The sequence below is a fragment of the Artemia franciscana genome, chromosome 7 (assembly GCF_032884065.1).
Source record: "Artemia franciscana chromosome 7, ASM3288406v1, whole genome shotgun sequence".
NCBI lineage: Eukaryota > Metazoa > Arthropoda > Branchiopoda > Anostraca > Artemiidae > Artemia > Artemia franciscana.
The window spans coordinates 7,464,086-7,586,494 of NC_088869.1; the positions used below are offsets into that span (position 1 = coordinate 7,464,086).

A 122,409-nucleotide genomic window follows, 5' to 3' on the forward strand; every position below is an offset into this window, starting at 1 on the left:
TTTTGTAATTTGGTAAATGTCTTTGTATTGCATATGCGGATGATATACTTCTAGATCTAGCCGTTCTAGATCTAGCCTCTCGAATTCCGTATCATCTATTTCAAAACATTTCAAAACTGTTGGTCTGTCATTGAATATTGATAAGTGTGAGTGACTAGTCTTTAATGCCAAGTCTATGCCCATTTGAAATCCGCGTTCTAACTTCTCCATCCATTGTGTCTCTGCGGTGGTCAAGCATTCATATTTATTGGAATCTACTAGCTTTTAGGATCAATATTGTACGGCATATTAAAGAAAACTAAAAGCGGGTTATGGTAAAATAGTAGCTAATCGTGGTTATTATTATCGAAAAGCGCTTGCATTGCTATACACTAGTTTTTGCGACCATTCAATACTTTTCCTATCTGGTATTTCACCTATCCTGAAAAAAAGACAAGATCTGGCTGAATTGTGTATATTATATTTCCGCTATTGCAAGTTTCTGTTTCATCTACCCAGGTCTTATAGGAAAAAGAAAATAATTCGGTATTTCGGGGCTTCTGACATTATTACTCCTTTGCGGAAGTTAGGCTCAAAACTGGAAAAGGATTATATATTTTCTCTGGGCCCCTTCCACCTCTTAGTTCGTTTATTTTCCCATTAGTTTTCACCTGTTTTCGCTTTATAGTTGTGTTATCTCTTAGCAATTCTTTCGTTAGTTGAGTTATGGTTGTGGTATATATATTTTATCGCTCGTATAGTTGCGTTATTTTCAAATTATACTCCATAATAGAGAGGCTCCGAACACCCAGCATTGTATATTAAGCTCTGAATTTGACGTTTTTTTCTAACGTGACCAGAATCGTCCTGCGCCCTGCGCCCTTTTCATTGAATTTTTCTTCCTCCATGACATATTTCTCCAAGGAAAGATCCTCCCACATAGCCCCCTCCCCTCAACCCTACCCCCAAAACCAAAAAAATCCCCCTGAAAACGTCTGTACACTTCCCAATAACCATTATTATATGTAAACACTGGTCGAAGTTTGTAACTTGCAGCCCCTCCCCCAGGGACTGTGGGGGAGTAAGTCATCCCCAAAGACATAGTTATTATTGTTTTCGCCTATGCTGAACAAAATGGCAATCTCAAAATTTTGCTTTGTTGACTTTGGGGAAAAAATGAGCGTGGGAGGGGGCCTAGATGCCCTCCAATTTTTTTGGTCACTTAAAAAGGGCACTAGAACTTTTCATTTCCGTTAGAATGAGCCCTCTTGCAACATTCTAGGACCACTTGGTCGATACGATGACCCCTGGGGAAAAGAAAAAAAAAAAAAACAAAAAAAAAAACAAACAAATAAACACGCACCCGTGATTTGTCTTCTGGCAAAAAATGCAAAATTCCACATTTTTGTAGATAGGAGCTTGAAACTTCTACAGTAGGGTTCTCTGATACGCTGAATCTGATGGTGTCATTTTCGTTAAGATCCTACGACTTTTAGGGGGTGTTTCCCCCTATTTTCCTAAATAAGGCAAATTTTCGCAGGCTCGTAACTTTTGATGGGTAAGACTAAATTTGATGAAACTTATATATTTAAAATCAGCATTAAATTGCGATTCTTTTGATGTAGCTATTGATATCAAAATTCATTTTTTTAGAGTTTTGGTTACTATTGAGCCGGATCGCTCCTTACTACAGTTCGTTACCACGAACTGTTTGATAATGCGGAAATGTTGAGAAACATTTCTTTTAAGGTTGACAATTTCTATTAGTCACGAATAAAAGTATAACTGCAATGCTATACCTTTGAAAAATTGCCGACAGTACAAAACATCAAACGTTTGGAATAGGAATTACTATACAGTAAAAAAAAGGTTTAATGATTTTTTTTTTCTCAGGTATACACTACTTTAGTATTTAGGCTAAACAGAATATACATTTGTGTTTCAAGATTTATAGCTCAAGCCTGTTAAAATGCACATCATACTAGATCACTTTGTTGCTCAGGGTTGCCCCCCCCCCTAGAATTTACACACTTGTCGTCCTGTAAGGGATGGGTGAGGATAAGATAATTCTTCTGGAACGGGGATGATTTAACATTGAGAAACTGCAGTTTTTAGTAATTATTTTTCATTTTGACATCACCTCTATAAAACAAAAAAAAAGACAAAAAATTACACACTAATGTGATTGTAGACATATTAAGATTTTATTTCTATTGATTTATTTTTATTACTGGGGAGTGGAAATATAGTTTGGAGAAAATGTTGCTTAGAGCAATGAAGTGATTTTAGGAAAAGTATCCTTTAGGTTTTGGTAAAAGCATAGAGTTGTCAAACCTTCCCTCTTGTTCTACAGTATTCTCATGTGACAATTAGTGTCCTAAATTCTACAAAAGAACCTCGATATCACTCATTGTAATAATGTATTTTGATTTTTGGCTGCCAGAAAAAAAGGAGCTAGACGTGTTTTCCTTGTGACTGAATAATTTTAGAAACAAGTTTTTTTTTATATACATAATTGAACTGATTGTTTTTCGTAGTGGAAAAAAAAACTAAATCCAGAGGGGTAAGGATTCCGTATATTCTTCTCTATTGACTTATTTGTTTCTACTTGAAACCCAATCGATTTAACTATTGAAAGTCTCCAATGTGGAATGGAATCGGAGGAGGAGACCGCTTTTGTATAGTTTCTGTCTGGATTTGGTAATTATGTCGTTGAATTTTATTTTTTAGGTCAAAACCCATCTTCAATGCTGTGTACAAAAACAAAAGTCAATAGAAGGCAAGAACTGGTTAAAATAGTTCAGGGCGCAGGTTTTGAATAGAGTTATGAGTATTACTGTAATAAATGTATACAAGGTAAAAGCCCGTAAAAACCATTTCAGTAAGCAGTGAGGTCACAAAGCTATTTGAATGTACTGTCAGAAAATATTCTTCTTTCTTTTACACTTTTGATTATCGTGGGGTTGAAGGCGGGGGAGGGGGGTCAGAAGCTCCACCAGATGGTGATAAACTGATTGTCCTATCATTTTCTAATCATACGATTTTGAAATTTCTATTAATGCTGAGGAGATTGTATTTTAACGCTTCTATTTTCCTTTTAGAGAGGAAAGATTCGGGAAGTGAAGCAGAGGAGGACGAAGGAGATGGTGATAATGAGGGAGCAGAAGTAGATTATATGTCGTCTTCAGACCAAGAAAGGTAAGAATAAACTGTTGAATAATTATATTTTATAATAATTAGATAGTTTTTTCTTAATTTTAGCCGGACGTCAAGTCTGTATTTTAAAAGTATATTTAAATTATGTTTTAAATTTACTACAAATTTTGGGTTGCTCTTGAAAAACTAATTAGGTCTCTCTTATTGATGAAATATCGTAATTTTTTTATATTATGTATTTATATTTCTAATAATATATACGTAATATTACAATAATAATATTTCTTTTATTTGAAATTTATAAAATTAAAAACAGAGAAATTGAATACGGATTGTTTTGGGTACCCGACTGACTGACCGTATTTCAAACAGTAAGTTGTACGAAAAAGGTATTTCAATCCCTGTTTCTAGAATTATAATGAAAGAAATGTTGAAATGCTTAGGACACATTCTGTGGAGGAAGGATGACAAATTGCCAAAGATTGTCCTTGTCGGCCTACCATCTAGGGCCAAACGAAAAGTAGGCCATCCCCCAATGGGGGGGGGGAACGTCGTAAGGAAAGGTTTAAGGGAAATGGGTACTTCCTGGGAGGGTGTAAGGAGGAAGTCTTTGAATGGATTGGGATGGAGGGGGAGCGTCCATAGCTCTATTGGCCTCAGGCGGCTCGGTGCTGCAGAGAATTTTTAGTAGTATTATTATTAGTCATGAGTTTTCTTGCCATAGGCTGTTCGGTGGAAAACATTGGCTGGTCCCGATCCATTAGCTCATCTGGCTCGCTATTGGCTGGTCTTGAGTCTGGTTTGGGTCTTGAAAGTGCCTTACAATCAACCCCCTCTTTCGAATTCATCTCTTTTGTTGGGTGGATAAATACTTTGCAGTTGTACAAGTTCCTTGTAGAATACTTTCCACGTTATAAAGTGGATTGAATAGTCCTTATATATCACCAGATAAGCAGATAAGATAGAAGATTTGCTGAAAGTGGGGTTCAGTCTTGTAGTCTCAGAGACAATATAGTCAATACTCTGCGTAAGTACTGTGTCGATCCAGCTGTAAATGTGTACCTTGAGAAATCTGGGGAAGGTGAACAGGAAGGGTGTGCGAAAGTACAGAATGGCTGGTTCCCAACCCCAATAGCACGCGCTGGCCGATGGGCCATGAAAAGGAGATCAGCACCGCTGGTAGGCACTGTAAAGTCCAATGCCGTATTATTTAACTTATTTTTTTACCTTTTCTTGCACTATGAAAACGTAACTCACATCCTACAGTTTTTAAACGTGCAAGGTCCACGTTGATGTTGTGCCATCTTGTAAAATCAGTACTCAGAAAAGGCCGTGGCCCACCCCAATTTTGTGCCACTGCACCTGATGCACCTGCTCTAATGATGAAGTTTCTGTTTTGTTAGAAGTTTAGTGTTACCCATCAGAAGTTACTAGCCTGAAAAAATTTGTCTGATTTTCGGAAAGAGGTGGAAATACCCCATAAAAGTCAAGAAATCTTAATGAAAATCCCATCATAATATTCGGTATATCAGAGAACCCCTTTTGTGGAAGTTTCAAACTTCCATATTCAAAAATGTGGAATTTTGCATATTTTCCATGAAGAGAGATCATGGATTTTTTTTTTTTTTTTTTTTTTTTTTTTTTTTTTTTTCCAAGGGTGATCGTATCAAAATAATGGTCCTAAAAAATCCGAAGAGGGTGCACCCGAACGGAAATTAAAAGTTCTAGTGTTCTTTTTAAGTGATACCAGGTAGCCGGGTGGATCGATGCTCTGCTTGGCAATATGGGAGGGGACAAGGGATCGATCCTTGCTACGGGTAGGTTGGGTGACGTGCTTGCTACCTGTTCCTGTAAAAAGAAGGCCTTCCAACTGAAACGTTAATTCGACTCACTTTGTGCCAGCAATGGCTCTGGAGGATCCTTTTCCCTTTTCTGTCTTCTTGTAGAAGGGTTTGATTTTTTTTTTTTTTATACTCCCCTTTCTTTTTCTTTTTGTAAGTGCGCGAAGAAATAAATTATTATTCATATCATTATTTCTTAGATTTTATCATATTTATCATGTTTATTAGATTTTAATTTATAGAAAATTCCTTATGATTTTTTTTTCTGTTTTTAGTGAGTCAGAAACAGAGGAGTTGGAGCTCAAAGGAGTTAGCGATGAAGCTGGCTTAAGGGGGATGCTGACCTCTGAAGAGGATTCTGACGAAGAAAAGAAAAGTAACGAAGATGAAAGTGAAGAAGAGGAAGAAGATTCCAGAGAAAAAATAAAAAAGAAAAAGGAAAAGAGGAAGAAACTTAAGGAAGGTATTGTATAATCTGCATATTAGAATGTTTTAAGGCTATTTCCTGTTAATCCTATGTCTACCGTCCCCGCCTCCCTGCCAACTTTGCATATGAAGTATGTTCTAACACTTGATTGGCTTAATCAGGGATTATTTAGGGAATGGTCCAAAATGAAAAGTAGTAACGATTCTGAGCTTTGAACTTGAAGGAATTTGTGCTTTGAAGTTGAAGAAATTTCTGAGGCCAATATAGCAGTGCAAAACACAAAATTCAAAGGAAATTGAGTACGTTCTTCACAAGTGATGGAAGTGTCCCATTTTTTTGAAAATTAAAGTCATACATTTCGAAAGGAGGTTTGAGAGTGGAACCCGGGGCTCCGTTCCCCCTTCAGACAACACTTAACTTCGTTTATATAGACATGAAACAACTCTCTCAACTCAAGATTATTCTGGGATAATTCTGGTGTCAGTATTGATGGGGAAGAGTTCCATTTTTCTGACGTTCTCGAAATTCTTATATACCAGTTTAACTGAAATTATCTGTCAGTTCATGCACGAGCTGAATTCAAATTTCTGTACTAGTAGGGAATATATCAGAAGTTACTTTCATTACTACAATGAACAAAATCTGCTTGAGTCTGTCTGTTTTTATTGGTCCCAGCCTTTAACAAAAAGCTATCATACTTCTCATTGCAAGTTGACCTTTTAAATGTTTACGTGTCTTGGTAAATGTAACCAATAGCAAGGAGTTCAACCAATTGGCTTTTAGAGGCTAAGTTTTAAAGTTAATATATTTCGTAACACCGCCACATCTTACTACTGAACCCATCAGACATTGGTGGACTTAAAATAAATTCTCTATTCAGGAATAAATAAATAATAATAAATCAATAAATAAGTTCTCTATTCAGGAATCGAGTCAGTTTACTCCGGGCAAATGCCAATGGACATCCTTAGAAGAAAAAAAAAGAAATTCCTAGATATTTTTTCCTGTGGTATCTAAGGTGTAGGTCTTGGATCTAGATATAAAAAAAAAACACTTTTTCGCATGCTGACCATTGGTCTGCATTGTGCAGGTACCATTCTCAAAGCATTTTTTAAAATATTTGTCTTCTAAAAAAATCTAAAGAACATGAGAGAATACTATGGATTCTTGTAAAACTGATTTTGGGAATAATGTATCGCTAATGAGAGCTGATAAGGCAGAACTGAAGAAAAAATTCTCCCTTATAGTTTGAAATAAAAAATTAAAATCCTCAGCAGAAAAACATTGGAAGTTACAACATTGGCAAACGTTAAATGGAAACTGAAGAACAAAACACTGTTAAAATGAAAAAACGAAAAAATTCACACGAACGGCTTAGCGAACTTTAGACTTATTTTCACTGTCCTAACAAAAACAGTAATTTTTTAGTAATAGTAATCAGCCTTAAATATTTTTCATAATTTATAAAAAAAAAAATTGTCGAATTAATATATATACTCTTTAACTGAGACCTAATTTTTGCATTGATGGAGGCCTTTCGAGCAATAATATGTCACAGCATGTCATTTACATATTCAAGGTTTGAGTAAGTAGCCCCAAGTTGCACGAGCTAATGTACATTAGCTAATTATACAATATATTTGTATATTGCTTAATAATGGTGCATTGCTAATGTACATTAGCACAATCTAATGTCCATATGGTATTTGATGCTTAAGAATCCACTAAATGTTGCCCTTTAGGACCAACCTTAAACCAAACCAACCTTATTACTTGTAATTATTAAACAACATAGATTTGATCAACACCTCAATTAATTAGTTATTAATTTAGTTATTTAATTAATAATCAAATTAATTTAATTTAAAATAATTATTTAAATAGTTAAAAATAACTAAATATAATTAGATATAAAAAAATTAAACTGTTTTCAAAATTAAAATTGTTAAAATTAAAACTGTTCAAAAAATTAAAATTGTTTTCAGTATTTCAAAATATTTTTTTTTTCGTTGTTTTATCTTTTCCAACTAACATGCACATCAAGTACCATCATCATTGGTAGTTCTATCATGTTCCATATAATCAATTAAATTAAGTTTGTAGTTTCTCTGTACCTAAAATGTACTAAATGTAACTAGAATGTACTAATCTTTACTAAAAACGTCAGCAAACATTAAACTGTTTGTTATTATGACAATATTGTTATATTATCATGATTGTTAAGTAATCTTGTCGCACATTTTTTTCTTCTTACATGATCGAAAGGTAGTGTATTTTTCTCGTTACAAATATACTTATTATAACCGTTTAGCAAAGGTGTTTTCCCTTAATCTTTAACCAAGTGTAAAGCAACAGTAAACAAAAAGCGGAAAAATACAGCTAAGCTCTTGTTTTTATGGCACTTGGTATTAACTAAGTGACATATAGGGATCGCAAATTCTGTCGGTCTGTCTGTCCCGGTTTTGCTAGTTTAGGCACTTCCAGATAGGCTAGGACGATGAAGTTTGGCAGGCATATCAGGAACCAGACCAGATTAAATTATAAATAGTCGTATCCCCGATTCAACCATCTGGGGGGGGGGGGGAATGGGGGACGGTTAATTCGGAAAAATTAGAAAAATGAGGTATTTTTAACTTACGAATGGGTGATCGGATCTTAATGAAATTTGATATTTAGAAGGATATCGTGTCTCAGAGCTGCTATTTTAAATCCTGACCGGATCCGGTAACATTGGGGGAGTTGGAGGGGGAAACCTAAAATCTTGGAAACGCTTAGAGTGGAGGGATCGGGATGAAACTACGTGGGGAAAATAAGCACAAGTACTAGATACGTGATTGACATAACCGGGATGGATCTGCTCTCTTTGGGGGAGTTAGGGGGGAGGTAATTCTGAAAAATTAGAAAAAATGAGGTATTTTTTTACTTACGAAGGAGTTATTGGATCCTAATGAAATTTCATTTTTAGAAGGACCTCGTAACTCAGATCTCTTATTTGAAATCCCGACCGGATCCAGTGTCATTGGGGGGAGTTGGGGCGGGGGGAACCGGAAATCTTGGAAAAGCCTTAGAGTGGAGAGATCAGGACAAAGCTTGGTGGAAAGAATAAGCACAAGCCCAAGATACGTGGCTGGCAGAACTGGACCGAATCCGCTCTCTTTGGGGGAGCTGGGGGGGGGGGGTTAATTCGGAAAAATTAGAAGAAATGAGGTTTTATAACTTACGAACGGGTGATCAAATCTTAATGACATTTGATATTTAGAAGGATCTTGTGCTTCAGAGCTCTTATTATAAATCCCAACCAGATCCGATGACATTGTGGGAGTTCGAGGGAGAAACCGGAAATCTTGGAAAACGTGAAAATTGAGGCATCTTTATTTTACGAATGGGTGATCAGATCTTAATGAAACTTGATATATAGAAATATCTTAGGTCTCGAATGGACATAGGGGGTTGGAGGGGGGGAAACAGAAATCTTGGAAAACGCTTAGAGTGGAGAGACCGGTATGAAACTTGATGGTAAGAATAATCACAAGTTTTAAATACGTGATTATCATAATTGGAACGGATCTGCTCTCTTTAGGGGAGTTGGGGGGGGGGGGGGCTTTAACTCAGAAAAATAAGAGAAATTGAGGTATTTTTAACTTAAGAACGGGTGACCGGGCCTTAATGAAATTTGGTATATAGAAAAAGCTCATGTCTCAGAGCTCTTATTTTAAATCCCGACTGGATCTGGTGACATTGGGGGGAGTTGGAGGGGGAAAACCGGAAATCTTGGAAAACGCTTAGAGTGGAGAGATCGGAATGAAACTTGGTGGGTAGAATAAGCAAATGTCATAGATACGCGATTGACGTAACCGCTCTGGATCTCTTTGGGGGAGTTAGGGGGGCCCAGTGCTTTGACGAGTTTGGTGCTTGTGGACGTGCTAGGACGATGAAAATTGGTAGGCGTGTCAGGGATCTGTACAAATTGACTTGATAAAGTCGTTTTCCCCGATTCGACCATCTGGGGGCTGAAGGGAGAGGAAAAATCAGAAAAAATGAGGTATTTTTAACTTACGAGCGGGTGATCAGATTTTAATGAATCTTGATGTTTAGAAGGACCTCGTGTCTCAGAGCTCTTATTTTAAATCCCGACTGGCATTAAGCCTCTGGTTTTCCTTTTGAATCAATGTATTGATTCATAGAATTTTGCTTGAGCTCATGCCATATGAGCTCTTGGCTCTTGGCTCTTCCGGCCTTGTCACAAGTGCCTTATGAGCTCTTAGCTCTTGTTATTATGATTAATTAGTGTTATAATACTATCTACGAAAAATTAAGCAAAGGGAAAACGGGCTTAAATTAGTTCTTATTATTATTATTATTACTAATCTTATATCGTAGAGCTAGATGGCATTGATTATTTTGTCTAAAGATGAACTTTTTTTCTCTCAACAATTCCTTGATAATAATTGATGCTGTTAAATAGCATTAGTTAATGAGCATTAGATGGCGTTAATTAATTTTTGTCGACATGAACTTGTTTCCTCTCATTAGCTTCCTGATTACTTTCTGACAAAGTGTTTTGATTGTTTAAGTGAGCCCTATGTATGTCTAGTTTTCAGGATAGATTTCCATTCCTGAATTTTTTTTATTATGTTATATAATAAATTCCCTTATATTGTTTTCGCTTCTATTTCCCTTATTTTATTATATTATTTTACTTATTGTTTATTTAGAGTTTCCTTTACACTATTTTCTAGAAGCAACTGATTCATCAACAACAGATAGTGAAGATGAAGAGCAACAAAAAAGAAAAGCAGAGAAGAAAGCAGCCAAAGCAGATGCAGCGCTAAAAGTGAAAGAAGAATTAAAGGCAGAGTTAGCATTCTTTAGTCTTTCTTTTTTGTTTATTTTATTACTCAGTTGGTGAATTTTTAGGGTACTACTTCTCGGACCCATAACATTTAGCTCCTTAAATCAACTAAATATGTACCTCAACGTCCTTTGCTCAGTAATTCTGAAAAGCACATGCAATGAGTACTATGTCTCCTAGCTACCCTAGTTCACTGATGAAATAGGTCTCGTTAGAAAATAGTACATATTCATTATAAAGTTAAAAGGTAAAGAATAAGGCATTGGACTTTACATTCCCTGCTGGCGGTGCTGATCCCCGTTTCATGACCCTTCAGCCAGGAAGTGCAACGAGGAGCTGGGGGAAAGCCATCATGCACTTTCGCACACTCGTCCAGTTTACCTCCCCCAGATTTCTCCAGGTACCCATTAAGAGCTGGAGTGACATTGCCTGGTCTTACAAAGTCACGCCACTGACCTTTGCTCCAAACCAAATAACCAGTGACACCAGACCCCTGTCTTCATTTACAAAGGATTTTAGGTCTAGTGTGCTGACCAGTTAGTATAACTGATATAGAATAATGTGGCTGATTGGGAAAATATTTCTATGAGCCTTTTTCGGGCCCTTTTTCTTTGGGGAGGGGGATTTGTTTGTGCATTATTTTCCTCTTGGCTCAAGTATTTACGACTATAAGTTTCAAACTGATCAGAAACAAAAAGTTTTTTGGCCCATTTTGGCCTATTATCGACCTATGGAAAAGTGGAAGTAATTTAAGTCTTTAAAATCGCTTGAGCGAAATCACCCAACGAAATAACATATTTTTTAATTCATCCCGGAAATGTGTTCAATTGACTTCTCGCCTCATCTATACACGAACGTTATCAAACTGTTTTTTAACTGAGATTTGGTTGGAACTTGTATGTATGACAAACACGTATGTACCTGACCACTGGAAGGAGTTCTGCCCATAATTAAAAAGGCCATGGTATTTTTACACTGCGCATGAACAAAACAATTGCAATCAATGCAGACTTCTGCACATGACAAGTAAACGAATGTATTGAGTTAAGAACGTAGTAAAGAATGAACCCTAGCCCATAGTAAGCGAAAATTCAAAAATTTGACCTATAGATGATCTCAGCGTAGTGGAAAAAGTAAATAAAGCAATAAAAAGAACTTAATATTGTTGAAACTAAAACAACATTAAAAGGGTGTTGACGTCATTACTTTACAAAAGTTGGTCGGAACTCCCTCTTCGCCCTGTTCACTTGGTGATTCTATTTATCTATGTTTATGTAAAGATAGAAACCTTTACGATATTTGGTAAATTTAGGCCAAAAATATAAACTTCATGTATGACTAAACTAGTCAAGGAAAAGAAAGAAGAAAAAACCACTGAATGCTTTATTTAGGCTTTGATTTTTAAATATAGGCATGTTTTTCTTGGAATTTGATGATTCAGTTTTCAGAGCTAGCTTACTATGCAGAATAAGGCTATTATATCTTTGCCCAGCCCTTTTTTGTTATTCTAGTGAATGCTATAGTTTTGCTTAAATTTTAGGCCAGAACCGCAACCTTCTGAGGTGGCTAAACCAGAATCAAGAAAAAGGCCACATGAAGGCTATCAGCCACCACCAAAACATATTAAAACTGAAGCTGGCACACCAGGTCCATCATCTAGTGGACAGTTGTAAGTGATTTTTTTTTTCTCTAGTAAACTCAGATGATTTCCTTTGTTTTAAACTTTGAGTTTTTCTGAAAAGTTTGAAGAAATAATTTAAAGAATAGAAATTAAATCATTAAGAAATACTACTAACAACTTGCTGCAGCATCAAGTTGCCTGAATTTACCACGCTCTTCCCCCATTCCAATCTATCCATAGCTTCCCTCTTCGATCTCGCAGTAGAAATAAACTGTATTTTAATTATTAAGTAAAATTTATTAAAAAGCGAAACTGATAATTAAATGAAAAATAGTCATTGACAAACAATTTTACTGAATGAAATTTAAGTTGAAATTTTTTTTTGTCAACTTCAAATAAGTGCTACAGAGTGATAGACTCTCTTAGAATATAGAAGCTTTAATTTCAAAACCCCGTACTTTATTTTATATTGAGGATGATAAGAAGTACCAAAAAATACCATGAGTCATACCATGATTCACTACCTTCTTCAGTACGGAGATGCCACTCGTTTGGGACTTTTGAAAGGATTCTTAAGCATCATTTAGTTAAGAATCAAACAGAATAGCATTTTGTTTTATTTTCCTTCTCCTCTGAGGAGTTGATATCTAAATGAAATGAAACTTTATTTTACTAAATGAAATTCAATATGACAAATTTTTTATTTATTTATATTCAGGATGATAAGAAGTACCTAAAAATACCGTGAGTCATTATTTTATATTGAGTATGATAAGAAGTACCAAAAATACCATAAGTAATTTTATTTATATTGAGGATGATAAGAAGTTTCCAGGTGATTACATTTGACAGACCAAAAATCCATGAGTCTGGTTCCATAACTTTAAAGATGCCACTTTAAGTTACACTTCTGCCATAAAGAAATCGTAATGTTGTAAACATTAGACTAAAAAAATGGTGGTGTTCATTCATGCATGGTAGCGTGGTGATGAGTTGGCACGCATAAAAGTTATGTAACTTTTGCCTCCTACAAATCTGTGGGCATAGAAAATTTAATATCATTTATTGATCGATTGATAAACAGTCTAATAGTAGAACGATATTGTTAAAAGTACATGCCCTTTTCTGGGTTATCACGTCGTTGATCAACAATTGCGAGAATAGATTTCCCCGAACCTTTTTTTTTCCTTTTTTTTGTAAATGAATAGCAATACTTACATGCAATACTTACAAACTACAAAACAAGCAATGCTTACAAACTCAGTTGAACATCGTCTTAGTATTTTTTTATTGATTACTCTGGAAATTAATCCGATAATTTAATTTATTCTGATAATTACATTGTTGTAAATTGCATTGTCTCAGTATTTATTATTAGTACACTCTAGTAATATAAATAAAAACGAACAGCAATAGTTTCAAACTTAACTGAAAATTGTCTTAGCATTTTCTATTAGTTTACTCTGGTAATTACTCCGATAATCTAATTTATTCTGGTAATTACATTTTTGAAATTGCATTGTGTCCGTGTTTATTATTAGTATACTCTGATAATATATATATATATATATATATATATATATATATATATATATATATATATATATATATATATATATAAATGAACAGCAGTACTTACAAACTCGGTTGAACATCGTCTTAGTTTTTTTTTTTTTTTTTTTTTTTTTTTTTTTTTTTTTTTTTTTTTTTTTTTTTTTTTTTTTTTTTTTTTTACTCTGGAAATTTCTCCCATAACTTAATTTATTCTGATAATTACATTGTTTTAAATTGCATTGTCTCAGTATTTATTATTAGTATACTCTGGTATATATATATATATATATATATATATATATATATATATATATATATATATATATATATATATATATATATATATATATATATATATATATATATATATATAAATAAATAAATAAACAGCATTGCTTTCAAACTCTACTGAAATGTTCTTAGTATTTTCTATTAGTTTACTCTTGTAACTACTCCGATAATTTAATTTAGTCTGGTAAAATTGCAGTGTCTCAGTATTTATTATTAGTATGCTCTGGTAATATGTATAAAAATGAACAGCAATACTTTCAAACTCTACTGAAATTTTCTTAGTATTTTCTATTAGTTTACTCTGGTAACTACTCCGAAAATTTAATTAGTCTGGTAAAATTGCAGTGTCTCAGTATTTATTATTAGTATGCTCTGGCAATATGTATCAAAATGAACAGCAATCCTTTCAAACTCTACTGAAATGTTTTTAGTATTTTCTATTAGTTTACTCTGGTAACTACTCCGATAATTTAATTTAGTCTGGTAAAATTGCAGTGTCTCAGTATTTATTATTAGTATGCTCTGGTAATATGTATAAAAATGAACAGCAATACTTTCAAACTCTACTGAAATTTTCTTAGTATTTTCTATTAGTTTACTCTGGTAACTACTCCGATAATTTAATTTAGTCTGGTAAAATTGCAGTGTCTCAGTATTTATTATTAGTATGCTCTGGTAATATGTATAAAAATGAACAGCAATACTTTCAAACTCTACTGAAATGTTCTTAGTATTTTCTATTAGTTTACTCTGGTAACTACTCCGATAATTTAATTTAGTCTGGTAAAATTGCAGTGTCTCAGTATTTATTATTAGTATGCTCTGGTAATATGTATATAAATGAACAAAAGTACTTTCAAACTCAGTTGAACATTATCTTAGTATTTCCTAATAGACTCTTCTTTACTGTGGTTATTTTCAGTTATTTGTTATTGTTATTTTCATTTATTTCAGTTATTTGTGGTATTTTCACTGAAAGATCAAATCGTCAAGGTTGAAGTTTTATACAAAAAAAAATCTTAAAGTTACCCGGACTCATAAAAACGTAATAACAATGTTGTAAAAGTTGTTAATGCAGCATTACTTTCTCAACAACTGGGAAGCTCAGTATATCTTTTTTTATACTTATGAATCCATTGGCAGTCTCATAATTTTCGTAACTCCAGCGTCTAAATCGGAGTTTTCCCGGTCAATCCTTGCTCAAACTGGGTAGGGCTACTATCATTACGGAAATTAGAAAGTGTACTGGGTGTTAAGTCTACGGCTTCCAAACAAAGTATATCGGTCATTTGTAATGTCCGCTTTTTTATCCACTAAAATCCACTTTGTGCCATTTTTCCAACTGACTCCCCAAAATTAGTGAACTGGTTATGTAATTAACTCGATTGTATAAAGGCCCAGTCACACTGAGATTTTACCAGGTTCGTATCCAGGATTGTTTTCTGAGCGGGGGGGGGGGTACAAAAAAACACAAAAAATTGTTTGTATTCATTTTTGTTACGTTTTTACGAGACGGAAAAAAGATTTTGGGTGTGAGGGGGGGGGCAAGAACCTAATCCCCCTGGACATGGGCTTGGATTTTACTAATACCGAGGTTATTTAAGATAATTTGAACCTATCAGAATTTTCCCCGGATTCTCTCAGCCAGGACATATTCATATGTTCGTGGGACATATCTGTATAACATCCCCATCTGTATAATTTTGGCAGTCATTATTGGCTCAATGATCATTAACCGGACAGTACGATCAGTGGCTGGATTGTGACTGAAGTTAGCGGTAGTAGATTCCTACTTGTGCCCACTGCTCCTAGGGATGCCATGAGAAGTCCCCCCCCCTCAGTTTCTGTATGAACAGCAAGGTCATCGAATCTATAAATACCCTAAAGTAGATATTATCAATGAACCACCTAGTCGCAACCCATAAAAAAAATGTATAAACTATGGAGATTTGTAAGGAAACGTCTCTAAGCTTAGTATTCTGATGATGGCTAACACGTCAGTTAAAAGGATGGTGGAAAAGTACCACCGCAGTAACAGTTACTTTGCCTAACCTCTAGAGTTAAGTTTTGAATGCTTGTGACTTGATTCAAAGAGTACCGGTAACTTATAGAAGTGGGAACCTGCGCTAGCGTCGACAAAATAAAACCCATTGTCATCTGAAAAATGTGGTTCAATCCCACTTTCTAGGGCTATAATGAAAGAAAGGTTGAGATGGCTAGGCCACGTTCTGTAGATGAAGAATGACAGATTGCCGAAGATTGTCCTTTTTGGCCAACCGTCTGGGGCTACACGGAAAGCAGGTTGTCCTCGTCTGGGTTGGGAGGATGTCATAAATAAAGGTTTAAAGGAAATGGGAACTTCCTGGGAGGGTGTAAAGAGGGAGGCCTTGAATAGATTAGGTTGGAGTAGGAGCGTGCGTAGCTGTGTTGGCCTGAGGTGGCTTGGTGCAGTGAGCTATTAGTAGTAGTAGTAGTATTTTTTCGTGTAATAGTCAGAATAATTTATTTAATTTGTTTAGCTGATAAAACTAATGTAGTAATAAGATTTTGATCTGAGTTCCTGACAGAAAATTGATTACAAAGCTTGAAAATATGCTAAGTGTCGTCCAACACTAGATGTTGTTGATGTTTTCTTTCCCTATATTAGCGCCAGTTTTCACCCTCAAGCTACCGATACTCTTTGACTTGAGTCACAACTAAAGTCCTGAATTGGGTATTTATGTGATAGTTTTTTTTTTTTAATTAAGAGCTTAAATTATGTTGCTCAAATTTTCTCCTTTTTTTTAGTACTGAAGGTTTGAACGAAGAGACTTTAAGAAGGTACCTTTCTCGAAAGCCTATGACTGCAGTAGATTTGCTTTCGGTATTTCGAAGGAAGGCTCAAGGGAAAAGTAAGGAGGATCTAGCCGCTGCTATTACAGAGCTCCTGAAGAAAGTTGATCCCAAGAAGACGAAACATCAAGGGAAAACCTATTTTGCTTTAAAGTAACTGTGATGACCTTGGACTAAGAAAAATTCATTTGGCTGATTCGTTGTAAAGTCGTAACAAATTCTTGTTGCTGCGTCACTTTAATAATAACCAAAAAGTTTGTGGTTTTTATATTTATATTTGAAATTAAATAAATTATCATTAATTTTCATCAGATCTTATTTTGCATGTTGAAAAGATAATTAACAGGTGTAATATTGACTTAAATTTGATTTCCATTTCACTGGCCGTGAGCTTTGTAGCCGTTAACAGGGTGATTTATGGCCGACGTCAAGGAAACAAAACAATACATTAAAACATTGAACATTTTACATTAAACATTAACCAAAACTATTATTAGAATTTAACTTTGGTAACCAAGTGCACCAAAAAACTTTTAAAAGCGCATAAAAGAACATCTCCTGAGCGTTTTTATGAGTCAGACAAAAAATTTCACGGGGTGGGGCTCAAAACCAGTAACCCCCCTTGGCATGGGTACGGCCTTGCTGGTAACCATAGATTAAAAAAAAATCTGCTCGTTGATTCATAAGGAGGATGTAACAGATAGTTTTATTGCGTCATTTTTATAATAACAAAAAGTTCGTCGGTTTATACTTATGTTTCGAATTTAAATAAACTAAAGTTCCAGTTTCGTCAAATCTGGCTTCTGTATAAGAAAGATAATGAAAGAGTAATTAACTGTTGTGATGGGGACTTAAATAATTAATAGATTTTTTTTATTAGTTTTATTGGTTGTAAGCTTTGTAGTCGTTAACGGGTTGGTTTATTGCTGAGGCAAAGATATAGAACATTAAAACAGCATTCTATTTTGTTTCAACTCTGGTAACCTTAAATAAAAAAAAAAATAATAACAATATGCTTGTTGATTCATTAGGAGGCTGAAACAAACGTTTTTATCGTGTCATTTTTACAATAATAAAAATTGTGAATATTATCTTTAGATTTGGGCTTTAAATAAATTTTCATTTCAGTAGTTAATACTTGAATTCGCCTGTCCCGTCTGGGGCCGGTCAGTATTAAGAATCGCCTATTTAATGCAGGAATCGAAGTCAGTCCAAAAACGGGCAACCAGGATCTTCCTGAGTAATAGAGACATTTCCTACCACGATGCCCTAGCAACCCTTGAACTTCAATGTTTGGAACTCCGTTTGGGTGACCTTATCCTGACGTTTGGCAGAATGCGGCTGTCTAACCCTGCTCACCGTGACATTTTACCCCCAGAAGCCTTGACAGTCAGCCGTACGAGACAGAAGCTAAAACTTGTGCCTGTGCGTGCTCGGATAAATCGCTACCAGAACTCTTTCGACCCCTTTTTTACGTCAATATATAATAGAGCATGTATTTATTTCAACATCATATTAGCCATTCGAGCTACGATTGTTGTTTAAATAAACCTTTCTCTCTCTCTCAATTTCATCAAATAGGGTTTTTGTATATGAAAAATATTGAAAAAAATTAATTAATAATTGTGATGATAACTTAAATAGTTTATGGACGAATTTTTGGTGTATGTTTCATTGGTTGTAAGCTTTTTAGCCGTTAACATTTTGGTTTATGACAGACGCCAAGGTAATAAGACATCAAGCGACACTATTTCACTTGAAAGTAACTCTAATAGACTTAAATTAAAGAATAACATTCTTATTGACTCATATGGAGAATGCAACAAATAGTTTTGTTGCCTCATTTTCTGATAATTAGGAATTTGTGGTTATTATAACCATATTTCGAAATTAAATAAATTGTCATTTTGTTTTTATCAAATCTTCCTTTTGTTTTAAAAAAAATATTCTAAAGACAGTAATTGTTGTGTTGATGCCTTGAATAATTTATGAATAAAATTTTACGTCAACTCTATCTGTTATGAGCTTTTTAGGTTATTGACAGGGCGTCAATAAAGGTAGTAAAGTATCTCACCTAGCTTTGATAAAGGGCTTTTATGACCATCAGAAAACTTTTAATTGCGCTCTCCCTAAAGTCAACTGAGATGTATAATAACAGAAAAACTGAGGCAAGATTTTTGAACGGGAAAAGCGTGCCATTTTGGTACATATGGTCTCTTTGACAATTCAGATAATTTAACTGGATGCCCTGAATTAAAATAGAGAAACTCAATGAAGGTCATGTCTGTTTCTTTTAGGCAAAGTTTCATAAATGCAAGTGAATTATGTAATGTGTAGCTTATAGTATGAAAACTTAGTAAAAATGAAGCTCAATTCGTCCCAGAGAAAATCAAACTAACGATATCTAATGTAAGCTTACAAAATCATTTAGTCAATCAAATTCTAAAATCCTAATTAAATATCATATTTGTATTTCTCTTAATTACGTCTTATTGTTTCCTCTTACGTTGCATTGAAGCGATGGTAAAATAGCTACTGTTGCTGCCAAAGGTGTGCAAAGCCTGTACATATTCTTGACCAAAATTACTTAAATTTAATCCAAAACTAATTCAAATTAAAATTAATCCAAAATTACAGCCCGATTTCCCCCGTAATATTCTTTCCCCCTGCCAAGACAGCTTATATACTAAATGTCATACTACACTAACTAGAAAGAACATCAGTGAACTTTAAATTCAAGAAAATTTTGATCCGGCAACAGGAAGCTATGCTAATTGCTTTGTTTTATCTTCATTTTAACTATTGACTTTATTGTTTGATGTTTTATTTTATCTTATTCTACTAGCCTTGAAATAGCACTGGGTTTTAGGCTGCAATCCCCTTTTTAGCGTACTAGAGTGCACTTAAACAGTTGGTAAGTAATGGCAAATAAAACCTGTCTGCTGGCATAATAAACTATGTTTATATTTTATTTTTGCTAATTCTTTATTATTAGTAGAGAAGCTTTATTCCTTTTGTTATGAAATGAGTAGTTTTTTTTCCGATTCCTCTCTTAGCCTTGTTCCCTTTCGCTCATCTGTGTATCCTTTGCTTCTATGTATCTCTCTTCTTTCAAAAGTATCCTTGCTCATTAATTTGAACGATTTTTATTCTTTGCGTTATTTTGACTAGGAATATGAACTTGGGTCATTGCAGCTTTGCTATAGCTACAAACTGTGGAGCCAGTTTGGGAGAGGGGTATTTTCCCGCCCCTAGATTTCTAAAAACGCTTTTTTTTGTATTGACATTAGAAAATGCCATTTTTTGTTACTTTCAATGGAAGACATCTGTAGAATACTCACCTTGCTTTGCTTGCATTAGTGTCTTATTTATAGTGTTTTATTTATTCTTCCTTGTATGAGTGATTGCTTGCTTGCTTGTACATATCGCTTTTTCTTTTTATAGGTGCTTGGGTTATAATAAACAATTAAACTTCTACATGGTGTCAGAAGTAACCAAGTAAAGATGGATTCAGTTCATTGCTCAACACCAACGATCGACTGGAATTCACAAAACTTGAAACATTCATGGAATAGATTTAAGCAGCATGCAAAATTAATGTTCAGTGGCCCCCTTAGTGGTAAAGCAGAAACTGTGAAATGCTCATACTTGCTCATATGGGTTGGTGAAAAAGGCAGGGATATATTTAACACCTTCACTATTGCTGACTCAGAACAGAATGTATCTGCATACCTGGCAAAGTTTGACACTTATGTGGAACCAATGGCAAACCCCATTTTTGCCAGATACAAATTTCACAAAAGGAACCAGGATGCTATAGAGACAGTTGAACAATATGTAACAAGTCTCAAGATCTTAGCAAAAGACTGCTCATTTGGGAATTCAGAAGATGAAATGGTCAGGGACAGGCTATTTTTGGTATAAAAAATGACAGAATCAGAGAAAAGTAGCTTACACAGGGATCAACACTCACTCTAACTACTGCCATTAACACAAGCCGAGCAATGGAAGAAACCCAAGCACAACTACTAACTATGAATGAGGCTGAGCACAAGACAGCTATCAACAAGAAGTCGATGTTGTGAGCAAATATCCTGAATGTTATATGTGTGGTGGACAATATTCCCGTGGACACAAGTGCCCCGCAAAAGGAAAAACATGCTCGAAGTGTGGTAAGATCAACCATTATGCTAGAGTTTGCAAGAGTAAAACAGTTCACCAGCTAGGAATTGCAGGAACAAGCTCTGGTTCTCAGGATATACATGCATTAGACTTCTCCCCTTGCTCGGGAAGCGAGTTGTATATTGATTCAATTCATTCAATGAATCAAACCAAGGACCATCACATTGATCTGTACTTCAGTACACAAAAGAAGTACATCAGCTTCAAGCTTGATACAGGAGCAGATGCCAACATACTTCCATTTAAGGAATATGAGAGATGTTGTCCCCGTCCCACCCTAAACAAAACCAACAGTATCCTGACAAGCTATACCAACGGGAAGTTGAACGTATATGGAGCGTATGAAGCTGAAATACAATACAAAGATAGGCCTGGACAGAAGCACAAATTCTTCGTGGTTGACACTCAGAAAGTGCCAATAATTAGTAGGCAAACCAGTGTTGATCTTGGTCTTGTCAAATTCATATTTGATGTGCAAACAATGCAACCTTGCCCTGAATGAATCAAGATCATGATAGACCAATACGCTGATGTCTTTGAGGGTATTGGCCAACTTCCTGGCGTGTGTAAGCTGACGCTGAAGGAAGGAGCAGTTCCTACAGTTCAACCCCCAAAACGTGTACCATTTGCATTAGAGAAAAGATTAAAGGCTGAACTCGATCGCCTGGAACAGATGAAAATCATTGAGAAAGTTACAAAGCCTACTGACTGGGTTAATTCTGTTGTAATAGTGGAGAAAGCAAATGGGAACTTAAGGATATGTCTGGACCCCGTGGACCTGAACAAGAACCTAAAAAGACCACATTATCCAATCCCAACATTCGAGAGCATCACCCAGAGGTGTGCTGGAGCTAAGATTTTCTCCAAACTCGATGCCACTAGTGGATTCTGGTCAATGATGCTTGATGATGAATCATCCGACTTGACAACTTTTAACACCATCTATGGTCGTTACAAATTCAAAAGGTACCCCTTTGGCCTAAACTCAGCACAAGACGATTTCCAGAGAAAAATGGAAGAGGCCTTTGAAAACCTCAATCTAGGCCTAATAGTCGATGACATAGTCATTTGTGGTGCTGATGATAGTGAACACGATGAAAGACTGAAGGCAGCACTAGAACGTGCGCGTGAGAAAAATGTGAAGTTTAACCAAGAGAAATGTGTGTTTGGTGCAGAGAGCATCCCATACTTTGGGCATCTTCTGACCTCGGAAGGAATAAAGCCCGACCCCGAAAAAACTCGGGCTATTACGGAAATGCCGCCGCCAGAAAACAGCGAGCAGCTTCAAAAACTTCTAGGCATGCTTAACTACTTGTCGAGGTACATACCAAACTTGTCCTCATTAAACAAAAGCCTAAGAGAGCTAGCACGGGCTGATGAGTACAAATGGAAACCAGCTCATGAAAAGGCATTTTCAAAGATAAAGTCAGCCCTTTGCAGCAACTTAGCATACTTTGACCCAAAGTGCGAAAACATAGAGGTAAAAGTAGATGCATCAAAGCATGGTCTAGGCGCAGTACTAGCAGTTGACGATAATGTTGTCGCCTTTGGCTCACGTTCAATGAGTGAAACCGAGCAGCAGTATTCACAAATAGAGAAGGATTGCTGGCAGTTGTATTTGGATGCAAGCATTTCCACCAGTATATATATGGCAGAACCGTAACAATAACAATAACAGCAGAAAGCATCCTTGTAAAACCGATATCCAAAGCACCGCCACGGCTACAACGCATGATGCTGTCAATACAGCCATATACTTTGAAATTTGTATACAGACCAGGTTCTGAAATACCTGTGGCTGACACCCTGTCAAGGTTGCACACACCTGACCTCGACAATGAAAACGAGAAACAAGTAGAAGTCTTTGTCCATACACTCTTCAAAAACTTACCTATAGCTAATGGGAAAATGGAAAAAATCAGGAATGCAACCTGTACTGAATTACGAAAATTAAGCCAGACTATACTTTATGGATGGCCCCTATCTTGACGACAGTGTGATTCCAGCTGTTTGGCTTTCTGGAACTACAGAGACGAACTTGTAGTCAACCAAGGCATAATCTTGAAGGGGACAAGAGTTGTAGTGCCCCCATCCATGCAGCATGAGATCCTACAACAATTGCATGTATCACATCTTGGCATCGCCAAAACCAAGCAGCGCGCTAGGACTGTCGTATTCTGGCCTGGTATCACAAAAGATATCACTTCATATATATCCCAGTGTGTTGCATGCAATGCCTTTCATGACAAGCAGCAGCAAGAGCCGCTTATATGCTCAGAGATCCCAAAGCTACCCTGGGAACACATTGCCATTGACATCTTCAACTGGCAAAATCGCCAGTATCTTATCACTGTCGACTACTATAGTCGATTCTTTGAGCTTGATAAGCTCGACTCATTGACATCATCAGCTATCATTGTTAAATTAAAGAGCCAATTTAGTCGGCATGGAATACCAAAATTACTTACATCTGATAACGCTCCAAATTTTCTGTCATCAGAATTCGAGCAATTTGCCAAATTATGGGACTTTAGCCACGAAACGAGCAGTCCGAAATATCCACAAGCTAATGGACTTGTTGAAAAGACAGTCCAAACTGCCAAAAAACTCATGTCAAAGGCACTAGAGGACAAATCGGATCCATACTTAGCAATCCTTGAATATCGAAACACACCAATTGATGATAGTCACCACTCACCTGCAGAATTGCTGATGAGTCGCCAGCTTCGTTCCGTACTACCGGTGATTTCATCACAACTCGAACCAAAAATAGTGCCTTACTCGTCGTTTGAATTCAACAAATAAAAGAAACAAGGAATTCAGAAATCTTACCATGACCGAACAGCAAAATCACTGACTGCATTGAAGGAAGGGCAACCAGTTTGGGTCAAACTTAGTGACACAAAGAGGTGGGAAAGAGCATTTTTAATCAAAGTTTTTGAAGATGCTCCCCGCTCATATCTGGTGAAGACTCAAAATGGCTTAACTTATCAGAGGAACCGACGACACATCAGGCCCCGAATGAGTCCAAATGATGATCCTCTAGGGACCGAAATAGATAATACTCTTCATCCCTCACCAAGACCCATCTTCGATGGCCCATCATTTGGAGCTGGAAACGTCTCGCCATTTGGAACCACACCGTTGCCACAAGTACTCTCGGATCCGTCATCTCTAGAGCAAGCATTAACGTCTCCTCTTGCCCTTAGAACTCCAGGGCCTATAGCTGTACCTCCTCAGAGCAATGAGGATGTCTCTACCCAGATGCCGAGAGATACCAAATATACCGCTCGTTCTGGTCGGTTAGTCAAACCTGTCATTCCCTTGGATCTTTGAAGTAGTAGCTTATAAAGAAGAGGAGATGTAGAATACTCACCTTGCTTTGCTTGCATTAGTGTCTTATTTATAGTGTTTTATTTATTCTTCCTTGTATGAGTGATTGCTTGCTTGCTTGTACATATCGCTTTTTCTTTTTATAGGTGCTTGGGTTATAATAAACAATTAAACTTCTACAACATCTCACTTGAAAAACAAGAAGGATCTTTTGCCGTTGCTAAGTACTATGGCTTTTTATAATAAAAAGCTATAAGGCTTAAATATTTCATTATTATTACGTTTTTACAGAGGCACTTCAAATAGAAGGAATGGCTGTTAGATATTTGGAGGGTGCTCATTCGATTGGAGATTTGAAGTCAAATGCATCCGATCAAAATTTTGAGATAGCAATTTTGTTCAAAATAGTCCAAAAGGTAAACTTTGGAGGAAGCTCATTTGATTGGTAATCCGAAGCTATAGTTCCTTTTTGAGAATCAAAAGTGATTGCTCCCGAGTTTGAAGACCCCCGCCCCCAGACATGTGGGAAAAGGCTGTATGTTAAGCAAGTTGCTTGTAGTTAATAAGTAAGGTTCTTATGAAAGGGTTGTTCATATAAACTTTGTAGTAGGCTCATTCGATTGAACGTTTTAGTGCCATTTTTAAGAATAAAAAATGACCAGACGGTAACCAGCCCTTCCCCGCCATTCCCTTTTTCTCCTAATGCGTTATATCAAAATTTTGAAATTGCCATTTTGCTCAAGATAGTTCAAAGGTCAAATAACTATGCCTTCGGAATCAAATCCTCTTCCATCAGGCTCAGGGGCAAGGGTTATAAGTTGTGCAAGTTGCCCATTGCTAGCATGTATGGACTTTTATTAGAAAAGAGAGCATGTTTGATCCTGGGTCTCCTGGAAGGTTTAGGTTAATAAAGTAAAATTAAGGAAATCTTGAGAAAGGTGTCAAACATAATTAAAACAATATGTGCTTGCTGGTTCCAGGAAGAACTTATTATCAATATGTAAAGAAAGATTAAGAGTATTAAGTTAAAAATTATATGTTACGTTGAAGAGCTATCGGAGGGCAACCTGTCACTAAGCTCTTTTTAGATGCTTCTTTCCATCGTCACCGATCCAAATTTTGAAAAAGCGATTTTGCTCAAAACAGCGAAGTTCTAGTAAATCTGCCTCCTGTGATGCAATCCTCCTCGCAGCTCCTAGGTCAAGATTATAAATTATGTGATCTGCTCTTTTTCACATGCAGGATTTATCATTAGGAAAAGGGAGGATCTGCGTTCTAGGTTTGTTTAAAAAGACTAAAGGCATTAAGGTGAAACTTCATGGAAAGTTGAGGGATATGATAAACTAATTCTAAAGATACGATGTGCATCCTTTTTATCAAAAAGATGCGTCTGCAATGTCATAAGAACAGCTGAGAGTATTACATATAAAATTTCAGGACATGTTAAATGTTAAACAGGATACCAAAAAGTAGTCGAGGAAAATCAGCCCTCTTCCCATTTCGTTTTTAACTTTACTCTTTCTAAAGATATATGATCAAAATTTGATCGAAGTGAAGGAGGAAGGAGCGTAAGACCCCTCAAAATTTTGGCATAAACTTTGCACATTGGCATACATTTTGTATAATTCTCAATTTCTTCAGAAAATTCGACAAAACCGGGAAGGAATTTGATAAAATTTACTAAGTTTGCCCCCCCCCCACGAGAAAAAGCTTGGGGATCCCTGCTCAGAGGCACTTTATATGGAAAGGGTCGTCTTATGAACAATAGAAGTAATTCAAAAGTGACGGGAGGATAACTAGCCTTACCTTCCAAACACCCTCATTTACCAAAATTGATCCCATAAAAATTTTGAAAAGCCACTTTGTTCAAAATCTGTAAGTTATGCAAGGAATCACATAGGTGTCATGTATCATATATTGCATGTCATATGAAGCATTATATACCTTAGTCTGAGAGGACAGTCTTTTCGGTGGCAAAGAGCATTTTCGGGTCTCATTTTTACATCTCACTTTGGCAACGAAAATTTAGCAATGGAATACGAATTTTGAAAACATGAAATCAAATGGAATCCTTGTCAGTCAATTAGTTGGGTCGCTAATTGCCTTTGTTCTCTCCTTTTGTATTATAGTTCCTATTTCTTTACACAAAGAAGATTTTGCGTAAGTTTGTAGCTTTGAATGTGATGCTTGAACCCTTAGCTGCTTAAGCCCAGATTATCTGAGGCTTAGTCCTACTTTACCATTACACCTTTTTTTAGATGTACCCCTTTGGCATTTAAAAGGGGTAAAATTTTAGTTTAGTGACTTCTTGCTATCTTGGAACTTTGCAAGGTTTAAGAAATGACATGGAAAATAGATAACTTTTTGTAAAATTTCTTAATTAAAAAAGCATGTAGATGTAGCAATTTCCTTTAAAACAAGCTCTTAAAAGCTCACTCTGATGATCCAAGGCTTTGCTAGCTACAGAGAAGGAGAGAACAGAAAAAAAGATGCTTCATTGCAAAGAAGTGATTTTCCTTATTATTCTAGACAAGGGACTATAAGTTTCCTGGATAAGGTTTTTAACTAATATGATTTCAATAGAGTGTTTTTTAATCCAACACCATTTTAGTATCCATTTTTTAATCCAACACCAGCTCAGACTTATTTTGGTTGCTATTGGCTATGTTTTTGCCTTTACAAGGATGCAACTACCTCATCACTGATTGTTATTACTGAATAAATATTTCAGCCTCTATGCATAAGCCTGGTACACAGATTACCTTTACCTTTAGCAAACATCTTCAAGAAATCACTAAAGGAAAAAGCTGTCCCCTCTGACTAGAAAAAAAGCTACTGTTACACAAGAAAGGCTCCAAAGACAAAGCTAAAAACTATAGGCCAATAAGACTAACATCAATAACTTCAAAGATTCCCAAGGGAATCATAAATGATGCTGTCACTGAGCACTTGACATACAACAACATCATGTCTCCAAATCAGCATGGCTTCTGAAATGGCCATTCCACAGACACAAACATAATACAGTCATACAATGAAGTCACCAAACTACTGGAAAAATGGACACCTGTGGACATGATTTTGTTGGATCAAGCAAAAGCATTTGACAAAGTCGCATACCTAAGGCTGAAAAGAAAGCTTCAAGCTTGTCACATCCACTTGGACATTATTGAATGGATTGTAGACTTCCTGGGAGAACAAACCCAAAGAGTTGCTGTTACTAATGGTAAAGGAGTATTTGTGGTATCATCACCTATACCTGTTCTTAGCAGAGGCCATCACTTTTTGGCATATATATCAATGATGCTCCTGAAATAATCCAAAACCTTCTCACACTCTATGCAGATGATTCTAAGCTCATCAGGGCAGCATCATCTTGGGTGGAGGCTGCCTCAACCCAAGCCAATCTCAACAAGCTGGATGACTGGGCTAGACAATGGCTACTTGAATTTAATTCAAGTAAATGTAAAGTTTTACATTTTGGCAATAAAAATCAAAAACATATTTACACCATGCAAAAACAAATAACTGGTCAAAGAGAACCCCTAGTTGCTGTTACAGAGGAAATAGACTTGGGTGTCATAGTTGACTGCCAGTCAACTATGACTGCCACACCTATTTGACAGAAAAAAGAAACAAAAACAAATGCATAAAATAAATATAAATAAATCCACGACTTGCCAGTAGACGGGAACCCACCCACAAAACAGCTGACACTCTGCAAATATCAATCCGAAAAACAAAACAAAAACAGTGTGCAAGCGAGGGTGACTGATGACTGGCAACTTATTTGAAAAAAAAATAATAATAAAAAAAAAAAAAAATGAGCCCACCTTATCAATATCAAACAAACAACTATTCACTTTAAGATTTTTTTTTATTACTGATTCTTGAATTTATTTATAAGGATAGAATGAAGTTTCTTTTTAATATGTGGGAGAGATTTACTGTAGTCAATATATGGTAGATAAAAATGCCATGAACCCATGATTGAAAAATATGGCAAGAACCATGATCTCTCAGTGGTTAATTTCAGGTGCTGCATTCTCCATTTATTACAGGTTTCATAAAAATGGTCAGGTTGCTCAGGGAAAAAATTTCTTGTACAAAAGTACAAAGGCAGTTCTGAGCGGTTATATTTTACCTTGAATATAAAAGAATGAAGAGTGAATAGTTCTGAAACAGGCAAAATATTAGTTAATAAATATATAGTTTCAGTTTTAGATTTATTTGGATAGGAAGAAGGTGATGGTAAATATCTTTGCAAAATTTGAAGAGCCCGGTTTTGAAGAGTCTGTATTGGTTTTATATGATATTTGAAAGTTGCTAAATAAATTAGGGGACAATACGTTAGATGGGAATGCACCAAGGCAAAATAAATGAGTTGTAGAACTTCATAGGGGAAAAAATGCTGAAGCCTCCTCATTACACCAACTCCTTGGGCGATTTTAACGCATGATCTATTACAATGTTCTTTATAAGATAGATTTTCATCAATAGTTATACCAAGATACTGGAGTGAAGTTACCCTTTGAATTCGAATATCTGTAGCCTGATCAATTATAGTTGAAATTCCTTTTGCTTTGTGTCCAAGTCTACTATAAATGATGAATTTCGTTTTGGCGGCATTCAATGACAAAAGATTAGCTTTTAGCCATACAATCAGCTGGGAAAACACGATTTGCAGCTTCTCTTTGACATCATCTTCCGACTTCCCTGCAAGTGTTGATCCAGTATCATCGGCGAAAAGGACATTCAGGCTGTTGGTTTCTGTTGCTGATAGAAAGTCATTTATGTATATTAGGAAGAGCAGTGGTCCCAGAAATTGGGCAATAAGCATGGATCCAAAACTGTTTTATTGATAGTTGTTACTTGGGATCGACCTGTTAGGTAAGATTTGATAAAATCGTGTGCTGGTCCTTGTATCCCGCCATGGCTTAATTTAAACAACAATATTTCATGACAAATTGTGTCAAATGCCTTCTCAAGATCCAAAAAAATACTTGCCAGAATCATTTTTTTATCAAGACATTCATGAATAAATTGGACCATTGTCAGGATAGCGTCCTGCGTACTATGTCCCTTTCTAAACCCATACTGATTTTTTGAAAAATAATCATTTGAAGTAAGGAAATTATGCACTCGATTATAAAAACATCACTCCATTAATTTAGAAAAGCCTGAAAGAATAGATATCGGTCTGTAATTCGTGCAATTGCTCCAGTCAGAGCTTTTATACAGTGGTATCACCTTTTCTTTCTTAAATGAATCCGGAAAAGTTCCCGATCTAAATGACAGATTTATCAAATGACACATTACTTTATTAATACTCAGTAAAACAACTTTCACAATGTTCATAGACGATTCATCAATCCCCAGGGAATTCCCATTTTTCAAAAGCTTACCAATATTGGCAAGCTCTTTCTCTGTTACCGGTGTTAAAAACATAGATTTTACAGAAGGCTTTACAAGGTATGTACGATAATCACATTGACCATAGGGCAGGTTATGTTGGAGCTTGTTGGCTACCGATTGTCCAATTGACGCGAAATGCAAATTCATGTAATTAGCTATTTCTAGCTCCCTTTCAATTATATGACCATGAGCGTCCTTTATTTCTGATGGTGCAGAAGTTTTTGGTGATCGATTTAAGCATGAATTGATTAGCTCCCAAGTTTTCTTTGGTGACTTACTTACTTCTCTAAAAGAATCAAAATAAAATTTTGTTTTAGCATTACATATTATTTTTGAAAGTAGATTTTTGTATTTTTTGAAAGTTGTTTTATTTTCTTTGCTTGGGAATGATAACAATTTTTTATAAAGACAGTTTTTTTGTTTTATTGAGGTCAAAAGGGAGGGTGATATCCACGGTTGAATGGGTTGATTATATTTTCCTTTTTGTGTTTTTACTCTGGGGCATGACTCGTCAAAAGCAGCGTTAAATTTTTTGAAGAAATGAGCCATTGCAGAGTTTACGTCTTCAGCATCAAATGCACGAGACCAATCGATAATATTCAATTTATCCTTTAAACAGTCCATATTTTTGTTGTTGATAATCCGGTGTGATATTTCTGGTGCTTTTTTTGTTTGAAGCTGATATTTCACATCGGAAATTAACAAAAAAAGATCAGAAAAATCCGTTAAAACAACTTGTGAAGACGTGGCTGGTGTTGTTAAAAATATGTTGTCGATGAGAGTTGCACTAGTGAGTGAAACCCGCGTTGGTATTGTACATGAGGAAATCAGTGATTTTGATGTCATTGGAGAAATAAATTTGGTTGTTTGAGTATTTTCATCATAATTCAGTAAATTTATATTAAAATCCCCCATGACCACAACATCTTTATCGTCTAAAGATGCTAATAAGGGTTCCAAAGATTGCATAAAAAGCGGGATTGGTGCCAACGGAGGCTTATAAACGACAAAAATTTGTAATTTCTTGGTTCTGGCCTGACATTCAACAACCAAAATTTCACACAATTTTTCAACGTCATATTTTTCGAGCTCTGGCAGACGTTTAAAATGCACTCCTTCTTTCAAAAATAACCCGAGGCCACCTTTTCCATGGTTTTGTCTACTTTTTTCAATGAAATTATATCCCGGAATTTTAACATTATGTTTTGTCGCATCACTGATGAATGTTTCACAAACTCCCAAAATATCAATTTGATTTCTTGGCAATAATCTGGTTAGTTCATCAATAGAACTTTTAGTCCCTGTGTGTTTATAAATCCAATTCTCTTCGAATTATCTTCAAGTCTATTTATTTCATCAGGAGAAACATACGATGACGGTTTTATTTCTGAAAAAGTGTTATTTTCCCTTTGGCCAAAAACATTAAAAGTTTCAGAAAGAAACAAAAGGTTTAGAGGTTTCCCCTTCAAAGCTGCCAGCCTATCGCGTCCCCCCACAACCGCAAACTTAGAATTCATTTAAAAAGAGTCGGAAAGATCCTACCTCGTGCCAGCAAGTCCGCGCGACAAGGACCCCGTGCCATTGATGAATCATGAAAAACCTGCCATCCTTCGAGCAAACTTATATTGAGTAGGTATAAGTGAACAGAAATAACTGGGGCAAAACTAATGAAGAGAATCTTGAACCAAGCTAGCCTAAGTAACACACGAAAGTAAATAATCAACATCACACAAACACAAAAATGCAAAATATATCAATCAAGAGCGGAGTAGACCTTATTTTCTCACACTAGTCGCCTTTAGTGATCTTACGCTTTTTCCCACTGCGACTCTGAATCCGATTTGTATTCAAGCCACAATTTGGCACCTTTTTGCTTCAAGCGTGTAAATTGTACGGATCCATTATCTCGTAATTCCTTACCCTTAGCCAGTAATTCATTTCTCACAGTATTTAATTTGGTCGGCAAGTCCGTGCAGATCCGGACCCCTGTTCCTTTCAATTTCGATATTGATCTGAAAATACATTGAATATCTTTTTCTGAGGATACTGAGAGGAAAACTGGAGGGGCGGTCGGCTTACGGGTAGACACGTTCGACTTCTGAGACATTCGGTAGCACTGTAATATTTGAACGTTATCCGTGATTTCCATTGTTGATGAGAATAATGTTGACACATTCGCGAAAACTGTCTGTTGCTGTTTTTCTTTTGATAATCCGTGGATGATTAAGTTGAGTTTACGGTCTTTAACTTCCATTTCGAGTAGTTTCGCTTCGATTGTATCACATCTCGACTTTTGCTCTTTAAGCTGGTTTTCTAGGATGACAATCTTCGAATCACGAGACTTCGATTCATTTTTCAAAATTTGAACCTCGTCCGAAATCGACGACAGTGTAATAGCAAACTCACTTTGTTTGCTAATTATGAAATCTAGCTTCTTTTCCAGAGCCTTCATTCTATCATCAAACATTTTTTGGCTGATTGACGACATATTTGTTTAGCTTTAAAGTCCGCTCTCAAGTGAAATTTAAACTTTAATTAAAAACATTAGCTCAGTTGCTAGCCGTATCCAAATAACAGAGACTGGGCTCCGTCAGTAATACTAGTCAAACAAGTTCTCTAGTTCACACGCTATATTGTTATACCGGGTCTTTGTCAATCGACCTTGTGTCTCCGGCTTGACCCTTTTTTTTATATATTGTGTGTGTTGTACAGAAGTTTAAATAAAATCTTGAATCTTGAAAGTCATAATGAAAAGATTGTAGTTAGCCCAAACTGTGCTTTAGGGACAATTAAACAAACATTCACAACTAAATCTCCACAAACAATCACCAAGCTTTACAAGAGTCTTGTCAGACTAAGGCTAGAAACTGGCATGTCAATTGCATCTCCCTTTTACAAAGTGGACAAGGATATGATAGAAGGTACAGAGGAGAGCAACATAGATATTAGATGGGTGCCAATATCTTCCTTACTCAATGAGACTGCAAACTCTGAACTTATGCTGCATGACTTACCAAAGAAAAAGGGGAGACATGATTAACACTTAAAAATTGATTCACACAAATCCAATTCATGGTCTCTTCTTTATCTATTCATCAAAGTGAACAAGGGGTCATTCTAAGGAGCTCACAAAGTTCAATGCTCAGAGGTGGGAACACCATCACTTCCTAACCAACTGGGTTGTAGACATGTAGAATGCTTTGAGCAATCATGCTGTATCATGTAAGACCATCAAAGAATTCAAAGTCTTACTTGACAAGGAGTAGAGCAATAAAGAATGGAGGCTGGAATGGGACACCTTGGAGTCCCAGACCAGAGCATAAACCCTAGTAAATCAAACCAACTTAATATTCAAGACAATTCTGAATCAATCCACATGACAATTTTTGAAGAAATGCTACTGGGTAGAAAATCATTCAATTGCTCCAAGTTACAGTTTAAGGTAAGTTTTTGGTTTTTTCTTGTAAACACTTCAAAACACTTTCTTTGAGCCTCATTGGTGTGGTAGTCCTGAAGACCAAAATATTAAGTTTCTCCAAGTTTGTCAAAGGTTAGTACTATTTAGAGGGGAAGGGGTAGATGCAGATACTTCAGATATTTCTAAAGATCTCCCCAAGGCATAGTTTAAGGTTTAGATCCATTCCTGAAAGTTTCATCACCTAAATCAATTACTTTCTAAGATAGTGAAAAACCTCTCATCAGAATTTTACCAAGTATATTAATCATTCCTATTTCAAAAAAAGGAAGACAAAACATTATAGAGGCAGAATTATTCTTTTCTAAGTGTCCCCTAATGGTTTATTTTTTTTACAAAGCTACAAAATATTTTTAAACTTATTTTTTCCCATTTTGATGTTGCTATGAAATCAAGAGTGCTAAAGCCCCAAAATCAACTGCTTTCTTATGTTTGTTGAGAATTTATGCATTAAACCAAACTAGGCTGTCAACTTTAGATTGCAGCTACTGCTGCAATTGTCCTACCCTCTCCTATTTCTCAGCATTGTCCAGGTATGCCAATTAAATTCTTAAAAAATAATTTGTTGGTGTATTTTCATAGAAAATTACCTGTTTTTGGCATTTTCATTAAGAAAAAGTGAAAAACAGCAAAATTACCTGCCTAGATTTTAAAATTAAATTCCCCCACCCCTTTGATACATCCCAAGACTCTAAAGATTTTTCTGATTTTCTTTGTTTGTATGTTTTTTTTTACTTATATCTTGTCACCAGTTGCTTCAAGATGCCAATTTGCAACAGAAAAAAAAAAAAAACAACGACAGAAAAACATGAAGATGAGCAATTTTGTATATAATCTAAGCCCATATACAGGCATTAGAGGTCAAGCAGCAACATGGTGGTAGCTGTGCATGGATTAATTATGGTAGAAATAGCCATGGAGAAAGTAGTTTTGGTTGGAGCAGTAGTCAAGGTGGCTGCAATGTGATAAGTTTGTAGTGGTCGTGGCATTATTGTGGCTTGATGCCTTCACTGTGCCACATCATGCCCACAAACCACTAGGGCTTGATGCCTCCTGTGAAGTGAAGTTTTCTCAAATTTTGAATTTTAACTTATGCACTATGTAGTTAATTTGAAATGATTAGTCGTTAATAACATCTCCAATTAACTGGTAAGAGTAGTTACAGGGAAAGTAGTCATTTTATATGATAAGTTCATTAATTGATAAGAATTGATTCTAATGATTGACGTTTAATTGTTCAGGACCTTTCTCTGAATGATCATCAGTCAAAAAAGTAGTAGCAATCAGGGGTATTGTGAGAATGTTTTTTAGAAGGGTGACAAAACTTTTGGCTTTCGCCAAATTGATTCTTATTTAATCTCCTCCCCTCCAAAGCGAAAAGCATTTTAATATGCTGTACTGTTTAAAGATATCAAAATATACAAAATCAAAATCAAGCAAAAGTTGTCATGTTTTATATCCTTCTACTTCTGGACTATTGGATAAAAGTTACAATCATAAAAAATTTGCTTTAAAGATCAATAGTAGTTGAACTAGTAATTTTTCCAAGCCAACTGCTCAAACATTTATAAAACTTGATCTTACTCAATAACAATTTTAAAAGCGTTTTCAAAAAAAGAAATTTTCCAAAGAAAAGTAAACAGTAATACTTGAAACCTAAAATATGCTTAAACAAACTAATATAATAGGTCAAACTTAAAACAAACAAAACTTACTTGAATAAATTTAAGAAATAATACACAACCATGAATTATAATGAAGAACATGCCAAACATGAAACCTAAGGGAATTACTACAAATTAGAGTAGAACTATTGCACCTTCAAAACCACTAAGGGCTACAGCCCAGTATCATTGGGATAGGGTCTGTAATTTCCTAATTTTTGTACTAAATCAGGACTTGGCTGGTTTTTGCTTCAAGTTAGAATTTAGTTTGTTTTTGACCTGGATTCTTCCAGTTTGAACTTGGCTTGTGTTTATATTGCATCAGAACCAAGTTTGCTTCCTACACCAAGTCAGGACTTAGCTCATTTTGGCACTAATAAATTTCTAGCTTGGACTTTCGTTTTTGCACTGAAAATGAAGAATTCTTCCATTATTTAATTTTAAACAAAGTGAAACATCCTTACTTTTTGCTAAAAAGATTGTGGCGGAGGGAGGGAATTTAGAGCGATCAGAGGCCAATCCAATTTTACAAGTGAAAAAAAAAATATTTCAAGATTTTACTGATGTTATACTGACACTCATATTAAGGTCTAGAATCGTTATACAGTTGATGCTCAAGATCAAACAAACTAAAAAGAAAATATAAAAAAATATATTAAATGCTGATAAGAACTATTGGAACTTTTCCCTTTTAACTTATTTGATTGATGGTTACGTGGATAGATGGATCTCACCAATTGATTTAGGATCAACATTTAACCCACAAAATGTAATTACTCTAATTGAATCGCCTTTTCGGTTATTCGTGTTGATATCACATAAATGAGGTAACATACTGTTTAAGCTGAAATATTGGTTTTTGTTGATATGTAGCAAGAAGTATACATCGAATTTTGAATCAACTTGATGAGCTATAGTATGTATTTTTCTTGTTCTGCTGCTTTTTGAAAAGATTGTTTTGACACCAATTTGAAACATTGCATGTTAAACATTCTTTTGAGAAGTTAGACATTCAAAAGGGGTTAAATAAATTTCACCAATCATTATACATTTGATACTCAAGATCAAACAAACTAAAAAGAAAATAAAAAAAATATATTAAATGCTGAGAAATGGATAAGAGTTATTGCAATTTATCCCTTTCAACTTATTTAATTGATGGCACATGGATAGATGGATCTCACCAATTCATTCAGGATCAAAATTTTACCCAGAAAATGTAATTACTTTAATTGAATTGCCTTTTTTGGTTATTTGTTTTGATATCACATAAATGAGGCAATATATTGTTTAAGCTGAAATATTGGTCTTTTTTGATATGTAGCAAGAAGTATATATCAAATCTTGAATCGACTTGATGAGTATAGTATGTATTTTTCTTGTTCTACTGCCTGTTGAAAATATTGTTTTGACACCATTTTGAAGCATTGCATGTTTAGTATTCTTTTGAGAAGTCAGACATTCAAATTAATATAAATTTTGTAAAGAAATATAGACTAAATTTTGATTATTCCATAAATTAGATAATATTGGAGGAATGGGAAGGATGAACAGTTTAAAAGGCTTAAAACCAGTTTAATTCTAAATCCTTATAAAAGATGAGACCAAATTTTGGCAACATAACAGGGTTTTTGCTAGAAACACTAAATAAGGAGTGTTCTCCACCAAAGAATTGTTTTTTTGTTTTTTTTTAATTCAATCAAGAAATCTTATCATTGCTCCAAGCTAAGATCAAGGCTTTACCAGAATCTCATAATTTTGACTGGGAAACTGAGTTCAGCAAATGATTGCTCTTGCTAAGTAATTCTTTTGTGGATTTTGATAAAGTCTCCTAGCTCTATAATAAAGAAAGAAATAATAGATAATTGATAAGAGTGAAAGCTGGTGCTGGTGCTGCACCAAATATGAAATCACTGCTTTCATCTGGTGTCTGAGGATTTTTGTGAGAATTGCAACATTTTTTAGCTTGAAAATGCCCTCCATGGGTATAATTTTGGCTTTAGATCCATCCCCGCAAGTTTCATTTTTTAACTCAACGACTTTCCAAGTCAATGAAATCTCTGATCTGTGATTTTACTCTGAAATGACTCATGTCTTTTAAATGCTGTAATTACCTGAAATGATGCGGAATTGTCTTTTTAGGCATTTTAAAATTTAGGGGAGGGTAAAGAACCTCAAATTATATAACAACACCAGCCTAAAGTCAGTTAGTCTTCTTAACTTGTCAAGATTCTCACAAGCTTAGCTAGGCCTACTTTTTGCAAACTGTATTTTGTGTTCAGTAATTTATGAAACAAATTAAATCAACTATTACTTATTGAGAAATATTAACTTTAACCCTACAAAAAAGTGATTAGTAATCTTAGCTATCGAATTTTCTTTGAAATCTTCTACTTTTTTATAATATAGTTGCCAGACAACAAAGTAAAAGTGGTGCCGCCTTTTTCCCCTATCTTCCTATGATAAATCTCTTGGTATTTTCTTATACTCAGTGGCATTGATTCAGAAAAATTAGAGAAGAGGGTGTGTTTATCTTTTCTAAATTTAGAAGCGAGGGTAATTTAATTTTTTTAAAGATTTTCTTCAATGGAAATACCTAGAAAAAGGACTGTTCAATGAGAATGCAAAACAGCTATCTTCCAAAATCTAGAAGGCATGTCCCCCTCTTTCCAGTTAACGCCACTGCCTGTACTCTTTATGCTAACTTATAATTTTAATTTTCCAGGGGTCATTGTCTTCTTTTTTCAAGTGGAGTTTGGAGAGAAAGTGATGGACAATTTGTTGTACAGTGGGCTTCACGTTTTTATTGCAATTTTGCCATAGTCATTAGTCTTTTCCTTGGATTGACATCTCTTATTCAGGCATATAAAATTGGAAAACATTTATATAAAGGCACAGAAAGGTATTTTTATTTATTCCTTGCTCTACAGGAGGGATACCAACAAACTTCTGCACATGGAATTAGTTGTCCTTTCATTACCTAATCCTCTCCCCTGACAGTCATCCTCTGAAAAATTGGAAAACAAATTTATATAAAGGAACAATAAGGTATTTTCATTTATTCCTTGCTGTACAGGAGGGATACCAACATACTGTTGCACAGGGAATTACTTGACTTGTCATTACCTAACCTCCTCCCCTGACAGTCATCCTCTGAAAAATTATAAAAAATTTATATAATGGAACAGAAAGGTATTTTTATCGATTCCTTGCTCTACAGGAGGGATTTCAAACTTACTGTTGCACAGGGAATTTCTTGTCCTGTCATTACCTAATCCTCTCCCCTGACAGTCATCCTCCGAAAAATTGGAAAACAAATTTATATAAAGGAACAGAAAGGTATTTTTATCGATTCCTTGCTCTACAGGAGGGATTTCAAACTTACTGTTGCACAGGGAATTTCTTGTCCTGTCATTACCTAATCCTCTCCCCTGACAGTCATCCTCTGAAAAATTGGAAAACAAATTTATATAAAGGAACAGAAAGGTATTTTTATCGATTCCTTGCTCTACAGGAGGGATTTCAAACTTACTGTTGCACAGGGAATTTCTTGTCCTGTCATTACCTAATCCTCTCCCCTGACAGTCATCCTCTGAAAAATTGGAAAATAAATTTATATAAAGGAACAGAAAGGTATTTTTATTTATTCCTTGCTGTACAGGAGGGATACCAACATACTGTTGCACAGGGAATTACTTGACGTGTCATTACCTAACCTCCTCCCCTGACAGTCATCCTCTGAAAAATTATAAAAAATTTATATAATGGAACAGAAAGGTATTTTTATCGATTCCTTGCTCTACAGGAGGGATTTCAAACTTACTGTTGCACAGGGAATTTCTTGTCCTGTCATTACCTAATCCCCTCCCCTGACAGTCATTCTCTGAAAAATTAAAAAACATTTATATAAAGGAACAGAAATGTATTTTTATTTATTCCTTGTTGTATAGGAGGGATACCAAGATACTGTTGCACAGGGAATTACTTGACTGGTTATTACCTAACCCTGGCACGTACGCTGGAGGGGGGGGCTTCGGGCCCGCCCCTCTCCCCGAAATTTTGTGAAATGTTTAATTTCCCCATGGTTTCTTGGGATTTCTGGCAAAGGTAGGACATTTATTAAGAATCTAGATACATGTGTGAAGCCTTTTTTTTTTAGATTTTACAGCATACAACTATCCGGTCAAATCGCTACCCAATTATCAACCCATTTTCTGTCTAAATTTTTACCCTCTTTAAAGTAATTAGCGATTGTACTGTTTTTTTTTTGTAAAGAGAGTTTGCTTTTCACAGCAAAATAGAATTATCCTTGATATTAGGGCATTTATCCCCCCCTTTTCAGGATAAAGTACATCTTTTAATGGATCAATTTTCGAAACCGTCATTTTTCATTAAAATCGACGTTTTCGCAATAGAAGAACTACCCCCACAGCACCCATATTGCACTGTTAACCCTAAAATATCCCTTTCAGTGGGATATAAAAGATTAATCACTAGTTCTAAATCGCTGTGAACATAACCTGAGCCTAAAACGCACTTTTGTGGCTTCAGTCTTCTTCCCCCCATCCGCTACAATACTACAGATTAAAGTTAATCTGTATTTTCGATATACCTGCTTTTTGCATTTATTTAGTTACTAAATAAAAAAGTGCTATTTATTTCTGCTGTTTCGAAGGTTTTGGCCCCCCGAAAAAATTCCTGCGTACGTGCCTGACCTAACCCCCTCTCCTGACAGCCATCCTCTGAAAAAATGGAAAACATTTATATAAAGGAACAGAAAGGTATTTTTATTTATTCCTTGCTCTATAGGAGAGATACACGCATACTCTTACACAGGGAATTACTTGACCTTTTATTACATAATCCTCTCCCCTCACGGTGGTCCTCTGAAAAATTAGAAAACATTTATTTAAAGGGACAGAACCGTATTTTTATTTATTCCTTGTTGTATAGGAGGGATACCAAGATACTGTTGCACAGGAAATTACTTGTTCTGTTATTACCTAACCCCCTCCCCTGACCGTCATCCTCTGAAAAAAGGAAAACATTTATATAAAGGAACAGAAAGGTATTTTGTTTATTGCCTGCTTTACAGGAGGTATACCAGCATACTGTTACACAGGGAATACTTGACCTGTCATTACCAAATCCCATGCTCATAACACTTTTGTTATAGCCAAAACACGTATTTAGTCATAACAGAGTCAAAACAATTTTGTACTTTCAGCCCCTCCTCCACCCAGGAGAATTACTATTATGCTCCTAGAAGTTAAAATATTTTGGAAATACAATTTTCCTCACAAGTGCGTCTTATAGATATTTTCTTATACACCCAACAAGATTTGAACTCACATGCACACCTTTGACAAGACAGCTTGTGGAGTCTGTTTCAGTCTCCTTTTGGCGTCATTGTCATTTTCCTATTTAACACTTAAAAATAACATTGAGACCAGTACTTACAATTTTGTAAGAGTCAGTGGAATTTTGTAAGACTACAATGACAACTTTTTTGGTAAAAGCTAAGAACAGTAAACACAGTTAAATAAACCAAAATTGAAGGCAAGTTGATTTGGTTCAATATTTCAGAGCACTTCAAGAACTGATAAAATATTTCAGGATAGCTATCCCAGTTTTAGGAATTCTGGTATTGAAAATGTAAGAACATGGACTGTTTAATACGCGACTCTTAGAATACATCAAAATATATTAATGGGGCCAGTGGCTATGTATCACATCTATTATCTTGCTATGACTTAGCATCTTAATATCCTCAAATTGTTTCAACATAATATTATTTAATGTTTAAAGCAGTTATAAATGTATGTAAGTAACATTTCTTTTACATTTTTTTAGTCATTTCATCTTTTATTCTTTTTTTTTATAGGGGACAACCTTTTTTTTCTAAAGAGCAATTCAATAGTTAAAAAAAGATGGAGATGAATTTCTAATAATTTCTTTATTTGGTCCAATATACTTTTATTTTATTCTGCCTATTGTTCTTTTTATTTTATTTTAATATTTTTTAATATTGAATCGTTTTAAGATCCTTAAAGTGCAAAGGTCCCAAATCCTTTGATGTAAGTAAAGATAGGTTAAAAAGATAGACTCAATCGATCAGACAATACTTTGCTTGTGTTAAGTGATTAGATTGGATAAGCTACTGAATTTGTGTATTATAGGATTCTAGGGCAAAAACATAAGTTTTTCAATGGCGATAACTGTTTGCTTTACATATATAATTTTTAGTGTTTAACCTTTAAATTAAAGTAGCTATTTCAAAATAATCCCTCTGTAGTGCCTGAGTGGTTGGCATGCTAGATTTGAAATCATTTGTGACTGAGGACACTGGTTCAAGTCCTGATGCTGCTAATTATTTGGTTTTGAATAAGGATCGGTGGCATGACTCTGTAAGCTTAGCCAAAGTTGACCCAGCTCTAAATGGGTAACTGGAGAAACATAGGGAAGGTATACAGGAAAGGTGTTGGAAAACACGTGATGGATTGCCTGCAACCCTCCGATGCATTTCTTAGTTGAAGGGCCTTGTAACAGAGATCATCACCTCCGGTAGGGACTGTAAAGTCCAGTGCCATATTCTTTACCTTCTCCTTATAAGTGTTATAACACACTGTTATAACACTTGTTTTTAAATCGTAGTAAATTTTTGCCATAAATATGTAACTGTTATTGTCTAAGTGTTCGCGGGTGTTGCTGGGAATTTTCAAGTTGGCTAGAAATGGGTTCTAAAAGTGAATTGTTTTCTTTTTTATTTGAAAGTTGGATCTTCGCAACTAACAATCATATACGCGCCCTCATTAAAAATAACATTCAGATTTAGTTGTAGTTATATTAGTAATAAAGATACCTGTCCATAACAGAACAGTAATTCTAGTAGAATAAATAAATGTTGTTTCTTAAATATTTACCTTTAAGGGTATTAGACCTCTAACAACAAATTGTTGCTGAAGGGGCATGGGCTGCCTGCCGTCCTCAAGCTTACAAAGTGAAACTTTTTGCATGATAGGGATTATTGATATGGATCCTTGTTCTCAAATGATCACAAATATCCATGTAGAAGATGGAAGATGTGTGTTTTGACAGTGTCTTGAAGTTTGTATTGATTTTGGATTTTTATGTCGGCATATTAACAAGTTTGCTAAGAAACGATCATTTCAATTCATTTCTCATTATTTAACTACCTTTCTCTCAAGTTTATGCTCCCTGGGAAACACATGTTTCCCGACAAGCCTACAAGTATACAAGCCTACAAGTATAACTACTACCAAAGGATATGATACCAATACTATTGTATTCACTAGTTTTTTATCTTTCCATTCAACAAGCCATATCTTTTTACTAGATAACTATCTAAACTTGCTTAAATAATATAAAATTATTGTGTTTTTTTTTACGTATTTTCAGTACAAATCTACAAAAAATGGAAAGCAAATTTTAAAAGTATAATGTGGTGGATAAAGTTGAACTTTAGCTGTTGAATGACAACAGAATTGCTGCCTAACGTTGAAGTATTAGAATCTTAGGAATGCAGAACAATAATATACCAAAAATTTTCACAGCTATGATAAAGCTTCAGGAATGAATTAAAATTAACAAGGAATTCAGGTTCAGGAATGAACTAAAATTAACAAGAAAGGTAGATGCAACAGTAGCAAGTTCTGATCGTTCCAAATAAACGTCAAATAGATCAGAGAGGTCAGCAATGATTTCTTGATCTAACAGCCAAAGTTAAAAATGAAATGCGCAATATTAGAACTTGATTAAGTTACACTAGAGTGCAATGTTGTGTCCAGGGGGAGGGGAGAGTTTAAGGGATTTGACACCCCTTGAAATGTCTGCCCGTCCCGTAAAAGCGTAACAAAACTGCGTATAAACAATTTTTTGTGCCTTTTAAAAGGTTATTCCCACCTCCCCCGACTTCGGCACTTTTTGTGTCGAAGTCAGGGACATTCAGTTTTAATGGAACTTGCGTCACTAGAAAGCATGAATTTTGTTTTTTTGACTATATGGAGTAGAATTACCTTATAAAGTGCAGGAAAGGCCAGCCCCTAAAAACGTTCTAGTATACCTGCTAGGAAAAGGCTAAAAATAGGCTCAAAGAAATTACTATTTTAGCAATTTGGTCACTTTCAGAGTTCCCTGTCGTGCCAGTCGCTTTGATTGACAAGCTCGCTGACAACAGGGATGTAAAATTTCACTAGTCAAACCGCAAATTCTCGACAGCTTTCGGTAACGGCTAATCTCCTGGGACAATTTGTTAATGGGCCCTTCTTCTTTGTGATGGTCAGCCAACTCTGAGGCTTGCAATATGATTATAATCTTCTGTGCCGCCTTAATGTGTTGTAATTTTGGACTTCTATATTGCAATATTAGCCCAAATTTGTAATCTAAAACTTCACAGGCCCTGAAATACCAAATATGGTGTAAATCCAATCCAATTGTAACATTTATTGGCTAATTTATTGTGTTTTAATTTAAGATATTCATACTGCTGTTTTAATGATTAATATTCAATTATTTAGGACAACACTTTAAAAAATCTCTAATTGATTGTAAATCAAAAGTAGTACAGCATGTCTACATGTGCGAAGTTGGAAGGGACAGGATAAGTGGGTCAAGGAAATTTACAGGCCCAGTGGCCTGATTTTGGACTCTTTAATCTCACAGATTTAAACTCTTGTGTGACTTCGATTCCAGTTGGGGTAGCATGCACAACCTTTTCCTATTAAAATATATTATAAAGCCTCTGTTTTTTATGTACTACTTGGAAAATTTGGAACCCTTACTTGTGTTACTTGTGCTATTTGTGCTCACGTGGTGCTAGTTACAAAAATTTGGGGCCCTTCCTCCTGGTGCTGGGTATATCATGTGGTTCTTAGAGGTACATTGTTTGAACCAATCGCTGTGATCAATTTTGAGATTTTGATCCAGCGCTATTTGAATCACAGGGCATCTAGGGAGCAGATTTAGTGTTGACGGGAAAGGGCAGGTTGCTCTTTGATCTGTTTGGTCCTTGTAAAGGGTACTAAAGTTTTTATTTTGTCATCAAATATCCCTTTCACTAAGTCTCCATGATATTTACTGCGACCATTGCTAGACACATCGTTCTTCACAAATTCTATGCTAAAGTAAAGACTATGATGCAATCGAACTTTTTCCTGCAGGGATTCAGAGTAAGACCTGAAAATTTTAAAGCCTTTTTTTAAAAGAAATTTTTGATTTCCTGCAACTGAAACGTCGATTTGATGTCCCATGCGCCAGTAATGGCTCTGGAGGTTCTTTATTCTTTTATCATGATATTTAAGATGATTTTCTTTTTTTCTCAAAATACACCTTGTCCTTCTGCATATGGGTAAAAGTCTTGAAATTTATGTACAATTCTCTTATTATTTTCAGCACATTCTTAGCATCCTTTTTTGATACAGTAATCAGCCTGTTATTAGCAGTGATTACCCTCACTGGAGCTTTGATTATCACACTGGGATTTTTCTACTGGTGTAATGATATCACACAACGATTTGAAGCGTAAGTATGCAACTGTTTTTTTTTTTCCAGCTGAAATTTAGTTTCTGAAAAAAATTGTGACAGAACTAAGATTAGTGTGCATAATTTAAGCATCCAGAGGAATATGTCAATTTTCTTTAGTATATATTTGCCTTTATGATGCTATATGGCTAATTTTCCACTGCCATTTTCATTTGATTTGAAAAATTTTGCTCCAAATTTTGACCCCCTCCCCAGGATTTTTCCTCAAGCCGGATATGAGTAACGTTGAATGTAAATCACTATTTTTTTCTTTTTTTTGAATACATGCTTTCTTTTTTATTTTTTTAATCCATAGATACAATTTACCTTAGTAGAAGAAATCTAGTAGTGTCCTCTCTTCGGCAAGCCTGGAAATTATTGTTTATAGATCCAGGGTTGTATCTTTAATCTTTTTTGTTATTTCTTTTTGCTCTGGTTTTGGATACATGTTTTCTTTTCCCTCTGGATATTGGGATTTAGAACAAAACTAAGTACTATTTTCTCCTTTGTTTAGTGAAGGTTTGGTTACAAGATACATAGTTAATCGTCTTTAACTTACGTGTAATATTGCTTTTATATTTAGCAGCAAAGTTAGAACCCGTTTAGGAAATATCAGAGCAATGATATGACCCAAAGAACTTGCATTATTTAATGCCCAATACGAGCACTGTAAGTTTCCCAAGTTTCATACAAATAAAAATATCGGATCAAATATCGCAACCCAATGTTTTTGCTATTTTCAAATCCAAAGAAACCGGGTATATCTGGTATTTTTCCTCGCATCTGAGAAGGTCCTGCCCCTATGATGTTCCAAACGGAACTAATATGAGAACTTTGAAGGGACTTAATGGGATTTCTGGGTAAAGGGTCAAAGCAATAGCTTTAAATAGCATTGTACAAGGGAATTTTTTACCACTGAATTTGCCTCAGGTGGTTTAGCCGTGCAATGTGAAAAATGTACTAAAATGTATCTATGAAGACTGAATATCTCATAAACAAAAGGACAGAATAGAAATACAACAAAAGATAAAAACTTTTAATGAGAACATCCAAAAACCTCTGAAGAAGCATAATCTTATTCTTTTTAACGAAAATGCCAAAAAAGGTATGTTTCTAAATCCGTACTCAAATTTGAGTTTGTAATGTACTGAAGTGATGAGTTTGTGAGCTGTTCAATGAACAAAATTCATGATGTTACTTGACGTGTAGCTATGTGTATGAAGTATGTACGTATCTTTGTACTTATCTACGAATATGAACGTTTTTACTATACGTTTATGTTTGTACGTATTATTTAATATATATGCATATAACCACGTAATTTGTATACGTACATATTATATTATAATATAATACGTTTATATTATGTATACATACATAAACATATATGTTACGTATGACGTGTAGAAAGTATATACGTTTTGTCGTTCTTTTAGTTGTGAAGACGCCGAACAGAACAATATTGACAAAGCTGATGGCATCGATACATCAAACTTCTTCACTCATTTAACGATTGCACAGGTATGTTTGAATTTTTTTTTTCATTGGACGACATAAAATTACTTTTTTTGCTTTTAAATTTTTTCCTCCCTTTTTAAAAAAATATGATTATAAAATTCGGTTTACAACCTCTCATTAAAAAAAGGTTGCGCTAAGTGTTGATTCAGAGTTCATAGTATGAGGACTTTTTTTTTATTTAACCTATTGCTAATGATTGGTAAAGGATTATAGTCTCTACCTGACCTACAGCCAATATTTTGATTCAGTGACCAAAGGATTATAATTTGAATAGGCGGATTATTTCGCTACTTAAGTGAAAATTCTCTTGGGAAAGGTGGACTTTCTTAAAGGTATTTTCATGATCAGTGACCTATATAATACAGGTCAGGATCAGACAGTGCGAATATAGTTAGGACTATCCGATATTTATAGGCAATTACGCTACCATAAAGGTGGAAGGAGGAAAGTAAGCAGAAGAGGGTTACTGAGGGACAGTCTAAGCTTGAAACTCCTACTCCAAATATGAAAAAAACCGTCCTATGCTGTCGTTGTAAGGAACCCACCCCGGAGCTCAGTGACCCTATCCTTCGCATGAAGAAGCTCGAAACGCTGGATGGTCACGACGGGATCGTGACTCTGAAATCCAAGCAACAGAGCTGGAGCTGGGTTGTGATGGTACACAACCCAGCTGGGTGCTCAGCCAACATGCTGGCTGCAGCTGTTACTAGCTCCATTCTAAACGTTAAAACCAAAGTAATTAATAAAAAGCCTCTAGCAGTTGTCCGTGAAATACCCGATAACTATTCAGGGGCTGATTTAGAGGCCTCAGTGGAGTGACTTGTTAATGCTAATCAAATCGGTAATTCTCGCACTTTTCGCCTCGAGTTTATCGACAAAGCCGCTCTGAACGCGGTCCTGGGGTCGGAAATCCGCATTGGATATGAAATTTTTCGCGCTAAGCCCTTTCAATGGATTCCGCGTTGGTGCTTTCGCTGTCAAAATACTGATCACCTATAGGAGCTTGTCCCTGCTCACCAGCACACCCTACGTGTTCCAGATGTTCTGGCCCTCATATGAATTCAAAGGAAAACCCTTGCCAAACCTCGCCAAACTGTGCAAATTGTACTATGGAACACGTGAGTTTGTCTGAAATGCAAAATTCTCCGATTTGGTTCTCAACAGCGCTAATAAATGAATGCTCGAACTCAGTTTAGCTTTGTGTCCCTTAATATTAGTCGTACAAAAGACAAGGTTCTACTGATTAATGAGCTGCTTGAAAATGATATGGTGTTTTTACACCATAAGAACACTACATAGCGACCTTTCAAAACAAAATACCAAATGGGTTCTTGCCGGCGACATGAATGCTGACTTATTATCTAATTCCGACCGATCTGAAATTTTTCTCGATTCACTACCCGGGGGATTCCCTCTTGCTGATAAAGATCTTCTATTTACTTATATTCACAACCGTGGTGGTCTTACTTCCAACCTTGATCATGTAATTGTGTCAGATTCAACTCTACTTTCACCAATGGTTCATATGGACGACTCTAAAATCAACGACGATCATTTACCAGTCACATGCCAACTACCTTGCTTCATGGCGAAATCTGTGCGACATAACTCTCCCAAGTGGTTCTCAAAGTCAAAGAAAAATCGGGAAAACGCCAATGTTCTACTTTATGTATTGGTCCTAGTTATTTTCATCTGTTAAAGTACCATTCTACTTATTGTAAACATCTGTATACAAAATTTCAATTCGGATAGATATCAACTCTTATTATCAGCAGATTGTGTTCTGTCTCAAGTTCTCTAAAAAAGCTGTCGCCTCTGAGCGCGTGCGAACGGGTTCTCGCAACCCCTTGTGGAAAGTTGATCCCAAAGTGAAGATGGCTAAGAAAAAAGCTTAGTTCTAGCTCTGCATGTGGATAGCCTGTGATCGTCCTCCTTATGGTTCAGTCCATCAAATAAAATAGATAACCAAACGAGAGTACGAAAGTATTCCCTGCGTAGAGCGAGACTAAATGCCTGGGATAGTCCTTGGGTCGTGGGATCGTGTTGTAACAGTGTAAAGTGTTCACCTCCAATTAATTCCTCTCTTCGGCTATGTGACTTTGTTTCTCATTATAAAAATATTTCGCTTTCATTTAATGTTAAACTCCAAAATCAACTCAATCCTCCCAGTTCGTATTAACCCATCTCAAGTGTTATCGTTGGAATCTGGTGTTATACTCTGAGCTTTTAAGCAAGTGAATAAGTCTGAGTCTCTTGATAGTGATAGTGTTTGCTTCAAGTTTTTTGTTTATGCTTGTCCTGAATTACTGAAGCATTTGCAGTTATTATTTCAGATGTGCTTGGCTCAATCCATTGTGCCAGATAGTTTTTTGTCTGGTTGCATATCTCCCATTGTTAAGAGGGGTAAGGACCCCAGTGCTTGCTCTAATTACCGTCCTATCACTGTGTCTTGTTTTGTTAGTAAGTTGTTTGAATATGTAATGCTACCGGCCATTAACTCCAAGTGCAATTCTACGCCCTTCCAGCTTGGTTTTAGAAAAGGTATGGACTGCGTTCAAGCTCACCATATAGTGGGTCGGCTAATGAAACAAGCTGTTGGTCAAAAAAGTCCCCTGTATTGTTTGACTGTTGACATATCTAGTGCTTTTGACAATGTAATTTATTCAAATGCTTTGTTTTCTCTAACAGCCTCAGGTGTCAACCTTTCTATTGTTTCCGTGCTTAAGTATTGGTATGCTAATTCTTCAGTTAGGGTGAAGTGGAATGGTACTGTAGGGGAGTATGTTCCTGTTAAAATGGCGATAGGCAAGGTGTCGTGTTATATCCGAGCATATTTAAGTGTGTTTTAGCTTCGTGTCTCCGACATCTTCAACCGTCAGTTTTTTACAATGATAATTTAGGCATTAGTCACGTTGCTTATGCTGATGATGTTCTGCTTCTTAGCCGGACAAAACATAGTCTAATTACCCTAATCGCACTATCCACAGCAGGCCTTTCAGTTAATGCCGCCAAATGTGAGTTTTGTATTTTGGGAGTCCTCCACCAGCATCACGTCTTTGCTTGGGTTCTTCAACTAAACCATGTTCAACAAGTATTAAATGGTTGGGTCTATCTTCTTCCACGTCACTTTCGTCTACTTGCTCCGCTATTACGTCCAGCGTATAGCCTATAAAGCGTATAAAGTATGTGGATTGGTTACGGAAAAATTTCACCCAATCGTGGTCGGTATAACCGAAAAGGACTCTGCCGTATTTATTCTAGTTTTTGTGGCCCTGCTGTTTTTTATCTTTCTGGTTTTGCTTTCCTCCTTCGCAAGAAGGATTCAAAGAAAATACGCTCAGGATATTTTGAGTATTGTAAATATTTGCTGCGTATGTCTCGGTTGTATCGGAACCATATAGTTGTTTCTTAATTTAATAATTAAGATAATTTAATAATTAATAATGTTTCATAATTTGACGTCGTTGATGCGCCCTCGCGACTGAAACAATTATCTGCAGATGTATGTCTTAAAACTCAGCAAATGATTCGTGTTTTTGATCCTCTTTGGCCATTTTTTTAATTGTGTCAATTTATTTATGTTGTAGAATCGTATGTTTAAATTTTTTTCTTTTTTTTTGTGTTTATTCCAGAGTTTTATGTATTTTGTGGGTTATAAATAAATCATTATTATTATTATTATTATTATTAAAGGTGAAGTGAAAAACTATCACTCTTTTTCAGACAAAAATAGGAGAAATTTCCAAGCTCTCCCACATAGACGTTAATCAATTTTTCAAAATTGATTAACGTTTAAAGAAACTACTGTTTATACCAATTTATCATCAATTCTTCAGGGGACGGACCCTTTGGATCAGAAATCTGAAGCAATTTAACTTCCCAAAGTTCTCCCATCTTACACTAATTTTGCAAAATTGGTTAACGTCTAAAGAAACTACTGTTTAGACCAATTTATCATCAATTTCTTACGGGAGGGACCCTTTGAATCAGGAATCTGAAGGCAATTTAACTTCCCACAGCTCTCCCACATTACACTAATTTTGCAAAATTGATTAAAATCTGAAACTACTGTTTAGACCAATTTATCATCAGTTTTTCAGGGGAGGGACCCTTTGGATAAGGAATCTGAAGGCGATTCTTTTCCAAAAAACTTTTGGAAGGAATACTGAGATCCGTCGCAGAAAGCTTGACTTGCTACGCCTGTTTTCTTCAACAGAACCCATCTCTGAAGATGAATTAATTAAAAAAAAAAGTTTTTCTGAGGGAAGTAAAGAGCGAAGCTGACACTTAAAACTAAAAAAAATATTACTTCACAGCCTATCTATAATATATCGACAAATCTAGTGCAATAAATCAACATATTTCCCTATGTTTGTAGGATTACAGAAAACGGGTGCTTTACTGAAAACACAAAAATAAGAATATTGATTTGGGAGTTAAAAGATAGTACATGACCTCACAACAACAATGTATAACAATTGTCATCGTCTTACACGAGCTGTGATATCAGCGAAATTATCTACACAATTAAAATTATCTTAAAAATTAGGCATAAAAATAAATATCATCTTCAGAAGTCAAAGTCATTAAACACCATAGAAAATAATGGACTAATTTATCAGGAAACATCTTGGTCTCACGTAGTATTACTCGAAATGAATAACAAATAAACCATAACAGAAACTCTGGAAATTTGGTTACTTCTCTCTACACAACGGATAATTTTGAGTTATGCTACAAATTCTAAAGCGAGTCTGTAGTCCTAGTACTACCAAGATTGGTTCACTTCGAACTTGTCTACAAAATAATCATAAAGTGTCCCTTTGGATCCAAAACAATAGTCAATCTTATTGTGAGCTTATTTTGCAGAAGTAATGCCAAATTAAACGAAAAAAAATAAAAAAGAATAAAGCAACAAGCCTAAAATGTTTAATTTTTTTACTGTTAAAAGTGTTTTTAAATGGTTTACTTTTATTGTACCAAAACATATATATGTTTTCTGTTTTCAGTAAAGCGCTAGTTTTCTGTAATCCTACAAACATCACAGTTGATTCATTTGCACTAGTTTTGTCAATATTTGTTAGATAGGCTGCGAAGTAATAATTTTGTTCATTTTAAGTTTTAACTTCGCTCTTTACTTCCCTCGGAAAAACTGCATTTTTTAAAATTAACCCATGTCTTTTATATTTAAATTTAATGTAAAAGCAATAGTGCAATCATCATTTTTCAGGGAGGGGGAGGGGAAGGCAGCTCCATCATATACGGAACGATTATTTCCGTTCTTTTTAAGTTTTAATGTTACTCCTTAATTTCAGTTGAAAAACTTATTTTTTTAAATATATAATCTCTGATTATTTTTCAGATTGTTAAAATTCCAATTGTATTTATAATTATGTATTTATAATTAAATTCAAATTGTATATTTTTGGTATTTTTCCGAAAAAGTTCATGTTTGAAGATAACAGTGCCTAGAAAATACAGTGGTGAACAGCTTCAAAATCCGCATAATTAAAATATTAAAATTAAAAAATGTTTTAAATTAATTCATAATTAATTCATAATTACAAAATATTGTCACCATTTTGAAGAATTTCTGGTTCTTTTCGAGATCACCATAAACTGTTTTCACAATAACCTAAGAAGTAAAAGATAAGGTGAGCAGACAATTTATGAAACTTACTAAGAGGTTTGGGAGGGGGAGTATACGTGAAGAGTTCTTGCAAACCTCCAGTTAAGGGTCTGGACAATAATTATTACAATGGTAGCGTTTTATGCTTCCAACTTTTTCCACTTAAGAAGTGGCACCAAAAGTGCCGTTTTTAGTGCTATATGTCCTTTATGGATGGTAGAACTAAAAAAAAAACCAAAAAACATAAAACACATTGGTATGAGTAGTAGCTTTAAAATGAGCCATTAAAAACCTCTCTGAAAGTTCTCGTAACCCACTAGCCTCTTCTTTGCCACTCGAGACATGGCATCAAAAGTACCATTTGGCACTTATGGTAGAATCTATTCGAAAAACGTAGATATGTGCAATATGAGCTATTAAATATCAGTTTACGATGTTCCTTCGAGAAATGGCACAAAATTGCCCTCTTTAGTGCCATCTGGCACTTGCAAATGGCGAAATTTATAAAAAGCACGTAGGTATGATAAAAAACTTTTAAATGAGCCATTAAATATCACTATGATGTTCTGGTAACCTGCTAGGCCTAAAAAAAACGAAAGAAAGAGGAGACAGATCAGTGCTACCCAAGGCCCAAGCCAGGTGAGAGGGCGCTTAGGGTTTCTCAAGCTGGTTGGGGAGAGGGTAAAAAAAATGAGCAAAATAAGTTTTGTTTCTTTTGTAATTTCAGAGGGAGGAAAAGTATGTTGATTGGTGTCACTAGGATCACTCCCTTATGTACAGGTGTGCCTTCTAAGTTCAAAGGTTAAATCAAAATCGTATGAAACGAATATGGAATTAGATCTTAACCTTCTGAAAAGCTGAAAGTCACTAGGCCTATGAAAATTGCACTGAGATCAGCCAAATAAAAACGTTTCCGTATTTTTTTTATTCTTTAACTATTTGCCTTGTGATTTTGTTCTTAGGTTGTTAGGTTTGTTCTTGTTGGTGCCACAGACAGTAGGTTGGGGGCCCCAACATTTCCCGAGTTGTGGAAAATACCTTTCTTTGTCTTTTCACTGGACAAAATTCCCCCCCTCGGGATTTGAAAAAAATATATTTTTGTTTGTCCTTCCTTACGGCCTGTTCCTAACCCATTCATGGTCGACCCGAATGGTCCCTTTTGTTGTTCCAGATGGTTGACCGAAAAGGACCATATTTGGCAATCTATCACCCTTTATCCGCAAATTCTTTTCCAATACCCTATTTCGTTTAGGTTAGAATATTTGATCATTTGATACTTGTCTGCTTGTGGTTTATGGCTACAGCACCTCTCCCCCAAGCCCCTAAAGGTTTGTGTCATTTGTAGCGGTGTTAATTCACGAAAATTTCAATGAAGTCAAAATATATTTATAAAAACCTTGGCGGGGGCAATTTATTTTATAGGTTTTCCACTGAAAGTACCGAAAAAGCATTTTTTATTTAAAATCCCGGAAACACAATTTTTGAAATGTAGGAGGGGTTAGAGGAACAAATATCCCCTAAAATTGACGCCAATGGTAATTTGTGCTTTACTACGAAAACATGCTGGTTTTCTTGAAGATTCATTGATAAATATTTTCGTTTTCTTTAGTATGGTGCATGGATGTCTATGGTGTGTTGGGTTGGCATCTTTGTATGTTCATTTATCAAATTAGTACGACATCATGCTGAACAGAATCTAAGAGCTAGTATGGCCCGCGAAAGGAGAAGACTCTTCACAGAAGGTGTACAGGAAGTCACTGATACAATCAGATGAAATGATCAGCGAATTATTTCGGTGGTAAAGCAGGATTACTTCTTCTGAGAAGGAAACACAACAATATTCTGTAAACGACTTTAAAAAATTCTAAAATGCTTATTTCATTCCTAAAAGGGCTTCAATTTACTTTACCCCTTCCCCCCTTAATATGCATATATACAGACCAAACTATATATTTTCCATGGTTTTTGCCCCACGTCACTCTTTTCTTCAAACAGATTTAACAGCGAAGAAGCCACCTAGACGAAATCAAGAAATGGAAAAATACACGGGGGAAATGTAATTTGGGCTGTATAATTTGCAAATTAGAAGGAGGGGGGGTAATGTAAACTGAAACGTTTCTAGGAAAGATATATATAAGTTTTCTAGAATTTTTTAAAGTTGTTTCTTCAGAATTTTACAGTTTTATTCGTAGGAGGAGTAATTCTGCACTAGCACCATTATTTTAATTGCCTTCTTAACGTTTATTCGTTTTGCTATTTTGAAAGACAAGATAAGAAAAAAGCTAATATGTTAAATTTATTTGGGTAAATGATTGCACCTCGGATTCAACCACGTACTGCAAGTGATTGTCGAAAACCGCATTCGGAATGTGACTAAAATCAGTTAGCGACAGATTTGGTAGTTGTCAAGTATTGTCAAATTAAACAGTGGATTAATTCGTTGAAAGCGCTAGGGGGCAGAACATAATGCCATTTTATTGGATATTAGAGGCTAAAGTATTGAAGAGCTTGTAAATAATTCTCCCTATTTTTTTTTTTTGGTTACGTGCCATGTAAGTTAGATAGTATTGTCCGAGAAGTAATTATTTACCATGCTAAGATCCCAAAATAAATTTTATGCTTGTCTAGAATGATGGAAAAAGATTTATTTTAATTATTCTTTTAACGTTTATTTGTCGTATTATTCCGAAGGACAAGCTAAGAAAACCTATCGCGTTGAAATTATTAACACAAAATTAAAAGTTACTCTTTGATGGGAAAATGTCAGGTTGCAACTCTGACGTGAAGTCTAAACGTTACAGCTGTGATTATGTGGCCTGAAAATTCGTTAAATTTACTAGGGTAAAAATCGAATCTTGGGCGCGACCACGTACTGGAAATTGTTTTTGGAAACCGCATTCGGGCTGTGGTTAAAATCAGTTTACCAACAGAATCGGTAAAAATAACGTGACTGGATTTTGGACAATGGTACGAGTTATAGCGATATTGTCGAAAATGATGGGTAAATTATTTGTCAAGTGTTATTAAATAAAATAGTAGATTAATTTGTTAAAAGAGTCAAAGAATGAAAATTGTGCCATTTTATTGGGGAAGAGACTGTTCTAATGAAGAGCAAATAATTTTTTATGTATTATAAATAATTTATTATAATAATTTATTATGTAATTTATTATAAATTATTATAATAATTTATTATATAATAATTATAAATAATTTATTATGTATTAAAGACACTACTGTATGAGAAGTGATTATTTACAACACTAATTTTTATGTTTGTACAGAGTGATAAAAAAAGAATATTTAAATGTACTTTATGGTCTGTATAGGGTTGGTGTATTTTGTTTTATTACTTTTAATAATTTATTTTGTTGATTCAGTCATGTATGTATTAGTATTTACTCAGCCGGTTAATGAATAAAACTAGATTCCAAACGCTAAATTAACTTACAAAATCTTCCAATTCGGAATACAATTCTGCTTATTTTAGGCTCACTTTTATTGAATTCTTATTATCACTACCGATATCCTAAGAGTGAGTTGTATTTTTATCACTAGAGATTTTAAGAAAACATGAATGGTTGAAACCACAAGTCTAGATCTATTTTTTTCTTTTCGAGGAAATCACACAAGTATTTTGAGGTAGTATGAGGTATGTGCCAACCTGATGGCAATCTTTGAGAAATATTCGCTTGCTTCTAGGACTTAGGTACTACTACTACTACTGCTAACAACTCACTGCGGCACCATGCCGCCCGACGCAAACACAGCTACGCACGCTCCTCCTCCATACCGATCTATTTAAAGCTCCCCTCTTCACAGCCTTCCGGGAAGTTCCCATTTCCCTTAAATCTTTTCTTATGACTACCCCCCACCCCAAACGAGGACGACCTGATTTCTGCTTAGTTATCAGATCGTAAATAATCAGGAATAGTGCGACTAAAATAACCTGAACTTGAACCAAAGTTCTATTATATTTTTCGAAAAACAGAAACTTCTGCTTTTAAAGAAAAGAATGTCCCATTTTTTGTTTTGTTAAATAAAAATTAGATAAAGGAAAAGAAAAATTGCACCAAAATAATTTAATGTCTGGCTCAGAATAAACGAAATTTCATTCGCTAAAATAGCAAAGAGCTAGCATAGGCGCATCAAATGCACTTGAAACAAACAAGTAGCAAAAAAAAGAACGTAAAAATTGTATAGTACGCTCTATTACCTATTTGTTTACCGTTTAGTTGGGGGAAGGGTTTGTGTCCTCCTTTATTTTTGCCCCTCCCCCTAGATTTCGATTGTGGCAATTTCCAAAGAGTATCGGTAACTCATAAGAATCGAAACTGGCGCTAGTGTAAAGAAAAAAAAATCACCAACGCCATCTAGCATCTGGCGAAATTTGGCATTTTTTAAGCATAATTAATTAGTCACGATTTGCCCTAATCAAACCTAGGCTTAGTAATATGTGCTACGCCGGATTATGTTAACAAGGCAATTAGGCATTACCCTTTGTCATCATAGACAAATAGGCTAGGCCTATTTGTCTATGGGAAACTATGAGTTTTCAATACTATTTGGTTAGGCCTTTACCAATTACCCAGTTCGACTTGAATTTTTTTCCTACTTATTTAAAGACATTTTAATGATTTCACCAGCCACTATGCTGCGTCTGGCACTAGTAGTTTTCAACTCCTATCTTTCCATGTTAAATCGGCGAAGTTTCTACTCTTATAGTTTCCCATGCTCTTTGGTAATTTCATTGAAAATGCCTTTTTTTGGTATTTGGACCGAAGAAATTGAAAACAACAAATTTACCCCAACCCCTATATTTTAAAATAAATTTTGCCTCCATCTCAGTCAAAACGTCCTAAGCTAAGGGTACTATCTCTCTAGGTTTTACATGAGAAATAATGATGAGCACTCAGACAGTACCAGTCGTTAATTTTCATTTCGTACCATCATTCAGTTTTTCTGCTGATGACAGGCACTGTATATGTGACCGAAATATCTAAAGATTTTGTTGTTGTTTCACTGTCAAATAAAAGGATTTGTCCCTGTTGAACTGTTATTTGTACGTCATAGAAAGGCAGTGTTGTCTTCGAAAATGCCTAATTTTTATTCGACCGTTTATTTCAGATCCTGAGAAATCAGGTATAGTGGAACTTTCAGACCTTTAAAACAAATTTAAAAAATAACCAAATTTCACAAAAAAATTCCTCAATCACGAGATTACAGGGGGTTGCCTGGATCAAAAGGCCCATCCCCTTCTCCTGTACGTGCTCTATCGATATTTTATGACTATTACACGAACCTGGACTAGATACTTTTATAGTTACAGTCAGAAAGTATGCTGATAAAATAAGCAGGGTTACGTATACGATTCGCAATCAACAGGAAATACTGAAAATAATGATTAGGAATAACCAATTAACAATAATACGATTAATAACCAAATTGCGATTACGATTAATAACCGATTATCCAAGCCAATGAATACACATATTTTGGGTCCTGTGGCGAGTTCGAATTCTGAGTCCCGCATTACCAAGTAGAGATCAATTCCACTGCGGAACCACAGGATAAAAACCTTATATGGAGCACACTAATAAAAACTATCTGGATAGGTGAATAATTCCGTAGACTACGCTGCTTTTCTATGTATAATTAAAGCGAAATGAAAATATAGAAAAAAGGGTACATTATATCAAATGACAGTGAAAAACAAGCTTTTTTTCCACTAATAATAATAAAAGTCTGAATATCTTGGCTTCGCGTCCGGAAATCTTTATCAACGGGGTAAAAAAAAAAAAAAAAAAAAAAAAAAACAGATTAAATTATATTAAACAAAACCTGTAAAGAAAAGAAAAGAAAAATCCTAAAACACAAAGAACAAGAGCTAAGAACTCATATGGCACTTGTAACGAAGCAGGAAGAGCCAAAATTTCGCAATTTTATCGCGATCATGTTTTTTTTTTTTTTTGGAGGCTACCATGATAAGCACCACTGCGCAGGATTTCTGCCTCTGAAGCTGAATAGCTTTTTCTATAATTTTTGATCGCTTTAAATCCATCGCTTGATTTAGCTCCTCCTACGCTTGCTGACCCATACTATAGCAAATTCCAAATTTAATTACCATAAAACATGATCCAATCTGATAAAAGCGTTAGTCAAGGCCGGACATTTAAAAAAAGGTTTTAAAATTAAACTAAAAATTAATACTAAAAATGGTAGAGCAAGAAAAAAAACTTATATTGAACCTTCGACCTTCAGAGTAGAATACCAACATCGTATACACTGCGCTATGCAGGCTTTCAAGGAGACATTTTTAAAAATATTTTCTAATTTTTCCGAATTAACCGTCCCTCAACTCCCTCCCAGATGGTCGAATCGGGGAAGCGACTATTTCTAACTTAATCTGGTCCAGTCCCTGATACGCCTACCAACTTTTATCGTCCTAGCTTATCTGGAAGTGCCCGAACTAGCAAAACCAGGACCGACCAACAGACGGACAGAAATTGCGATCGCTATCTGGCACTTGGCCGACGGGCAAGTGCCATAAAAACACTAGCAGCGCTTTCTCGGATATTCAGACACAATGCCTTAATGTTCTTTAATACATCCCAAATAATCAGGGGCAGTGAAACTTTAAAAATTCGGTTCCTATTCTGTTTTTGAACCGCGTTGAAGACAAGGGCTCAAGATACCATATGCCACTTCCTATTAAATTCGATATCGCGGTTTTGATTTTAGATTACGGTTTAACAAAAATACGAGAAAATGCATTGGAATATTGAACTTTTTTTTTAGAATACACAAGATTTAGTAAAAGAGCGCCAAGCTTTCACAAGAACTTCAAATATGGTTGCGACATGCACGAGTAAGTTAAAAATCTGCAAATAGAAGGGAAATAGAAGAAATAGACAAATAGAAGGGATCTGCATTGAAGGAAAGCGTCAAGTAAAGAATAGAAAAATAAGTAATTGCGGCACAGAGGCAAAAGACAGAAATGCAAAGTTATGTCAGTTTCTTGGCTATATTTGCCACAAGGGTTGCCCCTCCTTCTGCGCCCAGGCATGTTTGAATCGTAGTTTCTATAGTTTCCAGACAAAGCAGGGTTTCCACAACGCAGATTTCGTATTGTGTATTGTACTAGCCAAAGAATCTGTTGGACAACAAGCATAAAAAAACTGTAGATTATACTCTTTTGTGAGGACTGTAGAAAAATAATTCACTCCCTTCTCCAGAGTTTTATTACCTCTCCAAAAAAAACTTTCCGAAAGTTCCAACTCGATCTCTAAGATGAGATAAAAACAGGGCATACTTACAAATAAGGGCGTAACCAGGATTTTTGTTCGGGGCGGGTTTTTTTTTGTAGAGGGTTTACAAAAAACACTAAGAATTTGTTTATATGCATTTTTGTTGCTTTTTAACGAGTTGAAAAAATTAAAAAATAATAGAAAAAATAGAAAAATAATTTTAAAACCAAGAAACGAGACTAATTTTTAGCTAGACTACAACACTGGCTATCTATGACGTTGGACGAAAAATGAAAAAAAAAAGATGAAAAAAGGAACCCTCGTTACACGGTTTCTAAATTTATTCGTTGTTTTTTTTTTTTTTTTGTCAAACGTCATTGCGGTGCAAACATCCTAAGGAGAATAGTATCTTTTTAGGCTAGAAATAAGAAATATTATTTTATTTTATTTGGAAAAATAGCAGTCACTAGTTCTGAAAAGGGATAAAGGATTAATATTCATATAATAAGAATTTACTTATTTCTAGCATCTTATTATCGAATCAACTTACATACATGTAAAGGAGGGGAACAACAAAAATACTCTTGTAATGAACAAACATATATAAAAAATAATAAAACTATGAAAAAAAGACATCAGAAATCTTCCATTCCACCAAATCTTCCTTTCTTACATGTTTTTCGGTTGTGCCCTGAAAATCGACGAAAGGGTTAGCTGATAATATAGAGAAGACTTAGCACTAAGCATAACGAAGACTTAGCATATAAAAAAACATTATGTTCTCTGATAACATACATGTCACTAAGAATCGATTTTGTTTCAAGTTACGTCATTCCACAGGAAAAAAAAAGCTATTACGGCACCTTTAGTACAAATCAACGTTTGCAAAAAAAAAAAAAAAAAAAAAAAAAAACAAAAAAAAAAAAAAAACAACGACACTGCATTAAAAACAATGATAAAAAAAAATCATTATGCTATGGCCTCAAAAAGCTTTTTGGTTTATTTAACATTTAATATTGCCCTATAAAATCATTATACTATGACTCTTTTCTGTGGCCTCAAAAAGCTTTTTGGTTCATTTATTATTCAACACTGTCCTATAAATTATATATAAAAAAAATTATGAAAAAAATCATTATTCTATGGCTCTTTTCTATGGCCTCGAAAAGCTTTTTGGTTCATTTAACATTCAATATTGTCCTATCAAATCATTAAATAAAAAAAATCATTATACTATGGCTCTTTTCTATGGCCTCAAAAAGCTTTTTAGTTCATTTAACATTCAACATTGTCCTATAAATTATATATATAAAAAAAAAAAAAAAAAAACATTATGCTATGGCTCTTTTCTATGGCCTCAAAAAGCTTTTTGGTTCATTTAACATTCAACATTGTCCTATAAAATCATTATATAATAAAATCATTATACTATGGCTCTTTTCCATGGCCTCAAAAAGCTTTTTGGTTCATTGAACATTCAATATTGTCCTATAAAATCAGAGATGAGGTACTAGAAATTGATAGGCGTAATTATGCAATCTTAAAATTATTGTCGAGCTAAATCGGGTTATATAATAATGATAACTTACATAAAAAAACCTGTATGAGTACGTTTATTTTTTGAATTTTTGAATTAAAATCGAATAGTTGTGGGCATCAAACCATGGCTAATTGTAGAAAAAGCCAAGACAGATAGTCCAATTGAATGAGAGGCAATTCTGGCATTAAACCCCCATATTAGGATTGCATAAAAATGACGTTAGTTCATTTGTAATCAGAGCCACAAGAAAGTTTAAAATTGATTTCCTCGAAGAAAAACTACAAACATGCTACCGGCCTTCTCGTTAAGACAGTTCCAGTTTGATGCTTGATCTATCATATAACACGTTCTGATACACTGACACGTCATTGACATGCTTGATGTCTTACTAAGTAGGAAACAATACATGGCCTGGTAATATCTTATCATGGCCTGACATGTCATTGACATGCTTGATGTCTTACTAAGTAGGAAACAATACATGGCCTGGTAATACCTTATTATGGCCTGACACGTCATTGACATGCTCGATGTCTTACTAAGTAGGAAACAATACATGGCCTGTTAATATCTTATAATGGCCTGACACGTCATTGACATGCTTGATGTCTTACTAAGTAGGAAACAATACATGGCCTGGTAATATCTTATTATGGCCTGACACGTTATTGACAAGCTTGATGTCTTACTAAGTAGGAAACAATACATGGCCTGGTAATATCTTATTATGGCCTGACACGTCACTGACATGCTTGATGTCTTACTAAGTAGGAAACAATACATGGCCTGGTAATATCTTATTATGGCCTGACACGTTATTGACATGCTTGATGTCTTACTAAGTAGGAAACAATACATGGCCTGGTAATATCTTATTATGGCCTGACACGTTATTGACATGCTTGATGTCTTACTAAGTAGGAAACAATACATGGCCTGGTAATATCAATGTGCTTTTATTTCGTAGGGAAACAGGAATACCAACGATTCTAAACAGGGATGTTAAAAAAATACCAACCTAAAAACAACTATTGGATTTGCTTTTCATCAAAGGCGGAGAGAATGTAAAAAAGGTGTGAAAAAGAAAACATATGGTGAGAAGAACGCGTTATATAGTAAATTAAGCATTCTACTGTCAAATTAACACTGTCTTAACGAGAAGCCTGCATCATTTTTTAGTTTTTCTTTTAGGAAATTAATTATAAGCTTTCTTGTGGCTCGGATTATTGTTCCCAACGGAAGACATAAATACCTAATTGAATTGGGAGATGAAACTAGTTTGATCAACAAATTGCAACAAAAGGAGGAATTATGGGAACGAGAAGTTCACACTTGGAAGAAGCATCTGTAATACCCATCTCATTATGTCGGGAGTAATAATATCTACGGCATTCTGGAGTGGCAACAGATTATCCAATAAAGGAAGGAAATCATATATGCAAGATAAGTCACTTGAATCGACAGATTGCTCATGGCGGAGGTATGGCGGAATCTGTCGAGTAACTAGTTTAATGAAAGAATATTGCAGGGATTAGAGCAAAGGCTTGCTTAACGTCATTGTGTATATGAACAAGATTGCCAAAAGAACCTTACGACCCTACCCGGATTCACAATTTTTGATATCTCTTCCATAGACAGGCAAATGGACTTCAATCTACTTCTAATGAGTGACATTATTGCTTGTGAGTGAAAAAACAAGTCAAAATCCCTAGCAATGTTAATGACACAAAGATAGAGGCTACATGAGGACTATTTGTGCGATTCAAAGATCGCAAAAATGGTAATACGAATTTCACGTATCGAGTCCCTCTCGGAAACTAAATTGGTTAAATCATACTTCATGCTAATTTCATTTAAGATAAATTTTGCAAGAAGTTTTCTAACTGTAGAGTATAAAGTAATCGGCCTGTATAAATGGCGAGAATTCGGATCTTTATTCTTCTTTATAATATATCTTACTAGACCTTCACGTCGCGCATCCTACCTTCACGTAGCGCATATAACCTTCTGAGTAACACAGGCCTGAAAGAGAATGGCGTATTGTTCGATAATTTTTCAAGTTTAACAGATGAGATTTTCAGGCCGCAGGCCTTGGGAGCCCGTAGCATTTTATTATTCTTTAGAATAACGTTACTATATATACGGTACTAGGCCTTCACGTTGCGCATCAGAGATAAATTTCTGAGTAACAGAGGCCTCAAAGAGAATGGCGTATTGTTTGATAATTTGTTTGAGTTCAACAGATCAGATATGAAGGCCGCAGGCCATGGAAACCCGAAGCAATGCCTGGAAATCCTGGACTGATTCTTGTACGGCCTGATTTCGCAAAATGATCCAAAAGCATACCTGGAAATGTTATTTCGAGCGAAGGTGGATCAGAGAAAATAAAGAGGAGAAAGGGCTTTTCCCAAATGCCAATATCCATTGGATTAACCCCAGATAAAGAAGACAAGGTATGTTTTGGCGCGCGGCACCATACCAGCTAGGAATAATTCTTAATAATATGTGAAAGCCTACAAATTTGACACCATTGCCACTATTGCACAATTTCATTAAATATACGATTCATAGTTTTAATCATCTTAAAGAACAACATGGCCTTGGCCAGTCACGCTTGGCCCAAATACGAAACCCAGAACTTTTCCCGATGTTCGGCACAACGTCTTTTATTACTCCAACGTCTTTTATCATGCGCCGAATCAAATTTTAATGGTAGGTAGAGAAACAGAAGCAGAGACTTTGAATGAATGAACTAACACCGCCATGTAAAAGTTTCGACCTACAGTGCTGTCATTTCCAAAATGGAGTGAGGATTTTTGGCTAAATGAAGCCTCATGTGCTTTAATATGGTTATAGAGGAAGGTTTAGAAGATCAAAGCTCTAGAGATAGGGAGAAATAAGGAGGGAGAGCTTTCAACGTGAATAGTAGCTGCGACATTGATAATGGTGAAACCGGCAGACACTTAATCGTACACACTTAATTAAGGGAAGCTGGGAAGCTTTGGTTATTTAAGTTTCATTTTTATTTTCATCAGATTCACACTAAGCATATTAGTATCTAAGCAGTTGTTTCTGAAAAGCAAGTTTAAATTATCCTACAATAAATTTAGGCTTTCCTTGTTCAAGACTCGAAAATTATGGTAACAGACAAGGCCCACATGGAGTATTTTTATTATAATATATTTTTTTTTATTCTTTTTTTAGGGGGAGGGAGTGGTCCCTGAAATATGTTATATACAAACGTTACGTCATATTTATACGAATATATCACCGGCCAAGTAGTGACCCCCCTGACTCGGGTGCAGATTCGTTTTGTTCAGTTTTCACTAATAATTGTATTTACAATTTTACTCAATAGCTTTTTTGTGCTTAAACACAAATCTGGAAAAAAAAAAAAAAATTCAAGTCAGACTCCAATGGACTAATGGGGCTTCAGTCACTCTTGATGCGATCTCCGTAGCGAAATTTGGAAAAAAATAAAAAGGAGCATGTCATAGAAACTGGTAATGTTAATCATCCAAGAGTAAAAAAAAACACCTTAATTTTTATGTTGTACTGCAAACTGTAGCTTTTTCAACGACCAGGAATCCTCAAATATGAAGAAACCAAGTTTCAAACTTTCAGCTAATAAAACTATTAAATGTGTATCATAGATTAGAAGGAACCAAATAATTTCAATTACAATTAAGATTATCTAACTTCTGAATTAGTCATGCTGTTGATTTTGCCCTAGTCCTAGTCCTCTTTTTTAAAGCAAACTTCATGATGATCGGATAAAATTTATTTAAGAAATTGACTGTCATGAGTCCAAATGGACCGAATTCAAATTTTGGAGTAAAAAAGAAAAACATGATATATCAATAAATTCAGAAGAAGGTTAAGTAACTTGAAATTATAAAAATTACATTGTTTAAAACGAGACACAAGGGTCTGCCGACAAATATTTATAGACCCTTTAATGCATCATCTTAGATTTAGTTCTTCCTTAGATGACTAGTTGCTTACAAAAATGGATGTCAATTTTAGGCCGAGCTTGATTCACCAATTCCAAAGACTTGGACTCGACGCCTGATGAAGCAAGATTCTAGAGGTAATAACCAATTCATATCTATGTGAAATATATAGCAAACAAGAAAGTTTAAAATAGCTTGGCCACGTTTTAAGGATGAAGGATGGCAGATTATTAAAAATTGTGGTTTTTCGGCCATCCGTCTGGGATCAAAAAAGCAAGTGTCCCCTGAATGAAGCGGGAAGATGTTGTACGGAAGGGTTTAAAGGAAAATGAAACTTCATATGAGGGAGTAAAGAGTGAAGCTTCAAATATGTCAGAGTAATAGAGGAGCGTGAACAGTTGTATTGGCCTCAAGCCGCTAGGTATTGCAGTGAGTTGTTAGAAGTAATAGAAGGCCTAGTGGTAGATACAATTTGAAAAAAAAAATGTGCACAAACCTTCATCTCCACAGTTGCCACACACTCTCTTTCCCTGGCCACGCCCTGCAGAAGCTCCACCCCTGGCTCTTCCAATGCCTCGAGAGCGATCACTACCTCTTTGTCCTCTGTGGTGACTTGTGAAACTTTCTGGGGCTAGAGGTAGAATACCTGATTATTTTACAAGAAGACTCACAAATGGAACAACACTTTGCTGGGCAGAAGCTAAATTGCAAAAATCAAATTGATTACACTTGTATACTATTACTCTGACATTGGTATCACTCTCAAATTTACAAAAGAGGATTGAAGATTCAGGAAAAATTTTAAACCAAACAACTGCATAAACTGTAATCAATCAGCTATTTTACTTTTACGGTTTTACCATAAAACTGGTTTTATGGTTTTACGGTTTTAGGTGTTTCATGCTAGAAACCAAACCAATGGTTGTGACCTAACGTCAGTATTTTTGTCACAATCCTAGTGTTTTCCACTTTGTTTCCAATTTTTTTTTTAGCATATAGTCCTCTAGATGATATTGGCACAGCATTAGCACAATCACACAGACGAGTAATAACACATTCTTAGCACAACCTAGCATTAGCAAAATCTTTTAGATGTCACTTTATTTTCCTTTTAAAGGCACTCTACTTTTATTACCAATTAAAAAAAAAACAAGTTTTTTTAACTGCAAGTAAGGAGCGACATTAAAACTTAAAACGAACAGAAATTATTCCATATATGAAAGGGTCTGTCCCCTCTTCGACGCCTTGCTCTTTTGATTACCTAGATACTGGAACTTCTTTGATACTGTTTTAAAAAGTAGAGTTGAGAGAAACAGTCAAACTTTAGCGTAAAGAGCGGGGCATTGAGTAGGGAACAGCCCCTTTCATATACGGAGTAATTTCTGTTCGTTTTAAGTTTTAATGTCGCTCCTTACTTTCAGTTAAAACAACGGTTTTTTTTTTATTTAATCGTATCACAGGAATAAGTTCTCGATGCTTATAGCTTGGAAAACGGTCATTTTTTAACATACTCATAAAGACACGAGCCCGTACCTCAAATTTTACGGAAAGGATCAGAATATTTTCCCAAGCCCTCTTGTTGTTTACAGGAGCTCATTTTTACGTCATATTATCTCCAGAAATTACATTTCCTTGTAATTTAAATTTGCCATTCAGCATTAGTTAACCCAGTTTTTAAAGGCGGGCTATTTTTAATTAATGTCAGAAATAATTTGACTGGCTTATTGTTTAATATTTTTTTATTTCAGTTTTATTATTCACTGTTTTTTTTATCAGATTATTTTTAATTATTATTAATTTTATTAATATCATACTATTTCAATTTATTTTTTTCATGTTATTTTACATTTACATATATATATATATATATATATATATATATATATATATATATATATATATATATATATATATATATATATATATATATATATATATATATATATATATATATATATATATATATGTATATATATATATATATATATATATTTTTTTTTTACTATATTATTTTATATTTGCTTTTCTTTATCAGTTTTCCCATGTCACTAAATGAATACGTTTTAAGGCAGCATTAACTAACTTAAGCTTTGAAAAAGCTTCGCCTAACAGGCTTCAAGAAGAGCAAGCTTACGAGGCCTTTGTTTGACCTGTGGCTTGGGTTACATGTAAGTAATCAAAAGCAGATTGCTTTGGGATAGCTTTAAGATCAAAACAAGCAATAATTGTTCAACTATTGACTACTGTGATTTCTATGAGTTATCATATTAAGATATTACAGCATCCTAGATATTAAATGTAATTCGTAAAAAAATATATTTAAAGTAATATATTAAAAGTAGTCATTAAAAATATATTTAAAATATGTTTATGTTATTTTATTTTTATATTATATATATATATATATATATATATATATATATATATATATATATATATATATATATATATATATATATATATATATATATATATATATATATATATATATATATATATATATATATAATTTTTATATTCCTATTATTTTTATTTATTTTATTTTATTTTAATTATTATTATTATATTATTTTGAAAATATATTTAAAATTATTATACAATATATTTAAAATGTAATTAAAATATAATATATTAAAATATATTTAAAGTAGTCATTCATATTAAATGCCGGGTTTTATGCATTAGGGCCTCCATGACCCAATGACAGATATAAGCTTCAAGCTGAAAGGGAAAAGTGATTGAAATGTTGTTTTTGGTGGAGAGAAGGGCCTGGCCTCAACTCATTTTTATTATCATTAAAGTCGCATTGACCCAAGGACTGAAGGATATGTATTTCAAGTCACTAGAAAAAACATTTCGGCCTATTTTCAGCAAAAAGCCATTTTGTTTTCAATTTTTTTTGTGCATTGGTTGTCTCTTCAACCCTAAGATTTAAGGCTATAAGTATTTATAGTCGCTAGAAAAAAAACAAACATTTCGGCCTATTTTCGGCAAAAAGCCATTTTGTTGTCATCCTCTTCAACCCTAAGATTTAAGGATATAAGTAATTCAAGTCACTAAAAAAACCCATTTCGGCCAATTTTCAGCGAAAAGCCATTTTGTTTTCATTTTTTGTGCATTGGTTGTCTCTACGACCCTAAGATTTAAGATATAAGTATTTCAAGTCACTAGAAAAATAACATTTCGGCCTATTTTCGGCGAAAAGCCACTTTGTTTTCATTTTTTTATGCATTGGTTGTCTCTTCAACCCTAAGATTTAAGGATATGAGTATTACAAGTCGTTAGAAAAAAAACATTTCGGCCAATTTTTGGCGAAAAACCATTTTGTTTTCATTTTTTGTGCATAGGTTGTCTCTACGACCCTAACATTTAAGATATAAGTATTTCAAGTCACTAGAAAAATAACATTTCGGCCTATTTTCGGCGAAAAGCCACTTTGTTTTCATTTTTTATGCATTGGTTGTCTCTTCAACCCTAAGATATAAGGATATGAGTATTCCAAGTCGTTAGAAAAAAAACATTTCAGCCAATTTTTGGCGAAACACCATTTTGTTTTCATTTTTTGTGCATTGGTTGTCTCTACGACCCTAAGATTTAAGATATAAGTATTTCAAGTCACTAGAAAAATAACATTTCGGCCTATTTTCGGCGAAAAGCCACTTTGTTTTCATTTTTATGCATTGGTTGTCTCTTCAACCGTAAGATTTAAGGATATGAGTATTCCAAGTCGTTAGAAAAAAAAACATTTCGGCCAATTTTTGGCGAAAAACCATTTTGTTTTCATTTTTTGTACATTGGTCGTCTCTTCAATCCTAAGATCTAAGGATAGAAGTATTTCAAGTTGCTCAACCCCAAGATTTAAGGACAAGTCTTAAGCTGTTATGAAAAAAGTAATTTTTAACCCTCTTTTGTGCCAGATTTTCAGACAAGCCAATATTGTGTTTCATTCTGTTTTTTTTTGACCCAATGGGGTCCCCAACGATGCAAGGACTTCCTGACATAAGTTTCGAGCGGATCAGAAGAAAAGTTATATCACCCCACTTTTGGAAGTTCCGTGGCACAACCTAATTTCATTGGTGCATTAAGGCTCCCTTTGCCACAGGACTTATACACGGAAATTTCAAAAACTCGTCCACTATTCTCAACGAAAATTGAGGGTTCCCCTTTCCATACCCTCAAAGTTTAAACACAATCCCCCAAAGCTTTCACAAGATATTACAGATACAGTATTCAGAAAACAGGGTACACCTAGTGTTTTTCAATTAATTGCAAGATGGATATTCGCGAGCTGAAGAGAATTAGCTTATAAAGTAAAATTCTTTGACTTCAGAAAATAGGAAAATAAGTATATTTAACTAACATTTTTGTGGTTGGAGTAATTAGCGACAAATGATCACAACCCCCCTCCCCAGTGATATTAGCCCCCAAGGGCCTAACTTCTGGATTTTGAAAGCTTCGTTTTTTTGTTGAAAACTAATTTTCTTGTTCGAAAATGGTTTGTAGATTGACTAACCATGAAAATTCTATGCACACAAAAATTGAATTTATTCAAATTATAAGAATTGCAGAAACTATTGGGCCAAAATGACCAACAGGGGGGGGGGGGGAGGGGAGATACCGACCAACTTGTTATTATTCGAAGTTAGGATCTTGATTCTGGTAAAATTATAATTTTTTCATACCTGGTAGAGTACAACAAGGAGGCCACCCTCACTCCTGACTTATAAAAAAAAAAAAAAAAAAAAAAAAAAAAATACTATATTGGTTCTTTTTAAATATATCATCATGTTTGCGAATTATCCATAAATATTAAAGAAAATATAAAAAATTTTTTGATTTTGGGAGTATTTTCATGTTTGAAGCCCCTATCCTCCAAATCTGGAAATAAAATGACAACTTTTACTAACTGTTTTTATAGCCCCCTCTTCTTTTCTGAAAACTATTTTTGGGACTTTGGTCACTTATCAATATATAATTAGAATTGCAATAATAATTAGGTTACTTATTCTAATAATAATTAGAAATAATTTGTAGTCTTTACCTGAAAAAGATTGATTTGTTGCCGAAATTTCATCAGCCCACTGGAAAAATTTGCAAGATTCAGTTTCAGTTTTTGAGCAAACGAAAAACTGACGACCAGTGTTGGGCCCTTCTTTCTTTACTACCAACCTAAAAAAAAAGGATGTAATAGAAAAAAGCGTACAAGCTTAGGTCCATAGCTAGAACTTAGTTTAGTAGCCCCACAATCTACTTTTAACAAAATAGGGCGGGATTTTCAATGCTTTAATGCGGACAGAGTTCCAAAATAGATGGAAATAGGTGGTAACCGAATATTCGTCAAAAGGGTCGAAATTTTATATTAATTTGGCGACAAAAAATCCGGAACTGGAAGAGGAATCCAAACCCAGTCACATGTTAAAAAACCAATTTGTTACAAGAAAAGTTTTAAAACTAATAGTTTTATATTATTTAATAATTTAATAGAATTATTAGTTAATAATTATAGAAAACAATTATACAAAAGAAAGCAAATAACAAAATAACTAATAATAGTTTCATTAGTTACAAAAAATAGTTATAAAACTAATTAGTTGTAGAATTAGTCTTGACACTAATAGTTTTATAATAATTAATAGTTTAATAAAACTATAATTAATACTTATACAAAATGATTACAGAAAAGAAATCAAATAACAAAATAACTCATAATAGTTTATTAAGTAGTAGTTTAATTAATTATAAAACCAATTAGTTAATAATTAAACAAAAGAAACTAAATAAAAAACTAATAACAGTTTAATAATTGAACAGTTTAATTAGTTATAAAACTAATTGGGTAACTTCAACCAATATGGGCCCTTCGGTTCTAATTGTCAACTTTAAAAAAGAGATAATATAGTACTAGGGGTTTTAGTCTATAAATACAATTACGTGCAGCTGTCTCACAATTTATTCTAAAGAAAACAAATTCTATTAGAATTGTACATTTAATACCATTACATTTACATTTAATACTTAATAATAATTTAACAAAAACAAATAATAATATTTAATACTAATAAATAATAATAATAATAATAATAAGTAATACTTAATAATAATCATAATTTACATTTATGTACATTTAATACTATTGTATATTTAATTCTATTAGTATTGTACATTTAATAGCATACCCTTCTGTTTCATTTGTGCCGATTTAGCGAAAATTGTGCCAACACATGAAATAGAGAAATAAGACAAAAAAAGGGTTCTTATGGTCCAAATATAATATAAATTTCCTTGAATAAAAACAATAAAAATTATAGGACAAGTTCGCGTTATACAAACATTCTGTTTATACTTTCGAAATCAGCGTAAAAATTATACATAAAGCTGAAATTCAGCAGAAAAAAAAAACAGATCAATGCCATAAAAGGCATGCATAGAACATGATATATATTTAGCCTGACTTAACGAAACAAAACAATTATTTTTTCTCCTTTTTTTTAGCTATTTATTTTTTAACTAAAATTAATTTCCTGTTAATTATTGCTTTCCTTCATCTTACTGTACAACACCATATTATATAGTTGACATATAGCATATTGAGGTTGTCTTGTAAAGTTGACAAATTGATTGTAAATAGAAGACAGTTACAATTCAATTATGCCAACACGTTCCTTATTTAAGTCATAGTCAGAACACCTGAAACATGTTGTACATCATTTGCATAGTCTGCGTCACCCCCTAACTTTGCTCCGCCCTTGCATCGCCTGTTAACGCTAAGTTAAAAAAGAGAATATAGAGGCAATCCAACTGCCTTTGAGCAATCAGACCTCCCAATCAAAGCGCATTTCTGTTCGGCTTCGAGTCCGGCATTAGATTAAATTAACAAAACAAGTTCTTTCAACTGGAGCAACATTAAAACGAACAGAAATTATTACGTACATGAGGGGCATTGCCTCCTCCTCAATACTTCGCTCTTTGATACATTTTTTAGTACTTTTAAAAAAGGTTCTTATGTTCAAATTAAATGAGTCTTGCGTTTCAAGAATTGGGATCAAATTCAAATGTGCAATATCCTACTTTTTGTTCATCTCAAAATAACTCTTGTTTTTTTTTGCCATGTCCTCTCAGATTTTCACTTGTTGCGATTCATTTTTAGCAGTTTCTCTGTTGTTTCTCGTATATTGTTTTCCAATCCCTAGTGGTGATTGGGAGCTGAAAGCTGAGGACTGTGGGGAGGGGGAGGGTTGTCATCCTCAAAAACATAATTTCTGGACTTTTCAACTACGCCAAATAAAATGGCTGTCTCAAAATTTTGATTCGATGTGTTTGGGGAAATGGTAAGCATGAGAGGAGGGTTAGTTGCCCTCCAATCACTTTCGACTCTTAAAAGGGGCACTAGCCCCTTCGATTTCCAATCGAATAAGCCTTTTTGAAGTTTCTACGAGAACAAATGGCCGCCTCAAAATTTCTATCAGATGCATTTCGGGAAAATAAGAGGTGTGGGAGGGGGGGAGGTCATCTCAAAATAACCCTTGCTTCTTTTTGCCATGTCCACTCAGATTTTCACTTGTTGCGATTCATTTTTAGCAGTTTCTCTTTTGTTTCTTGTATATTGTTTTCCAATCCCAAGTGTGAATTGTATCGAACTAATGGTCCTATACAATCAAGAGAGGGTTTATTTGAGGGGTCCATATCTGGATAGTCAAGGGGCATGGGCTATATAAAAATTTTGCTCCCCAAATTATTGGGGGCAGGCAATTGTCAATAGTCTATGTAATTTACTTATATTCACACCCTTTGAAGAATATTTTATACACACGGAGGTATTAATGATCGTACTTTTAATTAACAAACACATGGTAACAATTATTTTAGAGCTAGAAATAATATTTTCTCGGGAAACTTGTTTAGTATTTCTTTCTTATTTTCTTGTCTTCATCAAGATGCAAATGAAACTTTAGTCTAAACAAGGTTTTGAAGAGGCACTATAATCGACGCACTATATCTCGCATATTGTTTTCCAATCCCAAGTGGTGATTGTATAGAACCAATGGTCCTACACAGTCAAGAGAGACTTTATTTGAGGGGTCCATATCCGGATAGTCAAGGGTCATGGGCTATATAATAACTTTGTTCTCCAAATTATTGGGGGCTGGTAATTGACAATAGTCTATATGAATTACTTACTAACTCTATAGCCTTAGTTTTCACTTATTGCCATTCATTTTAGCAGTTTCTCTGTTGTATCTCATAAATTGTTTTCCAATTCCCAGTGGTGATTAGGAGCTGAGAGCTACGATTTTACTTAAAACTTGTGAATAATAAGATGAATATACACCAGGACAGAACTTAATTCAATAAGGATCAATGAAATTATGATCATTCACTGCAATATAGAAAAAAATACGATGCTAAATGGCAAAACAAGCACAAAAAATAAATTTTGATAAGGAAAAATAAGATTATCCCCAATCCCCAGTTGTTTCCCAATAGTAGGTTTTCCGTTTGATCGATACTCATACTGCTTTATTGTATTTTAATACTCAAATCAAAGAAATAATAATTTTTTTAATGCTCTAAAATGTTAGCATTTTCAACATCACAGAGACACAAAAGAGCGGGAAAAGACATCACAATCCTTCAGATTCTGCCAGAAAATCGCGAAAGTAGGAGGCATGGGTAAGGAATCCCACGATATCACCGATAAACCCACTATTTACTTTTTCATAAATTCTATTTTAAGGTTGCCGATCGAAAGCCGGATTATATAGTATAGCGTCTACATTTTCTTAGGACTTAAATTCGCATCCTTCACCCTTGAGGCCATATAGCTTCAGAATCAAAATATAGGATAACCAATCTACATTCAAGCTGCCCCACTCCAAGCCTTTTATTTTGGCCAGGACATTTTTATCACCCTATCCTCTCCCTCCAGTTAAAAGGGGATAGAACTAGTTAAATCCCTGGGCAGTGGCATACCAGGATCTCCCTTTGGGGGGAGGGGCATCAGTCTACCTATAACAGAGTCATGAAGATAAGAAGTTTATTGATCATGAATCTTTATTCATGAAGTTTAGCGTGTCTGAGTTGACGCCGCAAAGAGAAAGTAAATTATACAACTCTATTAAAAGTAGAAAAGAACAGAAGAGAGAATACAGAAAAGAGAGTCAGAGAGATTTGGAACGAAAAGATTAGGTGAGTTCAGGAGTTAGAAAATTTTCAAATTTTGCATTAAGAAGAGTCCATTTCCCTGGATTTTTTATTCTTTTATATACCCCTGTTTGGGTAAATATAGTGGCTTCTGAAAATTAGGTCCAGGGGAAACCAAAGCCTTGGGGAGGAGAAACATGGCCTGGGGGGCAACTGCCCCGCCCCCAAGCCCCATAGCAATTTACACCCATGATTAAGATACCTTTCAAATATAGGGGAGGTTTCCAATTTAAAATTACCCCTAGTACGATCTCGCAATTTGAGTCTCTCGTATTGGTAAAAAATTCGAACTACTCCCAGCAAAAATTAAAAAGCCACAGCAGCTTAAACATGTTTCGAATTTGACAAGCACAAAAAAATAGGAAAGAAGTCTATGAGATTCAGACAATCTGAAGTTTTGATCAACTACCGGGTTAAGGAACATGGTTTGTGTATAATAGAAATAGAAAGCACAATAGAAAGCAGCTCTATTGTGCTAGACGAATGTGGACTGGCTTTACCACAAATTCGAACTATATAGCTGAATAACGCAAACTCCGGAGGTTTTTCTACTAAATCGATTTGCGTCGCTGTCACTGTCAGCCACCTCAGCAGGGCCTCTTAGGATATCTTATAACTATCTTATTCATTTTATTTATTTTCTTTTTATAGTTATAATATCGTATTATTTGTGTAAATATATTTCTAGCGTTCAGTGTATTTCTCTTCCCATTCCGTTTTCATTGCTCAGTTCATTTTATTTTCGTTTTTGTGACGGGTTTTATAATAAATGAGAATAATATAAAAAATGATATTTAAATAGGAAAAGAGCAAGAAATCCAGCATTCTTATTCAATTTATGGTACAGTTTCGTTAAATAAACTGAACTGGAAGCACTCTTTGTTAAATTTTTCGTAAATATTTTCGTAAATGTATATTTTTGCAAATTCGGACTCTCCTACTCTATACCAGTAATGTTTGTTTACGTTGAGCTTTACGTACAATCTTTGTGTCATAATTTCGCCGGTTTAAAAAAAGCAAAAAGCAAAAATAGGATAATTGTAGTTTGCATAATCGATTTTCCCACCGAAATTCTATTCTATCTCCACGAAAACTATTTGAATTTTTAAGATTTGCTCCTGAATCAAAAGTCGCTACTAGTAACACTAGTAATGTAATACTATTAATGGGCTACTAGTAAAAACTAGCTACATTCTAGTAATAAAAAGATAGAAGAAAAATAGAAAGCAAAATTTTTACACAAAAAGTATGAAAAGGGTGAGAAGGAAAAGCAAACGCTAAAAAACCTATGCATCTCAAATGTCTCCAATTTCCAGGAATATTCCGAACGTTCAGCAAGAAAGGAAATATCCAATGTATGTCTCAATACATAGTTTCAATTTCACCCAGATTTCGTAAAAATAGCTTGTTTTGCTATTTTTCCTTCCTAAATACAGCATTTTATCATCTAGCTTTCCATTCGAGTGACTTCTATAACTCAGCTGTTAGGACTTTCTCAGCGTTTAAACTAAGTTTAAAATTCTAGGTAGAATTCTATCGTCCTAAATCTTTTTCCGAAAGTCTTCGTGAAAGTTCAGAATATCCTTCCATTAATTACTATGGCTATCATTACACGTTGTTGTCTGCTTGTGATTTCGACAGTAAGAACTTTTCTTTATCAGATTTTAAACTAGGGTTGAATACATAAAAAAGTTAAAAATTTTTTATGAATTAGACCTTCAGTATCCTCATCAAAAAAGAAAGAAAAACATAAAAAACAGGCTTTTCAAATAAAACATGTCTCGCTATAACGTTTTTTCCCAGCACTAAATCAATGAAATATCTGCCAAGATCTTTGCATCACGCCCATGTCTGACCATTTAGTCATCGAAGCCACGCCTCGTGGACTACTTTGATTGACAGTCCTCCGGGTTCAAAACCCGTCAGTATATCTGGTTCTGGCTGTAGCTGATGTAGGGTGTTATAGGAAACGTCACTATCAAATGCACCGGCTTCAACAAAGAACCCACTTTCCTGAAATTGTAATATGAAATTTCTCAACTTCCCTACTTGCAAACTAAAGTGAAACAATCCTGTTTTAGAAATGAGATAGATAGGTATTTATGTTTGTTTCAAGTATCTTTTATATATATATATATATATATATATATATATATATATATATATATATATATATATATATATATATATATATATATATATATATATATATATATTCTATTTTACAAATTCATTTAATATTTTTAGAATTGAGCACAAAAAACTCTGGAAAAAAGTCTAGCATATCTTTCTTAACCTTTAAAGTGACCACATTTCAGAGGCATAGCTAACGATTGCCATTAACGTGGCTTCAAATATCCTTATCATAGTTCGAAGGCTTGTCTCCTTCCTCCCCATCTGCTCAATGTCTCCCTCTTTCCATCCTCCCAAGAAGCCCCAATTTCCCTTAAATCCTTCCTTACGACCATCTCACATTCCATTCGAGGACTAACTGCTTTTTGTTTGGCTTTAGATGGTTGGACGAAAAGGACAATAAGTGGCAATATTCCATCCTTCATCTGCAGAATTGGTCCTAGCCACCTCAAACTTTCTCTCATTATAGCCCCAGAAAGCGAGATAGAACCAAATTTTTTCGCACAGCTTACTGTTTGAGGTGCGTGCAGTCAGATGGAAAAAGAATCTGTAAACTCTTTGGAAAATATGTAACAAATCCACCTCAGTCATTCAAAGTGAACACGTTTCAGAGCCCTACTTGAACACTGTCATCACTTTAGCTTCAAATATTCTAATCTTGGTTTGAAGACTTATATTCCTACTCTCCCATACTTTTTTCAACAGTGAAGAAACACCCTGGGAATTGGCTATTCTACTTTTTACATCTTCCCTGCGTTCGCTATCTTTGCTAATACCAGGCAAATGAAGCTATCCACTTGATCGATCTTCCGTTACCCAACACCATTTCTTCACTTTCACTTATTACTAGTCTGACAAAACCAAAGTTAAAGAAATGAAGACTCAGAATGGGATTTTTAAGGCCAACAAAATGCTAGACGAACAAAGCGAATATTTCGGGAGGACAACCGCCTCCCTTCCATCATCACCATAAGAGAAATATATATATATATCTAATATATAATATAGCATAATTCATTTCTTTAATTTAATTTTGTTAAGGCCAGTCAATGTGGTTTATAAAATTATCTCCCTAATCTGGGCGACTTAGTTTTCTTAAAATTAATTTCACCCCAACATCACAGCCATTCACACCCTATTCTAGGTCTCCTTATCTCCTTTTAGTATCAATACTAACGTAAAAAAAAAGACATTGCTTTAAAATCGAAAAGCTGCGAAATGGATCACATTTAAAAAATTAAAGTCACACAAGGATCCTCAATCTGTAAATTTGGAGGGCCCAAAGTTAGAGCTTTTAAATCAAAATTGCACGTTTTTTAGGATATTGGGTTACATAAAAATAGTTTCTATATTTGGAAAACCTTTGTTCAGAGTAAAAGAAAAAAAATTGGTTATAGAAATATTTCCTTTTTTAACCATTTTTAGCTAATTTTCAAAATATTTTCCAGAAAATATATGGTTATAGAAAAATTTTTCCTTTTTAACCATTTTAGCTAATTTTTAAAATATTCTCCAGACTAAAAAGAGTAAAAAGAAAAAATTAAAATCATCATCTGGAATTGCTATAGAATATTTCTCTTCCTGGCATATAGTAAAAAGATAAGGTTATTTTTCATCAAAGACTAACATTTTTCTGTTTTTATTCCTATATTCACGGCACCAGGTATCTGATATGTCGCTATTCCTTTACCTCGTTCCGAAACATCGAGGTTTTAAATGTCGGTCGAACCTTCTCTTGAAGGAGTCAAGGGATTTTCAGGAATAAAATCCCCAGGAAGATCGTTCCAGATATGTACAACGCCAGATGAAGCTGTTTCTCAAGTACTCGGTTCTTAGTGTGTCCTCCTTAGACAACTGGACTGAGCTGCGTGTCTTTGTGCCCGGACAAAGAGGGAGGGGGCGGGACGATGCTAAAGAGCTTGTCTTAGCGATACACATTCATGTAATTGAAAGAAAGCCATCGACGTTACATAAAACCTTCCATTTAGAGGCTGGAGCGAGTCAAGTGCGGAGGCGCACCTTACCATATTCTGGAAGTTCTGGAGTGATGCCAACAGCGCTTTCAGAGCACCAGAATATATCAGGCATCCATATTTAGCTGTGGGTCTGATGCAGGACTTGTAGAGTGGGGATAGTCGAGCTGAATGGAAGAGAGTTTTGCAGCGAAGAGTAACTCCCATCTTCCTTGCGTAGAAGGTTCTCAAATGATCAAGGTCATTCCAGGAAAGATCGGTGGAGAAATGAATCACCAGTAGACGAAGCTCATCAACTCTCTTGACACCTTCATTTTTGAAAACACTCGTTGAACACAGGTGTACACGTTGCACCTTTGATTGGGTATTAAGAAGCTCCTTTGTTTTCGAAGCATTACAACGGATCATCCATGCATCAGACAGCTTTTCGAACTTCAAAAGGCCTACCTGTAGGGAAAGAGAGGCTTGTGTTGGATCTTCGTGTTTTGGGACGGCTGAGTGTGTCGTGGTATCGATGGCAAAGTGATGCAGAGGGTTAATCGATCAATCTGTCTGTATCCAAAGGGGATCGATCAATCTGTCTGTATCCAAAGGGGCCAGATGGCACGCATTAGCGTCATTTTGGCGGTTTTTTGAGGCGGTTACGCATCGAATTTTAAATCGGCACATTTTTGAAGGAAAATTACTTATTCGGCTATCTTCACCAGAAAAATTGAGCTTTCGGCAAATTTTCACTTTTGTGGCGGGTCAGCTTTAAGTCAGACATACGGTAACATTATTTGTATCTTCAAACCAATTGACAGATATCTTTAGACTCTGTGTTCACCAGAAAGAGAAACATGTGTACCATTTCGTTTTAGACTGAGCCACCAGTTTGTCAATACATACCAAAAAGTGAAATGAGAAAAAACTTAGGTGTCAAAGTAGAAACAAAGGACCAAGTAGAGTGGAGCCCACATGCTCACCAATGTATGTTCAGTAAGTGGAACAGCTATTAAAAGAAAAATTGTGTAGTGAAGACCCATGCGATGCAAGTGATCATGTGTAAAGGAAGTGCCATGGATAGGGGGAAGTCCAGTGGGGGAAACCGGCCTTACCCAGAGGAGTTAAGAGGTATATGTTTAATGTTGTATTTTGCATAAAACAAAGTGACTATATCTCATTATAGCGATTGTACTATAGATTCTATTAAAAGGACATGAATTTCATATACACAATGAAAAAAATTTAGATAAAAAAAGAAGTTTCATTGTGGTCAAAACACAATGGTCCGATTACCATTTTTTTTATTAGAGTTAGACCCGCTTTTTGGGCCCTTGCTGGAACATTATTACATAGATTCCCTCCAAATAGACCAAAGAAAAGGTTAAATAATTCAAGTTTTTTACATTTTGGCTTGAATGCCACAGTGGCAATTTGCGACTCCAACTGCTTGATTTTGAGCTTGTGGTGGTCTTCCTGTTTGACTTGGAACTTGTGCATTCCCTATCTCGTCAGACCATAAGAAAAACCGACAATCAGTTGTTTGATTACCACATTTATAAAACTGCCTGCCTGAAATAGAAAAAAAAATCAATTAATTACAGTTGGACTTAAAGAGCATAAAAAAAACAATGCTCTGTTTTGCGCCACCTTTTATTCTCGTAAAAATGAGAAAGTATATGAACACGCTTTGGTTTGGTATCTTTTGAACTAAAACGGATATTGACAAGTTGTGGAAACTGGCAATGCCGTACGTGGTTTTAAGAAGCAATGTTTATCGATCTTAAGCTAGATTCTTAACGTAAACACCTCAATGCAGCATAAATCAGTCTGAGGCTAATAAAGCCACGCACGCTCCTCCTCCATTTCATTCTATTCAAAGCCTCCCATTTTCCTTGAATCTTTACTTAAGACACCCTCCACCCTATCCAAGGACAACCTGATTTTCGCTTGGCCCTAGATGGCTGGCCAACAAGGACGATCATTGTAAATCAGTCATCCTTCATGCGCGAAACGTGTCCTAGCCATCTCAATTTCAAATACATTTTAATTTAGCTAATTTATTTTGCAATTAATTTAACTAAATATTTTTAATCTTAAACAATATGAAAAAATGTTTCATATTCGGTTAGTTCTTTTTCGAGTTAGCGCCGAGAAAACCAGTTTCTCTAAACGGCAAAACTTGGGACACAATTATTGGAAATTATATGCCATTTATTTCTCACTCTTAGTCCAGATTAAAAAAACAACAACAAAAAAATAAATGCTAGAGCTAGCTCTTGAAATTAGTGGAGTTTAACTTTGGCAATCGCATTTTATGGTTTCCGACAAAAATATATCTACATGTGGGTAAAAATTAAGCTCAAATTTGTTTCGAATCACAATTGAGACAATGTCTTAACGCGGATATCCAATTTTGTTAGATTCTTGAAATAAAGGGATTTTATATTCGATACAGTCCTCATAATCTTAAATTCAAGCGTCTGATTTTGGTATGAAAACTAATACGATATTCACAATGCAAAGTTCAAAATAGCTTATCAAAAACGCAACATGAGGAATCTCAATTTTACAGTAGCTTGCCAAGATGCAGATATTGATAAATTAAAAAAAAGAAGTCCTTTAGATGCATGAGATCTTTTTCAGTGATCACAGTAATGCAGGCATAACGCAGTTTAAGGGCCTTCAATCCAGTTACCCGTTAAATCGTGAGGTTTAAATATTTCCCAAACAACTTCTTATATTTTCAATATAATTCACCTATTTTTGGCATTAAAAATCTTTGCCCCCCCAAAAAAATATGCACCCCCCTTCCACCAAAATAGGTAATAGTATGAAACCCTCCGAAACAAACACATGAGTATGTGCCTGTGGATAAGTTTCATGAGATGTAGCTTATTGCAATTAATTACAATTTTTTTGCTCTATTCAAAGCTGTAAGGACAGCAAAATTATTTTGCGCGATTAATTTGAAAATGGAAAATTATGGTCAAGTCTATTATACCGAAATTATAGCTGAAATGAAACAAATAAATAGAGTTAAAAATATTGAACCTCAATAGAACTTTTTAAGACAGGTCCTTACAAAAAGATTTTAATTTATCCTTATAGATAAATACAACAAGAATTTTCTATCTAGAAAAATACAAACTGCAGCTTAGTGATCTCTGACGCATAAAAGGAAACACTTATTTTAACAGGTTTAAGTAAGCGCTTTTGAACACAATTCAATAATTGTACTACAATAACAAGCTAAGCTAATTGAACGCGGGGTTAATGTTAGATCGCATCAGGGTTGCCTGTGTTCCTTCAGTTTTGAAAATATCTCTGAAGATGTAGAAATTTCTTATCAAGTTAAGCTCTGCATTTACGGGACATAGTTCTTTGTGGCTACAAAACATGGTCAATGAAAACTTTTAAGCGCAAGATTATTTTCTGGCATTGTTGTCTAAACTGTATTTTAAATATTCATCTGTGCCACAAAACACACAAAGATATTATCTGAAGATGTGGGTATACAGTGGTGCACCGTATATCGTATCCATATTCCACGTCAATTACATGTGGTGGTATCACTTGAGCGGGGGCTGATGTTCAGCAGTAAAGAAGTAACATGATTTTTCACCTCCATTGCTGAATATCAGACTTCTAAATAATTATTCGCAAGCAGTATTAAAAGCGTCCATAAATCTTAACTACTCCCTACTGAAGTGAGACGATAGTTTGATATGCACCAAGTACTTACGTTTTTAGTTGTGCTCAGTTTAAAAGGGGTCTATTTTTAAAATGACCCCCTTTCCAATTGGATATTTTAAAAGTACACAGTGAAGTGCTACCGGGTACGGGGCACTTAGTAAAAAGACGTACAATTTCTATGTATTTTTTTTTCTTCCAACCACTTCGTATGGAAGATTTGGCAATAGATATTTAGGGGGATGCACGATCAACTGGAAATTGAAAGTTCTAGTGCCCTTTTTATGAGTCGAGCGATTGGATTAACGTAAGGTATAATTTTCACAAAAACTGTGTTTTTCGCACCATTTATGTATTATGATCTACTGATATCCTGCTAGAACGGTCGTAAAAACTTAGGAAAGGGCTCATTCAGAGCGCTCTGTTTTGTAGCCCGTTCACAATAATATGAAGGAAAATTTAGCCTGGAGAATTGGCAATGTTATCGTTCTTAACTAGGTTTTTCCATAAAAACACATTGTCTGTGTTTTCATATGACAATCTGATAACACTTAGTCCTTTGTCTGACCAAACTAGTCCCTTAGTTCCATTTCCTTAAAGGTGTGTTTTACTAAACCAGCTCTAAAATAAACATACGGAGATTCTCTACATTCAAGAGAATAAAAAAGAAATTTCCCACTAAATGACTGGTGAAGTAGTTGACAGGAAAATATTTTTCCCCCAGGCAAAAAAAAAAAAAATCTGGCTACAAAGACAAAATATGACTCTTACCAGAGCCTAACTAACAAGTCTCCTGGCACTCTGTCTAAGTAGCCTAGTAAAGCAAGTATCTTGGTAGGCAGGATTGCAACGATAGGTGCCAGGCAGCAGGCTTCTTAGTTTAAAGTCTATCCTAAAAATGTCTTTAAGAACTGAAACTTTACAAACATTCTGTCAAGCCTGGTACGGTATGTTGTTTTCTAGTAATCTCGGTATGTTGTGACGATGAAAGTCAACTAGTATGCATTTCAGTTTAAACTCTCTTCTGCAATAGGCTCGGGAGCAGTCTCTACATCCAAGAACATAAGAACGCAAGCAAATCATTAGCACTTACCACCAAATGACTGGTGTATCATATTTGTGCGCATAAAAAGTTTTTTCTTGGGCGTTGTGAAAGCCAGCTGCTGAAGCGAGATTTGGCTCCAGTAAGCTCTTTGGTAGGCAAGGACCTGGATAAAGAAAAGGCCGACATCCGAAAGGATAAAGGAAATGTGCTTCTAACGCTGACGACACCGTGGTGCCAAGTTGCCTTGAACAACCACACGAGAGCCTGAAAAGCTGCAGCTAAGGTGAGGTGAAACGTATTTTGTTTTACATGGTAAATTAAGTAGGGACAAGGTATGCTATGTACGTAAATTCACCTTGGACAAGATAATCATTCAACTTATGTTAATCAGATTGTACTTGTGATATTTGTTCTTGCTTTACGTTTTTAATTAGAAAGAAAATAAATTGTCACTCTACCTTTATTGGGACCTTCTTTTCTAACAGTTAATAACCATATCTGTGCGCATAAAAAGTTTTTTCTTGGGCGTTGTGAAAACTAGCTGCTGAAGCGAGATTTGGTTTCAGTAAGCTACTTGGTAGGCAAGGACCTGGATAAAGGAAAGGCCGCTGTTTATGGTAGGCAAATACAAGGTAAAGCAGCTCGTAGGCAGGAGGGGTGCGACGCCGAGTTTGATTGAAAGAATCTCAATTTATGGTCCATTCTAAAACACCTTAAGAATTGAAACTTGACTTGCAAACTCTAAACTCTACACGCAATGACCAGGAAAATATTCTTACTGTAACGCCTAAAAGTTACATCTTTTTTCGTCACATTTTTAATTAGAAAGTCACATTTTTAATTAGAAAGAAAAGAAATTGTCACTCTACCTTTATTGGGACCTTCTTTTCTGACAGTTAATAACAAAGCTTGTGTTCGACAGGTACATAAAACATCATTTGAACCAGCTACTGCTGTTGATAAAGTTCTTCCAGTAGGCATCGTCGCTGAATTATTCCCAGACGACAATGGTGCTACATCTATATTACCGGCCATAATTAAAATATCATCATCAAGGTCATCACCCCAATCTGCATCCAATTCTTGATCGCTACGGTTAGAGCCACTGTAACTTTGGAATGAACCAGTTCTTACAAAAGAATGCCTAGTTTGTTGGAAGGATCGATCTGCTTCACTGACAGTCGTTGGAGATTGTGGTAGGCCTCTGTCAGGTGGTCGTGAGGAGTTGGCAGGCCTTAGGGGTTTTATGCCAAGTAAGTTTGTGATAAAATCATCACATCCTCCAATACATACAACTACTGTATCGTCGAGATGAGGACGATAAGCACCAGGATTGAACTTGAATTTTAATTTATAGGGAGATCCCTGGCACTGTAAGAAAAAAAGTGCGTGAGTTATATAAATATATTAAAGATAATTTAAGCAAAAATTAATGAAAATTTTATGTAATCGTTAACCTTTTTTCTTACAAAAAAATAGTCTTTTGGTTGTCTACTTATGATGATTTTTATAGCATCATCTTAAGCATTAGTTGCTATTCTAGAATCTAGAAGAGGAAAGCAAGGAAAAGAAAGGAAGAAAGAATATCTAATGGGAAAAAAGACCAACTCTTTTTTTGTAGAAGCAGAGTCCAAAAAGAGAGAGAACTATTCCCAATATAGGGAATATATGAATTTATAATTTTCTTAGTTGTAAGGCATCACGATTATGTATGATTTCTAGATTTTTTTTGTCACATACATTACCAAAATATTTTAACATCACGAATGCCCTAAACAAGGTTCTGGTCTTTCTATTTGAACATTCCCTGCACCCCTCTAACATTTTAGCACGTTGGGCCAAAAAATTCTACCTCCAAGGGGATTCTGGTAGGAACCCGTTTGGTAGTATCAATTTTCCAGTCAAAATTTGCACTTCGATGATACATTTTACAAAAATAATTATCAAATTTTTTGTCTATTCTATATTGGGCATTGACTGTTCTTAAAACAGTCAAAAAGAGAGACAATTAGGCTTAATTAAAAAATCATATCTGTATTCCACTTTTACGCTATTTTTACATCAAATAATTCAAATAATAGAACTAAGAAATTTGAAAGCCTTAACGGGGCATGAGCCATCCACGGTTCTTTTGAAAAAAATCGGTCACATGAAAAGCTTATAAAGACACAATCGGCTAAGGCAGAAGAAGAAAAAGCTTTGAACATTCCCGATCAACGATGCCTTATTTATAAACCCGTACAAAAAGATGCGTTATGTTTTCAACAGTAAAGTGAAAGATTTTGTTACTAAAAGAGCTTTTTAAAATTATGAACCAACGCAAGATGTCCACATTTTCAGTCTAGCACCCTCCTGGAAATAAAAACCGAGGTATGAGGATTAAGGATTATGAGGTATGAGGATTAAAGAAGATTTAGATCCACGGATTGGTCTAAGACGGAGCAAGAACTAGCCTAAGATAACTAGACAAACTACAGCTGACAGGACAAAATAGTCGTCGAGAATAATTCAAAGGTCCCAGCTTCAATGTCTGGTTTCCCTAGGAAGTACACCAAAGTAGGATAGTTTTAAGTGAACCTCTTCTTGAGGTAAGATAAATTCATTGTAATGTCCCAATTTTATTTATTTATTTCTAACCCGTCACACAGTACAAAAAAGTACACAGAGACAAAGTACATGGAGAAAACTACAAAAACAGGAATAAGAGACAGAAAAAAGAGGTACCACAGCTATCAGAATAATTTATAAAGAACATCTATAAAACACTGAACAAATTTTGCATACATACAAGTTTGAATATCACTATATAAGAAGGGGATAACAGGGTTGGAAACTGATTTTGCGATTGCGTTTTGATAGAGCTATTGCCGTGTCAGCTACTTTATAATTGCGGACTAATACTGAATTTCGGGTCCACGGGCGTAAACGAAGTAAATATTTTGCAAAAATTTTGTAAATATTTTGCAAATAAATGAAATATACTGAACGGAGTTTAGATGTATCTGTTTGTGAGAAAATCTTCCAAAATGGTGCTGTGTATTGAAAATGTGGTAACGCTGTTGAATTCTACAGTTCAGCGAGGATTATTCGGTTCAGACGTTTTTTATTTCGGATATCTGAAGCATAAGACGCACCCAATTTTTTTCAAGGTGGGAAGTCAGCAGCAAAGGGGTTTGCTTTTGGGATAGGCCAATTGGTAGACCTAGATAAAAAGTTTTCCAACTGGCTTTCCTAAAGAATGTCCCAGTTGGACTGACAGTGTGAGACGCGAACCCAATTAAATAAAAAATCCTCGGATTTTTCAGAATTAAATTCCAGCCCCATTTTGGAATATTCACTCTCAAGTATGCAGAAGTATTCTTCAATACGCTGTAATGAACGACTAAGATTAGTGACATCATCCGCATAACAGACATGTGTCAGGTTTGTTGCAACCTCAATGCATGAGGATAAGCATTTTGATTGATTATTATGCTTGGCAAAGCTAGGTTTTTCTGTTCTACCATGAATAAATAAATAAAATAAACAAAATGTGGTATATTTGGCAATAAAATATTCATAAATAGAATTTACGTTTAAAATTCATCTAATATATGCGCATTTCAAAAATAAAAAATTACTTAAAACAGAAAGCCGAATAAATTTCAAAACTATTTTCCAATACAATTAGTTAAATACGATCGCTCGGTAAAATAAAAACCACATTGGACAAAAATTGGCGTTAAATCGAATTAAAAAACAGAGTTTTTACCGTTTAGATTATTTAAAGATTAAATAAAGTTAATATCATTAAATAAAGTTAAAAGTTAATATCAGTTAATATCAAGTTAACATCCTCCGCATAACATACAAGAGTCACGCTTGTTGCTGCCTCAATGCATGAGGATAAGCATTTTGACTGAGCATTTAGGAAGCCGTTGTTAAAAAGAGTAGGCGAAGTGATAGCACCTTGACGCATATCTTTATAAACAGAAACAAAACTATTAAGATCATTCGGCGGGCTACTGGGACAAAAAAATGTATTTCGTGGAGAAGTCTTAGGTTAGATGAATTGGAAACTAGCAAGTTAAAAAGATTTGTAATTTTAATGCGTACTTTAAGCCGCGAATATAAAATTTTCAAGGTATGAATAATAGAGGGGTGAACTCCCCTTTTTGCCGTATGAAGGAGCATGGCTCCGTGTACCAATGAATCAAATACACGCCTAACATCGTGTGCTGGTAGAACGAGACTTTCCTGGGCCAGTTCAGCCTCTTTTAGGACATAAACTACAACACTAAGGGCATCAACGCACCCTATTTTATTCTGAAAAACAAAATGGTATGGTGGAACGCTACATTCCTCCTTTGATCTACAAAAAGCAGCTCAAACAGGTTAAAGAATGCAGTAAAGATTGTTATAGGCCTAAAGGTCGAACACTGAATGTTAGATTTGCCTTTCTTGGGGATAGGAGTGAGATCACCAATGCAAAAAGACGACGGTAATGTAAAAGTATAAAAAAATTATCTGCATGAGCAATCCTAGGTGTGACATGAGCAAGGGGGTTCTATGAATAACAAGAAATGAACTAATATTATCTCCACCAAACGAAGCTTTCCGTTTGAACTTGGAGACTGCTGTTATTAAGGCTTGCATTGTAACAACATAGTTAGACTCCGGGTAAACAGATAGAAATTCATCAAGTTCAAATTCATATTTATACTCTAAATTTTGATCTGGTGAGGCGAATTCATTCAAAAAAAGTGTTTTCCACTCAAATAGGGGGATATCAGAAACTTTGGGAGTATTCGAGGATGTGGTGTTTGGGGGAGCAAGAGATTTCCATATAGAATTGGACGAACTAGAAACTCTAAGCGAATACGAATCGACAATTCCTGGATGGTGACAAGCTAGCTCACTTACGAAAATCTTTTTTGTATAAAGCCAAATATCATTTAAAACCCCAACCTAGGACGATCACTATCTTACCAAACAGAAGACCAAAGCTTCGACCGAGAGCTCGCTTCAGAGAGTCTTGTGTTTTTTGACCAATCGGGGACTTGAATACCGATGCGTGTTTTTCGTAGTTTGAACCGCTGCGTAGTTTGAACCGCTGCTTTTCCGGCACATCTTAGAGCGTGGCGAATCTCAGCACAGTAAAAATCAAGAGCAGCTTTTTCTCACTTTTGTCAATAGGGCAAGATTTCTGAAGAAGGTGGAAAGGGATGGATTTTTTTTTTGCTTCAAAACAGAATCAAGAACTTCTTGATATAGGAGCAAAGGAATCTTATTCCAGTCAATCTTTGAAAATCACTAAAGCTTGGGCGTATCTTGGTATTAGTGTATATGTTAAATCTAGTTTACAAGACGCTACTATGGGGAGGTGGTCCGATAATTGGTAATTAGATATTACGGTAAACACAGAAATTTGAAAATCAATCAAAGTGTTCCCATGGTCTAGATTTGATGTATAAGATGAATTGTGAAAATACGTAAAATTTTCAATTATTGGCTGCACAATAAGCTTATCAGAAAAAATACCAGGGATAATAGAAGCACAAAGTGATACGGCTTATTCAGAAAAATTAATATCACAATTAAAGTCCCCAGCAACAACACATGGGATATTAGGTTTTTGAACTTGTCTAATACATGCATGTAATTTCTCACAGGCTTGAGCAAATAATCGTTTCGATTCATCATTTTTATAATTAGTGGGCAAATACAAATTTATCACAACGCAACCTCTACCCTTACTGCTAGAAAAGTATTACTAGAACAATACAAACTTGATCGAATACTCGCTGAAACTAAAGTTGCCAGACCTCCAGACGGACGACCTAGGGAATGAACAGGCTTTGCGGGAACGGAAAAAGCACGAAAGTCTCTACTCATATTCAATAAATTAAGAGTAGGACATGGAAAGAACTGTTCCTGAATACGCATTAAATCACTATTCAGCAGCATACCTTGCAATACTGATATTTTATTCAAGAAATTACCATTTATGTTGCATGAAACAAATCTCACATCTTGGCACTGATAAGTAGAGAGCCCTGGTAAGTGCATTACGAATTCTTTTTTTTTCACTATCTAGATTGGACGGACACTTTACGCCGTAACTGGTGTGACTATAACCGCTGTAACTTATAGCACGGCTTCTCACGGGATGAGATGTGCTCGGAAGAACCACATCTTGAACACGAGGTCACATTTTTGCACTCTGCTTCTTTGTGCCAACTTCTTGGCAATTGAAACACTTTTTTGGCATGAAAATGGGCTACGAAAGCAAGCCTTTCAAGCGTCTTTCGTAGCCTGTTTTGACAGATTCACTAATAAATGTCTGCAAATTAAGTAGCCGTTCAAAAACAACTTTAAATGCCCTAGATCTACCACACTAACTACTAAAGAGCATTTAAGAATGTGTGTCATGAGCAATGAAAGCTGGAAACTTCACTGACGTAGTGAAGACGTTTTAGGAAAGAAACTGACGTTAAATGTCAGTACGTTTGCTGGTACGTTTGTTTTATTATATTTTGCTGGGACTGTTTCACACTTGCAGCGATTAAATTGGCAGCCTTTCTGCTTCGCACAACAGTTTTCATTTTTTATCATTTCTGCTCTTCAATATCTTTCGAAGCAGACGGATATAGACAATCTACAAATTACTTCCTCTATTCTGGCGAAGACAGGTTGGGACAGTTCTTCAAGACTACAGCGTAAGTGAGTGGCTTCGCGTTACGCTGGAGTCCTGGTAATATGCAGGTTTTTGTAAAAATTTAACTATTAAACTTCTCCCTCAAGAATACATTTACTTAAGAATAATCAATTTATTATTATTAATTAATCATAGTTAATTTGTTACTAATTAATTTCTTTATTACTAATTAATTTATTAATTAATAATTAATTTTAGAATAATGCTTAAGAATAATTTCAAAGCAAACATCGACCAGAAAGCAATTAGGCTTAACCTAATCCCAGTCGTGGTAAGGGTGAACTATGCAGGTTTTTGTATGTGTCATAGGAAAGTAGGTTTGACAAAAGCCTAAGTTTTTATAAAAGCCTAAACAGATTCAGTACACCAACGATTAAGTGATGGCATACCGCAAGTACAACTGCATTTGCCGTGTCTTGTGTATTTGGAAGTCTACCGCGCTCAGCCTATTCATGCATGATTTTCCTCCAGTTTGCTCCATTCTTATTACAACCATAAATAAACCGTTCCTTCTATATGAATCCGAAAAAGTTCTTGCAATTTAACACTTTTCGGAACACAGAGTGGGAGTGGGGGGACAACAAACAGCTTTAGAGATAAACAAGAAAAGCTCAGGTCTACTGCCCCCTTCTTGAAATAATTTAAACAAGTTCTTACCGTTTGACACTTTTCTGAATCCACTTCAACTTCATTAACCCTAGACGGGAGCCAAATAGCAGCTTTACAGGTGGGATAATTATTACAACCTACATAATATCCACTCGCGTCTCTCTTACGCTTCAAGGTCAGATCCCCTTGACAATTTGGACATTTTTGGACTTTTGGTAGAGCCGACGGCAGAGCCATTGCAGATGGCTGAACGGCAACTTTTGGCTGTTGCAGGTATAACGAGATGGCGTCGTCAATTTTGTCGACTTGTTCAACAGCTTTAATAAACACTTCTTTGTATTTAGCAACTTGCTCTCTTAATACAATTGATGGGTCTTTAGTTCCATCACAAATCCTGCAACAGAGGATAAGTTATGTCTACAATAGAATCACCCCTCGAAGTCACAATGAGAGGGGGGAGGGGAGGATTTATATTCATAAATACAAAATGTGTTTTTGGCTAATACTATAGAAAAACTTTAATTCTTTTAAAAATATGACTTGGATTTAGCACAGTAGGCGTGTTCATCTTCTGTTCCTTTACAACTGCATGTTGAAGAAGAGCTTGAAATCTTTCTTGGCAGCTGAGTGTTTTTTGTTTTTGTTTTTTTTTACATATTTTGCAGTAAAGTGGACTGTCACTATCACTACCCTTCACAAACCCTTCTTGCTCTTTGCGTCCAGATCGTTTTTCCTATCAAACTAGTTTTTCAAAAAAATTGTCTTCTTCATCACTCACAGTGACCGAAAAAAACAACAACAAAAAAAACAACAAACAAATAAGAAATAAGTGTTAGGATGACTTTAAAAAGCCATTTCACGAACTAACAAATTAACGCAAACAAGTAATTATGATTGCGGCAATGTAGAAGACAGCAAACCTCCACCCAGGTCCCGTAATTCTGCACCCTTTTGGGGTGGGGACTCGAACCATGGTATCATCGGTCATTTGTTCTAGTACGGGGGTTAGTGGCATTAACCTGTAAACTTAGATAGATCTGACACAGCTCAAAACGTGTACCTGGAGAAATCCGGGAGGGCAACAGGAAGAGGTTACGATAAAGAAGTTGCCCCCAGCCACCCATTGAACTTCCAGGCTGAGGACAGAGAGTCGCGGATCAGCACCACCAGTACGGGCTTTTGGAGCTGAAAGGGCAATCATCACCATTTTTTTTATAGTGCCCACCAATTAAAAAACGCAGTAAAAAAAAAAGAATTCTCCGGGGAAAAAATATTAAACTGACTGATTCAGGAATGAAAGATTTTATACAATTCTGACTAACAGTAATTTGCAGTCTTGAAAACAGATTTTCCATAATTTCCAAATTTTCCAGTGCTTTACTGAAAGCAAAAAGGCAAACTGGCCTTTCGATACCAGATTAATTGCATGAACATCGTTAACCAGTCGAAATGCGATTTTTTCATGAATAAGTCTAAACAATACCAATCAGGGCCTTATCCAGGGGAAGGGGAGTACCAGGATTGACCCTCCCCCCAACTCCAGAATTTTTTTATGGCTTACAAATCAGTCTAAAAATGCTCAAATCTTACTCAAAGTCGTTGCATGGGAGGATTGGTACTCCTCCCCCTGATCGAAATTTATGGATACAGCCCCGCTAGTAACTAATAGAGAGTTTCCCTTTATATGGTTTTCCATATGTCAGTTTACCGCTGTTAAATTTACCATGTTAAATATGCTCCATAGGCTCACGGGCGATAGTTTATAATAGCGACAGGCAACTAAGGGATAAAATTTTTTTTTCATTTTAAATTTCATCACAAAAAAGTGGTTGTTTCTACTGATAACTGATAAAGCCAATGAAAACCGCTTATTCCTTCTTGCGTTTGATGTCCCCAACGCTTATGGGTTTTAATTTGTATTCTCCACAGCTAACACTCTAACATAAAAAGAGAGGCAAATACTGGAACATAACTGAAGAATCTCTACCAAAATGTGCACCTTCTCAGCAGCCAGTTTGGGTGGATGCTCAGTGCATGGAGGCCTATGTGCAGCTATAGGAGAATTATTTATCAAAATAAAAACTTAGCTCTTCTAGGAACTTGACTGTCTCACTTTCCATTAGTTCTCTAAGTTACTGAAAAAAAAAGCAACTCAAAACACGAACAAAAGCTAGTGACTTTAGTAATAAATTCACCAAAATAGTGACACGCTCTAAAAAAAGTGGCGTAGTGATTTCAGTGACAGCGGCCGATCCCTGTATTCATTAATTTTTTATCACGAATGCTATAATTTGCTAGTTTCTTTTAATTATTTAATGATCGTTTAATATATCTTTAACTACTTTTCTTTTTTAACTTTTCTTTTTTTTGATAGATTTCTTTTTTAACTACTTTTGAACATTTATCTTTTTTTAGACTTGACACAAGAAACGAGTTCATGTATATTTGAGCTTGTGATTGTCTTTTGGGAATATCTACCTTATCTTATCTACCATCATGATCTTCTAATAAATCCATCATTTAGATTACTTGACTTACCTTTTCAAATCTGCCTCTAGTTCCGCCCTCAAATGTGGCTTGGACATGGCGAATCCCATAGCATCGTATCCTTCTACTAAACCAATACCAAGGGGACAAGGGACAAATCTGCCATCTGTCTGAACGCCAACATAGTCACGACTCTTTATTGTCTCTATGTGTTCTGCATGAGTCGCATCAGTACCTTGTAGAGACAAAATAATACAATAAATATAAAATAATAATAGATTACCAATTTACATTGGTAAAAATGACGCAACCGCGTCATTTTCACCGCGTCATTTTCACCGCGTCATTGCTTGGAGAATCGTAGTGGTTTTTTGAGCAAAAACATTAAGGCGGATCAAAGACAAGAAACCTGTATCCTCTCTTCTCCTTCCAGCAACACAATAATTGAAGTATCCTTGAAGATTTTAGCTCGATCTTCGAATCTTTTTCCAAGATATTGCACATATATTTTAATAGCATTAAATCACCTAGTGTTTTCCGATTTACGTCGCTACTTCACCGTGAATAAAAGCTGCGCAGGGGCTCATAGCCTAGAAACCTAAAGGCAAATCACGGACAAATTTTTGCAGCCCCCTATTCTTTCCATCAAAACAATAAGGTAAGTCCTCTTATTCTCCTATTGATGTCCCCTGAAAGTTTCAACTCAATCTTCAAAGCTGTTGCCGAGATATTGCAAATATGCTACCTTAATGTCCCCCAAGACACTGTGTACACACAGTGTCTTGCGACTTACCTTGCTAGTTCAACATAAAAGAAGTTGCGCGGGGGCTCATAGCCAAAGAACCTTAAGGCATATCAACGACGAAATTTTTGTAGACTTACCCTTTCTTCCTCAAAATCGATAGTTTAAGTCCTCTTACCCTCCCCTGAATAGTCCCTGAAAGTTTCGATTGAACCACCTGAGCTGTTCCCAAGATCATGCTGATAACTTATTTTGAAAACTTGGGTGTACAGAATGTTTTTTGATCTGCTCAGGTGCACATGTTGTTTCAGGAGTAAGCCCTTGAATAAGTCTGGAAAATATTGACCTAAGAAACGATCCCTATGAGTTCCAAGCTGAGATCAAACATACTAAGACCTAACATAGCCGTCTTTTTTAAAACTTTACTGCAAAGAACGAGTAGTTTACATAAACCGGGCCATGTCAACCCAGAGCCGTATTTATAAACATACTAACATACTAAGAACATACTCAAACATACTAAGACCTAACATAGCCGTCTTTTTTAAAACTTTACTGCAAAGAACGAGTAGTTTACATAAACCGGGCCATGTCAACCCAGAGCCGTATTTATAAAACCTTTGCCGAACCAAATAGCTGCCTCAAAATTTCACCCTTCCATGTAAAGGGGCCAGAAATGGAGGCATTTCTTTCTTTACTAAGTAAAGGCTGTTACGTCGATTACGGCTACTGTACTGTTTTCAAATAATTTGCTATTTATTGACCGGTTTCCGTATTTACTCCTCGAATAGAAATCGCCACATACACGCATGATTCCATAAGATATCAAGCCATTGAGATTCTATCAGTTTTGTCCTTCTTCAATATAAGTGACACGCCTGTATACGCTATTATTAAAAAACATCAGTTCTCATTCTTCAAATACAAACACCTTGGATAGGGAGTTCTCCCTATCTCTAGCAAAAATTTCGGGCATTGGAAGACTTTAACATCTGTTGTGAGGGATGGAGGTTACTGAAATACATAACAGTGCATTTTAGGCCAATATTTTCTATTTTTTAATGTTTGTATAATATAACATCTTGATATAATTAAAAATATATAATAATATACATATAAATATGTATGAGACAAGAAAAATAGTATAAGCAATATAAGCAATATAAATATTGTAATATAAATATGACATTATTTTTAAATTAACATAATATGATAATCTAGTATAATAATATAATCCAATTTTTGAGAGAGAGAGAAAGATGGGTTTATTCATATAAATAAACAAAACAAAACAAGCAAATGGCCCGAAGCAAAGCTTGTTTGGGCTTACTACCCCAATACACATACAAATAAAAACAATACGAAAATTGGTGTTTATTCATGGTGTTTTTCTAAAATTTTGGCTAAAATTTCGGGTGTTGGAAGTCTATAACATCTATTGTAGGGGATGGAGTTACTGAAATACATAACAGTGCATTTTAGGCCAATATTTTCTATTTTTTTAATGTTTGTATAACATAACATTTTGATATAATTAAAAATATATAATATAAATATGACATTATTTTTAAATTAACATAATATGATAATCTAGTATAATGATACAATCCAATTTTTGAGAGAGAGAGAGAAAGAAACATGGGTTTATTCGTACAAATAAACAAAACAAAACAAGCAAATGGACCGAAGCAAAGCTTGTTTGGGCTTACAACCCCAATACACATACAAATAAAAACAATACGAAAATAGGTGTTGATTCATGGTGATTTTCTAAAATTTCGGCTAAAATTTCGGGTGTTGGAAGTCTATAACATCTGTTGTGGGGGATGGAGGTTACTGAAATACATAACAGTGCATTTTAGGCCAATATTTTCTATTTTTTTAATGTTTGTTTTAATATAACATTTTGATATAATTGAAAATATATAATAGTATAGATATAAATATATATGAGACAATACAAATAGTATAAACAATATAAATATTAAAATATAAACATAGAATTTTTTTTTAAATTAACATAATATGATAATCTAGTATAATGATGTAATCCAATTGGCTAACATACCAATACCATGTTTTTCCATAAGACCAATCAAATCAGCTTCAGTAAGTAAAGGCGGGGCAGTTGTTGCACTCTCATCCAGGTCAATCCTCGTTGGCGTAAAAACTTGACCTTCTGTGTAGATCGGTAGACTTTTGTCCGACCACCTATCGTAAGGATATACTTCTAAATAATTTCTGGCAGTAATCATAAGTCCAGTAGCAACAAACTGCAAAGACAACATCTGATTATATCTGAGAATAGACTTTCCTGAAATCAAAATAAATTAGTTTATTATGGAAAGAGTATAATGCATGATGTTTTCCCTGGAATTCAGCATTTGTACAAAACCTCTTCCCCTTATTTTATGGTTTTAAAATCGGCAGTTTAAACATCCGTTTCAACAAATTTCGTCTCTTCTCGGGCACTTTGCACTGAAGCATCCCGTAAATTGATGAAGTTTAGGAAAATATTTTGAATTTTTTTTATACAATTGAACTATGTGCAAAAAAACTCCGAGTGCTCAGCGATACATTTTATTTGCATCCATAGAAAAAAGTATTTCGATGTAGAACAATGTTAACTACACTATCCCCAATCCTTATATATATTTTTTTAATTTAATAATTAATCAATTAAATAATTTATATTTAATTTATAATAAATAATTTATAATAAATAATTAATTAAATAATTTAACAATTTTTTTGAATTATTTAGCAGACACATCTTAGGCCTCGGTTGTGGGAACGTATTGTGAAGATGCTGCGAGCGCAATTACTTAAATCAGCTTATTTAAAAGCTATTACAGATGAGTTTTCAAGTTTAAGGCCATATCAGGTAAGGAGGTTTTGTAAGATAGTAGAGTGGGGGAAGTATGGAATAATAGATTAGGTACAGATATTGAGGTGGCGATAGATATTGACAAAAATACTGATATTGTGGATATAGATAGGTATATATATTGATGGATAGGAAATATTTGAGGGGACCAAGAGGTACAGGTTTGGCAGCATGAAAGAAGCCTTTCTGATTCCCTGCACCACCTCTTCAACAACATGTATTTCATTCATATTGCCTGATTTCCATAACAGCTAATATTTTAAGAGTGTTTAAACACTTGATTACAAGTACTTTGATAAAACTGCAAAATGACCAATTTGCTTGCTATCCACTCGGCCCATTTAAAACGAAAGTAGTATACAGGCCAGGATTTACGCATAGGCCCGGGCCTAGGGGCGCAAAAAAAAAACACTGAGCAATTTTTTTCTTAACAAAAATTGGAGTGATGGGATCTATCGTCAAAGTGCCAGGTACATTTTGCTGATGCGCTGCCTATCCACATTTTAAAATAACACAGGAATTCCGTACCCGCCTATAAACTGTCAGATGTCTACCAAGAATGGCAGCTGAGGGGTTGGTACCACCTCTCTCTTGCATTACTTTTGGCTCATCACTCATCAGTTGCCTTCTGCTAAGGGCTTCCCTTATCCCCAAATTTATGGGAATTTCCCCATCAATATCTGTGTCTCCCCGAAAAAATTGCTTTGGGCCTAGGAGCTATGGGCCCATCACTATCTGAGTCTCCCCAAAAAAATTTCTTTGGGCCTAGGGGCAACAATGATTTAAATCCGACCCTAATCGTATAGATAAAGTTTGATAAGACAGGCAGTACTTCACGCCTTGCAGAAATTAGGAGTTATCCAGACTCGTCAAAGCCACCCAGCCACCTTTCACGTATCAACTGTTCTCCTTTGAAAAAGACCCTTTCGGGAGGATTCCCTTATGTCTGATCTTTCCACCACTGAATTGTTTCCGTCTTTCGTTTTGCTACAGATTTTCTCTAAAAAAACAAATGCAAGGCCATGACAGATTTAGCAGCTGTTAAAGCATGCCCTGCTATATCATTAAGTGCTTTGGCTCGTAAGCTTCACCAAGTCACTAAATGAAGTAAGAAGAAATAAAGAAGTAAATTGTGTTAAATGTAGTGCCTAAATCAGCTCCTCCTCCCCAATCTAGATAAGCATGAAGATATTGCACATCCTATCATCTCGTAATCACTTATATATTTAGGGAATTTAGGGAATATTATTGGAGCGTTTACCACAAGGCTATGGGACCCTCACAGTTTCATCTGATTTCTTCCCCTGCATTAAAATTGAACTTCCTGAACTTATAAGCTACCTTATCATCAGCGATGTTAATACTAATTTCTGTTTCCAAGCCCTAGGCATCCTTTGAACAGCAAGAAAATAATGGTCTATAAACTCGGGGGTCATGAGTCGGGGAATTTACTCCAAGGGAAGAGGGTAAAATTACAAAAAATGTGCCACTTCTCCAGATGGGGAGACCTTTGAAGGCTACCACTCAGGGGAGGGGTCGGCCTAGCCATTATGTGCAGGTTCGCTCATTTTACCTTAGCAGACAAAACGATTTAATATAAAATCACACAGATTTTTTAACGACACTTAGTGCGATGACAGACAAAAAAAAAAGGTTTCCATATAAAATTATGACACTTTCTAAAAGGAGACTTTGTGTTAGTTCGACAATGAAACAATCTTGTGTCATACATTAATGACCTAAAGACAATGAAACTTTTCGCAAGGGGAAATAAAACAACGACACTGACTGATGACAGAAAAATCAATGACACTTTTTAAAATTATAACAAACAAAACACTTGACCAATGAGAGAAGAAAACAATAATACTGTTTGCAATAGCAGCAAAATCAGAATGATTTTTGTAGCTTTTTGCACCGAAAGAAAAACAATGACAGAAAAATCTAAAGTAAGTACTTGTTCATTAGTAATTTTAACGTAAGATTTGGCTTCAAGATCATAGCATCTTTCAAACAATAGGCGAGAAAGCCGTTGAATTGAAACTCAAAGTACCAGGGGTCAGGGAATTTTCCCCGGGAAAAGAGGATACAAATAGGAATATTTTTAGGCCACAGTTATTCCAGGAGGGGACAAAGTAGGGGAAGGGCGTTTATTTTTCCATTTAAATTTTGCTTTAACGGACAATTATGACACTTGTTGACAGACAGCATCCCAAACATTTCCCACTTCTGCAGTCTCGCCCTGGAATTTTATTTTGTTTAGAAAAAAGGGTTGATAATTTTCATAAACATTAATTCCTTAACGCAAAAAGAATATGTTGAAAAACAAGTGTCTCAGCTGTTCACTCAACGTCGCTTGTTCTTGTCCGCGTCTTTTAATACCCTTATAAACCCAGTTCCAGAAATCGTGGGGCAGCCTGATATCACCCATACACACCATGTGGCCCCAGTACCGTCATTTATTACTCTGTATCTTACTGTTCCTGAATTTTCGGAAACACCCCAGGACAATCAATTTTAATATTGACCAAGCGCAATTCAGTCAATGAGTTTTTCGACAACTACTCGGCTGTGTTAGAAAAAGAGAAACTTGAAGCCCATGCTATGTGAAACGTTGACGAAACCATCCTTACGACTGTACAGAATCCAAAGAAAGTGATGGCTCCAAAAGCTGCAAAGCAATCTGGTCAGCTGACATAAGCCAAATTTAGAATTTAAGTCACCGACATTCTGGAGAGTTTAAGAAACTTGAAATTATTGTTATTATAGGATGGGGGGGGCCTCAACCAGTACCGGATGCCTAACTCGATGAAAGGTCAATGCGTTTGTACTCACTGACATCTAGAGATGCTCAATTTATTAATCATTGGAGAGCATAAGAACATTGAAACTAAAGTCATCCTAGGGCACTAGGAGGAGGGTCAACCAGAATGGGTGACTGAATGTCGGGTGATTAAACCAACCAACTTCAAAATTTAAGTAATTTTCTTTCATACGCCAATGATACTAAAAAAAAAAAAAAGAGGTAAAGAAAAATGTGACACTTTTACTGATGACAGAAAAATCAATTACAATTTTAAAGTGACAACAACGACTAATAATAGAAGAAAAATTATACTTAGCGCAATGACAGCAAACTCAGAAGGAAATACCTGTTCATCGCCAATCTTAATATCGACTTTGGTTTCCAGACCCTGGGCATCTTTTGAACAACAGGCAAGGAAATGGCGGACTATAAACTCGTATAACTTCGCTTCATTACCTTGAAGGGAGTTGGCATATTTTGTGGGATGAATTGGAGGATGAGCCTGGTCAGATTTTTTACCCTGTCTTGGAGTCGGGCCAGAATTCAGAATGTTGGAAGCAAATGCTGAAACAAAACATAAATTATATATTAAAGACCAATTGGAAAATATTCTTTTCATGTTTATATACAAAAGACAAAAAAAAATAAGATAATTTTTAGCACTCAATTTAAGCAGCACAAGTAGTCAAAGATAAAAATCATTTTTTTCAACCCCTCCTTGTCCCCAAGGTACTCTCCTAGGTTCCTTTATTTTTCCAGCTATGGTTAACAGCCTCACCAAAGAATTTTCTGACAGATACAGATCTGTCGATAGCCAAACGCTCATTTAAACCAGTGAGAAATTTATTGAACAATTTAATGAGCACCGATAGATATTAAATGAGCAGCCCTACGAGGATCCTCAACGACACTGCACATGAGGCCTTGGACTTGGACATGAGAGTAAACCCTTCCAAATCCATGCTAGCGGCAATATTTTTCCTTAGATCCTTGCCCCCTTTTCTACATCTATCCCTCCTGAAATTCCTGTGTATTCGTTCAAATTACTGGGTGCAACAATTTCTTTTAATTTAAAGTGGGATATCCATTTTAAAAACGCTATTTACAAGGCTAATGCGTCTATTCCTATCCTTAAGGTCTTAAATAAATTTGGCCTATCCCCTTCTCATTTTTTAAGGATTTATACTTTCTATGTACGCCCTCATCTTGAATATGTTTGGCCGGTTTGGCACCCTGGCATCTCTCGAGAAGAATCAGACAAAATCGAACCCATTCAAAAAGAACCCTGTGAATAATTTTCAAAGAAGGTAAATTCCGTACTCTCTTAGTCAAAAAACAGGTAGGCTAGTAATGCTTGAGAGTAGGAGAGTGACGTCGTGGCTCTATTTAAAAAAAAAAAAAAAAAAACGCAAAAACAAATTCCCGCATGAAAAAGAAATTCCAAAACACTCTCCTACCAACTCAGATTCCACTCGCCTTATTCACTGCTTTCTCGAAATTTTGATCGGACAATTTTGAGAAAAAGGGACGGAGGAGAGGGCCTATTTACCCTCCAATTTTTTGGTTACTTAAAAAGGATTCTAGGACTTTTAATTTGTTTAAGAATATTTTTATTAGCAATAAATATACGTAACTTACGAATTAACTTACGTAACGAACTTCTATATTCGTATATTTTTATTACGTATATTAGACGGTTCGCCCCCTAGTCAATACCTCGCTCTTTGCGCTAAAGTTAAAACTTTGTTTCGATTCCTTAAGAATGACCCCTTAATCACAAAGGCTGTTTAGTTAGAATAAATAGCTCTTATGCTAGTACTAAAGACCGCGGTACTCACTAGGGGGCAAACCCCCTCATACACCTAATAATTGCTCCTTACTTTCCTTTTAATGTTGATCCTTACTTTCAGTTGAAAAACTTGTTTTTTTAATTAATTTCTGATCGTTTTTTAAATAACGATGGGAAACCCAGCGCCCTTTTACAGCAATGTCCCTTCCCCCATGGAAAGATCCTCCAACGTAACTGTTACCGTTCAGCGCTTTACCTCCAGATTAAAAAAAAAAAAAAAAAAAATTCCCGTACATTGCCGAAAAATTAACAATAAATCCCAATTGTTTCTCCCTTTTTCTTATATGTACAGGCGTTTTCTATGTTTTGTGCATGTTTGCTCGTTTTCCTTATTATTTTTTAATAATAATTTAATTAAATTTTTTTAATTAATCCATGCTATCCTTAATTAATATATTTGCCTATGTTTTGTGTATGTTCGCTCGTTTTCCTTATTATTTTTTAATAATAATATAATTATTTTTTTATTAATGCATGCTTTTATTTTAATTAATGCTTATATTTGCCTATGTTTTGTGCATGTTCGCTCGTTTTCCTTATTATTTTTTAATGAAAATTTAGTTAACTTTTTTTTTAATTAATCCATGTTTTTTTTTAATTAATCCTTATTATTTGCCTACGTTTTGTGTATGTTCACTCGTTTTCCTTATTATTTTTTTTGTATTTTTGTTGAAAAATGGCGTTTTGTTGGCATTTTTAGACATAATTGAAAAAATTATCCAACCCCCTGGATTCTGCCCCCCCCCATTTATGTGACTCAACGCCACTGTTTCCTTGGTTTGGGTAAAAAAAATCCCGCTTTTTCGCTTCCTCATTTTTTCAAGAGTGCTCGACATTAATACATTGTTTAAAAAGACTGATTCAACGGAAAATCACTCGGGAAGTGAAAACTAACTTTGTCAAAGGGAAATAAAGAATATCGCCGTCAGTAGCTAGGAAAAGGTATTTCAGGAGGATTTAAGATACTTCCCATGACATATTTGCGAAATTTTATAGAGAATAGAATATATGAATGTGGGTTAGTGGAGTAGGTAGGCTATCTGTTTAAGTATCTCATTTTATTTGTTATTTTTTCGTATTTTTGTTGAAAAATGACGTTTTTTGGTATTTTCAGACGGAATTGAAAAAATTGTCCCCCCTGGATTACAAAAAAAACATTTTTGCCCCCTCCCCCCACCATTTCCGTAAATCAACGCCACTAATCAGCTGTCAGCACTAATCAGCTGTTGCCAAGAAAGAATTTCAAGGCTTATTCGTAAGACTGTATTGAACTCAGCTGGCAATTTTCTTGGCGAAAATTTGAAATCGCTTGGTATTCATTAAAATCCCTAGAAGAATGAATTCAAGTAAATAGTGTCAGTCCAGCCAACAAGGCACATGCTACATTTTGAAGTATACCTATGAACAATTTGTCACTCATTCATCTTATCTTATTGAGTGAATAATAATTATTGTCATCTTATGATACATATAATAATTATACACGTGTATATTTATTTATTTATATTTAAATTTTTTCTCGACAAAAGCATTACAACTTTTTTTTTTAAATCGGCAAAATGACATTTTCAGGTGGGAAAAAAAACGATCTAGATATGTCTAGACTTAAGAAAAATTCGCTTAGAGTTTAATTTTGGGAAAAAAGATTTTCATAGAAATAACTTGACAAACCATTGGAGTAGTTATAAATGTTACTGAAGAAAAAAAAATATTGGTATGTAAACCCAAAACTCCAGAGGCCAAACTTGTAAGAGGTAAAAAAGAAAAAAAGAGCAACAACTAAGTAACAATAAATAAATACAAAAATAAGCAAATACCCAGCCTTTAAGCTGCTAGGCTAAAATATCGGTAAAATTAAATTCAAGAGCTCCCAGCTTATGTACATTTCCCGTAGGCAAAAAAATAAATTATTGACTTTATTGGTATTCAACTATAATTTGTTCTGGCAACAAAGAAAAAATACGCTGAGACAGCTTAAACATGCGCTATTTCATGTCTGCCACAGTCGAGCAAAGTTTAGAAGAAAAAGAGGATAGGCCTTCGAACTAAGATTAGAATACTGGAAGCCATGGTAATAACAGAGGTCAAGTATAGCTTTGAAACGTCAGCGCTTCAATAGGCTGAGGAAGATATGCCTATTGCATGACAATAGGCATAGGCTGGGAATAGGCTGGAAATGCCTTGCTTTCCAGAGGAATTGTCTAAGGACTGTGGTATTCATTTGACTAACCGTACAAACACATGACCAGGTCACCTTTTGCGGCTGAAAGCTGATAGATTGCCAAAAATCGTGGTTTTTGCCCACTCACTTGAGGCAAAACAAAAAGCAGGTTGTCCTCGAATGAGGTGGGGATAGGAAGGAGATCCTAAGAAAGGACTCGAAGAAAATTGAACCTTCATGGGAGAGGATAAATACTAAGGCTTTGAACAGGTCAGGGTGGAAAAGGAACGGGCACAGCAGCATTGGCCTCAAACATTGTGGGGCTGTAATGAGTTATTAGTAGTAGTTACTATCCTAAGGTCTTTGGAAATTACTTACAATTTAGATAGTCGTAGCTTAAAAAATACTTAGGAAACGCACTTTTTTAAAGTAACATAGTCTTCCCTTTCAGAAACAAAATTTACAGTTGTCGCTCAATTTGCTATGGAAACTTACCAAATTACGAGAAATCCGTTACTACCACTAGTACTACTAAAAAATCCCTGCATCACCAAACCACCTGAAACCAACACAGCTCCATCCCAATCTGTTCAGACCCTCCCTGTTTATGGGAAAACTTTCGATTCAAAAACCTTTTGTCCTTTAAATCTTGCACATTTTTCCGTCTTCCTTCAAGTACCAAGGACAGCGGCAATGAAATCTGATTATTTGAACTGGTTAGGCAGAAAGTTGCACAACCGTATATATCTTAAAACTTAGGAAAAATATAAATTCGATCTTTATTTAAAAAAAGACTTGAAAGTTGTCTTTTTTAATGAAATCTTTAATGAAGAAACTGCGGATGCAGTTATGCAGTTATTGGTAGTAGCGAAAGCCAAACTTAAAAAAAGAGAACATAGGTGAAAATCAGCCAAAAATAAGCTGAAAACACACGGGACCAAAACAGCTTAAGAAGGTGTAGTTATCCTTTGTAGGTGCACACTGACGAAAACCTGATACTGTCCTAAAAACTCCATAATTTGAAATAGCCAGAAGAAGAAGTTCAAAAATTAGACAAAAAAAGAGGAAGAAGAAGAAGATAAAGAATAAATAGAAGATAAAAGAAGATAAAGAGGAAGAAGAAGAAGATAAAGAAAGATAAAGAAGAATTCAAAGAAGAAGAAGGCAAACGTTTGAATGCACTATAAAGTTATATGTGCTTCAATACGATATAGACAACATTCAGTAATAACTCATATAGATGTTTTTAGAGGATATAAAAAATCGTTTTTATCTGTTTTGATTTGGTATAAACAGAACTTTTAAAAACTATTTCTAATGGGTAATTTAATCTAATCACTTTATCCAAATGATTAGTTGATAACTATATCATTGTCTCAATCTCTATCCAAGATAACTTATCCCTAGTTAAGTTCCTATTCCAGACCCAGGGAGATCAACCTCAATGGCTTTGAATTCAACCAAGGTGGGTTCTATCTTTCAATAAAATTACACCCCAACCAGGGTTAATCCAAATTATCCTTTCAGCTCACATAAAAAGGCGAAATTTTCATCTGCTTTTCGGAGCGCCCATGCTTCAGAACCATATTTGACCACTGTCATCACTGTAGCTTCCAATATTCTTATCTTGGTTTGCAGACTTATCTTTCTATTCTTCCAAACTTTTTTTAACTGTGAAAAAACACCCTGAGCCTTAGCTATTCTACTTTTAACATCTTCACTGCTCCCACCATCTTTACTAATAATACTACCAAGGTAACTGAAGCTCCCAACCTGATCAATCTTTTCGTTACCTAATGTCACCTGTTCATATTCACTTATTCCTAGCCTTAGTAACTTAGTCTTCTTAACATTAATTTTCAAGCCTATTTTAGCACCCTGAATTCGCAAAACCTCTAAAACTTCATTCATTTTGCTTCTAAAACTTCATTCATAATCTAAGTCCAGGAACGTTTTCCCTCCCCATTTGATTTCGTGGTCTCCAATTGCCTTTCCTGTGCTCCATAAGACGGAGTCCATCAAAATGATCCATATAAAGGGGGATAGAACACAACCCTGCTTAACTCCTGATTTAATACAAAACCAGTTGCTAACCTCATTTCCTACCTTAACCGCAGCAGTATTATTCTCGTACATAGCACAAATCACTTTAATGTATTTTTCTGGTAACCATATAACGATAAGACCTTTGTTAACGCTCTTCTATCAATAGAATCGAAAGCTTGCTCATAATCGATAAAACTGAGGACCAAAGGTGTTTGGCAACGAAGGGACTTCTCAATTATTAACCTAAGAGTGAAAACTTGGTTGACACATCCTCTACCTTTTCTAAAACCGCATTGTTCTTCCCTTAAAACTTTGTCTACAGCATCTCTCAGTCTAAAAAGTATCATATTACTCAGTAATTTGCTACCTACAAAGACCAGACTAATGCCTCGATAATTACGACACTCACTCTTGTCACCTTTCTTATACAGTGGTTTAATTAGGGTTTTCATAAAATCATTGGGTACTTCCTCTTTTTCAAAAATCATGTTCATAATCTTCAGTAGCTTATTCCTAACCTCAGAGCCACCATATTTAAGAAACTCATTAATCATACTATCAGCACCTAGAGCCTTATTATTTTTTAATCCTTTTAGTACCGTCGCTAATTCTTCCTCACTAAACAAATCTTCCTTCACATCCAAGGTATCACAAACTGTTTCATTTTCATCTATATCTTTTCCTGCAACTGTATCTCGATTTAGTATATTCTCAAAATGTTCCACCCATCTTTCTTTAACTTTTTCCTTATCACTAATTGTGGCCCCATTTCTATCTTTAACTGGGACTAGTCCGGATTGGCTGGAGTGGAATGAAGAAGAAAAATAATACATTTAATGAAATAACCGTGTAACATAGAAAATAGTAGAAAAATAGGTGTAATTAATAGCGCCGGTAAGAATCCGTGCGAAAATGATGTTTAAAACGCATTAATTTGATGTTTAAAATGTTTCAATTAATTAATTAGAACTAATTAATTAATTGATTAATTTGATGTTTAAAACGCAGATACACACAAGTTAAACAAATGTCTTTAGATACGCCCATTACCACGGAAATTTGAACGGGAATATCCATATTCCACTCGGATGAACCAGTATTTTGTTTATACAATATCAAATGTATAGTAAATAACAAATTTCTAAAAAAAAGAAGAAAAAAAAAAGGTAGCAATGCAAGGCTTAAAAAATATACCTCCCCATCTTGAATCGCTTGTCTGACACTGAATCAATGGCGTCAAGTCCAATTCTTTTGGGAAAATGTTGGTTTCTGTTCTTGGATAGCTGATATAACCTTGTACATACAACTTCTCAGCAATTTTCATGACTTCTTTTGCGTTTAACCTCAACTTCCTGGATCCTAATTTCTCCATTTCAACAGTATCAAGCGGGAGGGGTCGCCATTTAGATTTCGGTTTTGTTTCTATTTTGGTAACAATTGCAGTTCCAGCATCTACGCAATGATCATGAATGACTTGACAAGCTAGTTCATTAAACAGTCTATTGCGAGTCCAAATAAATTCTGCCCGCTCTGACTCATCAATTTCATGGATCACCTTAAAAAAAAGCAAAAAATAAAAATAAAAACATTAAATAGTATGGAGGGCAGGGGGGGGGGGGGGTTGTGGAAACTTCATCTGCTGAAAATCCAACTAAAATCCACTTTTAAGAAAAGAGCAAGAAATATAAATAAAAACATTAAATACTATGGAGGGCGGTGGGGGGACTTTATCTGCTGAAAATCCAACTCAGTCCCTCAAAAAATCAATCCCTCAGGTAATATATATACATGTATTACTCTATCTAGCAGTTTTCTCTTTAGCGGCATCTATGCTTTTAATGATAAACTGAGACACCTCTATCCCTGTACTGTATATTGCTCCGTTTAAGGTAGGGGGGGGGGGTAAGCAGTTCTACCAGGTAAGAAATCAGGAGGATTTAAGTAGGTCTGCGTTAGGCTAATTCTATAAATATCGGTCGACTTCGTTGATGTTTGCCTGAAGAAACTGAGCAAAGGCTATGGGAGGGCACAGAGTTAGATGTGAATTTACCACTTTTGTGAAATTATGTGCGCTCTGTAGATAATCTGAGCATCTTGAAAGGAAGTGTGAACGAAACAAAACTTTTTCGGAGGTTTGAATGAAATTATCCTTCAATTATCTATAATTGCTCTATTTCATGAGCCTGAGCAACCCTAAATCACAGTCTTGCACGTATATCTGGTTCATTAAGATTTTAAAGTAATAGACTGTCAGATAGCCGAAAAAAAAAGAATTCATAATTGGGCAGTCCAATAGACTGCAATCAATCTTGATTAAAGTCCAAAAACCAACTGACTGATCAACAGAAACATATAGATATGAATTCACACAGGAGAACAAAACTCTGAATATCTATGGCTAATTTGAATATTTATTACATATTTAGTTATTTTAGTATATATATATATATATATATATATATATATATATATATATATATATATAATATATATATATAAATATATTAGGGGGGAGGGTGTAAGGATGGCTGGTAGTGAGTGAGTTAAGTAGGGTTTTGTAAAGGGTGATGTTCACCTATACAACTTCATAAACTTTGGGTTTTTTGTTCATTTGTTTATTTAATAAAACACTTTTTTTACGAAAGAAAAAAAAAGAAAAAAAGCTATGCTTTTGTTAAAGGCTCACTGGAAGCATTTAGGTTTTTAACACAGTAAGATGCTGTTTTATACTGTACTCAAGCATATTTCTCTTAATTTTTAAGAAAATCTAAAGTAATAAGGGTTAGGATGTACGTGGGATTTTTTTTCAGGAGAAAAAGAAAGAAAAAATAAAAAAACAAACTTGATCTATAATTTAAATAAGAAGTGCCACAAATACGGGAAACTTTAGGAATTCAACGGTGGGGGGAGGGGCTCCTTCTCCCTGCATCTTATTATGTATTTGATTTATTTATTTGTTTAGGGAACGCGGTATTCCATTTGCTTAAATTAACGTTTAAATACATCAACTTTTGATTTACCTTGCTTTTCTTGATTCAATGAACACTAAAATGTAATATTATCAGATATAGATTCTGAAAATCTGTATCACATATCATTTGTCAGTGGTTGAAGATAATATGATACACAATTGAAGGATTGAAATAACAGTAGCATATATATTTCAGATATGACAGAAAGAATGACTGGGCACCAAAAGATTAGTTGAGATAATTTTTTTAACTAATGGCTGAAAATTTATCAATTGAATATATAATTATTCGAATCTTCCAGAAAGCCTCAGGTATAAAGCTTTCAATTGATTTAAATTAAAAAATAATTGAGATTAAATAAAAAAAAACAAGTTTTTTAACTGAAAGTAAGGAGCAACATTAAAACTTAAAAAGTACAGTCATTGCTTCGTATGAAAGGGGCTGTTCCCTCCTCAACACCCCGCTCTTTACGCTAAAGTTTGACTCTTTCTCTCAATTCTACTTGATAAAACAGTAAAAAAATTTAGCGTAAAGAGCGGGGCATTGAAAAGCAACAGCCATTTCATACAGGGAATAATTTCTGTTCGTTTTAAGTTTTAATGTTTAACCTTACTTTCAGTTTAAAAAAACTTTTTTTTTATTAATTGTTAAAAATTACCAATTAAACATATAATTACTCGAATCCTCCAGAAAGCCTCAGGATTAAAGCTTTCAATTGATTGGAACCTCTCGATAACAAAAATCTATTGTTGGAAACTTCCATAGCTAATTATCTTTCCGTCCGAGATTACAGACGAAAAGAAAGAATGAACATTAAATTTAAAAATTAAATATATAATTACTCGAATCTTCCAGAACGCCTCAGGAATGAAGCTTTCAATTGATTTAAACCTCTCGACAACGAAACCCAATGTTGGAAACTGGCAACTTCCATAGCTGATTATCTTTCCGTCCGTGATTACGGACGGGAACACCCGTTTTAACCTCAATGTCTGAAAACGTGTAAATGCAGCACCAATCCTTAAATCCAATTCGGATCGGACGTCTACGGCGTCACTTACTCGCTTGTCGATAGGGCCAAGATTTTGACAAGCATTTATTAACGAACGATGCGTTATCTCAGAGAATCTTGCTCTGTACACCTAAAAAAAAGTGAGAAATGAAATTTATTTTAGAATCCTGAACTGGTTGTAACCTCATATAGCTCCAAAACTCCCTTGTAACCATAAATAACCATTGTAGCTCGGTAGGGGAGACTTTATTCAAAAACCAGCGACAGTCCATAAACAAGTATTTTCCATAGTATTTTCCAGTATTTATTATTCTCCAAGTATTTTACATATAAATATTTTTTTTCATCTCCTAGCATTCACACAAAGCATAAATAATTTAATATTTAGGTTAATTTATCACGTTTTGAACAATTAAAATATTGCTGCAGATGACAAAAGATATAAAAGAATATACATTTGGTGTCAGTCAACCAACTACCCAAAGAAGAAGAAGAGGTATTCCTTAAACCAATAACTACACTTAATAATATGCTCTAAAAAATACAACATAAAATTGCCTCAAATCCTACGAACTATCATTTTCAGTAAAAATGCTGGATAACACAACCCTCACAATGAATATTGAACTGGAAATATTCAACTTGATTGTCTAGTGCCTAGGATTCAGAGAACTGTAACAATATATGAACTGCAGCAAGCAGTCTCAGTGTAATACTCATCTTTAGGAAGGAGGAGCATGAAGAGTAACGTGAAGGAAGGAGGAGCATTAAGTATAAGCCATAGCAGAAGAAGGAGACAGTCAGAGATGCATCCTATTTCAGAGTTTCAGGCAAAACGGCTCCATTGTAAGTATACTGCATCAAGTACAATGAAATCAGAAGAATGAAAAATTGTTGTCATGACGGCAAAACGGCGTGTTCTCATCACGGCAAAACGGTTCCATTGTAAGTATACTGCATCAAGTACAGTGAAATCAGAAGAACGAAAAATTGTTGTCATCACGGCGTGTTGTCATCACGGCAACACGGCGTGTTGTAATCACGGAAAAACGGCTCCATTGTAAGTATACTGCATCAAGTACAGTGAAATCAGAAGAATGAAAAATTGTTGTCATCACGGCGTGTTGTCATCACGGAAAAACGGCTCCATTGTAAGTATACTGCATCAAGTACAGTGAAATCAGAAGAACGGAAAATTGTTGTTATCACGGCAACACGGCGTGTTGTCATCACGGCAAAACGGCTCCATTGTAAGTATACTGCATCAAGTACAGTGAAATCAGAAGAATGAAAAATTGTTGTCATCACGGCGTGTTGTCATCACGGCAACACGGCGTGTTGTAATCACGGAAAAACGGCTCCATTGTAAGTATACTGCATCAAGTACAGTGAAATCAGAAGAATGAAAAATTGTTGTCATCACGGCGTGTTGTCATCACGGCAAAACGGTTCCATTGTAAGTATACTGCATCAAGTACAGTGAAATCAGAAGAATGAAAAATTGTTGTCATCACGGCGTGTTGTCATCACGGAAAAACGGCTCCATTTTAAGTATACTTCATCAAGTACAGTGAAATCAGAAGAACGAAAAATTGTTGTCATCATGGCAACACGGCGTGTTGTCATCACGGCAAAATGGCTCCATTGTAAGTATACTGCATCAAGTACAGTGAAATCAGAAGAATGAAAAATTGTTGTCATCACGGCGTGTTGTCATCACGGAAAAACGGCTCCATTTTAAGTATACTTCATCAAGTACAGTAAAATCAGAAGAACGAAAAATTGTTGTCATCATGGCAACACGGCGTGTTGTCATCACGGCAAAACGGCTCCATTGTAAGTATACTGCATCAAGTACAGTGAAATCAGAAGAATGAAAAATTGTTGTTACTAGGAAGTCCATAACCCTTACTAGAAGAAAGTTATTATTGTTGTATGAAAAAAAAAAAAAAAATACGCTGAGTTTTTTCACAGTGAAATAAATGATGGTTGAAAATACTTAATTTTAAAACTAAATCATTAGAAAATTCAAAAGAAAAAGGAAGGCAAAATAACTATTAAGACGAAATTTGCCACTCATAATGGCACCATGAAACCAAAGAAAGCAAAACATACGGAATAAAAAAGGTAATAGGAAAGTATAACAGTTCAAAATAGGGATGAAACCTTTTAATCGACAGTGAAACAAATATAAAATTGTAACTGAATATTTCGGACACATATACAGCGTCCATCATCAGCAGTAAAACTTTCCTACATAAAAGGAAAGAATAGGAAATAAAGGACATAATTTAAGCTCTGAACTAATTCATGAAAGTTTTGATTCTCCCAATACAACTGTTTTTTTTAGACATCAAAAAGACTCCAATATATTGTCAATAGATTTACAATAGACTTTTCATGAATATTAATTTTAAAAACTTTTTCGCAAGACAAGTTTTCAAAGAAAAGTAATGAGGTCCATTAAGCCAAGGACGAGCAAAGATAAAGTCAAATAATCTTCCAAGCGTCAGACTATCATAAATCATTATTAATAAATAAATGAAGCTCAAAACTTATTTTTAAAATTATGTCATTAGGATGACTAGATTGGGAAACTAATGTTTTTGTTTTTGGATTTCAAGAGGCTGGGTTCTGCAGAATTTTCGATAATTTATGAATATCAAATTGACCATTCACGATCCTAATGTACAACGAAAACAAGTATTACAAACGAAATGAAAAAAGAAAAGGCAAAAGGAAAGGAATACAAAATAACTACTAAGACGCAACTGGTCACTCATAATGGCATTATAAAACCAAAACAAGTAAACACAAGGAATAAAAAAGGTAATAGGAAAGAAAGGAAAAGGAAAAGGGCAAAAGAAATCATTAAGACCAAATTGGCCAATCATGATACTAATATACAACCAAATCAAGTATAAAACATGGAATAAAAAAGGGAAAAGGCAAACAAAAGCAAAAGCAAAAAAGAAAAGAAATGCAAATAATCATTAAGATAAAATTGGCGACTCATCGCGCTAATATACAACCAAAACAAGTATTACACATGGAATAAAAAAGGGAAAAGGTATGAAATAAAAAAGGAAAAGGCAACAACAGAAAAGAAAAGCAAATAAATATTAAGACGAAATTGGTCACTCATGATGGCAATATGCAGCCAAAACAAGTATAACACATGGAATTAAAAAGGGAAGAGCAAACAAGGGAAAAAAGAAAAAAGAAAAGAAAGTTAAAATAATCACTAAGACCAAATATACAACTCACAATGCTAATATACATTATACACGGAATCAAAAAGGGAAAAAGCAAAAGATAAAAAATAAAGAAGACAAAAAAGAAAAGAAAGAAAAAACAACTATTAAGACGAGATTGGCCCCTTATGATGGCAGTATACAACCAAAACAAGCAGAACACATGGAATAAAAAAAGGAATGATCAAATTGGAATCCCATCTATTCTGTTGCTTGTCTTTGTGGCTGTGAAACCGGTTTTCTCAGATCTAACCTAAGCGTAATTCTTGAGTATGTTTTGTTTAATTAACAAGTACCAAGTAATGTTTCAAAACATTAGAAGACTGTCTCTTAAATTTACAAAAAAAAAATACTAATTTAGCTTGAAATTGTACTTAAATTATTAGAATCACTTTTCAAACCTAGAGTCAAAGAATAGCAGACTCAAACCAAAATTATTAAATACGTAATGTTTCCCAAAAGTTAAGATGAAACTATCTTCTATACGATTTTCTAAGCATTAGAAATAGGAAAAGAAAATAGATAGGAGCTTGAAAAGACTTTTCAGGCATAATTTAGGCTCTGAACCGACTCCTGAAAGTTTTAATTCTCCCAACAACTGTGTACCAACAACCTCAAAAGAACTGTTTTTTTTGAAGACATCAAAAAGACTCCAATATATTGTCAATAGATTTACAATAGACTTTTCGTGAATATTATTTTTAAAAACTTTTTAACAAAACAAGTTTTCAAAGAAAAGTAAAGAGCTCCATTAAGCCAAGAATGAGTAAAAATAAAGTTGAATAATCTCCCAAGCGTAAAACTACCACAAATCACTATCAATAAATAAATGAAGCTCAAAACGAACAGAAATTACAATAAATAGCCAATTCAAACTCAAAACGAGCAAAAATTAACATAAGTTGGGCTGATAACCCCTATGCCTTCTCAAGACTAGAACACAAAAAAGAGGGCACTAGAGCTTTTGATTACCAATCCAGTGAGCCCCCTCCAAAGTTTATACGATTATCCTTTCTACATATATGAACCTCGTATGCCCAAAGGGTATAACTTACAACCCTTGTCCTGAGGGCTGGGGCAGGGGTGTTGTCGTCCTCAAGACGTAATTTCCGCCTTTCAATTATTTTGAACAAAATTGTTACCTACAAATTTTGAGTGGATGAGTTTGGGGAAATTGTGGGCATGGGAGGGGGCTAATTGCCCTCTAATCACTTTTGATTATTAAAAAAGGGCACTAGCCCTTTCAATTTCCAGTCGAGTGAGCTCTTTCTGAAGTTTCTATGACAACTCCATTGATACTAAGTGCCCTGGTCTAAAACCAAAAACACAAAAATAATACATTGTGCCAACATTACTCTTTACTGATCTTCACTGCTCTTTACTCACACTGCTCTTCCCCATATTTACTTTACTTTTAAGCAAGCACAAGTCATACCAAGACGAATGTGGAAAAGACAAAGTTCCTATACAAATTGAAACAGTCAGACAAGATTAGTATATATATATATATATATATATATATATATATATATATATATATATATATATATATATATATATATATATATATATATATATATATATATATATATATATATATATATTGCAAGTTTCATGAGGAGATTGAAAAAATATTGGTAAAGAAGACTTTACCTTAAGTCTTGGAGAGACACTGAGACAGACTTCAACAATTTCGAATCCAATATTCTCACCTTCTCTATCACAATCTGTCCAAATCACTAGCCACTGAGCTCTTCTGGCCTCTTGCTCTAACGTTTGTTTAATATCCTTAAACTTATCTTGGCACTGTTTAGTTACTGGAGCTTCAAATAAAGTGACAGGATTTACACTCTCCCAATATTTAAAGCTGCTTTGGAATTCATATCCAAGTAGGTGACCCGAAACAGATGTCATGGCCATTGAACATTTTTGATTCAGTAACTCAAAACTAAATTCATAGATTTTGTTGAACTTTGACCTTCCTTCTTTCTAAAATCAAAATTAAAATTTGTTAAAAATAATTCAGCTGTGGTTGGATCACCCACCCCCTTGCCCCCTGGAATTAGCACTTTTGTGGTATATGAACTCCATTGATACTAAGTGCCCTGGTCTAAAACCAAAAGAGGGCTATTAGAGAGGCACATGACAGTTTGTAAGATTAGGACTAATACCCAGTGTTTGTGTTTGATACCCGCCCTCAACCCCAGTTAAAACCCTCAGACAACCCCAAAATTAAGCATTTTGACTAACAAACTCGAAAGTTTGGAACTAGATTTGTTAGAAGTTTCAGAAATTCATCTCCCAGGGTTAGAAAACATGAAATTAGGTGATATAGAATTAATTTATTCAAGTAAGAAGAATATAGTATATAGGAAAGGAGTGGGATTTACAATGAATAAGGAAACTTCTAGATCTTGATAAATCTTTGATTAATAATAAAATTCTAATTGCTCACTTTATGACCAAAATGTGCAAGGTGTCATCATAGTGGTATATGCCCCTGTAAACCAACTCACAGAGACAACAGTGATTAACAAATTTTATATACAGTCCCAAGAACAAGTCAACAGAATCTCAGGTAGAAATATGGCAGTTATATAAGGAGATTTTAATGCCCAGGTTGGTAGAAATATGGATAAATGTTATGCTAGCTAAGGTAAATTCAATGGACAAAAAGATGTAAGCAACAGTAGACTATTGCAATTTTACAAAGTATGATAATCTACTCGTGAACAATATAGTATTTGGTCATAAAATAACCCATAAGTTAACATGGTACCAGGGTCGTCACATATAACGGGAGGGAGTGATGCCACCCCCCAATATTTTTGGGCACTCAGTAAAAAAAAAAAAAAAAATGAGCCTGTAAAATCGTGGCGCAAAGCATCACGATTTTTCTAATGCTGCCAAAAATGTTTGTTTGGTTAAATAAAGACCACAAAAATAGGCTAATGACGTGTCATCTACAGATATCTCAAGCTTGGTTGGTAAACGCGGCCGTTGTACCGACTCCTGCTGTTATTTTACAGATCATGCCACAATTTTCCATTTGGTTAAACAAACAGCATGAAAAAAGTGATATGATATAGGCCTATACCGAAATCCCAATCTAAGTTAGCAAATGCAGCGTTTTTACCAACTCGTGCAGTAATTTTAAGTACCTTAAGTATCTTTTTAAGTATCAGTAATTATTTAAGTATTTGAAATGGACATTATGCTAACTATTAATAAAAACAGTTGGTAAAATCCTTCATCCCTCCCTCCTAACATTTTGACTTGTAATGACCCTGCATGATACTTGCATGATGATAAGATGTAAAACCTTATTGATCATGCTATTGTACACAACATACTGGTACAACATACTGGTACAACATACAACAACAACATGATTAGTACAATATACTGGAGTATATGTGAGTGTGTAGATCACCATCTAGTACAGTCTAAAGTTAATATAAAGATAAAATCTAGGAAGGGTAACTACCTTCTGAGAAGCCAAAGTGTTGGTAAGACTCCAGGATGGGAATTTGAGAGGAACTTGCAAAAAACAGCTGAATATGAAACTAGGAAGTTATAAATTTGACAATGTAGAAGGCGAATGTACTAAGTTAAGAAGAATAGCTTGCAATGTTCCAGAAAGCACCTTAGGAGAAAGTTAGAAATGCAGCTAGGAATATTAGTAAGAATGCTTTCAACTTGGTAGAAAAGAGGAGAGGTTTATACAAGAAGATTTTGAGTAAAAAATTATACAACAATAAAATGAAAGAATGAGAAGTAAAAACTACATTAAACTATGAATAATGAAGTTTAAAAATGGAAGCTTTGGATAAAATTGCTAAGGATCTGAAAGATGCAGCCAGACGGCCTAACAGTAAGATATTGTATTTAGATCACAGCCTACATAGACACACCATTGCACAGAGTCATATCTTGCCCATAGAAAGAATTCAACACCCATCTTATAGGCTGTGATTTAAATATAGTAATTGGATAGAGCTCTAGTTAGAGATGAGGAAAGTGTTAAAGAGATATGGGAAGAACATTTTGAGAATGTGGTAAACCATAAAAAAGTTATTGGAAATGAAATATAGAGAAGGAAATTATGTAGGAAGCAAATTACTTAGCATGATGATACTCATTGGACTAAGATATGCTTTAGATAAAGTTTTATCAGAAGAGCAGTATGGTTTATAGAATGACAGAGGATGCATTTACCAAACTTTCATTCTTAGATCTGTAATTAAGAAGTATCTAAATCCCTACACCCCTTCAGTTCTCAGTTTCATAATTTATGAACAGGCACTAAGCCAATAGAAAAGCTTCAGTAAAGGCCTTATCTTTTAATGGTAGGCCTACATCAGATAAGTACATTAAGGTAATAAGAGCTATTTATGAGAACAATATTCCCATTGTTAGGGTAGGAAGTAAGGTTAGTAGCTGGTTTTGTGCTGAATCAGGAGCTAAGCAGGGTTGCGTCCCACCCTCTTTATATCATTTATTTTGACAGACTTTGCCCTAAGGAGTCTGGGAGATCTTGGGACCAAGTGGGAAGGAAAACTCTCCTAGACTTCAATTATACAGATGATTTGAGTGTCCTAGATAAAAAATATTAACAAGACAAAAGAGTTTTTCAAGACTTTGAGAGTTCAGGGTGCAAGAATAAGTTTGTAAATTAATAATAATAATAATTAATAATACTCAAAATAAATAAAGATGAAGAGACAATACTGCTAATAAGAAGATCAATCAAGAGGATAGGTCTAATTACCTGGGTAGTATTAATAGTAATTTTAAATGATGCAGTGAAGATGTCAAAAGTAGAAAAGCAAAGACCAAGGATGTTTTTTCACAGTTGAAAAAAATTTGGAAGAATGAGGAGATCATTCTGTGAACCAAGATTAGCAGACTGGAGGTTACAGTAACAATGGTGGTCAAATATGGTTTTGAAACACTGTCACTTAAAAAGGCAGAGGAAGATTTGCCTTAAATTGCAGCTTGGAGCAATCTAAGGATTTTTTTTTCTTTTGAAGCTCCAAAATTTACAAATGAAGTCGTTTTCATTGTTATTTAGGAGATTTGTTAAGCTTTAATTTCCTGTTGGAACAAATGTAAGTATAACAAGCTATGCAAAAAATTTGTTTGACCCCACTTTCTAGGACTAAAATGAAAGAAGAATGAGAGATTAATGAGAAATGAGGATTGAAACTGTGATAAATTTGGAGCCTTACTATTACTTAGGTAGGAAGAATGCAGATGAGTCTGTTTATGAGGTGGGAGCCCATTGTTTTTGGGAACCAAGTAAAAACAAAAAAAAAATGGTAAAATCACTTTTTTATATTGAGTTCTCACCTCTCAATGGGTCTATTTATGCTATTCCAAATAAACTAATGACTTCCATAACAATTTTTATTTTGAGCCCTTGAAGGGCTCAAAAAAACAAAAAAAAACACTGACTAAAAGTTTTGTATTGATTCAATAAACATCTTGAAGAATTTGTCTGCTATCTTTGGTAAACAAAAATAAGAGTAAAGCTAACCCTCTCATTTTTGTATTTTTATGAATTGGCTTAAATTGCCTGCAAAAGTTTTAAAAATTAAAAATCTAAATAGCCAAATTTGAAATTTCTAAAAAAAAAACCAAATTATAAAAACTACATGTTAATCAGTTATAGGCAGCACCAATTCAATGAACATTTCAAATCGGGCTGTAACTACATGGAGAAAACCAAATTAAGATCTTTCTGTAACCTTGTTTGGAACTAAAGCAGTTTGAATTTCATTTAACATTGTGCTGTCACAAAGAAATCTTTGTTAGAAAAATTTCAACTAGGATTTTTTTGGGAAACAGTTGGAATCTCTTTTCTTATATTGAAAGAAGGCAAGTTTTTTTTTTATCTCAGTTTATGTTTTACAACTGCCTCAGGATCTTTATAAGAATAGGATCAAAAGATTTAAGAACTAATTATTAGTTTCCATAGTTAGTTAGTAGGTTAGTAATTAATTACATAAATAGTTAGCAATTACTATTCATTGTTATCTTTTTCACAGACCTATCTTAGATTGCATTCATATGTAAATACATTTCTTAAGTATTTAAGGTAATTATTTGAAAATTCAATTTTTGGTTTGTAATGCAATATATTATCAATGTTACTGACATGCATATCACCTACAAAATTTTCTGGTGTGTAATGCAATATTTTATCAATGTTCTAACCTTCAGTCATGAAAATAAAGCTTAATTATTTAGGCTGATTAAAAATGAACCTGTGCATTCAAGGTGGCCTTGTGCAGCCAGCACTGTGCAGGGCCATACAAACTAAATAACCCTTGTCAAATCTGCCAAGCCGGTTTTCAAAAATATCTTTAACTCAGGGATGAAACCAACAAACTGCAAACACTAATAGTGTATAAGCTAATTAATCCAACTCAGAATAAAATATCATGCTAAATAGAAAAACCAGAGATTTCATCAAAACAACTTTTTGGAGGTTTTCTACTATTTTTTACAAATAAAAATTTTATATATTTGGATTCTACATAAAAAGCAATTCTTTTGATGTAAATTTTTTTTATCATATTTCTTTTTTTAGAAGTTTGGTTACAATTGGACCAAATTGCTACTTACTTACAATTCACTACCATGAACTGTTTCATAATTGTCATAGGACATATCACTAAAAAACCTCTTTGCCTACATTTTACAAATACATGTTTATTTTCTTCCTTTTTTAAGAAAAAAGGAGTTGTTACTTTTTTGATCTGGACAACCACAGAAACAATCAATTTATTTTGAATTAAATTAACCAAGGACTAGATATCTCTTGTACTAGTCAAGGTATAAAGCCTAAAGATTGCTGTCAATGTTTTTAAATTTCAAGAGTCATATATTTGTAGACTTCATGTATCAAGGAATATTTTCATATATACTGAGAAATATTGATCAGAAATTATTGATAAAAGAATAGCTATTAAAGAATTAAGATACATAAACATTCTAAGTAAAGAAACACACAATAATGAAGCATCTCAAATAATTTAAAAATATGTGGCCAAACCATGAAATAAAGCAAAGATTATCCCAAGGAGAGGATGGGTGTGGTACTGTCATATTCATGACAATTATATTTTGAATAAGTGTTGCAATTTGGTCCTTCAAAGATAGAATAAATGTACAAAATTACATTTTTTTCAAAACTTTGAGGGCTTTTAGCTTACTTGGAAACTAGTTTCAACACTAGTTTCTGATCATAGTTGTGATGTAGATCTATTTATGAAAACTTCATAATAGAGCACTAGATGAGGATTTTCAACTATCTTAGGAGACTAAAACTTTCAGGAATGAACTCAGAGCCTAAATTATGTCCTAGAAAGGTGTTTCAAAGCTCTTATTTATGTCCCTTCACTATTTCTAAGACTTTGAAAAAATTGTACAGAAGATGAGTCTACACCTAGGATAATAGCCCTACCCAGGGATCTTGTTTCAAGGGGATAGTTTCTCCTCACCAATCATTTGGAAAACAAACTCTTATAATAATAATAATAATTTATTCCAGAAAAAGCCTGTGAGCCATAGGAAATTTGCATAACAAAAAACAAACAACAAATTAAATAAAATAATTAATTTGATAGTCAATAGCCTATGCCCATTGACTATCAGGATTTGGGACCCTCTTGGTCTTCTACTCTAATAAAAATGCTGAAGCTACATCCCTGGTCCAACTCCTTGGTGACTAGGCCTAATATAGAACAAACATTTTGATTACATATACCTTTAATAGGCACAGGCAGTAGGCTCTTAGTCTTGAACATAGGGTAGATAGTTCAAAATAGTTTGGCTTGATTGATGGTTGCAATTTGACTAGCCAAGTTAGAATAGCTGAATATAATCTAGATAGGCCTAATTATTTTGTATTTTAACTGAAACAAAAGTTGCCTTTATAACCTAGCTTATTTAAATAAAATTATTCTGTTTCATAATATCTGCCTTGTATTGAATGTATTCATGACAGAGTATGTCTATGATGTAGATACTTCATTCTAACTTTTAAGTTCCAAGTAGGCTACCTCCAAATTTCTTGAAATCATACTTGCCAGCAATAAGGACAAATCTGGTAGCAATTAGTCTATGATGATGGTGACTCTCATGTCTTAGACTGGGCAGTATTTCCAATGTTTATGCTCAAGTTTAAAATATATGTTTATGATTTGGCTCTAGTATTGACTAGCCTAGCCTAAGTATTTAAATTTGCTGGTAGTCTATTTTATGCAGTAAATGAAATACTCAAGCTGATCATGTAGCCTTGTATTTAAAATTGTTGGTAGCCTATTTTATGCAGTAAAAGAAATACTCAAGCTGATCATATAGCCTACTTATTAAAAATTTTAAAGCTAGGCCTAATTTAATCATGAAACAAGCCCCAGTATAATTGTAGTTAAGTGACTTCTTGCTACCTCAGAAAGGGTTTAGGTTAGGAAAATGAAACTTTTGGGGATGGGTCTACAGGCTAGCCATGTCAATGTTTATTCAAAATTTATAAATTGTATTTGCCTATCTTTAAAACCTTATAAATTGGGATTGAGCAAAGTCGTGAATCTGAAAACAATTTTGTTGTACTTTATTCAAGCAGAAGATCTATTTTGCAAGGTTTCACTTTTATAACATACACATTTTTAAAGGTCATCAAAGATCAAGACCCTCTAGAGGGAGAGGGAGTGGAGGTAGGTACTTCAAAATATGTTCCTGGGACATAGGCTACTTTAGCCTGTAGACCCATCCCTGAAAGTTTCATTTTCCTAACCTAATACCTTTCCAAGATAGCAAGAAGTCACTAAACTAGAATTTTACCAAAGTTATTTTTCATTTAGTTTCAGTCTACCTAGACATAGCCTAGGCATATTAGAAATATTTTTGCTATCCTAGGATTTGGGCTCATTTCTGAAAGCTTCAGTAACCTAACTAAATTGATTTCAAAATAGCTAAAAGCCATTTGTCTAGAGTTTGACCATTAACAAGATAATAAAATTGAGATTTTGAGTGGGCCTGTGCCAATTTATAAAACTATTTTCAGCCAAATCAAAAATAACCTAGACTTATTTGTGGCTGTAAATTATCATAGCCGTACTGGAAAACAAACTAAGCAAAGCATTTATGAATTACCCTATTATAATTTCCTCTTGATAAAAGATCTGAAATATTTTTAGCAGCATCGTTCTTTTCAGCTACATTGAGAACTCGAACCATTTCTTGTCTCGTGCAGAATTTTCGAATTAAGCACGCGAGCATTTTTGAATTTAACAGTGCTGCTTAATAAATTCTTTTTAGTTTTTGGTGGTTACGAATTCGGCGTTCCTAATGCAAACTAAAACGGTTCGGCGTTCTTATAGAGATTCTTGTGTTTCGGCAAACGAGGGCTTTTCAGTCGAGATTATTCAGCCCTTTTTCTTTTGATACACATTGTGAGATGAACAGACCTACTGAATTAGTCACGTCTTGTTTATCTTGAATCTGCTCAGATTTCTTTCAGTAAATCTTTTGATTCTAGGAGTTGAAATATAAAAAGATAAACATTGAGTTCTCAACTCTGTGTGTAGGTGCAGTCAAATAGAATCTTAGCTGGTAGTTAGATTTTGTGGTGTTTAAAGCACTTTAAAGTTTACATCGCACGTTATGGTGTGCAGACAATAACATATTACATTCAAATAGGCATCGGTCAGTTGTTTCACTTTCTTTTAATACAGTAACTGTAAGGAGGGGAAAAACAGCAAGAAAAAACAAGAAAAGCACAAAGGCAAAAAAGGCTAGATCATCATTTATTGGATAGATCTAAATATGACATTAACACTCAATAGAATTTGTCCAATTCTGTTCTCTTAGTTGATAGATTTTTTTTTAAGTTTTTGCTTCTTTTTAGACTTCATTTAAATTACCCGAAATCCCTTGCTGCCAGAAAAAATTTAAAACTTCGAATTCAAGGTCCTCTAGTCAAATAAGTGGCATGATTCATGGCAATTGCATTTTATTCCGTTTCTAAATGCGCAGATGATAAATACAAAAATTGGAAAAAGTAATATTTGCCTATTTTTCTTGGAAGTTAAGGGCATATTAACATTTTTTTTTTGAAAAATGGTATTCTCAAGTTTTGGCAGGGTCGTGTTTGTTTCACGGACTTTGCCCCATGTACTAAGGATGGCGTTATTTTTTAGGTCTAACAGTCCAGTTATACGGTCTTCTTTTCCCAAGGAATTGAGACCCATTAAAATTTATTTTTCCAATGAATTAAATACGTTATTCAATGATGCCTTCTTAGCTCCATTAATGTCCTTCCCCGTAAGATATTCTAATTGGGTGAAACGGAAATTCTAATGGAAAATAGAAAGAATATGTTAAAGACTGAAACGCTTAAGTCTTAAAGCATTTTGAGTTTTAAGCCAAATTGAATCTACGTATGTAATTTTCTCTGCAAAATGGTAAAGTTACGTTACGTTAAGCGTAACCTTTTGTACTTAAAAGAATGTTTTTACACAAAGCTAATGTAATAATCCAAAGAGTATGGGCAGCTTGTAAGAGTAGGACCTTCCGCTTCTGTCAAAAGAATTGACGCCATCTAGTAATTGATGACACTTGGCATTTTTCAAGCTTTGTAATTATTTTTATGTCAAAAATTCAAATCAGACTCTTATTATTACACTAATTCTACCATCTAAACAAATGTAATCAATTATTCTTATTATTACAACAACAAAATGCAAACAGTCGCCAAACGCTAGATAGTGTTGGGTTTTCTGGTCGACACTAGAACCAGTTCC

At 34.7% G+C, this 122,409-nt stretch overlaps 3 protein-coding genes across 3 annotated transcripts in view; 2 read left to right on the forward strand and 1 right to left on the reverse strand.

Moving 5' to 3' along the window:
• Nucleotides 1-16,861, forward strand: part of LOC136028790 (general transcription factor IIF subunit 1-like) — a 50,848-nt gene extending 33,987 nt beyond the window's left edge. The window contains exons 5-9 of the mRNA XM_065706694.1: nucleotides 3,081-3,177; nucleotides 5,252-5,439; nucleotides 10,143-10,260; nucleotides 11,796-11,924; nucleotides 16,509-16,861. Coding sequence (XP_065562766.1) covers nucleotides 3,081-3,177; nucleotides 5,252-5,439; nucleotides 10,143-10,260; nucleotides 11,796-11,924; nucleotides 16,509-16,710 — 734 coding nt within the window. The 3' untranslated portion in view covers nucleotides 16,711-16,861. The remainder of the gene's footprint in view (nucleotides 1-3,080; nucleotides 3,178-5,251; nucleotides 5,440-10,142; nucleotides 10,261-11,795; nucleotides 11,925-16,508) is intronic.
• A 9,212-nt stretch (nucleotides 16,862-26,073) lies between these two features.
• On the forward strand, nucleotides 26,074-54,751 carry LOC136028792 (transmembrane protein 179-like). The gene is made up of 5 exons (XM_065706696.1): nucleotides 26,074-26,228; nucleotides 37,348-37,524; nucleotides 44,034-44,162; nucleotides 45,599-45,683; nucleotides 52,919-54,751. Exons 1-5 carry the CDS (start codon nucleotides 26,122-26,124, stop codon nucleotides 53,081-53,083), a joined length of 663 nt encoding a protein of 220 aa, XP_065562768.1. The 5' UTR covers nucleotides 26,074-26,121; the 3' UTR covers nucleotides 53,084-54,751.
• A 4,373-nt stretch (nucleotides 54,752-59,124) lies between these two features.
• Nucleotides 59,125-120,895, reverse strand: LOC136028791 (DNA topoisomerase 3-alpha-like). Its single transcript, XM_065706695.1, has 13 exons — nucleotides 120,761-120,895; nucleotides 113,252-113,587; nucleotides 108,175-108,474; nucleotides 105,555-105,915; nucleotides 98,651-98,868; nucleotides 94,680-94,884; nucleotides 91,921-92,104; nucleotides 89,431-89,776; nucleotides 82,946-83,447; nucleotides 78,745-78,910; nucleotides 69,091-69,218; nucleotides 64,546-64,680; nucleotides 59,125-59,247 (listed from the first exon to the last, which is right to left on the reverse strand). The coding sequence occupies exons 1-13, from the start codon at nucleotides 120,884-120,886 to the stop codon at nucleotides 59,192-59,194; spliced, it is 3,063 nt and encodes a 1,020-aa protein (XP_065562767.1). The 5' UTR covers nucleotides 120,887-120,895; the 3' UTR covers nucleotides 59,125-59,191.
• Between the last annotated feature and the right edge of the window lie 1,514 nt (nucleotides 120,896-122,409).

Excerpts from the sequence above, each read along its gene's own strand:
- LOC136028792 (XM_065706696.1), top strand. The coding sequence starts at position 26,122 with ATGAAATCAAATGGAATCCTTGTCAGTCAATTAGTTGGGTCGCTAATT. Across the intron at positions 37,525-44,033 it reads TTATATAAAGGCACAGAAAG|CACATTCTTAGCATCCTTTT; the intron begins GTATTTTTATTT and ends TATTATTTTCAG. Across the intron at positions 45,684-52,918 it reads CTCATTTAACGATTGCACAG|TATGGTGCATGGATGTCTAT; the intron begins GTATGTTTGAAT and ends CGTTTTCTTTAG.
- LOC136028791 (XM_065706695.1), bottom strand. The coding sequence starts at position 120,886 with ATGCTCGCGTGCTTAATTCGAAAATTCTGCACGAGACAAGAAATGGTT. Across the intron at positions 89,777-91,920 it reads CTAGAGGCAGATTTGAAAAG|GATTTGTGATGGAACTAAAG; the intron begins GTAAGTCAAGTA and ends CCTCTGTTGCAG. Across the intron at positions 69,219-78,744 it reads TGTGGCATTCAAGCCAAAAT|GTTGGTAGTAAAGAAAGAAG; the intron begins GTAAAAAACTTG and ends CTTTTTTTTTAG.